We start from the raw sequence: 137,943 nt of genomic DNA on the forward strand, positions 1-137,943 counted from the left end.
TTTGCATTGAAAGAGAGCAAACAAGGTGTGTTATCTGATACTCATTCTGGTGTTTGTGGGTTAGAGATTGAGACACCTCCTTGAGACACAGAGGAAGAGCACTGCATGTCAGTAGAGTGCTGGGATAAGCACACTCATAGTAGGGATAGTTAACATCCCAGAAGCGTCTCTGAAAAGCAGTCCCATGAGACAACACACACTGTTGGGTATTTGACACAATATTGTGAAATACCAGTGGCAATCGTGCTGGTAAACTGGGAGTGGTGACAGGAATGGCAGAGGAAGGTAATCACCTAAAATGTGGTGATGTGTATTATTAAGAATATCCCCATATACACTTAAAATGCTTAGCTAGAGTTTCAGCTGACTAGTTCTGTTCTATGCCTGTAGAGGTTATGCTGTACTGTGATGGGAAAATGATTCTCCATCATGCCCAGCTCAGTGTGGAGCACGTAAGGCACAGACACAGGTGTGAACTCACTGCAAGAGGTAAAAACAAAGCCGCATTATGTAATAAGATTTAATGATTATTTGAATCTGTTTTTCCATTCCTGTGGATCATTGATTTAACCTTTCTTGTTTTGTTCTTGGGATATTGCTAAAACAAGTAACCATGTTCTCAAATTAATCAGGATCATTTTTTGTATAACCCTGTTAAGAGCATTTTGACTTTACTTTCTCTCTTCAATAAAGGAACACTAACAGAAGCAGTACCTTTTGTAGGAACTGGAAAAATGCTGGCAAAATGTTCAGATTGGATGGCCACAGAGAACAAACGCGTAAGCTGTTATGTGCATAGCCTGGGATTCAACCTTTTTTTCTCTAAGAGGAAAACAAAAGCAGACCTTTTAAAGCCACCACTAAGGAGATTTCTATTTAGAGAATATGCAATAACTCATATTGAGACAAGATTTTAATCTCAGCAAAGCTTTGGATAATCTCCTGGCACCTGTGTTTGCTGCTCTTCCACCCCATTGCACGCTTAGACTGAGGCCAAAGGCCAGATCCTGCAAGTGTATTTGTGGTAACGGTCCTGCTTATGTGAGGGAGAGTCTTAGCACAAGAGAGGCAAAGGTTTTGTCAGGATCAGCCCTTGAAAGTGCCACCTATGAGGAAATGACACCACTGTCATCATCTTTTATATTCCTTTGGAGCCTCTTATTCTCTTTTACAAGTACTGTGTGAGTTGACATTATTTGTTGTGGCACAAATCATAGCCATGCATTATGCTGCCTTGCTTGAGGAAATGGTGTGAAGTATAGACAGCTCTGTCCCTGGGAAACCAGGAGAAAGGTAATATCTAGAATGATTTTGGAGAGACTTGGGAAAGGTTTTTCAGATGTAGATCTCAGCTACTGGAGGCTCTACATCAGCCTGTGTCTGCTCTGGAGAGATTTTTGTAGTGGTTTCACAATACAAGCAAGCGGGGACGTTTTTGGTACAATGTAGATACCACTGCGGATGCTGTGGAGTCTTATTGATACTGAGGCCTCTGTATCTGACTGAGACATGAACTGCAGCTAACAAGTGTCATGTTTGTAGGAATTCAGCCTCCGCAGCTCAAGGGAAAAAGAAAGAAATGTACGAAAAAAATGGGTTTGTGTGTGATAATTTGAGCATGCAGTGAACACTGCTGTAAAAGGAGATAATGTGGCTGGGCATGGGAAAGAAAAGAAAGAAATCTACATTGTTGTATCTTACATCAATATATGTATCTTTCATCTCCTTAAAAATGAGCATTATTCATTTTAAAGGGTTAAAAATAACATCAGATTTCTTTCCTTCTTTGATTCTGTGATTCATGTGTCCCATTTTAAAGTCTACACCCTGTGAAGAGGAGTGCATTATCAAGGAAAGAGGCTTGCCAGGGACAGAAGGTAATTTCCCGTAGCAGGTGCGTACAGCAGGTGGTACACAGTGTACCTGCAACGAAAAGGTAGATTTAGGCTAAGATTTTATTTAATATGGAAAACTTATTGCATCCTGAGCCACTACTGGGGATGTGCCAAAAATCGTGTCTGCAGCATGATTTATTACGTGAAAATACCACCGAACTAATCAGTGGAGTTACTAATTAATACAAATCTGCATTTTTGCATAAGCAATTAGTGAAAAGAGAGTGCAATGAAAGAGGAAGTTTGACTCATTTAATCTCAGTGTCTATTCAAGCGGAAAGACCCACTAGGGCAAGGCACTAGGATCTACATTTGGAATTTTTTTTCTTTTGATTAGTTAAAGGAACTAAAAGGTCAAATTATCAATATTTAATTCAAATGGAAATGCATTTGTTCAAGAGGAAAGAAAACACTTTATTTAAACAAGGTGGGACTCTGGGGGTAAATGCCTGGATCAAAAATAATTAGATTTTGCAGTTATAACAGCATCTAAATCCCTTCTGATAAGAATCCTTTTTCCTAATAACAGAGGTGGTTTGACACTGATAGCAAAGACTGCTGATGCTATTTATACTGTAGCTCAGGCGGTAGCCAGCCTACCAATACAATTTAGACGTTTGCTTTAATGGTACGTACTTCTCTGATTTGTTTGTGTGGGTTTTTTTTAATCAATTTGAATTATATTTTAAATCTATTGTGATTTCATAATTGTGCGCACTTGACTAAAAGAGTAATTTTAAAGGCTGATAATTAAACCTTGGTGGTGATGTATTTTCCATTAACTAAATAGAAGTTTACATTTATAGAATTAAAACAACAACAGCATTTACCTAACGGGGAAAGCTCAATAAAATTAATACAATGAGTTTTAAGGGGGAAAAGAGCAGAAAAGGCACCTTAATCAGTCATACCACTTTCGAGGCCAGCTGTACATTCTGTCCTAGAGAGACGCTACGAAGTGCGATGCAGACGCTTCCGGCACCGAACCGGTATCGGAGCGGCACTTTAAAGCTTTATTTTCCCGGTGATTCCTGACCAATGGCTTTTGCAGCAGGCTGGTCACAACTCGGACTGATCCGGGCAACGGGGCTGCCCTCTCCTCCCGTCCTGTCCTCTCACCGCAGCGTTTGGAAATGATCGAGCTGGGGAAAACCGCGGCCAAACCCAAGCCGGTCCTTCCCGAGCCCGAAACCCGCGCTGGCGACGGCTCCGGCCCCACAGTGCGATGCGGTGGGGTGGGACGGAGGGACAGGGATGGCAGGCAGGGACGTTTTCCCTTCTCTTTTTTCATTCAGGATAACCTTCGGGGTTTGTGTGGGTGCCCCTCTGGAGAAGGAGGGAGCGAGAAACATGATAGCGAGAGAGCCCGAAGAGCCCAGACTACACGGGCAGTAAATCACTAGCTCAATTATAAGCGTGGCTTCTTCTCTCCAATAGCTCTAAGCTATTTGGGGAGGCATCCTTTCCCCGCACTCTCGCAGGTGCAATATGAATCAATTATCTTAATTAAGATAATGCCGCAAACCCAAGAGATTTCATCGGGAGTGAATTTCCCGGCCTGGACAACTGTAAGGTGTTTCCACCTTGCGCTTCTCCTACCCCACCGCAACAAAACCTCCCTCCCGCCCGGCCGGGATAGGGCTCAGTCCCGGCGGCGTCCCGCGGAGGGGCCGCGCTCGCTGCCACCTCCCGCTACACCGGGCCCCAGCCGGCCCCGGGATCTCCTCCTGCCGGGGCCGGGAGGCAGCAGCTGAGGAGGGAGCGGGGGCGGCCGGGCCGGCCATAGCTTTGTTGGGACGCGTGCGGTTCGCGTGCCGCGCCGCGGGAGGAGGGGGAAGGGGGGGAAGGAGAGGGGAGGGAGGCAGGGAGGCAGGAAAGAAAGGAGAAAGAGAAGAGAAAAAGAAAAGGAAAGGAAAAGGAAATAATAAAGAAAATGGAAAAGACAAAAATAAAAGACAAGTAAAAAGAAAAATTAAAATTTGAAAAAAAAAAAGAACAGGGGAAAAGAAAATCAAAGGATTTGGGAGGAAAAATAAGCAGAAGCCGAATTAGAGGACAGATGGAGAAGGAGGAGTCTGTAGGTCAGGGAGAAAAAAAAAGACACGCTTGGAGCGATAAAATCAAGAGGCTGGGGGAAGAGGAGAGACAGGGAAGGTGGGAAATCGGAGCCATTGAGCCAGGCAAGGGACGGCCTGTGCAGGGAAGGCAGAGCCAACTGCCTGGGAGATCGGTAAGAGAAGCAGTGCCGAAGCGGCGGAGCGACAGAGAGCCCCGACGCACCCGGAGCGCAGCGTCCGTCCTGTGCCCCGACGGGCGGCACGGAGCAGTGCCTCGTACCTTTCGGCCTTGCTCCTCCACGGCCACGTGTGTCACCGTGGTGGAACGAGCCTCCCGCGCCGGGCTCGGCGGATTTAAGCCCCTCTGTCCGACTGGCTGCCTCTTTATTTGTCTCTCTACTCATCTGTCTCTCGACAACATGTTGATTTTATTTTGCTCCCAGGGAAGATGACTGTGTTGGCCACACTCAGAAGCACACCAGCATACCAAAGCTCTCACCGCTCCCCGATATCCAGCTTTCTCCCAGTGCCCTCCTCCCGGTGTTTTTGCCTAGTGTTTCCCCAGCGCCCCACAATCCCGGGTGTATTCCCAGCCAGTACCATTTAAAGACGGGTGACATTTTCCAGCAGCCGAGACAGGGATGGACCAGACCCATCCCTCTACCGCACCCTCCAAACCTGTTTGTGCCTCACCGCTTCCAAAACGCATCCCCACACCAGCCGGTCCCCGTTAATGGGGTCGCGTTCTCCAGGGAGTGGCCGACCGGGGGAGGTCCGGGCCAGCTGCCCCGGGCACAGGCATCCTCCTGGATCCTGACCCCGGGGCCCCTCTATGGTCAGAGTAGGCTCGCCACGGGCAGGGGGCAGCCCTTCCGTGGGACGGCGCTTCCCTCCCTGGCGTGTCCCAGGGAAGGGCCGCAGCTGCCGGTGATCCGAGGGTACCCCGCTCCAGCCCCGCTCTCCCGACCTGGCAATACACGCCGCGCTGCTGGCCCTCGCTTCCCACGGAGAACCGGCCACCTTGGAAATAACAAAACGCTGCCGGCTGCCCTCTGTATTTGATTACCGAGAAGGCGAACATCCCCCGGAGTCCCCTCCTGCCGCCCCGGCGGCCCCGGGCTATGTAGGTCACCAACAGGAGAGAAACATTTTAAAAATGTTTCCGACCTGGAAAAATATCTTCCGAAACAGTCTCCTCAGGTCGGAATTATTTGTTTCTCATTTAAAGCCTCAGGAGGCGAAAATTATTTTAGTTTATTTTTATTGATTAAATATCCAGATAACCCTGTAGCACAGCTATGGTGCGAAGGGGCTATCTCTCCCCTTAAAGTGCATCTCTAAGATTTGTTCAGCGTTTGCAAACTCCGCTGAGGCGTTCAAAGACTTTAAAGCCGCCCCTCTTGGCGTCTTTCGTCCAAACTTCCCGTTAACCGGCGCATTCCCATCGAAAAGCTGGGAAAAGCAAACCGGAGCTTGGTCCACGGGTGGGCACAGCAGTCACGGGACGTCCGTTTTCTCCATCACCGGAGAAATGCGGGGACGGGGGTTAACTGCGGGTCTGCGGTGGCGAGGGAGCGGCAGAGACTGGGACACCTCAGAGGTGCCCGTTAGGAGATGCTGAGGGCGGTCGGCGGGGACCCAGAACAATAGGAACAATGCGGCTCCGCGGGCCGGCGGCCCCAGGGTGGCGGGTGCGGCGCGGTGCGGAGCGGTGCGGTGCCGGCGCGGTGCCGCCGGCGGGTCCCGCGCGGTGACAGATGGCGCGGCCCGGCGGGTCACCGGGGGCGTGGCGGCTCCGCGGGCGGGCGCGGGCCCGCATACAAATCAGGGGCGTCACGTGGGGGGGGCGCCGCCGCCGCGCCTGACGTGGGCGGCCATATGGCGCGTGCCACCGGGCGGGGCGGGGCGCGGGGCAGGGCAGGGCGGCAGCCGCGGTACCCGGGTCCCGGTGCCGGCCCCCCGCCGCGCATCCTCGGCCCCGCTATATAACGGGGGGAGCCCGGCGCTGCGCAACCTCGGGGAAAAAAAAAAAAAAGCCGACCCACCACACACACACACACACACACACACACACGCGCGGCGCCCTCGCACGGAGAGCTGTGCCGGGGTTATGAGACCGTCACCGCGAAGGAGAGGCTGAGCAACGGAGGTAACGGGAAACTGGGTTTTCGCCTCACGGGGGGAAAGGGGTTCTCGGCGACTGCCGGGGTGGGAGAGGGCCCTGCGATGTCGGGGTGGACGGGATCTGCCTCTGCCGGAGCGGCTTCGGTTTTTTATTGTCGCTTGCGCTCGTTGCTGCCGGTGTGTGCGGGCACACCTGTATCCATCCATAAACGCACACACACATAAGTGTATACATATATATGTGTAAATGTGTATGTGCGTCCGTACACATATATAAATATGTATGTGTGCGTGCATTTATACAGAGGCATATTAGATGTGTTAATGTGGTTCCACCTATGCTGCCCTCCGAACTTCCAGCTCCCTTTTCCTCTTCGGAGCGCGGTCGCCACGGTCCCACGGCAGGCTGCGCCTCGGCGGGCGGGCGGCATTGTTTCTTTACGGTGTTCCCGATGCTAGGGGGAACGGTCGCAATCCCACACGAAACGTCCCCGTGGAAAGGGAGGGGGACGATGCCCGTCTGCAACGGAGGGGACGACGGACAACGGGAAACTAGGGCCAGTCCCGCACCTGTTACCACGGGCGGGGGCCGCGGGAACCCAGCGACAGTTCTGTGGCCGAAGGCAGGACCAGGGAGCAGGTGCTCGGCGCCCGCTGGGGCGGCACAAGCCCCGTGAAAGGAGGCGGCAAGGGGGAGCCGCGGAGAGCGGCGGGGACAGGCGTCAGGGGTGGCCATCCGTCCCTGCGGGTGTGTGCGTGTGTCCGCCTTTCCCCCTGCCCTATTCCTTAAGAGTGTTTGACGGTTTCTTCCAAAACAAAACAAACCAACCCAATCTACGCTTGGTCCACTTGCGTCGTGCTGCCCGGGCTGCCTCCCTCACGCATAATCTGCTTATATTCTCCGCTAATATCTGCGAGTTACATAATGGCATTTGAACATATGTAAACTTAATTATAAGACAGGACCGCGGAGACAATTAAAAGTTTGCCCTGGCACGGTGGGAAATCTAAACTTCCCTCGGGAGAGGACTGGGGAAGCGGGGAGGGGGGATGGGGGTATTGCGTGAGGCTTCTCCCTGCGGGCGACCGCTCGGGGCCACGGGCGCTGCTCTGGGTGCTGACACGTCTCTTTACTGTCTTCTCCACGATGCAGAGGCTCACCATGACCAAGTCGTACAGCGAGAGCGGGTTGATGGGCGAGCCCCAGCCGCAGGGCCCCCCGAGCTGGACGGACGAGTGCCTCAGCTCCCAGGACGAGGAGCACGAGGTGGACAAGAAGGAGGAGGACCTGGAGGGTCTACACGCCGAGGCTGAGGAGGACTCGCTGCGGAACGGCGAGGAGGAGGACGAGGAGGACGACTTGGATGAAGAGGAGGAGGAGGAAGAGGAGGAGGAAGACGACGACCAGAAGCCCAAGAGGCGGGGCCCCAAGAAGAAGAAGATGACCAAGGCGCGCATGGAGCGGTTCAAGCTGCGGCGCATGAAGGCCAACGCCCGGGAGCGCAACCGCATGCACGGGCTGAACGCGGCCCTGGACAACCTGCGCAAGGTGGTGCCCTGCTACTCCAAGACGCAGAAGCTCTCCAAGATCGAGACCCTGCGCCTGGCCAAGAACTACATCTGGGCGCTCTCCGAGATCCTGCGCTCGGGCAAGAGCCCAGACCTGGTCTCCTTCGTGCAGACCCTCTGCAAGGGCCTGTCGCAGCCCACCACCAACCTGGTGGCCGGCTGCCTGCAGCTCAACCCGCGGACTTTCCTCCCCGAGCAGAGCCAGGAGGTGCCGCCGCACGTGGCGGCGGCGGCGGCGGGCGCGCCCTTCCCGGCGCATCCCTACCCGTACCAGTCTCCGGGCCTGCCCAGCCCGCCCTACGGCACCATGGACAGCTCCCACCTCTTCCACCTCAAGCCGCCGCACGCCTACGGCGCCGCGCTGGAGCCCTTCTTCGAGAGCGGGCTGGCGGAGGGCGCCAGCCCCGCCTTCGACGGGCCGCTCAGCCCGCCCCTCAGCGTGAACGGCAACTTCTCCTTCAAGCACGAGCCGACCGCCGACTTCGACAAGAGCTACGCCTTCTCCATGCACTACCCCGCCGCCGCCGCCGCGCTGGCCGCCGCGCCCGCCCACGCCGCCATCTTCCCGCCCGCCGCCTCCCGCTGCGAGATCCCGGTGGACGGGCTGGCGCCCTACGAGGGCCACCCGCACCACGAGCGCGTCCTCAGCGCCCAGCTCAACGCCATCTTCCACGACTGAGCCTCCCCGCGATGAGCGAGGGCAGGGGGAGCGCCGAGCCCCGCCGCCCGACACCGCCTTGTTTACAGGGGGCAGCCCGGCGGGTCCCGCCGCCGCCTCCGGGGCCGCCGCGCCCCCCCGCCCCTCCCCACCCGCTCACCCGCTGTCTTTGCTTCCGCTCCTCCGAGCGACGCTGTAAATTGGGGTAGGGGCATTGGGATCGCGTCAATTACCTGATCGGGATAACAAAATCACAAGCAATAATTAGGATCTATGCAATTTTTAAACTAGCGATGGGCCAATTACAAAATATATATGAAATCTATATTTTTCAACCAACGTTTTACTACTTGTTACCTTTCCCATGCTGAATTATTTTGTTGTGATTTTGTACAGAATTTTTAATGACTTTTTATAACGTGAATTTCCTATTTTAAACCATGCAGCTTCATCAATTTTTATACATATTGGAAAGGTAGAATTATATCTAATTTATACAAAATGATTTAACTAATTTAAACCAGCAGAAAAGTGCTTAGAGAAGTTATGTTGCCTTAGCACTTCTTTCCTTTTCAAATAGATGAAGAAGAAAAAAAAATGCACAATCCGGGCAATTTCTTTCCCATGCAAGTCTCTTCTTTTTTCTTTCTTTATTTCTTTTTCCTTTACCCCTTACAATAAGAACCAGATCCCCTAGGTCTTGAGAAGATTTAAGAACGATAGACTTATTTTCTATCAGAACATATCAATTCAACACATTACTTGCACAAACTTGTATATAAAGATTATAAGCAAATGCCAACACCCTTTTTAAAATCGAAAGCTGCTTGACTATCACATACAATTTGCACTGTTTCTTTTTAGTCTTTGAACCCCTTGACATTCCGTGGGTTTGGTGGGTTTTTCGGTTTTTTTCTTTTTTTTTTTTTTCTTTTTTAAGATAACTTGAAGATGTTAATGTTTCCAGGCGATATAAATGCATGATTTTATACATGTTCACACAATCCGTGGTTGTCATATGCTCATTTTATAAATCGGAACCGAAATCTAATCAGGTTGTTAAAGTCGGGCTATATACCTATTGTAGTCGATTAGTACGGTAGCTTGAAACAAATTCAAACCATTTAATCCGTAATTAGAACAATAGCTATTGCATGTACAATGCAGTCCAGAATAAGTGCTGTTTGAAATGTAACGCTGGTTCAACTGGAATCAATCTGTACTGTAATTTTGTTTGTAATCCTGTATATTATGGTGTAATGCACACTGGGATTTTAGAAAAACATCCATCCTTTGGCAACAACATAGTATTGAACATTTGGTCGAATGTTGCATTTCTCCTTAAATGTGATTTATTTTTTCTTAGTGTAAGTAATTCCTATGGGATTATTGTTTTATTCGGATAGCTCATGAAAGGTGCAACACTTATTATTTGTAGAATAAAATTGGACTAAAAAAAAGGACATGGATTCTTTACTTACCTTGAGGAGTACCAGGGGAAGGGGGCGGGGGTTGTTGGTTTGTTTACAGCGAACCCTGCTATTTGCAATGCTGATTTGTTGAATTAGGGAAACGGGGGCAGAGACGCGGTTCGCCAGAGCTGCGGCTGCCGGCGCGGGATGCGCCAAGCGCCCCGCACCCGCCCAGGCGGCCCCCGGCCAGCTCAGCCCGGCACCTGCAGCCCTCGGGGCTCTCCTCTCGGGCTCCCAACCCGCCCCGAACCGCGGGAGCTCCCGCGCCCGTCCGGGACCGGCACACCGGGAACGCGGCTGTGGCCCCGGCGCGGCTCGGTGGCAGCAGGTGCGCCTTCCTCTGCAAGGCAGACCTGGACCCAGCGCCATCGATTCACCGTCCCTCCTCTTCCCAGAATGGAAACGTGTTTCTTTAATCTTCACTGGTTATTCCGAGGCTTAAGAAACCCGGAGACACAACCTGCGGGAGAGCAATTCCCCTAATGACCAAGAACAATTATCAACAGGTCTTTGCCTCTGACCATCAGATTTAAGACGTTACCTGAAATACTTTACATGAAGCCTGCCACAAAGCGAAGGTATTTCACAAATATTTCATTTAAATTCAGCAGAAAGTGAACATCCTTGTCCCCTATGGACGAAGGATTTTTTTTCCAGGAGAAATCGAGCTATTAACTTCTATTTTGAAGGTGTTTATAGCTACGGAAATCCAATGCGTAAGCATGGCAAACCTGTCCTAGTGGTGCAGCACACCCCTCTGCCAGGCTTCCCAGCTATAAGCAGGCTAAAAACTAATTGTGACTCCGAGTACTGCATTTTGCAGCGTCTGCCCGCGTTTCACCCGAGCCTGCAGCTCGAAAACTGTTGCTGAATCTGAAAAGAAAGCAAAAGGCAACTTTTCAAGTACCCGATTAACCTTTCTCAGTTAGTGGCAACAGAGCTAAATGTACTCTAGATAACCCGAGGGGGAGTGAATGAATGTCAATTTTTCAGATAAAATTGAAAAAGCTGACCCAGGCCTGCTTGCCTTTTGGTTATGCACCTTCTTCTTAAAAATAAGGATTCTTCTAGTCAGTCAAGGGGCAACTCGCATGCCACCATCTTTTATTCAAAGGCAGGCACAGATGTTCCTTCTGCAGGGGAGGTTTTAATTTATGAAAATGATATTGTTTATGCATGAATGCACTCTGCATAACACACAGTACTTCCATCTGATGAGAGAAATACCACAGAACCAGTGCCAATGTCAGGAACATATTCTGCAAATTTAGTCGCTTAAATGTTTAATGAATATTTGGAAGGCATTTCCAAACCACAAGAAACCTTTTCAATTACCTTTTCTTTTTCCACTGTTAATAAGAAAATTCAACTCCTCTAGCCAATGCAACTTACTTAGAAGATCTACCTAGGCTATCTGAATGTTTGCCACTGTGATGCTTTAGAAAAAGTAATATTTTAATGTTATGAGCAATGTAATAAGGAAAATAATTTGGGCATTTTGGTAACTAGAGGCTCCATTTTACAAATAACTTGTGAGACTTGTTATTTCAATTAGTTTTGGGTGCTTTTTTTTTCCCCACCACCCTTTTAAAATATTGGAGATCCTTCCCCCTCCCCCGCTTTGCTGATGCTTCTGATGTCTCCATGATATTTCTTTCACACTATTAACATCAAGCCAAATCTTGAAATTTCTGCGCATGACTCCCCCAGGAAGGTCTATCAAGGTCTCTTTTAATGGAAAGAATTACTCACACTGTTCCTCTCCTATAAACATATCACTAATTAACTAAGGATATAGTGGGATTATCTGACTTCCGCATGCAGAGAAAACTCTGGGGTTGAGTTGTACCCACACACACATACTGGGTCATCTGGCACAGACCTGAAACTGTATTTTTATGGCTTATCGTGACCAGTGGCCCTTCCCTTCTTTACGACATACCTCCTACAGCAGAAATTGCTCTGCCACCAGTGCATGCTTGAGGAGACCTCAGTGAAATCTCTGCAGGTTCAGTACATACGTTAAGTCACAACTTGCAGCTTTTCCCTTGGTGTTCTGAAGCAACAGAAGAGGGTCTGGAGTTTGTGGACCCCTCGTTGCCCGTGGTACAGCTGAGGCCCCAGCTATGGCAGAGGAATCTCAAATGGTGGAATCCCACCCAGGTTACATCCACGAGACCTCAGAGACTGAAGCCTCAAGTTTCACATAGCCCAAACGAGAAACATGCCTAAACAACATCAGACTTTGTCCCACTGCCTTCAGAAGGGAAGGGAAGTAGATTCAAGGAGAACCCAAATTCACTAGAAGAAAACAGAGAGCTGCTTTTTCCAAAGATACTGTTCTACAATTTTAATAAACTGATAGTAAAAAGCAACATGCAATTCCAGAGCTAACATGGATTAATGGAAATAATTCTAAACTAAGTTTTGAGGGCAGGTAAAGCAAATCTTTTCTATCTTCTGTAACAGTAAGAATTCTTGCAATTATTTCAATATTGTAACTAATCAATCCACCATGATCTTAACAATTGCTTTTCACATATCAAAAATGAGTCTCTTTTAAAATAGAATACTTCTGTTCAAAGAACCATTTTATCAAATAGTTTTAGAAATTACAGAGATAAATGCCATTCTCTTTTTTTATATTTAAAGTACGCAAAGAGAAAAACAATCAAACAAAACCCATTCATTCCTATTGAGGAAGAACTCACAGAAATGAAACTTGGAGTTCTGCCTGGCACTGTAGCAGGGAAAATACGTAGACATTTGTCTTTGATTTTATTAACCAGGATGGGATGTGTGGTAATTTCAGAAATTATAAGTGGTCTACACTCTTTCCTTACCTGAAAATCCCACAATCCAAAAATCCTGAAAAATATAGCACATTAATAAATGTTGAAACATCGAGCTGAAGATCTATAAATAGACTGTTATTTAAATATGTACATAAGTGTTTTTTTAAATAATTCATATACGTATTTAACAAACTGTCAGAAGCTATGCAATACAAAATTAAAACTGACAATGCTCTCAAAGCATTCTCTTAAGTATTTAGGTTGCCTACAGGGTATGTAAAACATAGAATATCAGCCCTAGTTTTCAGTTTCCTAGCTTGTAGTAGTTTGCAGCATAGAGTTAAGTGCACTTTGTATGAAATAGAAGCAACTAAGATTTATACATTTACACTCATTTTGGTGACAGAGCAATAAGAAAAAGATTCGGAGAAAAAAAATTATTGCCTTAAAAGGACAACATATCGACCTCAATGCAAACAAAAGACAATGTCTTCTGATCAAGACATTCATATTTTATATTCTTCCCATTACCACATTTTTCTCCTATTAAGACCAATATCAGTTCAAGGGGGTCTCAGGAATGACCTTCATTTCAGACTGCATTCCTGCAGCTTCTTATGCCTGCATAATAATTTCACTTGTTATTCTTGCAAATATTTGTCCATTTCCTTACCTGCTTTTATTTCTCTTGTTTTTAATGCTTTCCCTCTTTTGAGAATCGAGAAAGATGTATAGTAATAGTAATGCTCTCTTCTACAGACCTTTGATGCCATTTTCCTTCAGAATAATTTATGACTTTGCTTACTGTCCAAAAAGTTTGGTGTTCTGCTTAATGTCTCTTTTTCAGTCACAGTAAACCAAGAGAGCTGAATTGATAGTTACAGAAGATTCTTTTCTAAAGTAGAAATGCAAGAAGGAAGAGCTAATATCTGGGAATGAACAGCTGAAGGAGAACTGACTATACACTAAACCTTCATTGTATAAACACATACTGTAGCCAGAAAAACATACAAGCCAATGGTATGCTGCCAACTTCAAAATTCAGCTTTCTCCAGAAGCAAATCTCCATTAGCTACTGAAAACAAGCCAGCTACCAGAAATGTTCAGCTGATACCTCCAGCATGGGTATAAGGTATTTTCCCCACAGCATCCCTTCATCTCTTCTTGTCTAAATTCCTGTTTCTTAACTTCAATATCACATTGTCCATGAATCAAAAACTGGCCTTCCCATTTCTTGACTATTTATCTCATAGCATTTTCATACCCATTTTTCTTGAAGTGGGAGGAGCTCTTTTCCAATAGCATTCCTTACCTTGCTCTCCTTCAGTAAACTAGCTGTACTTCCCTCACTCGCTATTTCTGCCACAGGTTGTCCTAACTCTTTCTTCATTTCACAGGGTTCTTCTGGAAAACAGTTCTGAGACTCTTACTACTTAGAATTTAGACAGCAAGAGATGATTTCCAGAGAGAAACTAAGGAAAGGTTAGCTTTGCTCCTTGTTGCCTACTGTCTCTTGTCTGGTAACAGAGGATACTTCCCTCTTCTAGGTCATCTGTGTATGCTCAAGGCCATGATATAGAACAAAATGTCCTCTGGGTCTAGACTGCTGGACAACACGCTCCAAGAAATCATAAGGGAGATCTCCCCTCCCTCATGCAAGAACTGTGTTTTATAAGAGGTTCTTATGCCTGGTATCTGCCTTCATGATATTGCAGTCATGCCTGTGCCAGGCCATACCCAGGTCCTGACCCACAAACTTGATATCCTTGCTTGACCTGGGACCTGCCTTGACAAGATAATGTTCCCTGGTGGCTGTTGGGCTAGCACTGACACTGGTTACTATTACCAGACCTGACCTAATAACTCTGCTTTTCAGCTTGATGTTGGGCCTACCTTGTTACAAGGGGTTTGTCTACCTAGGCAAACCAAGAGTAGACTCTTGATTGAATCTACATAAGTAAACAGTTCTGTTTACCTTGTTCAGGTATATGGGGGTCCTACCTGATTTGTAATCATTCTCAACTCCACTTTCTTTATAAAGCAGTCTGCTCCTACTGTTCCTTAGAACTCCTCCTCTTGACCTTCTAGCTGCTAAGGCTCTAAGACCACTACTGAGCCTTAAAAACCCTGAGGAACTCTACCTGCATCCCCCTCACTTTCCTCACCTCAGGACCTGGAGCTCTATTTAAGCTCACCCTGGGGATACAACATTTACAGATGCTGTAGGATGCTGGTTTTCCACTTGTCTACAACCCTGATCTGGCTATAAATCCTGCTAACCCAAACCTGCCTCATCATTGTGGACTTGGCTGATGATCTGTATTCCTGATGGATTCTAGCACACTCCCTAGACTTCCTTGCTCAGGTACTACTAGGTTGGTCCTGGCCAAGAAAGGTCTCTGCCTTGCAAACCCTGGCATTTTCCTTGGCTCCCTGGTTCTTAGAGAGCAGCTGGCCCTTGCTGTTCTTGACAGTGGCTTTGCTTCCTTTTCTGGTATGCCTCCTTCACCACCACCCTCACCCCCCCGCCCCATTTTTGTTGTTGTTGTGACTTTGCTTATTTGTCTAAAACAAAGTAACCAAACAAAAATGCTACAACAATATCTAGGGCAGCTTGAAACCTCTCCAGTAACTACCTGAAGAGCTGCAAAATTTAATCTGAAGGGTTATTATAAAAAAAATCATTCACCTTACTCTTTATTAAGAGTAGGGCTTCTTTGTTTTCTTGGTATTTCATTGATATTGAATCATAGAATGGCCTCGGTTGGAAGTGACCTGGAAGACCATTTAGTTCCAACCCACCTGCTATGGACAAGGACATATTTCACTAGACCAAGTTGCTCAGAGCTCCATCCAATTTGGCCCTTAACAGGAAGAGCCTTGAATATTCTGACATGTAGTTTGAACTGTAACTTGTATCCATCAAGCAAAAGGCAGTATTTTCAAGGTATTGCTTTGTTTCTCAGAGACACATTTACATTTGTCTTGTTACAAACACTAAGGATAAAATTACTGAAGCTATCATTTCAAAATACCCTTTTTATGCACTAATAAGCCACCACAACATTATAAAACTTTATATATATACAAGTTTAGCCCTTACAGGCTCAGGATTGCCTTATAAATTGTGAGTTGATGCTGCAGCTCTAATGTGATTATCATCAGTGAATCTTACAGAACCTGTGAGTAAAGCTGTCATACCTCCAATCAGTAAAGTCTATCACTCATAGAGCAGGAGTAACGTGGTCTCTCTCCTCTGCATTTAAGCTTGCAGGGTAAGGGATGACTATGCAACCCTTTTGGGTACACTTTCTGCATTGGTCCACTTGCTACAGGAGCTGTTGTACGAGTTGGTATCAGACTCCGAGTTACTGTGTTTAGGAATGAAGGGCATAATTGTGATACCTCCACTCAGGTTTACAGCAATACTCTGTTTTGCAGCATGAATGCCAACATGGTATTTACATTAAGCCTATGTCATAGTCATAATCTGTGAAAGATTCAGCCTTTCAGCCTTTTTAGTATGAAAGGGTTATTAGAACTTCACGTCGTAGTTTTCTGAAGTGAAATAACAGTAATATTGTTAATGATAACAGAACAGTGGAAGACGTGGGTCCCTGACAAGGGAAAGTAATTTCTGTAGCTGGAGTGTTCCTGCGTTGCTCTCCTGGTGGAAGAAGCTGAGGAGAACAGAGCGCTGGGATGCCAGAGTGCCTTCAGCCCGCTCCCGCATCGCACCTGGCGCGGGGTCCGGGCCGTGTGCGGGATGGAAGCGGCGGTGCCGCCCTGCATCGGTCGGGCTCAGCGCGGCCCCGGCGATCGGACCGCTCTGTCCCGCCGCTGCCATGCACAGCTTCACCGGGCCCGCGGTGCCCGGCCCGGGACGGGCGCCCTCCCGCCGGCCCCCGAGCGGCCGCGACCCCGCCCGCGGGGCGGGGCGGGCGCTGCCTTGGCAGCCGCGGGACGCGGCGGGGCCGGTTCGACCGTGCCGCCGCCATGCCGGGAGCCGCGGCCCCGCTCCCCCGGCCCCAGCGCCCGGAGCAGCGCGCCCGGGCGGCGCCCCAGGAGCGGCGGCGGAGGGTGGCCCCGCTGGCCGCCGCCCCGCCGGCCCCGGCGGGGGATGAGCCGCTCCTCAGGGGCATCTTCGAGATCGACAAGAGGAGCTGCGACGTGGTGCTGAGCCCCCGGCGGCTCCGCTGGAGCCCCATCCTGCCCGAGAGCCCCACAGGTGGGACGGGGCGGGGCAGGGCAGGGGGTGTCCGCCCGCGGGGCCGGGACCAGCTCAGGCCGTGCCGCGGGGAGCGGGAGCAGCGACGGCCCGGGGCGAGCGGGGGCTCTACGGGCAGGACGGGGCAGAGTCACCTTAGGACGGGGTTACAGTAGAGTGGTTAAAGGCGGCGCTGTCAGGCGCGTCTCTTCTCCTCAAGGTTACTCTGGTGATTAAAAGGAAAAAGAAATTGCGCATAGTGCAATGAGCGGCTTGTATCTGAACCACCTCTTTCTGGCAAGAACTTTTCCTTCTTGGTGGGTCATACTTGGTGGATCAGAATGTAGAATGATGTTTTTATGTCCTCTTAGCCCCACGCAGAGCAGTAATAGGATTTGATTTTGTTTCTGCTGCATCAACTTTTCCCTGCTTACTCTCTCAAGCATGTACATAAATTAGAGCACATGGGGGAGGGTATGGTTTTGTGTGATGCACCTGCGTTTTGTGATGACGCTTCTGTGGCAGGTTGTCGTTGCTCTACACAGTAACACACTGAGAAAGTGCGGTTCAAGAATTTGATCAAGTAAAACAAATTATACACAAAAGTTTTAGGAGGAAAGGAATACTTCTTGAACTTATCCATATAGTCATGTTTCTCCTGGAAACTGTGAAAACATGAATTTACTTTTAAAACTGCATACACACTCTTAAAGGTGCTTATTTACTTCAGTGACCTCTCAGTGCTTATGTGAAGGAGAAATTAAAGTTGTATTCAGGAATGCAGTTTCCAGACAGCTTATTTGCCTTCTGGTATGCCGTGGTTAGCTTGTGCATGCTTAAAAGACCAGGTTTAACTTAATAGTATTTTGGACAGAATATAAAACTTCATATAGGTAAGATCCAACAGCTGTAAAGTCAGCATAGAGAGAAACAAATTTTCTTTCGTATACCAGTTTTTCTATGTTAGGATAATCTTTTTCCTTTTAAGGTAGTCTGTATGCTGCAGAGGCTTGGGAGGGATGTGGAAGCATTTTCACTACTACTGCTGCAAAGAAATACTGAGATGCTCACGGCTGAAGTGATTATGCTTTATTTCACGTAACTGCTGGGATCCAGAGCTACCAAAACCAAACAAATATGGTACCATGCACTACTATTGAATCCTCTCCTCCGAATAGTGTAACCATGTTAATGTTGTGCTGTGCTCAGACTTAAATATCTGCTTTTCAGCAGGACCACTGGGGTCTGGTGTGCCCATACAGTCCTTCCTCTTGTGGAGCCAGTCTGGGTGCCTTAGGAATGCTGTAGGCTCTCTTCCTTCCCTTTTGGGATTAGCTACAGGTCTCTGTGTATATGATCATATGTAGTATGATTTATTAATTATTTGATTCTGTGTGTATAGCTCTAATATGATTGCCATTTTGTTCTAGTTCCTTGAATGTAGGTTGAATTGCCATATATCAGGAACCAGGGTCCATGATTGTCTTTTAATTATCACCAGTGAAGGATTTTAAGGTACAGACAAGAAAAATAAATTTTTGTATATATTGCTTCGCGTTTCCAGAAATGGGGAGTATATTCTGCAATTTGGGATTTTTTTGATGTGTGTTTGTTTTGGTTTGGTTTTGTTTTGTTGGCTTGGTTTGTGTTTGGTTTTTTTCCTAGGAAAAATTCACCCCCCTAAACTGATACTTTGTGTAACAGCTTTTCATCCTTAGATTACTCATACAGACATTGGAAACTTTTCTTGGTTCCTGCAAGGTAATGAAGTATACAGTGCTTAAAGTCAGATATAGCAGATAGCAGAACTTCAGGAGTCTTACAGAGAGCAGCATCGGCAAGTTGCTGTCAATGGTATCAGGATTTGGGCTTTTACTGCACATGTATTAAATGTGCTGTTACTTCTCTCTCTGACAATTGAGTTTTGTACTACATAGCATTGAGCTGCTGAATATTTTGATTTTTGAGAGGATCTTGATGTCCTACTTCTTTACTAGCTTCAGTGGGAAAGACAGAGGTGTCTTCAAATGCCAGGTTTTTCCTGAAGATTGTGGTAGATGAATTTTTACTGTAGGATTGTCAAATCTTAAATGTCGAATACTGATATTGAAGATAAAGAGTTTTTCAGTTTCTCTGTTGCCATAGGTGCCACAGTTGTATCATCTGCTGCTGTTCCAGGATCTCTTGGAGACTGAAATAATTTTAAAAGGAAAACTATTAGGCTGTTTCTAAGACCCTTCTATCCTTCTGTCCACTTTGTGATGGGAACACAACGGTCTACCCAAGCAGCATTCTGAAGGATACTTGTCACTCCTTCCTTTGGGCCAGCATGGCTCTGTGTGTGCCTGCCAGTGATTGAAGATGAGCTGAGTAGGAACTGGAAATTTCACTGTATGGGTCTTGTTGCTCTCAGAGCGATGAATTCAACAGAAGTCTTGTCTGTTTTTCCTTCCGTCTTGGATATGCTTGGCCAGGGTGCTTTTTCCTCTGCAGTTGCAGGAGTCAAATATGGATTTTGGAGCCTGAATGTTTTTTTTCTGCCTCATTCTTGGATCCCAGTAGCAATTACCCTGGAGTATTGTAAGTGTGGGATCTGTGCTGGTGCTGGGAGGAGCCATCTGTGTTATGGTCTCATTCATAAGTACAGCAGTGCAGCGTTGGGGGAATGTTAATGGCTGTCTGGGCAAGTATTTCCACTGGGATTTGGCTTATGCATACTTTCTCCTAACCAAAAGCTTCATAATGTAGTTTTCTTAGGCTCGAAGAGGTCAAGTCAGGTTTTTGTGCTTTGCCAGTGATGCTAAATGTCTGCTGCTTGGACTTGTATGTAGTAATTCTCCCTATTTTAGGAAAGGACCTTTCTTCTGTGACAATCGCTCCGGTCTGTCAAAATTGGAGTAGTTTCTTTCTTCCCTTTTTCCTAACCTCATATCCCCAATAGTTCCCCAAGTGTATTTCTGTCTTGCTGCAGTTGTCGTTTCTCATCCACAGTTCTGCAGTTCCAGTTCCGTTTATGCACCCTTGGATCCTTCGTTTTCTAAATAGAACTGAAAGCTCCAGCTCAAAGTTCCCAAGCATGCAACACCTGCTGTGCCTGGACCCCGTCATGTCCCACTGATGCATGCATAGTTCTGCCCCATTGCACTGTTCCCATGGGGTTTTGGGCAGTGTGATTGTCAGGAGGACTTCATTCTTTACTCCATTTTGATTTCTGCAGCTTCTGTCTCCTAGAGGTTTTTGGCTACCCCTGCTTGCTGATGATTTTTAATGGCTTCCTTTGTTGTTCACTCTACAGCAAAGTCTTCTCCCCTCTCAAGCATGACCCATTATGAATTTTGTGTGTTCTTTATTATAACGAAGCTTTGGGCAGAAGTAAGGCCTGAGCAGGCAACTTGGATGTGGAGCCTGGGGGGGAGTGAATGTGTCAAGTGGGAATTTGGACAGCGTGAGGCATGGCTCAGCTGCTCCCTCTGAAATGCTGCAGCTACAGCTTGGGTGTGCAGCTCAGCTGAGCCTTTTTTTCTCACCAGAGCCAGATACCCTCTGGCCCAGAGCTGGCTGCTTGCTTTTAACAGTGCAGGAGGTGCTGCAATGAGAAATAGAGCTCATAATCAGTAGTTACTAGTTTTTTCTCTAGCTTCTTTCTGTGTGGCATTTCTATGCTATAAATGTATTAATGGATATTAAGAAAAAGACAAGACTTCTCTCCTATTAATAATCCAGCCCTGAACTGTAGAGCTTCTTGTTTTGAACGCTGCTTCAAAGAGAAAGCTATCCTAAGTACAGATTTGAGTATTATATGTGATTTTCAGGAGTTCCCAGAAATTCCGAAGAATGAGTGAATGATGGGAAAAAATATTTATATATTTGAGAACAAATACTCAGGATTTTGAGTGTGTGTGGCTAAAGTTTAAAAACTAATGAAATGTAGGGGATTAGCAGCAGTGGATGTGGGAATCATTTGTATTTTATAACAGTTTCAGTACAAATAGTGTCAAATCCTCTTTATGCATATGGCCTGTTTTTGCTGTTGATTGAGAAGTTTAATCCTGATATTTTTTTAAAGCCTTCAGTGTGTTTTTAAAGATTGTCACAGAGTTTTCTCATTAACAGTAATTGCCATTTTCCAGCAGGTTTCTGTCAGATAGGAAGTGTAACGAGACTGGCACTTGCTCAGTGATTTACCAATATGTGAAGTCTGGAGGCTTTTGATCATTATGAAAAACTTTATAAGTGTAATTTATTGTGTGTGTATGTAATAGACTGAAGGGTATATGAAGTTATTCTCTCAGACTGACAACTTGCAACCTGGTCTGACTATTTGGATAATAATAGTAATAATTTAGATAAAACTTGCTTTTTAAATAAAAGTAATGGAGCAGACTTTCTAAGTTAATTGACCAATAAGAAAAATAAGATCTCTGGAGCAATTCAGAGGTTAATGTAATATTGAATATACATTTCATAATGAATTAAAAAAGAACATGAATATATATTTTCATAATGAAGTAAAATCAATGTATTGTTTAAGTATAATATTCCTATCTATAGTAAACTATAGCTCTTGTTGATATTAATCTAAAGTATAGATTTATAAATATTCTATGTAAGAGCAGCAATAAGAAAAAAATCACTGATGTATTTCAACAGTGAAAGAGTCAGCAATAAAGGACTTAAAATTAATTCCGAGTGCATAGTGGCCTGTTGCCAAGGCTATTTAGGAACAGATGTGGCTGAAATAGATACCAATAGTCTGTTTGGGATCTCTAAAGTAAGACATCTGTCAGTCTATCGGTCAGTCAGGAATAATGGAAATGGAAACGGGCTGTTACAAAATGTGAATTACTGAAGTTCCACGTCGACCAAATTCAAAGCTTTTGATTCTACATACAGAGAACATAATTTCTCTAAGTGGCTTATCTATTGTCCAAACAGGAAAACTCTTTTTAAGGAAGAGAGATAAAAATAAATAATAGAAGTGTAATTGAGAGAGAGATGTACAGGTGTCACATTATATGGCTTTAAGATGTAAACTGAAGGAAGATAACGTGTAGTTTTAAACAATTCCGTGGTGTCTGAACTTATTGGGTCCTCAAATCTTCTTCCAGGAAGTCCATAAAATTAATGTCTTTTAGATAAATGCTGCATGAAAGTGCAAAATAATTTTTTATTTTACAACTTATTGTGGAAATTAAAAAATGTTTATGGAAATGGGATTTTCTAATCAAAGGACTGTTAAAGTTTGTTCTTTATTTCAGGAGACTTTTAAACATAATGTCTTTACTCTCCATGTGTCTTATCCTTTATCAGAAGAGCAGTTCGTGACTATGTGTTTGAGGAACACCATATATTGTTTCATGCTTTCTGTTTTTTCTTGTATTTCACAGGTTTAGGCATCACTCTGCTTATGTTGAAAGGGATTAACATACCCTGGATATCTAACAGGGGCTTTTCTATGCACTTTAATTCTGTACCTCCAAAGAGAGACATGAGATATTTAAATCTTTACTCCAGAAGAAAGTTTCAGTGCTAGGTCTTGCAAATTTGTGAGTGTTTGGGTTTACATACACATTAGGTGCTGCACATGTTAGTGAGTTGGATTCTGATGCTACATGAATTTGAAATAACAGGGTTTATTTTTCACAGAAAGTAACCCTTCTTGATGGCCTTTTCTTTTTAATGTAAAACTTTCTGTGGATGATATCATAGTTTGTGTTACCTTAAAGCTGCTGTAAGCCATAAACCAGCAAGTTTTAGACTTGCCAGCAGATGATGGGGTTTGGTTTTGTGGTTGTGTGTTTTTTTGGGGTTTTTTTTGGTGTTTTTTTGTGTGTGTTTTTTTTTTTTTTTTTTTTTTTTTTCTTCTGTTACCCTATGTCATAATTCAGTCTTGCCATGTGCTCTTATTATAGGTAAGGCAGTGTTCTGCTTTGCTCCTCTGCCTGCCTGGGGAGCAAGGATGGTGATGGCTGGGTGCTTGGCATAGTATGCATCATCAGGCAGTTGGCACACCAGTAACAAGCCAGACGTGATTGGTGCTGTTTTTTGGCTGCTGATCAGGCTGCTGGAAGAGAGATAGGTTGGAATCAAGGGGCAGTCAAGAGTGCTGTGGTGGGGGTGAGCTGATGTACTGGGGAAGCTGTAAGGGTTTTGGTGCAGTGCCATATGGATGTGGGAGGGATTTGTGGATACTGTGGAGAGGGATTTGAGTGATCAGAGGGGCAGACAAGGAGACATGCAGGGTGATGCTGTAGTGTGAGGTGTGTGTGATACAGGGTAGAGAAATCACTGGCTAGTCAGAAGAGACAAAGTAAGATGACAAAGTAAAGAGACAGAGAATGCAAATTCATTTAAAAACAAATTATCAAAGTTCCATAATTTTTTTATTCATAGAATAATTGACAACTCTTACTATTTTTTCTGTGCAAAGGCGTGCAAGAGTCAGTTGATGGCCTTACTTTTATAGCATAATGGAGAGAATCCAAAAGTATATGTTAAAAAAAAAAAAAGTTGATATGCTCTCCATACTGGTGATATTTTCATGCCCACAATAGTGCTGTAGGACTAAAAGTCCCTTTCTCAGTAGAAATTTATGTTCTTTTTAAATCATTAAAAAGATTATGTAGTCAAATCCCTTATCTAAGCATAAATCTCATCTCAGTTTCTTAGTTGAGCTGCTCTTTGGCCCTTGAGAAACACTAATTTTTTGAACCCGTCCTTCAAATGCTATTGTATTCTTTGCCTGGTTGTCATTTTACCATATCATCCCTGGATTTGTATCCCTCTATTATGTACATTTACGTCTTTTCTCTTGCATCAAATATTGTCAACCTCTTTTGAGTTTTAAGTGCAGTTTCATGGGCGTAATTCCTGAAATACTTTCCTTTTTTGGTAATGTCTACAGGAAAATAATACAAAATCTGATTATTTGCTTGGCCTCTCGAATTCTGAGAGTGGTACCTGCTTTCTTTGATTATGGCTGTTTGTCTCTTTGGACTGTGTGTAGGATGTGATGCTGTAGCACCTTGTGTGGGTTAGTTGTGGGGATCATGTGGAAAATCCATATGAACTTGCTTCCATAGTTGTAACTGTTCATGCTCATAAATGTCTTGCAAAAGAATATCATATTCCAATTTCTTGTTTTCTTATTTTGTTGTCGTGACAAAAGACATGCTAAATTAGGGTATTTCTGTCTTTATTTTACAGTTGCAAAGTAGAAAAAAATTTAAAACAGGAAGGTCTGTCATCTGCTCTTGTTGTAGTCAATATAAACAAAACTTAGATAAACAATTTTCCTTTCCTTGTAAATATCTTGTTAACTATGTGTGTTACAAAAGCAGCAGGTAAATAATAGATGCTGTTGCATTATGCAAAACACAAACAAATAGATATTGGATAGAAGAAATCCCTTTTTGTTTGCTGTTTCATTTAGGTATATCCAACTGTATTATGCACTGCCTTTAGAAGGAAGTGTTTACTTCAACACATGCAGTACTCTAAAAATATCTATATCCTACTAGAAAATGATTAAATGGCTGAAAATCTGAGAATATAACCTGAAGAACTGAGTAATCTTTGCACCTTAACACTAGTGGGTTGTGGAACTAATGTTTTCAAGGAAATCAGTGGTCCTGGGTTTTATGACTTATGTTGTAACAGTATGTGCAGACAAAAAAAACATAATGTGTTGAGTATCTGATACATGTATTACCATATTGCCATAAGGAACTGCTATTATGTTAGACACCAACTGATTTTGTGATAGTGTTGGATTTCCCTCACATATGCTTATGTTTTTGTACAGATGATCCTTTAGGAACATCTGCTAGTTTTGTGGTGGTATCTGCTGTTTCCTTTCAAAATCTGACCTTTTTGGCATTTAGTAACTGTGGCTGCTAGAGAACTGTGTTTCACTAGGATCCTTTTCTAAAATGGTTCCTGTGTCCTAGACACTGTCAGTGTTTTGAGTTAATAGTGTTTCACCGTTTTCTGATTGTACTACAGAGTTAAGTGCAACTCTGAAGTTGTTAAATTAACCTTTTAAAATACCATTTAAGGATAATTTTTTTTTTAACTGCTGACTTGAAATAGGTGACTAGAACATCCTCCTGCCAACTGTTTAGGTGGTTTCAAAAATACTTGTGTTTGCAGACTAAGGGGGTGGATGGTATTTTTCAAACTGTTTCACTAGGGTTTTGTAACTCTTATCTTGCCATTTAGGAACCCTTTCCCGTTAGTTGAAGAGCAGGTAATCCTTTGAACAGTGAAACCAAGTGTTACCAAAAAAACCCTGAAATTTTAGGCCTGAATTTTTGTGTGAGCCTTGATGTCTGGTAGCGTACCTCTAGGGGATTTGGTGAAAGACAGTTCTACTTATGTTTAAGATCTGGTGTGACTTTCTCCTTCCCTGACTTAGGTGTTGCTGTAGGAATATATTGTATCACTGACAAAAAATTGTTTAATAACTTGGTTTGACTCGGTTCTCTAGTCCAGCGTGTGGCTGTTTCTTGCCTGTGTGCTGCAAGTTTAAGCAAATGGTTGGTTCATTAACAGAGTTCAGTGCTGAACTCTGAATTTCCCGGCTTTTGCCTATTTAAGCGATGTCAGATGGTAGGTAGTTAGACGCTTTTCAGTACAGAATAGGTGCTGTAGTTGTCAGCTTATTTGAACTGTGACAATATATCTCTTCTGTCAGTCCATACACTCAAGTGAATATAGGAAAGTATGCTTTGTGAGGCTCCGAAAATGCAAAGCAACAGATGTTATGTACTGCACAATTATACGTATCCTGGAAACAGATCTTTACACAGTGCAGACAGTCTTGGAAAAACAAAATTTGACATATGAATGATCAAGGGCAACAACAATAAATACTTACGGCTAAATATAATGCTGTTTTGCAGATACTGTTCTAAGTAATTAAATGATCATTGTTATATTACCTCTCCCCGTTTGAAAGAAGTTTAAAAATGACCTTATATTTATATTTTTCTGTGTTGTTTTAGTACAGTGGAGTAGAAACAGAGTAAGTATTCTCACTTAAAAATAACATTGTATGAAAATGGCTTTGGGAAACAAAAGTCCATGTAATTCTTACAGGTGAAAAATTTTTATAAATAAATGACTAACAGTGAATAGAAAATAATCAAGATAACATGCTGGCTTTCCATGTGAAAAATAGCACATCTTTGTCTGGCTGATCTGTTGACTGTTCTGAAGATGATTCAAAATGAGACTGCTCCTGTCCAAGTCCTCTCCCTGCTATACTGTTTGTTACATGGCCTTTTGGAGACTTGTCAAACAACTCTGTCAAGAAAGGTACTGAAAGATTTCACGCTTGGATGGTTTTGGGTTTCCCAAAGGCTGCTCTGTCACATCTACATAATTTAACTTGGAGTGAGGTGATTAGCTGGGATCAAAATTATCATAGTGCCAGTGAATAATAGAGTAAGTAACAGTTAGGTGGCTGTAAATGGTGGTAACTCATGTCGATGTCAAACTTTGAACAGGTTTGTGATTTCCTTCAGTAAATTCTGCAGCTGACACCTTCCAGGATAAACTGAAGGGTATTGTTATTTTACCACGTTTGGGAGAAGATAGATGTATATGCATGTCTATTTTTAATTTTGTATTATTTTGTTAAAGGACAAAGAATGCTTCTGAGTATTTCATGTGAAGTGTAGTGTTTCTTGGTCACTTGACTGCAACATACTCACTGAACAAGGCTAGTAGTGACTAGAGTTGGTTTGGCAAACAATGCTTAGCTGAAAAAAAGAGTACCTGAAAAATGGTTTTTCTTTTTTTAAGTGTAGTACAAACAAAAAATAAATAAGAAAGCTTTTTTTTATTTTGCAATTACATTTGTTGAGGAGTTAATTATTTAAAATATGATGGAAACAAGCAGGTGGTGTTTTTGAAATGCTGTCCCTAGGTCTCACTTGTTTTATGGAAATCATTTGGGGAACGTATACACAAATTCAGTACTGAACTTACAATGTTATTTATTTATATGTATATGTATGTTTACCTTGCTAATGAAAAAAACAGTATCTCCTTTGAGCAAGTTTAACAGTTTTATTTTTAACAGCAATATTAGTTCTATGCAGGAGCAGAGCAATAAAATAAGGTTACAGTAGAAAGAAAACTGTTCTTAGTATGTTTCTCTGTTTTATGTCTCTAATGTTTGGGGTTTTTTTGTCTAATTCATGGAGTGAAGGTTGCCTGAAGAGTTCACAGTTCCTTTGGTATATTAACCATGTGATCTAGAAGGAGTAAGGAAGAGAAAAAATGGCATTGAATAAACATAGTAAAGGGGAAATGCCAGATTTGTTTGGGGACTGTTAAAATAGGAGTGGAAAATAATTTTTAATTTGTCAGTTCTGTCCTACAGCACAACTGCAGAGACATATGTTAGTTTTACAGATTTGACTAGGCAATGGGACAGTCAGTTAAAGAACTGGAATAATTAAGCGTAGTGTAATGTATTGATCTCTTGTTTGAATGCCATCAGCTTGGAATAGAGACCAGGAGCTGTAGCTTTACCATTCCTAATGTGTATGATCATAGGTTTATCATGTGGAAAATGTCATCTGTCACTGAAATAGTTGTTAGGACTATTATGTTAAGGCAATTAGAAAATAAATAGAGACTAAAACAGATGTTTGTATGCTCTATAAACCAGCAGTTATTTAACCACATCTTGAATACTCTGCAGTTCTGGTGTTCTCGGCAGAGATGATGTGGGACTGGAGAAGGTTCAGGGGGTGACAATGATTAAAGGTACCAAATGGCTCCTGGCTGAGAGGGACGGGCTAGGCTGGCACTTTTTGGTCTGAAATGACAATAGTTGAGATGGGGCCTGGACAAAGTAGAGGCTTTCTATTGACCAACAGAAGAGATATGGTGTTTTTAATAGAATCAGGCTCAAAACAGAAGGATAGGTAAGAGAACTGCAAAACTTACTTAGAAGATTTTGTGGGTTCAGCTGGAGACAGAAGGCCTCATCTGAGTGCTGTTAAATTTGTAGAAACCACAGTTAGTTCAGGGTGTCCCAAATGAAAACAGGTGGGGAATGGAAAAGTACTCGTGGAAAACAGAATAAATGCTTCCTTTATTCCTTGTCTTCTCTTAGCATCTGCTTATGGCTATGGTTTGATATAAGATACTGGGACAGATGGACGTTTGCCCTGTCCTGGTTTTGCTGGTCTTATGTACTAAAAAGCGGTTAAATTATATTTAAATGATATTTTGAGTAAAAATACACACATCAGCAGTCTGTAATTCCACCTGTGTTTGCAATACTAAGTGAGATTTCTTGATAGATTCTGAACTTCAGTTTGCCTAGCCTACCATTTGCAAGGTACTTATTTTTATCAGCGGAACAATACAGTTTAAAGAATGCATGTCCTTTGCCTGACAAAATATCAAGAGGTTAATTTTATTAAATGTTGTTAAGAATTACAATACAGTAGCAGACTGTACAGAAAACCCGAGCTTCTTAGCCATAATTCCTTTGAAAATACTGTTCATCTGAATGTTTATAATTTCTATAGTCGTGGGTTGTTTTTTTATTTTTGTTGTGGAGAAGGGAAGTTAAATTCCAAGGACGTAGTTAAACTTGTATAGGATAGGATAAGAGTCTGAAACCATTGCAAACCATTTAGTTTGATCAACCTCAAAATGAGGGAAAAGTATAGCTTCAGTATGCTTAGCTGGTATTTTTCCATAAATAACTTTGAGAGGATTTCTGATGCTCATGGAAGACAATCCTCAGTATAAAACATCCATTTCCATTTGTTATGTCAACAACTTAAGGATGTGTGCCAAGGTATCGATACTAATTATATCTTGAACACAGGCGGTGATAATTTTCTTGCCCTGATTCACTTAAGGCTAAGTCAAAGATTATTGTATGATTTGTAATGTGCAGCTGAATATGTGTAGAAACTAATATCTGTTAAATTTACTTTTAATGCAAAAGCAAAGTACGTTTAATATTGTGACAGACTAAAATTTACGTAGAACAATAACACACACACTGTGCAAATGCATATTGGAGAGTTTAAGATGCATCTCTGTTCATTGCTGTATGAGTGCTTTGAATATGAATTGCTCTCTGAACCTGCAACCATATGCAGGATCTCTGTGCTGTGAGTAAAATTCCTACAATCTGCAGGTAAGATATTTACTTCAACCTCATAGTGGTTGCCCCTGTACATATGTGTCCATTTGATATAAATGCTAGTATTTAAAAGTTTGGGGGAGTAAACATTTAAATGAGTCATGAGAGGTCATGTCATGCATCTTTGTCATCTAACATGGGTTTATCCAACAGTGAATTTCATCAGAAACTGGTTGTTGGTTGGTTTTTTTTTGTTTGTTTGCTTGTTTGTTTTTTTTTTTTTTATTATGTGTTTTCAGTCTCTCTGTTTGATTTTAGTACTAGGATTAGGAATAGATATGTAAATGTGGTGCGTAGGTGCAGTTACCACACTGGAGCAAAGAGAAGTTGACAGGGGATGTCAAAGAATTTGCTTAAAATAGATAGGAGACTGCGCGTTTGAAAGTACTGGTGCATGCTAGGATGCAAAGCACACATTGTGGAACATTTTGGGGTGGATTTTTTTGTGGTTTTTTTTTTTTTTTAAGACTGTCTCTGTTTTAAAACAGTGGATATGCCTGTCAGAAAATAAGTAGGTTTCTGTATATTAGTATAATAATGTAGTTTGATGTAAAAGAGAAAACTATTTCTATGCTGATGGTTAATTTTAAATTTCATGGTACTCAGTGTTGACATTTTATTCATAAAGCATTTTATGAATTCTACATATTCTCTAAAATGCATTAACTTATTCTACTTTATGCACTGGTTATTTCACAAATCAAAATGGAGCTCTTAATTTTTGCGTATCTCATGAAAATTTCAAATGTTTTAAATTACTCATTACCAATTATTCATATAATTCCTGAACAGTACAACAACATTAAATATTTTAAAAACTCAAATTAATGGCTTCACCTGATAATTTTGAGTGTATTTTGATTTTTAAAAATACATTATGTGTAATTTTCTTATAGACCGATCAGATATTCTCTAGGATTTTTTTTTTTCCTGCAAAACATTCTGTAGACCTGTTGATGCCCTTTATTAGTGTCTGTTGTACGTGGATTGAAATTTCAATTAGCTTGAAGGTATTTATTACTTACAGTTTCAGGTTGACGTAAGTGTGTCGCAGTGTGTGTTCAACAGTTCTGCTGCTAAATGAAGTAAGTGTATCCTTCGCTTGCTGCACAGATACACGGGCACAGGTGGACATCTTGGTAGGGAGCACCATGCAGTGAAACACATGGCACTACACAACATGGGGCAAAGAGCACGCCGTTTGAATTAGAAATCATTTTATGGATACCTTGTAAATTTGTGCTTGTTCGTATAGGGGTTGTAATTTCTAAAAAGGGTGCACATGTTTTATGTTGAACGTTTGTGATACAGACAGCACTCTAATGTGGTTGTCTGTACTTTGTGGAAAGAGGCAGTATTGCATGAGCTTGTTTATGTCAATATTTTAATAATTTATCTTTATAACTGCTTTTGTCTATATTTATAGTAACGTTGGCACCCTGTGTACAGAAGATACAATCAGTGCTGAAAGGAAACTTGCATCCATCTGGAAGCAATAAACTTTTCTAAAAGACTGCACAGTGTTACTTAATCCTGTGATTTCTTACTGTGAGTGAAATTAAGGTTTGGTTCAGTTGTGTCACATCATATTGGTATCAAATCTTTTGTGAGTCGTTTGTCATAGTGTTAAGCTGCAAACAAAATTTTAAAATTGATGAAAGTCTGAGAATGTAATTTCCTCAGTCACAGGTTTATGCATCATTGCAAATGGAGCCAATTCTGTATAGAAAAATAATTCTAATACCAGAAAGCTTCTGGAGTGTTGTATTTTATAAACTTCCTCTTTGTATGAAAGGCTAATTTGTGTACTGCACAATTGACTAAGAGTACCTTGAATTTGGCATTGTGCTCTGAGTAATTTTTGTATTGAACATATATCATGTAATATAAATTATATTTTTAATATGACAAAATATTTTACAAAGTTGGAGAAATAGAACAGTTTCCCTAAGAAGGAAAAAAAAATATTATAAAGACAATCTAACAAAATGTTGGGAATTTTTTGTTGCTTTCCCTTTAAGTTTGTTGCAGTTGTGGGGTACACAAACAAAATAGCTCTAATTCATCCCTGCAGGCAAAGTGGTGTAGTGTACATTCTTCCTGTTCCTATGTGGCAACTGAGCCAAAGAGTGTTGGTTTGAGGAAAGGGTTTTATGCTTGTCAGAGGATTCAGGTGGTGCTATTGCCATCTCTTGCCTTGGGCTAGTGTAGAAGGTGCAGATATAACCACACAAAGGATGGCTGAGTTTTCTTAATGAAACTGAAAAAATAAATATAGATCAGAGATCAATGAGGATAAAGCCAAATGTGTAGAAGTTCGTGGGTGAGCTTATCTAGCAGCTGACAGCTATGCTTCAATACCTAAAAGCATGACTTGCCTGTTCATGAATTACCAGGGTTATGGAAGGAAATTGTCCTGTGTTTAGAATGGGCTGTTTGTTCTTTTTTTCCTGAAGAAAATGTTTCTTGAAAATCTTTTTCAGAGAAGACCTAAATTCAGATATCTGAGGCATGTTGAGTTGCCTGAAAGTGAGACTGATATTTAGCAGTGTGGATGGCTTGTGAATCTGTATTTGAGGCTGAAGCAGAAGTACAAGTCCAAGTAAAAGTAATTATTAACTTGTATTTAATCAAACTCAGTAATGTCTTGTGGCCATAAGAGGTTATTTGTTTTTCCAAAATGACATAAGTAATTGCCATGATTATGACATAAATGAGTAGGTACAAAAGAGTGTGTATGTGTGAGATGTTTTGGAGGGAATGTAGAATTAAGCTCATATTTCCTCTTTGGGGTTTCTTTAGTATCTCTCAGCTCTGCTAGCCCATTGTATTAAATCTTGTAAGCCATTAGATCCCTGTCTTCTCTTTATTTCAGAAATATCTCTGAATATTCTGCTTTAGGAGGGTTGTGTTGGTGGTCTCTGTAAGATGAGTCATTTAATCTGATGCTTATGTTTGTAGAGGCTTTACAAAATGATGAAAATCAGCGATGCTTTTCACCCTGTTGTACTCCAAAGTTTCTTATGTAGCTTCTTTCATTTCTTAAATGAAAAGCCATGAAGTTTCAGTCACTAAATAAAAGGTTTGCTGCTACTTTTCAAACTATATTGTGAAATTAGGCAGTATGTGGGCCATATTCTTAACATAAAATGTAGAGCTTTCTATAAAAAAGTTATTTTCAGTGACCCCTTTCTTGCTGTGGTGTTAATGAGGAAAGATAACTATTAAAAAGCAAAGTCTTTGCTCCGTTCATCCTCTTGAGTGCTTCAGGTTCAGAATCACTTGTCTGTCTTGCTTCCTTTCAGCTAACCTTGTTCTAGAATTATTGCCAGTAGATCTTCTTGTTAAGGGGCTTATTTTTAAATTCATCATTTTGCTCCAGAAAAAACAACCTTTGAACTGTACTAAACTCTGCCCTTTCCTATGGGATTAATGTAACTCTTCCCATGTTTGCTCTGCCAGTAGCCAACGTCATCTTTCGTTTTGGGTCAGCCACAGCTCGGCAGTTTGGTGGTGGTTGTTCTTTTTCAGAAGTTTGCCTATTGCCATTTTTTAAAGCTGTAGTGAAGCTTAACCAAAGTTTTAAGTCATTGAATATGGTCCAACTCAAGGCTTCAAGGGCTTCAAATGTTCCCTGAAGCTGCTCTTCCTGCAGTTGCTGTGATATGATGCTGGGCACAGGGCACAGATCTGCCATGGCCCACCTGGTTTGATGAGGATGTTCAGAAGTTTGAGGATTAGTTTTTAAAGGACACGGTGAAGAACAGGGATTGGAATCAGCTGATCAAGGGGTGTTGCGGTCATAGAACCCTTTGAAAAGTGGGGAGAGGATGAAAGGTAGGAGATTGAAGTTTTAGATGGGTTTACCCATGCTGTGAATATAATAAAATTGTCAAGAAATACCCCGAGCGAAGAATGAAAAAACTTTTTACTTTTTTATAGAATATAATGAAATTCACACAGCACTACGAAAGCCAGTTTTATATTACTGCAGTTACCACACTGTGTCTTTTTAAAAACTATTTGAAAGAATTACTAAACAGAGAAATAAAATAATGTAATTTCTGTTATATAATGTAAGACTTTATCTCAGGACTGAGATTTGCATTGGAAAATTGCTAGGTTTCTTAGGTTTCTTTTGGTTAGTATGGTGTTGAAAAATTGAAACCTGAAGTACAAATTTTTTGCAGAATTTTATTGTTTTTAGGATACTAATTATTATTCATAATAATACTATTTTTAGAGCTACCTACCTCTGATAGTAATTTCAAATAAGATGACTTCTTTAAGCTGGAAGAGTGAATAATGCCTTTTAGTGGTGTATTAAAATAGCATGTAACTTCTTGTCCAGTGAAACAATCTGAATGTGTCATTATAGTTTTGTAAAGCGGAGTTTTATCCTGAGACTCTTTTTTGTTTGTTTGTTTGTTTTTGATTTGTAGGATGTTACTAGAGCTCTAAAGAACTACGTGAAGCCATTGTGCATCTTTCCCAGTTCTTGCTGACTCTTGTTAATTTATATGATCTTTAGGTAGTTAACAACTGGAAGTGAAAATGCACAGCAGATTGACTCAAACCATGTTGACTTGAAATGATAAAAGGAGATGGTCCCAGTCCTTCCTTCTTCCCTGCTGTGAATTTTCTTATCACTTTGTAGCATCTCCAGTTTTGTAGGACTTGTGATTATAGTAAACAACTTGTCAGAAGACTAAGCCAGGGGAAAAAGAAAAGTGAATGATCTGTGTCACTTTAGGGAGTTGATTTGACTCAGCTTGGTTGTGCCCAGTGCCAGACGTAAGGAAAAGGGTCGGACTGCACAGTTATGGCAGGTGAGCTGAGGGTGGGTGTCTGTACTGGGAGAGGGATTAGCAGCAAGGTATTGCATTGGCTTGGCAAAATACATCACTTCACCCTCAGATTCTCTAGAGAAGGAGAATGAAAATTGGTTGTATTCCTGTCAGATGTTTTCAAGCTCAGTTTTCTGCCCTGAAGCAATACAGCTGTTGCTGCAAGTGAATAGCTGCCATTAAAAGATGAAGTTAGTAGTTACACCCTGCTTTTACTCTCCAGCTCTGGAGAAGCTGAGATGCATCTCTTCAGTCCTTTGTACTACTTTCTGAACTCCTTCCTGTTCCAAAGGACATCATTACACACGGTCTGAGAAATGTGTTTTTAGGCCAGGGCCTTGTTTGTGTTACGCTTCTCTTACAACACCATTTAAAAGGACTAGAGTAATGTAAAGGTAATCTTCAAACAAAAAACAGCCCAGCCCCAACTTGGCCCCTGTGGTACCACCTCACCTTACTGTTTGATACTTCTGGCAAGCAGAAATTGCAGTTTTGCTCTCTTTGATTCAAAAGAGAGTAAGAAGCATAACATCAGGTTTTGTCAAAGGTGTTGTGTGACCTGTCTTTTCGAAATAAAAAAACTCTTGAAAATTCAGGTGTTTTGAAAATAGCTTTTCTGCCTCATATTTGGAGTCTTTAAATTAGTGCTGAATAGCCTGGGAAGCTTAACAGTGATTCTTGGCTCCTCTGGCAAAAATGATCTTACCTACTTCTTTATATTTCTCATTGCCAGACCTTCTTAATCAATAAGGAACTGAGAACTGTGGAGGTTTTATGAATCAGTTGCATACTGCTTACTGTGCTTTGCCAATTTACAGCAAAGGAAAATTAAGCTTAATTATTGATGGGTTAATAGTTGCTGGTTTATATGCATTAGACATTATCATATTAATTTAAAATATTCCTAAATCTAAATTTATAGACATATTGTCAAAACGAATTTAATTTTTGATTTTATTTATTTTATTTTTGGGGTTTTATTAATAAACTTGTACTTTATTGTATGTCCCGAATGGTTATTTTGAAAAGAGTGTTCATACAGTGTAGTAAGGTCTGTAATCAATATTGTAATAAGTACTGTAATAAGATGCTTCTGTAATAAGTACTGATCATTGTATTTTCTTGGGTATAGTCTTGATGATTTTCTAAAATCTCTAATTAGTTCTGTTATGTCACACTGCACTCAGCTGTAGCAATCAGCTGTTACAGAAGTAAACTTTGAGAGTGTAATGGAACAGAGAACCTAAACTATGTACAAAATTTATCTATTTAATGTAGTTAAGGGGGACTGGGTGTCTTGCCAGAGGTCATAGGAAGCATTTATGACCAAGGGGGTATAACCCATTTTGCTTTGTGTCCAGTTCTTTGGCTTAAATTATACAGTCACATTTCATGTGTATTTTCTGCAGTTTTCCATGTGCTCCAGATATTTGTTATGGAAATTAAGTCCTTAAGTACCTCTTCTAGATGTTGGACCTCTGTGGGAGAAAAACAGCCCAAAAAGTGTTTTCCTGTAGAAGTCTTGGTGTTTATATTTTAATAACACATTGTCTTTAAAACTGTTCAATTTTTTCAGTAGTCCTCCTGTAAACATGAGGTAATCTATTTGTTTAAAGTCTAGTTTAACACTCTATTAACTATTTAAAATTTGGCTCACTATTTACAGTTGAACTGTGTTTGAATGTATTAGTTCCTCATCTTTTGATTTAGCTTGGTATGGTTGACTTAGACATAATTTTTTTTTTTAATAAGACTTTGGACTACCATAATTAGGAAAAATGTAGGATAGTCTCTTTGCTTGAAATTAGTGAGAGGATAAATAGGGGCATAAAACTTCCTAGAAATTCATTTATCCAGGCTTTTCTTTTTTCGTGCTGTATTTGGAGAAAAAAAAAAAAAGTGGACATGTGCAGAAACTGTGAGTACAATTAGCGTCAAGCAGATAAATCCAACTCTAATCCTGTTTACGCTCTACATCAGACAGATGTGCAGAGATTGATTTAGACAAGCCCTTGGCTTATAGTAATTTTTTTTTTAAGTGCCATATATTCTGGTTTTGTTAGATCTTTTAAATGTTAAGTGCTGTGAGTTTTTCTCTTCCCTAACGCCTGTAACCTACTTTATACAGGTTCCCTCTCTGCTTTCATGATGACAGGGCAGCCTGGTAGAAGAGATTATCTTTATTCCTTGTAATTAAATTGACTTTTTTTTTTTTTTTCAGAAGATACAACAATGGGAAGTGGGTACTGAATTAAATAAATAGCATGATATCTAATAGATGTATACTTAAATCTCTTGCAAGAACAGATGGTACCCAATATCTTTCTAAGTAATGTGAGAGGACATTTAATGTCCTGAAACTGCTAGCAATAACCAATATGATACTAACGAACCGATAGGGTTTTCAAAGTTTAAAAAGAAGTGTGTAATCCAGTACACACTTTATTTTAAAAGTAAACTTGGTTGTTATCACACAGTAGAAGTACTTTATAAATATAACTCTATAAGGTATAAATTCTCTATCTGAATTTTTAAATAAAATGTTAATGTATTTGCAATGATCTTATTTTCAGGAAGCATAGAATATGAAAATTATAGAATATGCCTAGAATTTTATGCAGATTTCTTAACAACTTTAATAACAATTGGCTGTCCTAATCCTACCAGCTAGTTCAACATTTCCTCTACAAATTAAAACTTAGGGGTGATGGGTTTGTATGATTCAGTATTCCTACAATTAGTACGTTAACTCTGACCTGCATCTGGAAATGTGTTCCAGTAAAACAACCAGTCAGATACTGGTTTTGAAAGTGTAGTGCTGCCTAGTTAAGAATGTATAATTTTAAATTTCAAAAGTTTTAACCTACATGTGAACAACACAAAAATTTGATAAATACACAGTAAGAGGAAGATGTGAAAACAAGTTACTGGCTGAAATAGTAGCATGAAAAGAAAAGGTAGACCTTGTCTGGCTTATGACTAAATGTCATTCTATGAAAGCTAGTGGGGAATAAAAATATATTTTAACAGGCCTTCATTTTACTTGACTTGTGCAGGACAAATAGGCTAATGTTTGTAATTTATCTGTGATGCACATCGATAACATTGGCATAATAGATTTTGTGATATTCTCAGCAAAACTAATAGCTTAATCCAAAATATTATTTATTTAAAAATATTATTTATTTAAAAGTATTTAAAAAGCAAAGTAATTGAGAATATTTGTATTGGTCTGGGGAAATAAATCTGCAGCTCGGTTACTGCTGCACAATGGTTGTGGTTATATTTCATGTGTCTTTATTTACTCATTTTCCTAAAACATTGAGTTTGTGTGCTGGAATTTTCAGTATGCTGTATGTCTGACAGTAAGACTTTCTGGAAAAAAAAATAAGCAGACCCCTCAAAAATGTTGTTGTTTTAAAAATTAAAAAGTCTTTAATAAAGATAATAAACTATGCATTTCTAGGCAAGTGATTTGGGGTGTCACCAGTCAATCTTTCCTTTAAGACCTACCAAGACTATTTACCCCAAAATGTTTTAGAAGAGCAATACAGAGTTGAAAAAAATGAAAATCTTAGTTTTGGTAATGCTAGTACCAAGTTTATTTGTACAATGTCTACTTTGAGACTATGGAAGATCATAGTTCAAATGAAATTGAACAATATTCCCTCCTCAGTTCTCTGATTTCATTCAATGTATCCTATAGAAAATAATTCGACAGCAGTCATTACAGTACTTTAAGATCTGTGTTGGTTTTGGGTTTTTTTTAATTGTTAGGTGAGTTTCCTCCTGTTTATTTGCTGTGAACTTCTGAAAATTTGCACTACAATTTCCTGTGTATTCTCAGTGCACACGAACATTTACTTGTCACAGTATTCCTGCTAGGAATGAAATGATTTCAGTGCAATTTTACACCTTAGTAGCTGATGTACGGAGAAATGATGATGTTAAAATATAACAAGGTGGGAAAAATATGTGGGAAGTATAATAAGGGCATGCTTCCATCTGTAGCAGGTTATTTGGTATGGAACAGGAAAAATTGAATTGGTTGAGAATTGTGAGGAGAGGTAATACCGATTTGAGCTTTGGCTGTGTTGGCATGGCTGAGGTGCAGTCCTCCAGGATTTCTGGATAGAAGGATGATCACTGCATAGTCTCATTCAAGGAATGATAAATGTTGATAAATGCCAGCATAAAACTGTTACAAGAATTGACAATGTCTTTTTTCCTGCCCAGAAGAAGTATGACTTGCTGAAACCCTCAGCTTCATGTGGTACGATGAAGTAGGTGGTGCTGTCCATCTTTCCCAGGATGGCAGTTAAAATAGACTTTTCCTGGCACTTCAGTACAGCATGTAGCAATTGCGCATCAAACAATCTGTTAGGGCTTTTGCTGTTGAGAAACCAGTTGACAGAGCTCTTGCTAGATTTGGGAAAGGTTTCTGGTTTCTAGTATTTCTTGCCTTGAGCTGCAAAGGGACCTTTTTTGAATAGTGTGTCAGATCTGCTGTTATTACAGAGAAAGTGAGGAAACTTTTCTTTCTGTGTCCAGAGTATCTGATACCTACAGGAGCAGTAACACTTTCCCTTCAGTTTGTGTGTTTGACTTTATTTTTTTGAGGAATCAGGTGTTTTGCAACTCAAGAGAGCAGAAAAAGGAGAAGCCCTTACCACAGTGGTTCAGTTGATACCTCTACAAAAGGCATTTGGAAGTGAAGTGATAATGTCTCCAACCACATTGTCCATGAATATAACAACCCCAAGATAATAAAACCTTCACTTAGCCTAACACAAATCTCCCCGAGGGGTGAGGATCTTGAACTGTCACAGGAACTTTTTTGAAACTGTTTTTCTTGTCTTCTAAGGTAAATTCATAACTCAAAAATGAAATTTTGATTTATTTCTCCATTTTTACTTAACTTATACTTTTCTAGTGTAAACCCAAAAGGCAATGGTTGTATCAAATGAAAAAATAGGATGAGCATGTAGTCAGCTTGAGTCATAGCACAATTTCTGATCCATGATTTAGGAGTATACAACAACCATGCTTGCTATAATTTAGGAGAATACAATAAAGAATTTGCTTCTTGAATGCAAATACAAAAAAAAGTCATTTGCTGTTCTTAGAGTCTGCAGTGTTATTAATTTTATTAAACATCAGAAAACTGCTTAAATAATCTCTTTGATATTGTGTTATTTGTATAGCTGGATACAAAAACCAGAAAGTTGGTAAAATATAAGACCCATGTCTGAGACAAATGCTATGCAGTAAGTTTCAATACAAACATGAACAGATGCAACAAGTGAAGCTAGAGATGAAGCAATAATAATATCGTTTTTATATGTTACTCCTAATCACATTGCTAATGCTTTTCTTTTGTCCCCCTTACAGATGATTCCAGTATGGTTTTACAGGCTCAAGAGGAGATTATTGAAATGAAGGATGTATTTTCAGTAAAACTGAAACGACGTCGTTTTGCAGGGCAGACAAAGGGTGGCACTTTGTTGGGTATCACAGTTTTTAAATGCTTCAAGAAAGAAGAGAATAAACTAACAGACTGTGCTATCCATTTAAATAACTTAAGTGAAGATCATTGTCAATCATGGTTTAGACATCTGAAGGACATTTTGAACGGTAAGCATTTGATTGGGGTTGATGTTATTTCTATTGGCAATACATGAGGTTGAGCAAAGCCTTAGAAACATTTTGCCAGTGGAAATTAAGACATGAGTGTTATTTCTGGCAAATGTTTACTACTGAAATTTTGCATGGTGAAGTGTAAAATTTAGGGAAGGGACAATAATTAACTATCGGTAAAAATGAAACAAATTGATGCTATTTTTTGGAAGTGTTTTGAAAGATACTGAAAATAAGTAGTTTATTCTGATTGAAGAGTCTTCTGGGAAATCTGTTTCTGAAACAAATAAACTATTTTGTTGATATTTTCACTTGAAATTGCATCACACCTGATGGTACTACAGTAGTTGCAGTTCTGGGAACTCTTCAAGGATTTTTTGGTGACTGTTTAGGAGCTCCCACTTGAGACCTGCAGATTCTTTAAGTGACTAATGGGAGAGACTTTCCTCAGCTTCATAAATTCACAGGTGGCAGTGCTCCTAAGGTTCTGTAGGACTCTTGTATAATTTGATACAAAGTGTATTGACACTAGCTAGTGATGAGAGGCAATTCTTTACTTTAAAAATACCTTTCTGTGTTTGCCTAGGATAATGCCCATTTCAGAATGCTTTGTTTAACCCATTATAGTTTTATTTTTTTCTAGAAGTGTATCAAATTTAAGAAAAATTATTCACCATTTAGGGAAAAGGGCCCCACAAGAAATCCAAGCCTTTTACTATAAGTTCATATTAGAAAAACACATAATATAGGACACTTTTGATTTAAAAACCTGAAAAAACACTTCCTTCACCATACCAAACTCTGATTTAGCTCCAAAACATGCCTCTGTTTACAGATTATAGCAAAGGAGTTTGTTTAGAACAGAAGAAAAACAGTCCATCTGGTAATAGACTATTAAAACTCCAGGTGAATTGTTAAGACTGAACCAGATTACAGAATTCAAATCTTGTACATCTGTAGTGTTTGTAACAGCACTTTCAGTAACAACTCAGTGTACTACTAAAGTGACTTGGAAGTGTCAAAGCAGATATGAGAGATACAACATGAGTTATTAACAGTGCATTCTTACATTGTTTCTTTACACTATCCTTTGGATTTTTAAAATGAAGATGTTATTAAAAAGTCTTCCTTTTTGAAAGACTTTATCATGAAATATCTAAATCTGCAGAAGTGCCAAGATTCCTGCAGATCTCCAGCTACCCATAAAGGCAAGGACATTTGCATAAGGAGCAAATGTCTGTTTTGTTCCCAGATTACCCTCCATCTATCAGGAGCAGTGATACCATATGTTCACAGAAAAAAACCTGCAGTATCTCTGCTCAGGTTGCCTTGACCTCAAGGTGAAGTCTCTGTTTTATGGCTTTGTAATTGGAAGCCACCTGAACCTGAAAAAAGTATTCTGTGCAATGTTGCTGGTTCAGGTTCTTCCTTCAGCTTCGTTCTTTCTCCAGAAGCTCAAACCTTGTGCTGATTTTTTTTTTTTTTTTAAATATCCGATCAGTACATTTTTTTTTTCTACTTACCAGGAATAATGAGACTCGGAGGGGAAAAAACCAATCAGATACTCCCCCCCCCAATATAATTCTCTAATGTGTATATTATTCTAAGTTCTATAATTACAATAAAGTATTTATTTTCATACTCTTACATTCTGGCTAGATAGTCAGACTGCCTTCCTATTACTAAAATCACCAAAAAACCCAACAATATTTATGCATTCAGTGTGGCAGAGGCCCATTATCAGTAATTCAAACAGTGATGGTATAGTTATGATATAATTCAGAAAAAAAGTCTTCTGAATTAAAATGTACCAAACGTTGGTAGGAAGTTCCCAATAGGATTTAGGTCTGGACTAAAAGTATACAATGCAGTTGAGTTCTGCTGATTCCTCGGTAACTGAAATCTCAATAGGCACATTGATATCTCTGTGTGAAACAGCGATGAATTTTCATAGTTTTTGCTGCAGCTTTTTTTTCCCTTTTGTAATAGTGTTGGAGACATCTTTGTTAATGAACTCAAAGTGTCTCCTTTTGGTTTTATCCTTTTAAAATAGTCAAAATTTTAGTGTACTGCCCTGCTCCCTTCCCCCAATCTATCTGATCGCAAAGTAAATTTTCATTAACCGCTGCATTATTTACTTGAAGGGTTTTTGTATTGTTTCTGGGCTGGAACAAATGAAAAGGAGGTGATTTACCAAAGCAGAACATACATATATTTGGGTATGTCTGTCAGCAATACTTTGACATTCTGACAAATGAGTGTACATGTGACTGACCGGTGTTTCCTCTGAAGATAAATGCAATTTCTGTTTGTTTACCTTACTCCTTGGCAAGATTTTTTTAATATTTTTATGCATATACATCAATTAAGGAACAACAATATAAAGTTTATCAGTGATGATATGAGCTAGAGTTTTATCTGGAGGTTTCTAATGAAGATTTCCGATCTTTTAATGAAGATTTCATTTTTTTCCTGAAATTTCATGTACACAATTTCTCTTTTACTGTGTGATTTGTCTGGCATGAATGTTTCATACATGTTTTTTCCCTGTTCTTTCTTACTCTCTTCATAGCAAGTGTCCTCTGTTGATTTGACTTTGTGTTCAAAGTAATTCAATTTAAAGTTTAACTAGGCTATAATTTTTTATGAAGCCTGTCATCATAGAAGTGAGCAAACAAAGAGATATAATTGTTTAGAATTTTGTTACAGTGACTGCTATTATGGGGTTTTTTTGTATGTGTTTGACAGGGTAACAAAATATATGTACCACCATCTTCCCACTTTTAAATAAGTTTTATTTTCTGCCTAATGTTGCCGCTGTTCAAGTGTGTGCCAGCTGGGTATGAAGGGCTTGCTCAGTGGTGTGGTGTTCCTGAAAACTGATCTTCTGTACACCATGTATTTGTTAAACTGATGTCAGGTAACCATCTTAATATGTAAGGTGCCACCTTAATGCCCCTGTGGAACATTGGTTCTGGACTGGCTCCTGGAAGGCCCCAAAGAGCAGCCTAAACAGATTCTAATGTGCTGTTGATCTCCTGTCAGTCCTGTTACACACCTGGCTCTCAATGATTTCCATTTACACGTCACATCTTTTTGTACAGGACTTAGAGGCAGGTACACTGGGGGGACATACTGTGTCAGTAGAATGTTTAATCTAAAATTCTCTGTGCCCAGTGTTTTTTAAAGGGTTAAGGGTTTTTAAAGGGTTTTAAAGGGTTAAGGCAGGTTCAGAAGGGAGAGAAAATTCTCAGTTGTCAATGCTCATCCGTTTTTTTTGGAAATACTTTTTTTAACAGAATAACACATATTTTCATTAAGAGTTGTTTTGAAAGTGTTGTGCTTAAAAAATCTGTAAACTAACAGAAGACAGTAAATGTGGTTAAGAATAAATGATAAAGTAGCAAAAAAGGCATAAAATACTTTTTTATTTTTATCTACTATTCTGTAGTATCATACTGGGATTTGATATGAATGCCTGAAACTTCATGCATGAAGTTTTAATTAAACCATTAATGTTAAACATTAACTTTGGTTAGTTAATATTAACAGTGGTATCTCCATAGTTACATTAACAAATTCGTCTCATGTTATTAGTTTTTCTCATGTATAATATTCCTAATGTGGTATAAAGTATTTATAAATGTAGGCAGTAATGACATGATTCCAGGCTCTTAACTTTTGTAACATAAACCCATTTTCATAAAGCTGAGGACTGAAAGCAGCACAGATGTATGTCTGAGCACAGCGTCGCTGCTGCCCTATGAGCCTTTGTTTTCAGAACACCCTGATTGACCCACCACCCTTCATGGTTCACTGATTCACTTGATAGATCAAGTTTAAACTAGTGCATATTAGCACATTTGTTAGTACTAGAGGAACAGTTGGCCTTCCTGCTTTAGGCTGCTGGTTCATTTCAAACGGAGCAGCCCCAGAAAACAATAACAGAATACCAGTTAGGAGAGCACCAAAAGGCTGGCAGACTGGAATCAGTTGCACGCTGTAGTCAATGACATTGATTCATTCATAGAGACGTTGTTTAAAGACAATTAAAAGATTATCATTTAAAAATACTTTTAAGGAAGTTTCACAGTAATGTTGTCTGAAAGTTTAATCTTTGATACTGGACATTTTTTCATTAAACTCGGTTGTTTGGTGTCTTATAACATGCCCAGTGCACGCTGGGAATGATAAAGTAGTTATTTTTGTCACGATCATCCTTTCACGTCAGTTGGCAATTATTTGGCACAGACAAATCCACATCAGAAGTGTACCAGCTCTGCTCAAAAGCCTTCTTTATGATACCTGTTTCTGTAAATGAAATATTTTACCTCTCCAAAAAAGTAAATTGATATTAAAGTAGTCATAAAGAGAATATTCCAGTACTTTCACCCTGTGAATTCATTTGGTTCTTAAAAATCTCACTAGGATTTATGTGTCAAATCTGATCTAGTTTTCAGAAATAGCCTAATATACATAATCATAAATACAATTTCTGATTTAGAATCATTTAATAAATAAATTTTTGTTTTAAAAAAATGAAGTTCAACTGTTTCCTTAAAAATCTAGAATTTTTTTTCAACAGTTGAAAAACCTTTATTTTTTCCCCATAATTAGGATTTCTTTTAAACATGTGTATTGCTACCCAGGGCTTAAATTTGTACACCTAAAACTCAAAAACATGGAAGTGAGTAGCGATGTTTGCTTTTTTCCCTTCAGTTTTCTCCTAATGGCTGTTTAGCAGTGTTGTGACTTTTGCTGTCTGGGCAACAATTTATGACACTTCATCACCTTTCTCTAATGCTATAAACTATCCTATTCCCTCTGCTTTGTGTCTTATATTAATTTATATGGGTTTGGTGGGGTTTTTTAAGTTTAAAGGTATACTTAGAAATCAGTGACTCTGAAGTCAGTTCTTACAATTTTGTGACTCTGGGTTTGGTGGGGGTTGAGCATTTAGGACCAGCTGTCACAGGTAGGAGTTCCTGTAAAGAAGATAAAAAGCATGACAGCACATTTATGATTGTGGCTAAATCTTTTCTCTTTTAAATCAGGAGTCTCTTTAAATCAGTAGTTTTCAATTTGATTTCTACTGATACTTTAGGCAAATTATCAAGTCACAGAAATGATTTTTGGTCTTAATATTTTTATAGCTTCTAAAAGACTGCAATAATACTGGATAGCGTATTTCAATTAAGACATTATTATAATATCTTTATGATGATGATTTTTATATATTAATAGTTCTTGGGAACTTTTCTGTGGTCTTCCTTGTTTTTGTTGTAACTCCTGTGATTAGAAATTGCACTGAAGTACATACCTGCAGTGCTTGTTTCTGTTTCCAGAGAATCAGGAGTAATTTAGGTTGGAGTGGACCTCTGGAGATAATCTGTTCTAGTTCTCAGGGCAGGTGAGCTTCTACTGGAGATCAGGTTGCTAAGAAGCCATGTCTAGGTAAGTTTTGAAGATCTCTAAGGATGGACAATGGCATCCATGGCATAGCTGCCCTCATTGTGAAGAGTGTTGTTCTTTATTTCACACTGGAATATTCCGTGTGCAACTTGTGTCCATTGCCTTTTTGTCCCTTCAAGGGGTCTGGCTTGATGGTCTTTGTTACTCCTGCAGTAGATACTTAAGGCAAGCATTTAGGTAGATTCTGCTCTTAAGGCTGTACAAGTCAGCTACTGTGGACTCTTGTCTGTGACCTTTTTCAGCCCCTGTTGTAGTCACAATTCTCCGTTGAACTCGACTTCTTCAGTCTTGTGCTGGGGGCCCTGAAAGTGGATGCAGTTTTTGCACTTCAGGCTCAGAAGATGTTGAAAACAAGGGCATAGTGATATCCTTTGGACTGCTGGGTGTTCTCTTTTTACTGCAACCCAGTAAGCACTCAGACTTCATGGCATCAAGGGCACGCTGCTTACTTGTGTTCAGCTCGTTGTGCGTCAGGAGCTGCCGATTGTCTCTCAAGAGGCGCTGCGTGGTCGGTCCCTCCCCAACCCCGCACTCACAGGGTTTTGCCAGACCAGGTGCTGAACTGTGTGTTTGTCTTTACTGAACATCTTCAGGCTTTGTCAGACCTTTCTTCTACTTAATCAAGGCCCTTGTGAACAGCAGCCCTGCCCTCCAACACATCTGAAGTCCTCATCAAATTCCTTTTCTTTCCATTTTCTTTCCCCTCCTTTTTGAAGGAGATACTTTTAGATATAGGTACTAAGACATGCAGGACATTAAGGATTCCTCAGGATTAGTTTGCTGTGCAGTGACTCATCACTATGTGTAACATTTTGACATAATTGTAGTTATAACATTTTTTTAAGTATGCATTTGGATTTATAGCAGCAAACTCATCCAGTAATTTCCTTCAGTATCTTTAAGAAATCGTCTAGATTTGCTAACACAAACTGGATAAAGTACTAGTTTTCATTTCGGATTATTTGATGTGTTTAAATAAATGAAAAAATAATCTATGGGATTTTTTATAATTGTTATGTTTTGATCTTAAGGAAGAGCTTTCACCTTTAATGATGAAATAGTATTTAGCTCTAATTTTTTTGAAGAATCATTCCTGTTCAATTGTGGAGGGAAAGTAAGTGGAAGGAGCTTCCAAAAGTCCCAGCTGACACTCTGAAGGTACACATGGCTTCAAAAATTGAAATAAAACTCTTCATGGGGCAGGAAAATGTGCTTTCATGCTTGGCTCCTTTTGGAGTTATGGCCTACTACTAATTTTGTTCTTGAATATTGAAAGATGTACACTTGCCAGATATTCTAGCTTTTATTTGGCTAAGAAAGTGATAATCTCACCTGATCCTAAAATAAGAACTAGAATTGTTCAAATCATATATTTTAAACAACTACCAAAAGAACAGCAGTATTGCATGCTACTGCTTGCTTTTTGAAAAAAAGCAGCCTCACTGAACCATGGAAACTTTAGGAATTCTAGAGAGGAGAACTTGGCATTTGTAATGCTATTTGTTTAGTACGAGTTATTTACTATTCAACAAAATGCCAAATTTCAAAGAATAAAACTACTTCATGAGATGAATGTGCAAGATAAGGTACAGCTTGTCTAGCAGTATTTCTCAGTGCTGTTTATTTGGAGTTCATTACTTCAAAGGTTGAAATGCTTAAAAAACAAAATGAACAATAATTCTCAGATTTCTGAATAAAATTGCCAACTTTTATATTTCTTTCTATTTCTTTGGACCTCCTTCAAGGTGAGGGAATTTTATTTACACTGTTTGATTTTCACTCTCAGAAAACAAAAGTGTTGTATTGTAGTATCAGTTTTACTGGGTGTTTTTTTTCATGTGCCTACTGGGAGGGTGTCATATTAAATTCCAACAAGGATATGTTTTGGTGTTTGGGTTTCTTTTCTTTTTGTTGCCCAAACTTAGAACTTCTTCATATTCCTTCTGTTCCTGTATCAGGATTTAACAAGGTTATGATATAAATTTTTTTTCTGGTTCCTTCAGCTGTTTATTAGCTGTACACACAAAAGTAATTAGCACTGTAATTAAGAGATAACTAGTTCACATCCAAGAAGAAACTGAAAATTTTTTTGCTATAATTTACTTGTCCTGTTCAAGTATTATAATGGTTCTAATACTAAAATTCATTTAAGCTGTAGAAATAGTTGGGCTGTGTGTAATCTTCAATGTTTTGTGTTTTCCTTTCAAGGCTTTCGAAACAGACCAAAAACCTTAAAAGTGTTTGTTAATCCAAGCAGCCACAAAAGAGAAGCCACTCATGTTTATTATGAACAAGTTGCACCTCTTTTTAAGCTTGCTGACATAAAAACTGATGTCACTGGTAAGTTGCTTCAAAAGCATACTTAATCCTTTGTGAAACTAGTTCTTAAACATACAAGACAATTAAAATTTACTGCTAATCCTTATTGGCTTTGCCTGCAAGTAGTGCATTCAAAACTCGAGTCAAAAAGCAGTTTTGTAGTTCTGTTTATTGAGTATTTTTCATGAATAGCAATCAATACTAGTAATTCATAATTATTTTAAAGTAAGCATTCTCTATAAACAAACAAGCATTTAATATCTGACAGTCTTATATAGCTTGCTAAGAGTTGTTCCTGCATTCTGACAAACACATGACCTTAACTATTCTCTTTGGAGAACTTCTGTTGGCCTGACATATAAGAGGGGCTAATCTGAAGGACACAGTATTTCTGGGTTCTGACTCAGTTTCAGGGAAGCCTGAGTGATTAAGTTCTGTGATGACAAGGGCAGTTCTCACGAGGCACATGGGCATGACTTGTCTGGGTAATGCAAAGGTACAACTGTAATATTGTAGTGATGCTGCCTTCTGCTCAACAATGGGTTCCCGATAGCAGGTTTGGATTTAAGGCCCCAATTTGTGCCAGAGTTCTGCTTTATGTCCTGAAATTGCCCTTTGGCTGTTTTGTTTGACTGACTTTTTATAAGAAACTGAACAGGGAAATAATGAGTTTTCTTAAGCCAGTAAAATATTAGTGATCTGATCATTATTCTGCTCCCTTCTATGAACAGACCAAAACTTGCACTGCATCAAATTTGGTCCCCCAAACCACCTAAATTTACAGAGAATTTCCTGTTCACAATTTCTAATCCCTAGTATTACATTTACCTTTAATACATTACTATTTTTTGATTATGCATTTCACATTCATGTGAAATATAAATTCTGGTGCAAGACATTTTAAAACCAAAAAGTTTTTTTCCTATGTCTGTTGTAATTGACTTGAAAAAATTAGTCCCCACTTAAATAAATTATAAGACAGAGGGCTCATTCTGCAGTTGTTTTTTAAACTTCTCATTAAATGATGACTAGTTCTGGTTGCAGGCCAGAAATTATTCTGAGGAAATCTGAAAATTTAGAAAATTTAGGCATGAAGATAGAATAATGCAATAAGTGTTTGTACATGGGATTTATCTTGCTAATTTTATTACCTGTATCTTTGGTTTTTAATTATTTAGGCCACAATTTAAAGTAAAATCACTTGATTAAAGGCATATTAAAATAAATGTGAAAAAGATTGTCTGTGTTAGAATTCTGTAGGGATAATCCTTCTGTAGGGATAGCATCCCTTAACTGAGAAGGGACTGCCAGCAACTTTGTATAAGTTTTGATTCTCACAGACATATTTTTCACCTGCAAGGCATGGATGGTGGTGTGAACAGATTAATAATAATGCTGTTGTCTTAGAAATTGAACTTAGCCTTGTTTAGTCACGATATTTAAAAAAAAAAAAAGTTTAATGTAAGCTATGAACGTAATTTGTAGTGTGTTTAAAAACGTTTTTCCTAATTGAATAGAAACAGTGTAAAGCTTATTTTTTTAATTATTACTATTTTAAATTTTGAAAGTAAACTTCTGGGTTTAGCCAGAAAAATGCTTAATGGCTTATCCTTTAAATAAGGGTTTTTTGGCAGTGTTGAAATACTATTGTGCTTATTAGCTGCCTAACACTCCTCCTACAGGCAAAATGAGAAAACTGCATTACAGTTTTCAATGCTAGTAGAGAACTAAATACTTAGGAACTGTGCATTTAATAAAAAGGTGGTGGTGGTGGGTGCTGAGTGAAAACCCTGTCCTTTGGTACCATCTTATAATAAAACTGAGTGCTTTATTTCAAGTAAATTGAGCGGGGTTTTTCCTCCCATAATTATTTTGGATGTTGTGAAGCTGGAATGTGTATCTTGCTGTCCCTGCTTTTTTGGAATATGGCCAATATTTAGATAACTGGTGGTTTACAAAGGTGTATTAGATACTGAAATTGTGAAGGCTTTTGTACATTTTTTACACTGAAGATAGTTTACATTTATACTTTTCCACGTGCACACATTTAAAGCTTAAAATTCATTGTACACAAAAACCTTACAGCAAATTTGAACCTGTGAAGTGGCTTCCAGTGCATACACAATGCAAGACTTGCAGGTTGACAAAGGTTGCCAGTGGAGTGCTGAAAGACAGAGCTCTCCTCTTGCAGTCTTGTGCAGTGGTAGCTGACTGTTGCTTCCTCAGTGATCAGGCTTGCCAGATCTTATTCTTCATTGTAACTTCTCTTGGAATAAACTTCTTATGTATTTAGAAGTCTGGAGTGGAAGTATTGTCTCCTACTCAAGGACATAAAGCAATCAAAAGGCATGTATGTAAATAAGTGAGTTCTGAAGTAACATTTACTTTTTCAAATTATCTTCAAATTTGGTAGGTTTTTTTGTTTGTTTGTATTTACCAAATTACTTTATGCACTAGAGCTGTATTAATTTCAGTAAAAGTAACCAAAGGCCTTATAGAGTGGATTATGTTGATTTTGTTGATTTTTGGGTTATTTTGGTTACATGCAGTAAACAAATCTCTGAAGTGCTTACTGCACTAGAAAGTGGGAATTAGCAAATTAAAACTGAAACAGGACTTTTAACTGTACCTAAGGCTAAACAATAGTTAAAATCTGACCTTTATGCATTCTTTTAAGAATTTGGCAATCTTTTGTGCTGCAGTAGGGATATGTCTGCCATGGACCCTTCCAAAAATTCAGTTCAACAAGAACTCACTCCACTGTTGAGATACCTGCAAATATTGACAAATAGAGATAATTGGAACCAATATTTTAAAAATAAAGTAGTATCTTGCAAAATTTTACACATAATAAATAAATAAATAAGTGAAAGAAACCCTGACAGAATCATAGCTTGTCTCAGTTGTCTTCCTAGTTTTCAGTCTTTTGCTTCTGTTTATGCACAATTACAAACTACCATTTAGGCAAAAGTAAGGCTGCCTGTTTTTAGGGCAGAATCACAAAGGGAAGAAGAGTGTTTGAGAATTGGATAAATAACATTGGTTTAAACTTACTGTGCAGTAAATAATAACAGATTAACTGATGTTGACCCTGGATGAAAAAAAAGTTATCATTAGCAGTTCTAATCCTGTTGAATTTAGTCTGTGACATGAGTGCTAACATTTTGAGGTGTCATAGGAAAGCATTCTGTGTTTTGAAGTGTTGTACTAATTGTATGTTGCTTTTTCTATGTGTAGAGGCAGAACCCTTAGTTCTTGCTCACTATGTGAGAAAGGGTGTTAAAATGTTTTGGGGTATGTGTGACTGTTCAAATCTGGTTCAACATTGGTGTCCTTCCTTCAGAATTCTGTTACTTCAAACTTAAGAACATGATGTCCTTGAAAAAGAAAAGCTTTCTCAATTTTGCGATTAGAAGTGCTTGAAAAATAATTAAATAATATTTGTATAAGTTTTACCAAATATGAAATCTTGTTCCTTCTCAAATGATGAAAGAAGCTTTTTCCTCTTGTCAAAAATATACTGTGTAGGGGGTTTTTGTTTGTTTGGGTTTTTTCCCCCAAATTGGAACGGGGCCAAATATTCAAACATTTAGCTTCTTTTCCAGCTATCAGAATGATTTGTACATGCCCTTCTGGAGATTGTCAAGCCTGCAGAAAACTTTTTAGACATAGTCTTTTTATATCTGTGTTGGATTTTTTAAAGGTTTTTGTCTACTTGAATGGTTTTCTATATGTTCTCACAAAGTTTTTCCTGGAAACCTCATTTTTTCATTGCCTTTTTGTTGCAGTATTTCAAAATAGGTGCTGTGTACTTCTGTCATTTGCTCATCAAATTTTAAATTTCTTGAAATTTCCCAGTCTTAAGCCTTGCAGCAGTCTTTGTACGTAATTTTCAAACTTAAGCAATTAGATGCAAAGAGGATGGAGTTACTATCAACCTGGCTAACATTAGTCATTTTTACTGCCTTTATTGATTTCTCTGTAGACATGAGCCCTCTTTATTTTCATGTCCTTGTTCTTTGAGTGAATTAATTTTGTAATAGTAGGCATAACTTACTTACATTAGGAAAGCACTGAACATGTTTTCTGTTGCAAAATAAATCTTATTTACTGTTCCATTTTAATTAGACTGTACTCATAACTTTCTAAATGTCATCATGTTCATTTAAAAAGGCATGTAACCTGGTAACCAACTGTATGTTCTCATAGGAAGAATTTCTTTCACAGCTAAGCAATGGTAAGATACTTGAACCTTTCTGCCTTTTTGCATGATGTGCAGTTTTATTGGTCACTTCTTGCACAGTCTACAGGAATTGATAAAAGCATAGTTCCTATTGGTAATGCAAAACTGAATATGGTAGCTTAAATATTGTGCTTTGATCTTCCAAAGAGGCCCTACATGAAAGTAATTGCTGTCAATAATTCCCAAAAGTTGTTGTAGTGGTAGGCATTTCTGCAGCAAAATGATAATTCTCTGCCTTTGATATAATCAAAATAACTCTAGGTTTTAATTACAAATGTTCAAACCACTAAGCACTAGAACTTTGCTAATACTGGTTGGGGGATTTTGAGGTTATATGCAATATGTGTGTGTGTGTCTGTATACACAATTTAGTGTGGAGTGTAAACATTTTATCACTTTTGGTTTGATTTTGTTTTCCTTTTTATTTTTTTGGAATAAAGATCTGTACACTCACTATATATAGAAGCATGCTTGTGTGTATGTATACATAGGGAGAGAGAGGGGTATTTTCAGTTCTTGTAAGCAGCATGTGAATAGTCTGTAGAAATACTGTTAGAATAGGTACAGATACGGAATGATTGTTTTAGACACCAAGACTAATAATTTTAATGGTGTTTAGAAACACTGGAGAAAAGCCTTGAACTATGCAAGCACTAGGGACAGACAAGCATGAAAGATTAATGTAATTTTGCATATAATGATGCACATTCTTACACAAAAAATCCATCTGCAAGTGTCATGTCAGTCAGCAAAAATCTTTGATGGGTGGCTGCAGCTGGGCTGTCTCTTCTGGCAAAGCTGCCCTAGAAAATGCTAAATGTAGTTATGATGCTTTGTGCCATCTGTAGTATGCCAGTTTATCCTGTCTTCACTGGCATTTACAGTGCTATATAGGGTATCAGCAAACACAGAGACATCAATGTAGAGTGACAGATTCATTTCCTCCAGAGGCTATGAACTCTGGTGTATACTTGTGCCACCTTCCTCTGTGTGTTATATTCTCTTGTCACTGGTATTTGGCTTGATTTCATATTTCTGTGTTTAACTCCTCATATTTTTGATTTAGCAATTTGCATATCCTAACACAAAGGCAATTAAATTTGATTGATCCTGAAATAATTCAGTCTTTACTGAGGATATGCTTATTTTCCTGAAGTTTACCAACTGTGTCAATGCTAAAACTTGCATTTTGATGCAACAAACATCTTAAATTATCAGAATTTAAATGCACTAAATAACCACGTGTCTGATGGCAGCTGAGTTTTAATGTCTTCTCCTTTTGATGTAAAATAAAACCTCATGTACTTTTTAAAACATTAATGATTTTAAAAAATAAAATGAATTGAATTACTGTGTGTTCCTTATGTTATGAAGGCAAAATAATTTAAAACTCTTTAAAATTATCTGATCTGCTGATAATTAATATTTTCTGCAGTAACTGAATATGAAGGACATGCTCTCTCGGTACTTAAAGAATGTGAACTCCAGGCATTTGATGGGTAAGTGACTGTGAATGTTAGTAAACCTTGTCACGTTACTGTTTTATTTGTATTCCAATCAAAACTGTGCTAGTAGGCATTTCATGAGTCATTCTGTTTCTCATATCTATGAAAGCTGATAAAATCAGTTCTCATTAAATGCTTTGGTGTTTAAAAATTACTGACAACAGATATGTATTTTAGATTCATAAATAATGGTAAATAGGCATAAACCTTTCTGAAATGAGCTTCATGAAAATTGCCATCTCTGTATTTGCAAGAATATGAAGACAAAGAAGAAAAAATTATATGTTTTTTCACAAACATCTTCTGTACTGAGGTGTATTTGAATTGTTTCATCTTTGGGTAGAGTCACTGGAGTAGCTCCCCTGTAAGACACATCTGAGGGCAAACAGGAGCAGAAGAAGCTGGAAGAATATAACCCTTAGGTCAATACGATGCTAGGATTTCTGAGGCACGGTGTGTTGTGGTAAGAGGTAAGGTAGTTTTTGTGCTGTTTCTGCACATACACCTTACATGCTCTGCCCAAGCTTGGAAGCAACTGGAGGCGAGTTAGGTGTGGACTGAAGGCTGTGCTTGTGTGCATTAATCTGCTACTCTTAACTCAGCTTGTGTTTGCCAAGTGTTGCTTACTTCAGATGGATAGAAAGCTAATTCGAGTGGAAATATAGAAAGGGTAAGACAAGTATTTTTTTTTTTTTATTGTTCATTATAGTAGGTAAGCAGTATAGAGACATGCAATTTCAAAATCAAACACTTGAATTTTTTTCTCTAAGAGTTATGGTTCCTTACGTGTTAAAACAGAATATGAAGTAAATTGAAGCTTACTATTTGCAGTAGTAAATTGACAGTTCATATTTCAGTGCTTTCTGTAACAGCACACTCCTATGTGTAATTTTTTTGTCAAAGTTGTTTGTATGTATAATTTCTTTTCTCTGATTACTCCAGTTACCACCCTATTTTGCAGAGACCGTTGGCATGTCATATGCCTTATATATTTCACCTTTTTTGCTACCCACTTTTTTTTTTTAGGGACACTGAAAATTTTGGCACTTTGTCAACGTGGCAGTGTGTTTGTTACCCCTGTCTTGTGGCTGAGCCTTGGTAACAAATAGAGTGTATTTGTGGTGCTGCCATTGCAGCTGCCTTTTCCTGTTTGTACAGTGAGAGAAAGAGGCAATGTACGTGCATGTATTTCTTCCCCAACCTGGAACCTAAGGCATTAAGGATATTAAGAGTAGCCTGGGTTAAGTCAGAATTTACTAAATAGTTGATTTGGAAAGTTGTGTCTGATGGTTAGATAGACGTTTCTTCCTCTCTAAGAAGCCTTCTTTGTGGTCTAAGTGAAGTCTGTTTGCTTGAAACTTTCTACTCATGCATAGCAGGTTCTCGCTGATTAGCTTTGGAATCCCAGGTCCCTGATGGTATCTTTATTTCCAACCAAAAGGGTAACTCTTGATACTAAAATAATAAAATAAAAATTAGCAGTATTTTTGTTACTCCTTGGACACTTTATTTACAACAAACACAGTTTTCCAAAATCAGAACAAAATATGTCTGATTTTCTAAGTTTTAATAGCCAGAGGACAATCAGATAAGTCCTTCCATGTGTATATTTTGTCAGACTTCAAAAATTAAATGTTTTTGCTGCTTTGGAAGAACCTTTAAAGCCTAGGAATAAACAAAAAAGGAGTCAAAAGACAGGTAATGACTCCAGATTAAGGAGGAAGAAAATGTGCTTCACAGAAATTAAAAACCACCTTGGAAATAATAATAGGAACTGAAGAAAGAATGTAAGGGAGGTGAGGTAATTGAATTAAAACATGTAATAACATAATGAGTATTTTCTTTTCAAGACCTTACTAGTTTTATCTGGTTGAATTATTGGATATAATTGCACAGCTGCATTCATATAGATACACAACAAAAAAATATATTTTGAGTTCCTCCTAAAGTGATTCTGACATTTATATTATAAATGCTTGAAATGTATTATTACTATTTTTATCATTAAGATGTGTTTAATAATTTGGAGAATCACTGTAATAGCTATTTAAATAAACAAAACAAGGGGGGGAAAAAAAAAGGTTTGCTGTAACAGAGCTTTTACAGACAAATGCATTCCTCTCTATAGCCACAGCAGGTGGGAGTTTAATTATGTGCTCCAGAAGCAGTGATTAAGTACCTTCGTGCAAAGGATTGCTGGCACTAGGATTTTATACCTTCCTAAATCCCTCAACTGCCTACATAGTGTGTGAAAATAGCTGTTTTCAAGTATTTTTTTATTTTATTGTAATATTTGGTGAGTTGGTATTATAAGGGCAATTAAAAGGCATTGGAATGATTGTGTGGGTCAGCATTGAAAAATGAAGAGCTTTCTCATTGAGGCACTTAAGCTTGTGTTTGGTTCTTCCATCTGATCAGTCTACGACCATAATGTGTGATAAGGTAAGAAGAATTTTGTAAGTTGTTAAATATATTTACTCCTATTCAGACTGAAAGCAGAAATAAGAGTGCTTATATCTCATGAGGTAACATTCACTGATCTGACAACGAAGCCTGAGCTTGTTCTGAAAGAATAATTTTAGCTATTTGAAATATCATTATGTATATGGTGTGTGGTCGCTGCCTTCCACTTGTTTGCTCGGCTATGAAAGAGTTTATTTTGAACTGTGTATTTTTTGTTTTGTAATAGGGTAGTTTGTGTTGGTGGAGATGGATCTGTCAGTGAAGTTGCTCATGGTCTCCTGCTTAGAGCCCAGATAGATGCTGGAAAAGACACAGATTATGTATCAAACCCTGTTAGAGCACTGGTTCCTCTCGGAGTAATACCAGCAGGTGAGAATAAAAGGTACTGTTACATTTTGTTAGTCATCTGTTTTAAGTCCCCCTGGTGTGTTTTACAGTTTTGGCTACTGAAGGCAGTTCTTGATGCTAAAGCTCCAGTTACTTAAGGGAATAAATGTCCTAAATTAGTGATTTAGATTGATTACAAATGACTGGATTTTAAATTGTAATGATAATTTATAGCAATGGCACAGATGAGCTCTTTGCCTGAAGGAAGAAGCTGAGGAAGAATAAAACTAAAATAATTTCCAGCTGATTCATGTAAAGATCAAGTTTTGCCCTTATTTCCTGAGAGAAATGATACCCTACGAAACTTTGTTTTCTAGATCTTCCTTTCTTGCATCTCTCCTGTTTTCTTGGCAGAGTTCTCTCTTGGATTCATGCTTAGGGTCTATTTTAACATGGTGTCCCAGAAAAACATTTTATGGATTATGTTAAAAAAAACATATGCTAACAAAACTACTTTTTCTTTTCTTTACTCTTACAGACCTGAAAATATCTCTCTCTCTCTTTAAAAATCCTTTTGCTTCTTTGCTACCTTTTACTTGAATCTTGTGGTGTGGTTTTGGTTGGTTGGTTTGGGGGGGATTGTGTGTCCCTTCTCCTCACACTTTTTGTATTTGCCCTTATTGGAGTATAACTTGGCCCAGGCAGGAAGGCTTTAGCTGGAACTGTGTTGAGGTTTAACCACAGCCAGCAGCCAAACCCCACACAGCCACTCACTCACTTGCCCACCAGCAGGATCAGGGAGAGAATTGGAAAACTCATGGATTGAGGTATAGACTGTTTAGTAGGTAAAGCAAAAGCTGTGCATATAAGCAGAGCAAAACAATGAATTAATTCACTGCTTCCCATGGGCAGGCAGTGGTTCAGCCACCTCCAGGAGAGCAGGGCTCCATCACTCATAACAGTGACTTGGGAAGACAAATGCCATCATTCCAAACATCCCACACTTCCTGCTTCTTTCCTCCACTTTATATACTGAGCATAATGTCATATGGTTGAGTCACTTGTCCTGGCTGTGTCTTCTCCCAGCCTCTCATGCACCCCCAACATCCTTGCCATCATGGCAGTATGGAAAACAGAAAAGGCCTTGGCTCTTGCAGCAGTAAAAAATCCCATCACTATTTTATCAACCCTGTGTTCAGCACAAATCCAAAACACAGTCTCATAGTAGCCACTGGAAAGAAAGTGAACTCTACCCCAGCCAAAATCAGCACAGATCAGTACAGTAAGGGTTGATTCTGGCTGGGTATATGAATCGCTTCCCTTGAAAAGAGAAGGGGCATTCTTGCATGGACACTACTCTCTGCTGTGGATGTTTGATGTGAACTACTTGATGTAGTTTCTCAGATGCTTCTAACTAGTAAGGAAAAAATTCCTGCAGCCAGTTGAACAGGAAATCGCTGTTTTGTTTTCTACAAAAAAATTGGAGCAAGTCACTTTGAACTCAGCAAGCAAGATTTTAAGTGCTTTGACTTGGTTTGCACTTACAAAAAGCAAGATGAAGACAGGGACTAGTTGCTTGTAAAAGTGTGACATTACATTAGCTTTTTTCCAAGTTAAAAACCCCTTGGAAATGTATTTGTAAAAGAGGTGGCAATCTCAAATACATAAAGCTAATGAGTTTGAGTACAGCAGTTGGGCCATCACTTCAGTGATGTGAATCACGGTTCAGTTCCTGTGAATATCTTGATGGTGTTGAGAATCTCTCCAGCACTTGACTTCATGTTGTGCTTAGGTCACTGTGCTTCATCATTAGTGCTTACTCTCTTCAGTTTAAGACAAATATGTCATGATCAAAAAGGACCTGTAAACCCAAAAGGATGCTGTACAGCTTGTTACAAAAGGATGAGAAGAATTTCTTAAATTATATTGTGAGAAACTCCTTAATAAGTTCTTAAAAATAATCTATTGTTTATTTTATTTCCATATTGCTGATAATCCAAGAGGTAGTCAGTTAGGAAACAAATAAGTATGGTACTTCTTCTCATGAAGATGGAAATCAATGGTCAATTAATTTTTTTTTGCCACCAGAAATCCATTGTACAGAAATAATAGGATTCCCCAGCTGAGTAGAAACAGCAACTGCATTACAGGATAGCATTATGTGAGTGGCTTAAAAATCTAGTTTTAGCCTCTGTTATAAGTAGTTAAGACAGCATTTTGAACTTTCAGTCAACTTGATGGGAAGGAGATGCTCTTGAAGCAGTTTACCTCCTGAAGAGAAAGGTTCAGAGGGGAGTGTGTCCTTACTAAAATACTCTACTGAGCTGCCTTATTCTGGTCCAAATCAAATAGATGAGATGTGGGGAAGCCTGCAGTTGTACTGTTGGCCATTAGCAAGACTGTTTGTTGCTATGGGAACTACTGCTAAGAAATTGTACAGAGGGGGAAATGGAGAAAGGGAGGGGGGAACTGGAAGGACATTAAAAAAGCTATCCAGTTGTTACAGAACAAGAGACAATCTATATCTGATGGCTGTGAACGTTTTGGTCTGAAATGATTCATTTAAATAAATTCATGATTTCCAATTAATTCAGAAAATAAAATATTACTGAGGGAGTGTTAATTTCTGTGATATTTCAGGCAAAGAACCAAAATGTTGGTGCAGTTTTCAACGGAATTTTAGCTATGCTTGACTAGGAAGTCATTACATCACATTTATCTGTTTGGATGGGGGAGACATTAACAGCCTTATGAATATTCATGTCGTCTGGTTAATTAAGTTAATTGTACTGCAGAAGTGCTTGCACTTCCAAGGACAATTTTTTTCTCTACAATTTCTGTTTGGTACCTTCATCAGTCATGCTTTACATGACCCGCAGATACTTTGTCCTTACTGTGATGCTTATTGCACATCTCATAGGAAGGAGGTTGTAGGAAGTTGTTTGTAATGTCAGGAAAATGGGTTGATATTTTGAACAGAATTATATTTTTTGAGTAGTAAAACCTTCTTTGTTTCTGTTCAAAAAAATGCAGGTGACAAAAATGCTTGAATTGTATGGATGAAACCTTATCATAGTAAATTGAGTAGCTGGAGTGAGAACTGAAAATGTGTTAATAATGTGTGAGGGGTGCAAGCCAGACAAGGGCATCAAAGTTAGTCTCTGTAGTGATATGATAATGTTCAGGGGAACCATCTTATTATTGGTAAATAATAGCTTGATCTTACACAGGGAAGATTGCTTGGGAGGAGGAATAATGGCATTAATACCGTTATTATTGAATCACCACTTATATCAGAAAAGCTTGTAGTATTTTTATTTTCACATTGTTTCTAGACTGTGTGTTTTGGTTTTCCTTGTTTGTTTTGGGTTATGTTATCTGCCATCCTGCTTGTATAGGACCTGGTTAATGAGACACGTTATTCAGTCATTATTTGGATCAAAAATGCTGTTTGGGATGTATTAAGAGGGGTTTTTAGAGAATGTAACAAGACTGCTTGTTCTAGATTTTCAATTTGTAGAAGGGTGGATGTGGTATTTGTTTTTAGCACACGTAGAACTTGTTTTATCTTCCTAGGAGTCCTGAAGGGATGGTATTTTGCTTTGTTTGCTTTTGCAAATGTTGATGAGCTCCACAGATTTAAGAGAGGGATGCAATTACTTGTGCCTATCCTGTTAAGTAGAAATGAGATTTAACTCTCATTAAAATCACTATGAAGATTGGTACTGACTTCAGCTGTGGTCATTTGATATCTTGCTGCCATCTATATTGATAAATTACTCTTAAATGAGGAATTGAACTTTTAAGACATACCAAGCCTGGTCTTCAGAAGTATATTCTGCCTTGTGCTCTTTTATTAACTTGATGTTCAGGGACAAGTTAAATATTTTATTCAGAATAACAACTTCCCTGTTTCATGGTACAGGAAATAAACACGATTAACCTGACTTGTGATGATCTGCTGCTTGTGTGTGTGATTTCCCTTGTTTTGGAGAGATACCCATGACAGCTGATAGGAGTAAAAAATTTTGATTGAAGGAAATACTTGAGTATTTTTGAGTTGTGTCTTTAGCTAGCTTCTCTGGCAGAGCAGAACAGGTTGGATCTAGAAGTTAAACCTCTGAAGTCATTCAAACGGGAAATGGTGTTGTGCATACCTGTAGTATTTTGTGAAGAATTGCTTTTTAGGTCAAATATAGGGGGGGTTGTAGCTTTTGGACATCTGTTACCTCACTGAGGATGTACCTCACTTAGTAGGAACCCTGAGAGCCCTGCTCAGAGCTCCTCTCTCTGATGTTACAGCAACTTTCCATGAAGTTCTGAATTACCTTCAGAGACTAAGATGCTTCAGGGACTTAACAGGGGATCTGTGAGATACTGAGATTTTCAGCTATTTTACACTTTTTTATTGAGAAATTATTGAAAAAAAATCAAAGGATATATTCCTGAATAAGAATGAAATGATACCTTTAGAGTGTTGTAATTATGTACATCATAAATTTGCAAATTTAGAGTGGGGTTTTTTCTACCACTAACATGACATCAAAGATAGCAGAGTTTTGGGCTAAACAAAATTTTTCAATCTAGTACATGATGCTTTAAAAGTGTTTATTTAAATATTGAATGCCTCTTGTTTGAAATGTGATAGTATTTCCCTTTTCTCTCCTCTCTGTCCTACTTTTGAAAGTTTAAATGCTTCCATTAAATTTAAGGCAAATTTAGCAGCCAGAATTGTCTGTTGCTTCTGTAGCATATTAAAGAATTCAAGCAACCAGAAAATTTTTTGAAAACGTGTGTGACGTAATTTCTTTATGGGAACTTTAGTTCTGAATTTTTCTATTATAGTTTTTGTTCTTTTAATTAAACTGTCATTGAATTATTAATCCCTTAATGATATGAAGAGGTCAGTATTCTGCTTGGTGGCAGGCCCTGGTTCTTTACTTTTCTGCAGGCTCTTCTGCTTGGATAAGAAATGCCAGAGATGACAAAAATCAACTTTAAATTCTGTTAAAACTTATACCCATTTGGGAAAGACATAACTGTTCCTTCTTCAGGACTTAAAAATAAATTGATGTTTAAAAGTCAGCTGATACATGGTATTTTATGACCTAGACGTTAAAGGAGAAGGGCAAAATTTGCATATATATCTGTGTTTCTTACATAGGTAAAGTGCCTTGACAGGTACCAAACAGGCAATTTTTGTAAAGTTTGTTTCAACCACCTTTGTTTTTATGGCACATATGAATGAATTTGCAGAGAAGATTTTATAGACTTCTGGAAGTTTTAAAGGTTTTAATTTAATACTCTTAAGGATTTCTGCTGCTAACGAGACTAAGTAATTTATGGGGAGGCTTTTTTTTTTTTTTTAACTAGTAACTTTTTAACCTTTTTTTTAACCAGTAACTAAAAATGCTGGTTTTTTCTTGTTATTCTGTATCTATCATATTTTTTCAGCAAATTGTGTTTACTTTTACAGGTACTACTAATATTTTGGCCCATACGCTCTATGGTGTTAAGCACGCGGTGACTGCGACATTGCACATCATAATGGGTGAATATTTTTACATACATTGTCAGAGTTTAAATAATAAAGCAGCATCTAGAAGTTTTCCCTAACCAGTTGTTCAGTAAAGGCATAGCATTATGCTCTGTTGCTGTAAACTGCACTGTAAGGCTTTTAAACCCAAATGATTCTATCCTGGTTTATAGTGGACTGGAAAGGTTATCATCCCTTGAGTAGAGTTCAGTAGCAATGGCTGTGGACCTCATCTTTGGTGACTAAAATCTAACATGGAATAATGTCTGATTTTGGTGTTTGTGCCCTATTACTGATGTTCTTCTAATGCAAAAAGTAACCTTTTCCAGACATGATTGTGTAAATAGTGTTACTCTGTGTGTGTTCTTATGCAATGATTGGTTGGATTATTTTAATTTCATGTATCTGCTGCTGAAGACAATATGAAAACACAGAAAACACTTGAGGAAGTGATTAGGATTGGACTTTTCAGGAAAGTATTGTCATATTTCTCAGAAAGTCTCATTCATCTTTTTAGCTCTAGGCACAGTTCTTTTCAATACTAACAGCTTTAGAAGAAAACTTTATTAGTAGAAAAAACTGTCTCACTTGCCATTTGGTCTGCACAATAAATAGGATTTTGAATGTGAAAATGCTAAAAGGAAAAAATTAGTTGCTAGTGCAAACCTAATTTTTGGGTCTTAGGAAGTAGTGAATACTTAGGCAATGTTAATATTACTCGCGCAGCAATTTTTCTTTAGGACTTTCTTTTAATGGAAAATAGAATAATGGGGCAAGTCCATCTTGAGTATCTGTTTTCTAGACCTTGCAGTCAGCAGTGGAAGAGCTTTTGCTGTATTTCTTAAATAGTCGTACACAAGTCTTTACAGCCAAAATATAAAACTGTCATTTTTAAAAAATCGGAAACGCTCAATCTAATGCAAACTTCCCAGGTTCTGTTACAGAAAAAACATATATACCTTGTCTTTAAGAGAAGTAGATTATTATATTCTGTAACTGTAAATGAGAATACATTTGAAACCTATGTTTGAGTTCCCATATTTTCTCCAGTAGGATGTTCAATCATTACGGGTATTTGGTGAAATGGTTGCAAATACTTATGCAAATATTAGCAATATTACATTTTCTTTAATACTTATTGTTAAAAATATGAACAGAATAAAGAGTTGGACCCTTAGCAGCCTTGTGGATGGAGTAGCTGAGTTTTCACCATAACTAGCGTTGGTAAAACTTGATTTTCTAAAGAGAGGAGTCTGGAATGTTTTTTTTCTCCCAGCTAAATTACGTGGAAAAGAAACTTTATTTCATGTGCAACACAGAAGCTATTTTTAATTTCTGTTCTTTATGTTTGAAATTTTAGGACATATTCAGGCAGTAGATGTCTGTACCTTCAGTACTCCAAGCAAGCTGTTGAGATTTGGTTTCTCAGCTATGTTTGGTTTCGGTGCGAGGACTCTGGCTTTGGCTGAAAAACACCGTTGGATGCCCTCCAGTCAGCGGAAGGATTTTGCTTTTATCAAAACACTGGCAGATCTCAGGTATGTCATGAGATGTTATATTTTTCTAGTATTTCTCATTTTCTTGAGGGAAATGCAATACTTAATGTGATAAAAATACAGACAGCAGTAGTTTAGCTGTTTTAATTGCAGGCAGGTTTAAGTCAGATGGGATGTATATCCCTCTTACGAGTTAAAGAGGAGATCAATTCTGTACATACAGCATCGCCTTAAATTCATCTTAACTTTTATCAAAGTCTAACAGTCACAGTATTGATTTACATGATAGTAAATATTTAATATTTAATATATTACATTATAGTAAATATTTTCTAGGCCAGAGGAATGTGAATTATCATTTCTACCTCTACAAATTCCACAGGAAGACTCTCATGAGAATGACATGTAAGTAAAACTGAGTCAAACAATTCCAAAGCTACAAAAATATGTCTTTGAAGATAAAATTGTACAGTTTCTCAATTGTGTTCAAATTTAATCAACAGGTGAAAACAGTCTTAAAAAAAAAATATTTATTTTGACAACTGCAAACTTGTACACATTGTAAAGTGTTCTCTGTAGACTATGGAGGATTTGTTACAAGGCAATCTTCCACTCAGTAGTATTGATTTGTTCTGTTCCATTAATATGTTACTTTTTTCTAAAGTATATGTTGTTTAAATGTGCAAAAATTAATTGTTTTACCTACATATTTCCACCCATTTAGAAAGAAGAAAGAGAAAATAAAAAAAGGTGAGTTTTTACTTTTATGACTATTTAAAAACCAACTGTGGCTGATTAACTGGAGTAATATAGAATTACTCTGTTATATTTAGGTAGCAAGGATCAATGGCAGAAAATTCAGGGTCACTTCCTGAATGTGAGCATTATGGCAATCCCTTGTCTGTGTTCAATGGCACCAAGAGGCTTGGCACCTAATACGAGGTCAGTATGGGTTTAGAGAATTAGTCATGTCTATAAATTCTGACATCTTACCTTAAGACCTTGGCTTTTCCGAGAATATGAGCCTATGTTTAGGTAGTCTAGTCCCTCTGGAATGGGGGAGGGAGCATAGACTGCAGCAGACTCGATAATCCCAGGAATTGTAATCAGTTTTTGGATCAGGCAAATAAGGTCAAGCAGTCTAACTAGAATAATGAGTGGATAATTGCTGTGATTGAATTAGTTGGCAAGTCTGACTTAAGAACTAGTCATCGAGCAATCATCTGTCATAGGATTTGGCTATATGTGGAAACTTCATTCTTGGATTTTATTTTTTCAAATAGAAAGATACCTCTCGTCTTCTGCTTTACAATCAGTAGAAATGAAATAGGAGTCATTCCTGTGCTATTAAGAACTAAAATTCACTTGTGGTGTTTTTGTTGTTGTTGTTAGGTTTTTGTTTGTTTTGTGGTCGGTTGGGTTTTTGTTTGTTTGTGGTTTTTTTGTTTTCCCCTCTGAACTTGAGAAATACGGCTTCTACATGCAGAGTGTTTTTGGAAATGAATGATTATGCAACCTGGTTGTTGACAATGACTCGTTTTGCCTTTTGTTTCATTTAGTTGTCATTAGGTGAAAATAGAGAAGAGTTGATGAGGTGTTTTTCTTCAAAACTACTGGCTCAACCAGTAGATTTTGACTTCTTGGAAACAATATAGAAACCAGTACTTATGATGAAACCCTTACTGCTACAGGGATCCTGCTAAACCTCATGCTTCTCTAGATACTGCTGTGATCCTGTCCACTCTTAGGAACTTTATTCTCCATTTAGTGCATTTATATACCAGTCAGCATAAAAATTCTGACAAGAATTGAAGAAATTATTTTCTTCTAGCTTTGTTTTCTCTTTCCATGTGTTCTGGCCTGTTTCTCCATGACAGAATTTTGTGACAACTCCATGCAATTATTGCAGGTTTAAATGAGCTTATTTCTCTCCCAGTTTAGCTTCTTGGTGGATCTCCCTGTCTTTTCATATAAAGGACATCCTTTGTCCTTTAATTTGTTTTTAAAAATTATCTAGTAGGGTAGGAAGGGTACACTTCCAAACAGGTGTTTCACTTGTCATAGTGAATAGCATATTGACTGTATGTCTTTTCAGTTCAGAAAACTTCAGTGTTGCACTAATTTGTTAGAGACTCCAGACCCACTATAGAAGGAACTCAACTAGGTTTCTTCTCTCTCTCCTGTGTTCCCAAGAAGTTTCTACCATGTGAAGACCTTTAAAGTGGAATGAAAGCTTTGGCTGCTGTCTGTAACTCTAGTTATGCTGGTCTAAATTTGCAGAAACATGTCAAGATACATTTAACTGTGTGTGCTGGGTGGGCTGTGTGGGATGCGTGTTTCTCACAGCATTGGTGTTGTGCTTCACTGCAGATTGGGCTTTCAAGAGAATCAATGGGAATTCTTAGTCATTTTTGAAGATGAAAGGCCACAGAGCTGAATTACCCTCCTAGACAGTGCTGTATCACAGTCTGAGAACATTCCTGATGCAGTTGTTCAGTAGCCAAAGAACTATCAGTGAGGAGAGATCTGTGGTGATTGGCTGGAAGTTTTTGGTTTTTAAATACTCTTAAGATATTTTCCAACCATGGATAAATGCTGGATAAATACATAAATATATGTATTCATATATATTCATAAGATATGCAATACATCATCTCTGTACAGAACACAGTCTCATCAGTGATTGTCACGTTCATCAGATACTCTTGTTGAACACTCATTTGTCTCTATAACTCAAATGGGACATAGGCATGATTGAACTGAGATTTGAGTTGTTAGGTTTTGTGTCAAAGTGCACATTAAGGAATCTGTGAATTGATACTGGCTCATTGTCTGACCCAAATTCTCAAAGATGCTAAAATACCCATGGTGACTGGATGCCTAGAACCACTAAGAATCTGCACTGGGGGGTCTTGTTTAATCTCTAGTATGTGACTGTTTTATCTAGCACAAAATTCTCTTCGTCTTTAACTTTTATGTGCTTTGTGAAATATGTGAATAGAACTGTACTAAGAACTGCTAAGAGAATTTACACAGTGGCATAGTTGAAGATCAACATCTTTGTTAGGGCAGTGTGTTTAGTGGAGGGGGTGAATGAACCCATCTGCATTGGGGTATATGGTGGGTGTGTCCCTGCAGGCACACTGGGATTGTTTTCTTGGTAAAGCTTTGCCTCGCAGCACTCTTGGTAATTGTTATGTTTCAATGGAGAGAAAAGTAAAAACATAAATTTGTGACCCCCAGTGTTTAAAAACCATCTGTTCAGTAGAAAAGAAAGGTTTTCTTAGGTTATATGTATTGTGGTCAATAAATTATTGATAAGGGAGTACAATTTAATTATTACACTGTATGAGATAAATATATCTGATAAATTACCCCAATGCATAGTTTAGATTGATCTATGGCTGGGGCTTGACAAAAAGATGTAAATAAAAAAAAAAAAGACATTATTCTATTAATTTACTCCTGTTGGCTTTCTTTTATTTTCTTTTTAATCTAGACTATTGAAGAGCCTGTTAAACTTCCAAATTAATGAATATTCTTTTGGGAACTAAATTGGTCTTCTTTTCAGGTTGAATAATGGAAGCATGGCTCTTATTGTTGTACAAAATACTTCTCGAACAGAGTTTATAAAGCATCTGAAAAGATACACCAGCATAAAAAATCAGGTACTGGTAATTTCTTTCTGGTGATTATAAAAAGAACAGTTAATCACGAAAGTAGACAAGCTGCAAGAGTTAATGTTAGCATCCTCATAAGGAGACTTAGCTTCCTGTCAGAATACATTAGCCCCCTTTTTATCTGATGTTTTTTTTCTTTTTTTTTTAAATCACTAGACTAATACAGATTAGCCTATTTCAGTCCATCTGTTGTGGTTTAAATTGTATTTGTGTTGTACCACAGTTTTATGGGTGTAAAGCCCTTCCACCACAATAAGGAAATCCATGCTGTGTCAGAATTTTGTGTAGTACAGAGATCAAGAACACAGACTAGGGGGCCATCATGCAACTCTGTCAGAAATTGGTCAAGTTCATAATTTCAAAGTTCATAATTTCAGCAGATCACTGAATGCTGTGCTGGTAGCAGTGAATTATGGGCATTCATTTTTCAGCAGGTATGCATTCCATCTAGTTATGAACGTTTGCAGAACTGCATTTCAGGATTGTGGTCATTATTTTGTCTTTGAAGAGAAGAATGAAGCATCCAAACACAGATCTTATTGCTGTCCTAAAGACCCACTGCATAGCCCAAGCACACTGGTACCCATTCAGATATTCCACGGTTATGTGAAATCACTTTAACAGGAAGGTTGGGGTTTGAATTCATCAACAGTCATAGAGTTTTGGGGAGAGGAGGATAACAATTCCATGTGACAGCACTAACAGCTGAATGTAGGAAACAGTTTAAGCTTTTCAGTTACGCTTTTGGAGGAAGGCCTTGCTTTTCTCTCTGTCTTTGTTTAGAAATCAGCCAAGGAGATGTGGGCCCTACTTTAAATTTAAGATGACCGTTTACTAGAATTCTAACTAGACTGGTTTAGGACAAGATTACTGGTGAAGATGAACAGAGCACAGGAAAAAATCTGTGTGGACTTAAACATTTTCTGAAAGTATTTGGTATGTGTAAAATGTAGCACCTCACCTATAGATTGATTGAGCCCAATATGGGAATGCAAATGGAACAGTACTGTTTTTTCTGAGGCAATACTTAGGATAAAAAAACCCCCATGTTAATATATAAATGCTAGCTGGAATATATAATGGCTCATGTGGTCAAAGCTCAAGTTAAATGTTCCCATTTACTTAAGCTAAAAAAAAAAAAAGGCTAGCTTTCCAGCTTTTTTTATTTCAAGTAATCCAGTTTGTTGCTAAGCTACTTCCTCTGTCTTTCATCCTCATTTAATACATATCTGTGTTTGGTTTAGTTCAATTTTCCCTTTGTTGAGACCTACACAGTTGAAGAAGTAAAAGTACAACCAAGGCTTAAAAGTGGACTTCATGCCAAAGAAAATACAGATTTGAATGCTGCTTCTGCAGAAGGAAATTACCCCTGGAATATAGATGGAGACTTAATGAAAGAAGCATCAGAAGTTCATGTTCGGTAACGTTAAATATTGCATTTAGCGACCTCTAACAGATTAGTGCTGCAATCTTAAATGTGTTGCTTCTGTATATGAAACAAATGACACCAAAATTAGGTGCTCTTAGAATAGTACTGTTGTGGTTAGAAAGCAGCGTGTGTAAGGTTGAGAAAAACATGTAATTCTTCAATAGTGGGAAACTTAATGCTGCTTGAGAATAGTTTCCATATCTAGGATCTAAGAAAGAGATTACAAATACATGGGGAAAGAGGAGGATTATCAGTGAAATTAAATGGGCAGTAGCTCATTTTTCTGCAATGCACACAGGATTAGTTGAAGGCACACAGCTTAGAGTAACAGTCTGGTACATATGTAAAATAAAAGGTAGATCTTGTTATAGGATATATGCTTCTAAAGATGACCTTACAGGAATTGTCGAAAAGTAATTCACCCTGATTTATTTCCATATAGCAGCTCATACATATTTTTTTTCTTCCCCTCAACCTCAAAAAGGAGCACACCCATTGCAAGAGTTGATGAAGTTGTTTGATTAAATTTGACTTCCTTGCTTCTCAGGGTCCATCCTCAACTTATTGATCTCTATGGAGTGAACACTGATGACCTGGAGAGTTCCCAAGCAACGTGTAACTGCATCTAGAAGGGACCCACTGGAAGTTCTGTAATAAAGAATCCTTTTCTCACCTCTATGCAAAGTTTTCCAAGGTGCTGGACTTGCACTCCATGATGTCAGTTGCAGCAGAAGCTTAACTGGGATGTTTGTAGTATTTCTAGTTTTAAATTCTTATCAAGTTATATATTTTTACCAGGTTGTATTTAACTGTATAGAAGCTGGTAGGCTTAACAAGAAAAAATGAAAACTGATTATATTGGTCTCTTACAAATTTGGGGTTCGAGAAGTGTGCATCAGAGGAGGAGAAAATATCTTTCTAGATTTTTTTATTATGAGATACTTTTAAATCTGCTGCTGGTATCCATGTTGTCAGATGACTCAGTTCAACTAGAGCTGGCAAGTGCAGGTATGGTACCCCCTCATGCTGAAGAATGGTGGCAAAATATAGATTTATGTATTTATTTTTTTAATCCAGAACTTCTGTTTCTAGTTATGATTTTTAATGTTGCCTTAATATATTTGCTTTCACAATGTTTCTAGGCAAATAATATAAAAGACTATGCTGGTGTCCTTTACAACTTTTCTTTGTTCACATGTATTTTAAAAACTACTCTTTGTACAAAGTAAGTATTTTCTCTACTCTAGAACTGAAATGTTATTCAGCATAGTTTTTAATGTTGCTGAGAATAAAATTATGATAAATAACTTCTGAGTTGACTTAAATTCTTTTAATTTCCTTATAGTGCATAAACATAACTTTTGAGTGGTTTTTTTTTTTTTTGTAACTTATTTAATACTTAATACAATAATTTGAGATGACAGCAAATTACGACTATACTCTTTCTGGGAACTGGCTTTCTCTGATGAAATTATATGATTTTAAAAACTACTTGGGAAAAATTCTTACCTGTGCTAAATACACAAGACAAAGAAGTACTGCACCTGAAGTACTGCAGGTGATGACTTAGCTCCTAAGAACAAGCTGTTCCCTGTTGTCTAAGTCACAGTGAATAGTCTCCAGCTAAAATGGATGCTGTATCCCATCAAATATTTTTAACATGCTAATAACTCAAGCTAATCTTCCTAAAGTTGTCTAAAAAGGCAATTCCAGCAACAGTTAGTAGATTTAACTGTAATTAAATAAATGAAAATTAATGAAATAATTGAACTTGCAGAAGAAACAGCATTCATGCATTTAACTTTTTTGGGTTCTTTTTAATGAAATGAAATCAAGTGATACTTTATAATCTTGCCACCATCAGGACATTGTACATTCATTTTTTGTTAACTTGGTTTATAAAAGCTTCATAATTTTGCTTCATATCCTAAGAATAGGCAACCAATGTTTACATGTTAACAATTAAATCCAAATAGGAAGTGTACAGTTTCCAAGGCAACGTTATCTCATGTACTGACTTAAGTAAACTGTTTCAAAGAGAAATAAAAAGCTTTGGTTTAACTTCTTTGCATTGTTTGTACGCAAAAGAACATTAATGCTTCTTCCAATATTTGAGGTATATTTTTCACAGTAATGTCAAACTAATTTCTGTTCAAAGGTTTTCTGGTTAAAGTGCAAAAATTCACTATAGCCATATGGAAGATAAGCATTTTGTGTACATTTTCAGAATACATTGCAAGAATATATTTCATTCTTGACATACTTTATTTTGACTTTAAAAAAAAAATATATATGCACATTCATTTGTCCTTGCACTGTAGAAGGTTTTAGAGGAAAACATACTTTGGAGTGATCCACATCTTTGGCATCAAATGCAGTGAAAGAAAATTAGAAAATGGTCCCCACTACCTTTAGAATCTGTGGACAACGTGGCTTTTATGGCACCAAGCACTCTATTAGCAGAAGCACTTGCTGAAGGCACTCTGTGTAGCTTTTGATTGTCAGGCTAATTCCTATATGATGGTGCAGCTTCAAAGTGTGTGTACAGATGACTGACAGTTCTCCTTGGAGTTCAGAAAGACATCAAAGGCTGGGCCAGAAAGGCCATGCTGCACATTGCTGTTGGAATAACTGATCGAAGCAGTTGTACATTCTCCAGCTGTACTGGGGAGCAAAGTAACGTTTTCTTCCCTGGATTGTACTATTTCACCAAAGCTAGGTGGCACTGCGAACTTAGCAAGCTGAAGAAACTTCCTGCAGTAGCAGAGCAGTGGTTTGATCCATGTTTCTGTTCAGACATTTGCCTTCCCACCCTTGCATTGCTGCTGAGGGTGCCTGTTTGGAGGGTACTTATCTGACAGCTTCACAAGAACCCAAGCTAGCTCTCCAAATGGCTTCCTTATTAAGTACTTTCAGGTATAGGTTGGCACATCTAAAGACAAAATTTGGCCCGTTAAGGTTGGCAGCTGGAGGCTCTTGGGTATGCATGTCTCTGTTTTGTCAGGTGAAGTCTTTTTTTTTTATGGGTTCTGGAAGAATGCCAGCACTAAATACTACTAGGATAAGTACTATAGAAAAATCTTTAAATAAATAAAAATAAATACTTGCTTTCAAAAAAACCCACATAGAAATAATTCATTGGAGAAGTCCAGAACATCATGGCAGCACTATCTGAGGAAAGGATGAAGCAAGTAGTTCTGTCATGTTTGCAAGTACCATGTTAAAGATGGCAACAAATTATGATCTACAATACTTTACTCTCTACAGCTGCATATCCAGGCTACCCCACGTAATTCCCTGCTCTGAATCCACCTTTGACCTTCCTGGTTCTGGCTTGCCTGGGTATCTAAGTCTCTTCAATGATGTGGTTGTGCCTGTGAAGCCAAAGCTTTTGAGGTTACCTTCAGAAGCCCGAGAGAGCTTCTGACAGCCCTTTTCTGCATCCGTGTGCTCTAATTACAGTCCTTCTGTTGGTTTAAGCTAATTTACCCTTGTTAAACTGCCAAAGCAAGATGAGAGAGGATTTCTTCTTGAATGTCTAATCCAAATATTATTAAAACTTCAAAATTACTAGAATAACTCCTGCTAATGTGTTCGAAATCTTGACTTTTCAGGATTGGCCAAAAATTATTACTTTCTAGAAATGCTTCTTTCTGGTAAGTAATTCTTCTTCTCTTTAGTGTTCTTCTGTCTGTATGAAACCATGTATGTATATATCTGGCATTTCAAATACTACTGTGAGACTTTAGAACCAACTGTTTTACCACTTTCATATTAGAACAACAGTACTGTAAGCTGTAGTCCTCCGTACAGTTCAAGGAAATAAAGTGTGTTTTGTAAGAGCGAGCGCGCTCGAGGCCTAGTTTTCTTGTTGCTGATGTTTCTTCTGTGAATTAATCTGAATCTTAATTTCTTCATTTTAAAATCAAATGTTTATTTGCCATCTTAGTCATCTTTGTTCCCAGTTGTAAAACTCCAGCTGTCTCTTCTGTTCGTGTCTTGAGGGACTGGTTTGTATTGCCTTTTGAAAAAGCCAATCTGAAATACATAATTTTGGAATCTGTTGTCAGCAACTCTTGGTTATCAAATCCAAACCATAAAAGATGAATGAAAATAAAAGTACATATATATGGCATTTATGAATTATGGTACTTGCCATTCCTCTGTCATATAAAGTAATCAAGTGTTACTCATCAATCAAAAAAGTAGGTTTGCTTTTCATTTTTTTTACTTTTTGAGATGCTCTTCTGCAAGAAGTAAGGACATATGAGCTTGTGAATTGTTAACAGTCCACAGAATCCAATATCTTTAAAAATGTGAAATAATAATAAAACTTTCCTGTTAAATTTGTTTCATTTCTACTCTTCCATGAAAAAATGATGGATGGAGAAAATCTCCATCTAGCTCAAGAAGCGAACAATCTCTTAATCGCTTGTCAGAGAAACAGCATCTCTCATGGTTTTCTCTTTCACTTATGCACAGATTTTTTTTGTATTTATATTGCAGTTTGAAATCTTCAATATTTTATTCTGGTATGAAATGACGTTGTAGACTTTTAGTCATCACATGAAGTGACAGCAAGTGTGGAGCACCATCCCACAAAAATGATCCATTTGATATCATTAAATTATTTAAATCATTTGCAAACATGATGTCACATAAAACACTGTAAAAGGAATTGTGGTGTTGAATAAGAGAAAATGTAGAATATGCAGAAGATAAAATGGAGAAGTACTTTTGAAAAAACATAAGTTACAGGAGGAATTATCTTTCTTTAGAAAGGACAGATCATAATAAAATGTTATTTATCCTTTAACCTGCATTAACAGATCCAAAAATCCTCCAACAGTGTGAATTCCTGACTTGAGAACAACTAAGAAATACTGAAAACCTACCTTCCATAATATAAATGAAAGAAGCAAAAACAAGGTAACACCAATTATTAAGCCTATGGCAATAATTAGCACAGTAACATGGTATTTTGGCTTTAGGTGGTGCATTCCTTCCAAATAGACCTGAAAAAGAGAAAATGAGTTTAGTCCTAGCTAGGAAAAATAGTTACATTCTCAAGTAATTAATAGTATATTCATTGCCTGTGTATAGATGTGCAAAGATTTCCACAATTTTAATTGCTATTGGTTTTTCTACTTTAACAAGTTTATCACAAATTCATTAAGAGAATCCTTACATATGCAACTTGCTTGTCCTTATGTAGTTCAATAACTTTTGCATTTTTTTCTGGCCAGGCTGTTGCTCTTACTTCAAACTTCAATGCTGATGCATCATCCTGATTAAAAAAAAAATAATTCTTTTAAAAAATAAAACTTCAACATGTTTATTCCTGCCCATCAGAAACAGTAACACAGCTGCTCACAGAAACAGAATCTCATAGAAATGCACAATGGTGCCTTTTTCTGATCACAAAAGAAATTAGATCAGAAGCTGGAATGAAGCCAGGCTGGATTTTACTTAAGTCCACATCCACACTGCTTTTCTTAGAAAAGTACAATTATGAGTTGAAATTAAATCCCAATCCTACATAACCCAGCCAGAATAGGCAAAGCAACACATACCATAAATACAGTGATAAACTGAAATACATATTTTTCAGTGGTTTTCATTTTTCATACATCACCTTGAGCCTTAGCATTGAAAACATAAAATAGGTTAAAACCCCAAAGCTTTAGATTTAATCATACTGTTTGCAAAAACAGATTAATAACTAGAATTTGTATGATGAGAATACTGCAAATACGCCCTGAAATATTCCCCTCAACTATGAAAAATTAATGTGTTACCATTTCTAAAAGTGAAGGAGTGGCCTCCAGATGCAACTGAACAGTCGCTTCTTTTCCGCTTTCCATGTTGCCAAGCTTGCAATGTATTTGTAAGCAAAGGCTGTCATTTTTCATGCAGTACTGTAGAAGGGAGGGGAAAGGTTAAAACTAAAGTTATCAACTTTATAATCTTAGTATTAAAGACTCTCAGGAACCGAGTCAAATAAAAAGATCTATATTTGTTCTTGAAAACGGAGGGTGTAACTCCAGGTTGTCATCCGTCACTGTCAGTCCACAGGTGCTAAAGGTACAGTAACAAGGGACCGACCCAATTGTTATAAAAAACACATAATTTTTCTAAAAAAATTCAAGTTTTTGTAGACTGAAAAAGAATGGTTTTCATAATTTGTTTATATGTTTGGTTGGGGGTTTTTTTGCACTGTTATTTCAAATCAGCTTTTTTCAATAATGGTAAATGACAATAAATCTATGCTATCTGGTACAAACAGTAAAATTTTTACTAAGAACTTCCCAGCCAAAAATTATTTCCATATATTTTGTAATTCTTTTGGACTTTCAGTCCCATTAACTTGAAGTGAATTTCTTGGAATTCACTTATTTTTAGTACACATAACACCCTTCAGGAAGAACTTCTACCATGAGTACTACTTTTGGGGTTTTCTTACCTAGCTCCTACTAGTTACATTTCACAGCATTTTTTGATGTATTTGATCTGCATATTTCATGTAATTAAGATAAAGCCTGGCTTTGCCTCATGCATGATTTTCTATTTGTTATTGAATGTCCTCTGCTACTCTGTTTGCCCAGTTATACACCCCTTTGGCAGTTCTTTTTAGGTGACTGTCATCCACTGACTTCAGCAACATGTCATTAATTAACCTTAGCATTTCAGTTCTCACCTCTTTCACTAAAGTCACTTATGACTACACTGAACTTACCACAGGTCCCACCACAAATCCTTGGAAGACTGCTCTGGTGACCTCATTACACAAGATGTACTGTTGTCTTAAGGCTTATTCATACAGTCATTTATTTTCTACTGATGCCAAAAGACAGACCTTACCATTTGTCTCTTAGTAGGCTTTGAAAAGAAAGTGACGACATCCTTTAATATATTTTCATTTTTTTCTGCTGCAGTACAGTTTCTGGGATATGTATTATAGGAGCACTGTCCAACTGTTGTCTGGAAATAAATATAACATCATTAATTTTAGAATTTTAAATATCAGATAATAATCAGAGTACAGATTTCTGAAAAGCTCAAAAGAAATATAAATTTTATCTTCAGGATTCTGAAACATGGGGCTGAAGATAATCCTATTGTTCACTCTGCCTCACCATAGCAAGCAAATCAAACTTATACTGAGTACCTAGTTGGCTATGCTCTGCTTCTCTTTTGAATCTAATTCATATAGCTAATAATATATGATGTAACCCGTGCTTACCTTGATATTCAGTGTGTTGAATAATTTGAAGTCCCTGGGTGCAAAAGCATTTGGTATCATTATCTCTAAGTTAGTGTTTGGAGACATGCTCGGTCCTGCACTGATAACCTTGTGGGGAAAAGTGTTATACAGTTAAAGCTTCAGTGGTAGCTATTCAAGTAACAAATATATATATATATAAATACAAAAAGAACTTCACAGAATAGGGTAGCACCTGTGCTGTTATGCTGTCATGAAAGTGGATTCTGCTGGGAGTTCTAACATTTAGTTTCATTCATTCTGAAGGTTTACTGAACCCTTTACTCCTCCAAAGCCAATGAGTAAGTAGTGCTAATCTGTGATGACTACCCTGAGGTCATACAGCCTGTTCCAGGAGAATATGGGAAAGGAACTAGGAGGGATTAATGTCTAAACTCCTGCTTTTAATCCACTGGATGCAAATCTGATACCTACGGATCCTCTTATAAGGAGCTCCTAGTTCCTTTTTCTTACTGTAAGATACACTTTTTAAGTGTTTCTTAATAGAAAAAGTGGCAAGTCAGAACTGCTTTACCACTTTCAATCCTTCTTGTGCTAAGCATTTTTGTTCTGATCATTCAGTGGAAGATTTTCCAGGCCAAAAATGTGTTCTAAGTGGGATTAACAGCAACTTCCCACCGCCAATGCATGAGCTACTCACTGTGCCCTTGTGAGTAAAAGAGAACTTAAAAAGTTCCCTTACAAGTTCCCTAACTGACTGCACAGACTGTCACTACATACACTAAGCATTAACCTTCAAAACAAGGATGACAGCATTTACAAAGGAAAACTCTTACATGGAAAGTGAAGTTGATATTCTCCTTCATGCATGTAACTGGTGAATCTTTCTCTTCTGTTCCATAAACAAACAAAGCTGGTGACACAAACCTGCAATGGTTTAGAAGTTGTTAATTAATGGAATTGCTGTATATCCTTAGCATAACTTCCTGTTCCGTGCTATCTCCATCCAGTAGGATTAGTTCTAAGAAAATACCCAAGTTTGCATTTGAGTATAGCTAGGAACACAGAGTTGAAATCCTCTACCTTTGGAGTAGGAATTATTCACATTTTTACTCTTCCCTCTTAAAAAGGCAGATGAATCAGAAAAAATCATAAATCCAAAAATCCCAAAACCATGCTCCATGAATGCCCCACAACAAACCAGAATATGGTCCATGTTAAGCAAGGAATCTGAGCATCTGCTATACTCTTATTAAATACCTCTTTATATATATAAAAAAAAAAAATCCCTGTTTTAAAAAAATATTAGTCTGTTAAGAGACAGGTTTGAAGCACCATAAATACCAATGGGGTCTCATCTCACAATTGTGAAAACAAAATCTTAGAAGTGTACGGGTCAGACCCCAGGATGGCCGTGCCATGTCATTCCCAGCATTTTTCAGCCACATCACCTTCTACTTAAAACCTTTGTGAATTTAGAATAGTAACATAACAGTTCTATGGATATGCAGGTATACCAACAGCTGACTTACCCATGAGTATTTAACTCAATCTCATATTTTAGAGGTATAGCTAAAGTTAGTGAGTTATCCAGCAACATGTTTCCATCTTCATTTTTACTATAAAAATACAATGAGAGAAAAATCTGTGTTGAAGACATCATCACATGCTATGCATTATTTCTGTAAACAAATACTAAACAGACCTTTCAGCTTATAAAACCCAAAATATTTTATTGGTAACAACACTTCAGACACTAAAACCCCCCACATTCTATACAGGCAGAAACCTGCTGGTTATTTAAATATCTATTATCTGGTTTTTTGGATCATTTCTCTTTCTCTACAGATAGGCAATCGTACTTTCTTGCAATTGTGACTTGCTAAGTCTTTCCAGTGTTCCCTAGTCTGTTTTCCAAAGCTAGTAGTATTTTTCATTGAGCAATTTTTGTTAGACTTTACCAGGTAGCATTAACAATGATGTTAAGGTCCTCCTCTGCTTTGGTAAACGAGCTTGCATCCAAGAGGAAACTGTAATCCAGCTGTAGAAAAAACAAAATTTTGCTTATATATCATAATACAGTTTAAATAAAATTATTTTATTAAACTAATTTATAATTTCCTGCTCTAAAAAAATTGAGAACTAAGAAAACACTTGATTTTTGTGTCTTCTACTCCTTTCTATTGGCTTTACATATTTGTTTGTAGCCTTAAGTCAGCTCACTGGTCTGGAACCCAAGCACAATCGGTTGATACATAACACTTTGTTGTGCCTTAATGAATTATTCCAGAGACTGTTTAAGCAATTAATTTTAAAATTAGCAGGAGAGATACAGATACCAACATATGTCAGTTGAGAATGAAGAAGAGATTCTGAAAAACAAGGTGATTTTTTTTCCCAGTCATAAATCCTCATATTTAGGGTGTTTCTAAGGCTAGGAACTTCAGCCATAGCTTACCTTTGATTTTTGATCTACATATAAATAACCAACACTGCACTCAAGTTTTACTGCATGAATTTCTTTATCTAACACATCACAGTGTATCTGTTTTTCTTCCTAAAATAAAGAACAAATTATTAGTCATTAAAACAAAACAGGGTTTTTTTCCCAGACATTTAAAATTACATGCACACACTGAAATTGGGTGCTTTATGTTTTCCTGAACTACGCATTTGTTATATATTTCAGTGATGCAAATATACAAGACATTGATATCATTCACAACCACTTTAACATAACATTTTGTATGGATTACTGTATCTGGTTACTTTGTCTGCTGCTTGCTTATAGTGAAGCTAAAGCAAATGCATCAGACTCATGTTAAAAGCCAACCTCAGAAAGGTGGATCAGGGAGATTCTACACAGACAACCGTTATTTTTAAAAGGCAGGAAGAGCACAGTTAGGTTTGTGACTTCTTATAAGCCTGTGTATTTGTGAAAAGGACAGATTCAGGGAGATCTTTGTGATCAGTGAGAACATGATCATCAGACAAATAGAAACCATAACATCCTGAAGTACACTTATAAACATTTTTTTTATTCTTCTTGTTACTGAAATTATTTAAGTCACTGCATTGATTAAATTGCACTTGATTTAGGTAGCTACAAGTCTGAGAACTTGAAAACTGGTGTTTTGTCAGCTTCTTTTGGCAGGAAGGGGATGTGTGTGTAAGTTGTCAGTATCTAAAAAAACCTCAACAATCCATAATTTGAAAAATGCCTAGCTGAGAAAGAAAAATATCAAAGGATTACTGTTTGAGACTTTTTTTTTTCCTTACCAATTCTAAAACTCGAATGAAATAAAGACCTTTAGGGATCTGAATGTGGAGGACAGTTTCGTATGCATCATCTCCAGCATTAAGCAGAGAAATGTTCAACAATAAAGTCTTCATACTTCCAACAACAAGATATGTTTTCTTATCATGAGGCCTGAAAAATAAGTGATCATAATATAAATGAAAAGTAATTCTATTTACAGGTTGTTTGCAAAAATTTTCCTTTGCTGCCCTTTTAATTACTTTCAGCTGGTTCTGACAAAGCTCTGTTGGAGATGTAAGGTTTTACTCAGTCCTGTAACTGAAGGTACAACACCAGTTATAAGATGGTCAACCCCAGTACTGTACCTTTTAAAGCTTGAAGTGGTTAATGCGAGAGCAAGAAAATTGTTACCATTCCAGTTGTGCTTCTGGCCTTTACAAGATCAGCCCTTCCCTTTACAGCCCAGAATAGCAATGCACCACTGCTACAGTATTTCCAGACATTACTTCAAAATTCACTCTTTGCACCCAAGATACAGGATTGAGTTAATATGAAACTCGTCACAAAGAGGGCAAGTGAACATGCCTAGCTTATGATCTATGTGATGTTCTATAATCATGTTACAAGTACAGACATCCTATGGGGGGCTAAAAGTAAACTTCAGCTTGACATTAAAGTTTAATTAAGACTTGTAGAAAGGCTGCCTAGAAATAGACATTTATCAGATATTCTGGCTTGAAACCAAAGCATTAGTCACTGAACACCTTTGGGAAAGAAGCTGGCACTGAGAAAAGCAACAGAAGGCAAAAGCACTGCATAAGCAGATAGGTTCCAAGACAAAAGCAAATTAAAGAAAAACACAGTGTTAACATTTCGGTAGCTTGTCAAGTTTAGGTTAAATTTTAGCATTGTTTTACGAGTTATATGTCTACCATGCCATCCTTTTCTATGTGTGAAAGCCAAGCTCTCATTAACAATATGCTGTCACAGAGATGCCTCCCAGCTTAACACACAAGTACACAAAAGCACCAGGTGCACATCTGGGACTACAACAAAGCTGAACTAGAGCTTTTCCCTGGTAATCATATTTCATTCTTCATTAAAAAAATGCATGATGCCGACTAGAAATTTACCAGGCCAAAATCTAAGCAATTTAAACAAAACATGATAGTGTGTACATGAAGACTTGTAACTCAGTAAGGAAAGCATTACATTGCCACCCCTATTTGATTTCATTCTTTTAAAACCAAGTGTTTGCTCTGCTCTTAAACGATAATGAATGCATTCTGTCTAGACAAAATAAATTAACGCTTCACAGTTAACTAGTTTTTAATCGAGATTCTAGGGGCACAAGGTAATTTAAGGTGATACTTCACACTTTATCAAGATATTTAGACTATTTATTTACACTGCAAATCTGCTACTGGTACCTAATGTCAAGCAGGTTTGTTGTAATCTGTTTTCCTTTCTTTGAGTTTTGAAGTACTTACAAAACTGCATTGCTAATTTCATGAATGAAAATGCTGCATAATCTTTCTTTCTGAAAAGTTTATGAGCATTCATATAAAATAAACATCCAGCCTAAGAAAATTAAAGGGCTTATGACTCATGCTACAGGCCATGTGTTAAAGTAGGCAGAAAATCTTATCTTACTCTGAAGTCTATGAATATGAAAAAGCTTGTGCTCAGGATCACACGAGTGTGATTAATCAGCATTATATGATTGTCATCTTTCAGTGTCATTTTAGGTTGTTTAACCTAGTATTTTGATTCAAGTAGAATCAACTTAAAAAGTGATAAATTACACAAGAAAATCCAGGTCACATACAAAATACCTAACTAGCTGAGATTTACAACAGGTACAATTTCTCTTTTTGCACACCGAACCCCATATACACTTCTTACTTTGAAATATAATAGTCAATAAAGACAAAGGTTGTAATGATAAAATATAAGTTAAAATAATTAAGTGGCTCTTTTTCCTCATTTATTTGAGAATACTACATCTTCAGTTTTATACTGAGACTTTGTACAGTGAAAATACAATATCTTCAGAAGATCAGCAGAAATAACCAATAGCTTGTCAATTTAACAGTAGTTATGATGGCTGCATATTGAGTATGCTCTGTGCAGTGTATCTTAGCCCAGTTATATATGAAGTGCAGAATACAAATCTATGTTTTTGGGAAGAAGATATATGTTGAGCTGTAAAATCTTCTAAATATGCAGTAACAGTTCTTCAATTATATAGACTTCTGTCACATTTCCTGGAAGATTTATGATTTAAAAATATTCTTCAACTAAACACAGCTCTAATCCTTGTATTTTCACAGGGAGTCCCCAGTCTACTTTTGCAAATTAATGTTATTTATATGTAAAAGATTAATTAATAATTTAGATAAAACCTTACTGAATCATTCTCCAAACAAAGAAAGCTACATCATACTTACTTTGGAAAAACAACTTTTCCAGAAACTCTTAAGTCAGCAGAACAATTTTCTTGGGAGCAATGTCGTGCAAAAATAAACTGTAAAAGCCAAATTTAAAAAAAAAAAAAAGGCACTTCAGTGTATTATGCTTATTATAATCAGTAACAGTATTTAACAGAAAGAAACCTATCATCCAGTAACTAAGTATCTGGAAGTGTCTGATAGCTCTTACTCCTAAAAGGCAATTCCATGAGTCTATGATTTACCATTCTGTGCACCCAGAATAACAGTGGAGAGGCTTTCCAGACTCAGCCTCTCACAGTCAAACCAGTGGGTGTATGGTCAGACAAATTTTTAAAAGTAGTACATAAAGAGAGCAGAGTGTTTGAAAAGATCCAGAACTGATGTCTCTGCAGTCTCTCCTTTGACACAAGGTTTCCTTTACACAACCTGTACTTATCGTATTGTCAGTAGGGTTTGATGGGAGTAGAGACATCATGAGTTGCATGTGTCTGTGCCTCGGTTATCAGCGTGCTGCTACAGAGCATGTTTATGTCACTATATTCAACAACACCCTCTTTATTTCTCTATAATTCTGAGGTTACTAAAATAAAATTTTGAATGAAGATGAAAAAGCAAAGCATGCCATATAAAAGAAGCTTTCACATATCTCTAGAGTTCTGATGGTCAACTCCATCTTAATTACATTTCCTATTTGTGAAAAGTTATAATATGTTTATGACCATTGGGTAGTTAAAAATTCAGTGCATTCTGGATTTTGCTAAAGTCAAAGTCTATTAACTCTCAGTAAGTTCTTTTTTTTGGGGGGGAAAGTTAATTTCATATTTATGAAAGGATACAGAATGTACTCTTTTGTTCCCCTCTCAGACTGTGTTTGAAAACTTGCAATACCTTCAAAGAACTAATATTTCAGCAACATTGTCAAAATTCAAGATAAATACCAACATGATATTGTGTATTTAACACAGAATTAATTTGAAAGAACTATTTTATACTGGAAAGTGACTCATAGAGTATAGTTATGAAATAAAGCATATTTCAAAGAGTGAATTTCATACATGTGTGATTTGGGGTATATAATGTTATATATTCAGGCAAGTTCTCTGCACATACCATTTATTTATTTTTAAATCATAATACAGATTGTATACAAGTTCTGTAAACATTTTTTTCAGCAAAAAATTAGGCATTTTTTTAACATATTAGTTTATTAATTAAGATCAAGGCACTAGGTGTGGGTCTGGAAAATGCATTCCTGGAAAATGCACGCTATGGATCTGCGAAGCATTTTTAACTGAAGACTAAAACACGAATATTTACTTACTGCATAGAAAAAAAGAGAACTTATACACTAACCTTGCTTTTTATAATATCTTTTTCCTTCCTCCGTTGAAGAACAGGTTGAAGTGGTGAAAATTCTTGAGCATTTCTTTTCTGTAGAATATGATGCCCCAGACGATAACTCGCTTCAACATGTACAGGAGTCAAGATATCCCTTACATCTTTCTATGAAAATTGGAAACCTAATGAGTTAATCATATAAGACAAGACATGTATGCTTATGTTTTAAAGTTATAAGGTTGCCTAGAACTAACTAAAACAGCAACACTTATTTTTCACATGTAAATTAATTCCACATGGCTCATATACTTTTGCAGACATCTCTGCTGCTGAAGGAGTTAATCAGAAACACAGAAAAGTGTAATACTGTTCAATGACAGCATCAGGCTTTTCAGAACGGAAGATTCTTCTGTTATGAGAAATCTTATCTAAAAGTGAACTTACTATCAATAATACTGCCTTACACACCTATGGAATGCTGTACTGCCCAAGCAGAAAAATAGGTGAGAGTTGGCTAAAATGAAGAAAGGCCAAGCAGTGGGATAATGCCAGACAAAACCTGTGGGTATTTCTGTATGAGATCAAAAGGAGTTCTCCAGTGGTACCACTAAATCAGGGCTTGACTGCATTTTATTTTTATGCCTCTTTATTTCTCATTCTGTAATAAAAAGATTGAACTCCTTAATAAATGACTGTTTTGTACATGAAGCCTTGACTGCATAGGAATGTTGCAGATCGGAATCCAAACTACCTACTTGTGAAAACTGAACAGCTTGAAGCACCAAGTACTAGCAATAGCAAACCTGATTAAATTATTCCCTAAGTGTAGGGGATAGATAGACACTGATTGTCCCTCCACATGGCCACTACTTTAATTCTTATCTGCAAGCTTGTGTTAGCCAAATCACATATTATCTAATTCATAATAATTTTCCACAAGGTCTTTCTCTGCATCTGCTTTATATTACTTCCATTATACTAATTAGCTATTAATTAGCCTTTACTCAAAATACATAAAATTTATATTGTCTCTTGCAAGGACTGTACTTGACAGACATTCACACTTACTTAACTTTAGGAGCTTCAGTGGGTGGAAGGAGATGCTTATAATGCTATTAATTAAGAACTAAGAAGAAAATTGAATTCTATGGAGGAAAAAAATACTAATGATAGACTATAGGAAGTGATGAGCCAAATCAATTCCTTCCTCCTACACAAATGCCTCTGATGCTGGTACAGCAATCTGTACAAGGTTGGCTGTCAATCAGATCCCTCTTAGTTTACAAAACTCTTATAAGTAAGTGGCAATTTTCCACTGCTCCTGTAAGAAACATTCACTTAGGTGCCACTACCAGTTGAGATGCATCTGGGCAATTTTCCAGTAGACAACACAAGCTTTCCTTTTTACCCAGAAGCTTTATCATAAAGAATTGGCTTCTATTGGTGTCATAAACAAAAAGTAAGTGAAAGGAAAGAAGAAGAAAAATACATGGAAGAATTTTTCCCTGCAGGTTTTTTTTGTAGCTGTAGAAAATTAAGTCTCTTTTCCAGCCTCTGTGCAGGATCAACTGCATCAGTCACCCTGATAGATGCTTGTTTCAAAAGGTCACAGAATTGCTACCTTGAGGATTTTAAAGAAAAGGTTAGGTAAACTGGTCTATTATTTTATTACCCTTGTTTCCCCTTACATCTAAATAATCCCTGTCCTTAGTATTTCTTTAAAGAATTGTTTTCCCCCTTAGATAAGGTCTTAGAGCAAATAAGTCTATTTTTTTCTAAGCTTAATGAAATGTGATCCCTTTGTGCCCACTGGTTTTTATTGTTTGTCATGGTTTAGGACTTCCAAGTTCTTCCCATTTATTCTCCCAATTTTTTGTTGGAATAGACAAGCATCTAAGATGTTTGACAGAATTAATCACTTTTACTCTTCCTTCTCCATTGAACGGCCTTAAAAATATTATATCCTTATCCTGATTTCAGGGGTTTTTTCCACTTTCAAGACAAGTTCCTCATTCATCTTTCAGAGGGATACATCAAGCATGAATACGACATTCAATCCCTCCAGGGTAACAGTGACTTCGAGACTACTTTGCAGTTAAGATCTTCCTGACTAGATTCTTAATAACCTATATCTAAGTCAGTACCATACTCAGTTTGAAAGGATGGTTGCTGTTGAATCAAACTCTACTTCTGAAACCAACAGCCAGCTTCCTGCTGCTCAGCAGCTGTGCCATCTCTGTTACTGGTTGGGTACAGGCCTCCCTGGCCAGCTGACACCCTGCAGGTCTCCAACAGCCTCCTGCTCAACACCCAGTGCTGTGGCAGCACTTCTACCTCAGTGGCTTCTCTTCTGAAGCATTTCTACCAGCAGATTTCTTCTACAACAAAGTTGCCTCTACATCTTGAGACGGAGAACAGTAACTGTATTCACTACAAAACTCATCCAGGAGAGAGACGTATCTGTGCAGGCTTCCACATTTGTAAGCAGATGAATAGAGAGATAATTTTTTCAGCACAGTGCACATTCTCCATATTGTTCAGATCTAAATTCATTAACGAAACTGTCATGAGTGCTCTTCCTGCTCCATTTCCATCTTTAGCTTATGTGAATGTTCCCCTCAGCGAGTGCTGCATCCCTTGGAGAAAAAGATCAAACGACCTCAAGCAAGTGCTCTTCTTCACACCCTGCTAGCCTTTGGCTCCTTACAACAAATTCACAAAACAGACCACACTATAAACCTTGAACCTCTTTTCTAGCAATTGCCTTCATTTCAGTTCCTATGGATTAGGGATGGGCTCTTTTCTTATTAGCTGAGTCTACCTTAATTTCTCACAGTAAAAACGGGAGCAAGACCATACATGTGTTCTTTGAAACAGTTACAAATCAAAATAAAAACCACAAGTTTTAAGATTTTGCACTTAGGAGCTCATTGGAAAGTTCCATCAGAAATGTTCAGAATGTACATGTTACACTGCATCTTCTTGGTTGCTCCAAACCAGCCTCACTCTATGATCTGTCATTCATAACAAATGGTGAAAAATGTCAAGACTGCTCATGTCCTACTTCATCACTGTGATTATTATTATTCTGCATGGTCTCACAAGCATAAGAGATGGCAGACCTGCTGACTTCTCTACAGAAAGCTGAGAAAGCATCAGAATTAGTATATAATAACTGTGGAAGTTATGAACACAAATATTTCACATTCAAAATGATGTGATGCGATTGCAAACAAAATAGGTTTCTTTGCAGCAGGTGTGCTTTTCAAAGGAGACCAAAGGATTTACAGGACAATATACACTGAAAATTACATTACCCTCATAAATGCTGGATGATCTTTGCAGGCAGTATTCTTGCTGTAAATCTTTACTTTTCCTGAGATTGTATCAGATGTTCCATTGGAGGAAAAATAGAACCTTGCTTGTGTATCCTCTTTTCTGGTCACGTCAACACTCAGATTATAAAGCAATACTGCAAAATAAAACCCAGGGAAAATAAAGGTTGTAAAATCTTTAGGTGTTTTGATTTTCATGAATTTATGACAGAAATTATGTCTTCTGACTCATTTCCTCAAGGATATTCTGTAACATCCATTTTAAAATGCTCTGCTTAAAAATGATCTGACATAAATCCATACCTAATGAAGGCTTCTAGTACTTTGAAAATTGATTGCTTTGTGACTGTTCTCTGATACATGCTTTTACATCAGGGATAGTTTTATCATTTTTTATTTTATATAATTTATCATATATATTTATAGCTTTCTACCAGAATCTATTTAAAGAAAACCCACTTCAGTTACTTGACAAATTACAACAAACTGATAGGTAAACAAACACTGACAAATGTTGTGGAACTTCACAGGTTTTTCTATCTAAGTTAGCACAGATTGCTATGATAGCAAATTGCAAATGAATTTCAGAGCATTACTGATCTTTTACTTAATCTTTGCCAAAAGATGAGTTAGATTATCTACAATTTCTCCTAGTTTTTTTAACTGAAGTTGAAGAGTCTCATGTCCAAGTCCACCAAGGGTGATCCAGTCTGACTGTTCATCTTGCAAAATGAGTATGAATTTCAAAAAATCTGGACTTGCAACTTTACAGTTCATCATTGCAATATGTTCTCTGTAATGTGTTCCTAAAGGATATTCTCACACAGAAGAGTTAAACAATTTAATTTTATATACCATGTATTTGCAGGGCTGTTTGCAGTTTACAAATAGCACATGACAAGTAGGTTAAAAGCACCCAGGCAATAGTCAAATTTAGACCGTAAATTATCTTAAATAAATTCACCATGAATATTCCTTCTGATAGATATTGCTTCAAGCAATACTGGTTTCTGTCAAAAGCAAAACAGGCATTATATAAAATACAATACAAGACATATTTTTCAGTAATTTTGGTGGGACTCCCTCTCTTTTGTATAATGTTCCACAATGGTATGATCAGGTGCTTGAGCTGCTTTAGGAAGAAATTGTCTTCTCCTATTGCTAAGTGGAAGACTGCATCCCACAGCAGTCCCATGTGGTTTGGTCCATGCCTGAGAGGAGTGCTTTTAGAGGACATCTAAATATCACCATTTTAACATGAATGTCTCTCCTTAGCCATGGAACTAAGAAAGTCCTGGTAGGGATGTGCTGTTACTCTAAATTGGACAGAAGTGTAATGGCTTGATGGTATGGGGGAATCATGAGATAAAAAAGGTATCCATGTTATCAACTTTTCATTTCATTCTGAACTCAGATGAATAGTCTACTAAATACCAGGAGCATTGTTATGGAAACAGGTGCATTTATATTGAATACATATACTGGATTTTTTTTTTCCCAGTAGCTTACCAATATAACCAGGTACCTCTCGTCCTCTATAGCTAAAGCATATCTTCAAATTCATGCAGGTGGCAGGCTGGTCATTTTCCATGCAGTTTAAATTAGTTCGATTTATTGAATTAGGATGTTTTAAAGAAGCTTCAACAATTATCACTGGTTTTGTTCTAAGAACAGAAAAGAGTAAATGCTCACAAATAATATTCAGAAATAGCTTACACAATCTGTGCAAAACTAACCATTTCTGACAAGCTATTTTTATATTTTAGAATCATCATTTTTAAGCTATCGGCATTTCTTAGATAGTTTCAAATAGTTGTATACGTATTATTTGTTGCTTCAAGAGGTTTCAGAACAATATTTTCATTTTCTTCAAGGTGTTTACTTAAATGTTTTTGTAGAGCACTCTAGAGCCTAATGACTGAAGTTCAAGACATCAAGAAGAATATAATGAGGTTAAATTATACTACTGAGTTTTATTGAACTGCACTAAAAAATAGAGTTAAATTGTATGGTCTTCAAAAGCACTGAAACACAGCAATCTCACCTCAGCACCACAGCAGAATCGGAGAAAAATGCACCAACTGCTACATCTGTACAAAACAATGTATCAATAAGAATAATTTGTCAAGAAGAATTACTTCTAAGGTACTAGCATTTTATAGCATTTTCACCTTTTGGTCAGCATTAAAACACCTTTTGCCCTTTATTTATTGGAAGGGATATGCTGGTATTCAAAGGTCTACAAAACAATTCCTGAAACACTTTTCCACTGTCCATTAACACTGCATGCTCATTTGCTGGACTTGCAGATATTGATAATGTTATGACTGGATTTCTATTCCATATTTAAGTGGCTGATACTGAAGGACAATTCAGCTAAAAAGGAGGCACTCGCCTTTTTCTAATCCAGATATTCAATATTGCTGTACAAACACACATATATAGTTATACATATATATAACAAAATGAATTGCTTATGTGTATTGTATGAATGAAATCATACATCGAGAGAAAGAGAAAAAAATTATTTAATTTATTCCAAACTAACTCAAACCTATTAATGTACTAAGGAAAGAAATACACACAGTATATATATATATACACACACCTATCAAATGAGGTAGCAAAAGTGAATTGTCAGATGACTCTAAATGATACAAGGATCTGAGGATATGACTTGCAAATCAGTAAACAACAGGTGACCTGAGAGCAAACTACTTGTAAACTATCTTTTAGCCCAGCATTACAAATTAACCTGGGTAACATTTCTATGGGCAGTGCCAGAGCATACATCATGCAGTTCACGTAACTTTGTGCTTTTACATCCACAGGGGCAGGACAGACATACTCGACCTGATGTGACACCAATCTGCAAAATGTTAAAATATTTTGATGGTATGTATAAAGCAATTAATGTATACTTGGAAACAGCTAACTTGTTTTACACCAAATTAACACTACCACGTTGTGCCCACAACAACTCCACATGGGTCTTATTCAGTGCCGTGAGCCCTAAGAGGGGTTCGTGTGTTGTTCACACAGAGTCAAGGAGCTCATCACTCCTGGCAAAATCCAGACCATGTGAAGGCCAGTAATATATTTAGGTTGGCACACTAATCTGCACAAGAAACATGCCGTCTAGTGCCCAAACCAGCTCATTGTGACATTAGCAGATGACATAGTTGCTTTAAAAGTAAAAATTATGTTTTTCTTCTGCTTGTGCACTGTGATCTTACTATTGCATTGTTCTCAGTCCTTAAATAATAGTTAGATGACCGTGAAAACTGACTGCTTGGCCTCAGTTTTACCTCTTCTTTTCCTTCCAAAATACAAGATGTGACATGTTGTCTTAATAACAGATGTTGCTTCCGTTAAAAGTATCAAGTAGCACAGTAGGGTTGTTCCCCATGAATTTCTACTCTTTTAAAAATGAAAAATAAATAAAAAAAATTGTTTAATTTACCTTGATATCCATTGTTATCTGTGTCAATGCCACTTGCTATGGATTGTCCAAACATGCTTAAAGAATTACTGACTTGATGTCCTTGTATTCTCTGAGAAGGAAAAGGTAAAAGAGAAAATTATTCTTGGAAAGCTAATCTCTGAGCTACAATGTTATCCCAACCAACTGATGAAGGCAATTACGTGCTCCCTCAATTCCTGCAAATGTTAAATCCACTAAACCCTGTCTAAAGCCCCAAACCCAATTTATTTCTGTCTTAGAGTACAAGTTATATTATGACTGGAAATTACAGATTATGTAAAAATTTTCTGAAGTCTTTAACAGTACTTCAGGTGGTCACGGTGTTAAAGGGAAAACCCTCTCAGATTTAAACTTACTTTTTTTTCTGGAATGATTATTTTTCATTGAAAAAGCATACCTGTGAAAATGATGGTGTTATTCCATCTTCCCTGCCATTGTAAATATAAATAGCCCCTTTTAGATTATCTTCTTGTGGAGCCCCAATTGCCACATCTGTGGAAAAACAATTTAGCAATGATCAGCTAACTAGGAAATATGAACAAGGAATGGTTAAAGGAATGCAAATCATGATGCATGCAATGCCAGACCAAATTTACCTGACTGAATTCAAAAGCAGTGCTGAACACTGACATAAAGCAAACAGAAACAGTACAGAGCAGCTCAGTCGTCTGACTCTACTTGAATTGCTGTGTTTCTGGAAACAAGGGTCAAATACAGCTATTTTGTTGAAGTCAAAGTCTGTTTCTAGCAATACTTATTTTGACCCTTAAGAAGTTAAAAGGTTACCATGAAAATAGCCAAAATTATGACGGTCTTTAAAAAAAAGAAAAAAAAAAAGCCTTGTATTCATGGAACTGTGATGATTTTCCTGGTCTTCCCATATGCATTAAATCACTGAAACACAAGAAGTACTCTTGTTACGCTGTCTGAAATGAATCATTTATTTTTTCATGAAATGTCCACAATAGTTGATAACAGGCTTGGAAAGGCATTTAGGCAGGAAGTGAAGGTAGCTGGTTTGTAAAAAGGGATATATTTTATGCCTAGATGATTTAATCCCAGAGTGGTGTGGCAATTCATAACAAACTGAATGAACCTAGCCACCCACCAATCCACCTCAACAGCCCTTACCAAAAACTCCCATGGTTCAAAGAGCCAGAGGTTGTTGACCAAAGAGTGGAGGGAGTGGGAGATGAATTACACCATCTTGAAAGTCACTATTAATAACTGTGAGTTTGCATTTAAAAATAAGGAAAACTGAACTATCTGCAAATCAAAAATACTGCAGACTGTACCAAACCAAAATCGCAAGAAAATCAAAGCTCTGACTATTTGGTTTTACTGAACACTTCTCTGACTGAATCTACATTGACTGAATCCATACTGTGGCAACTAAAACACACAAAATATGTTATGTCTCTCTACTGGTGTGATGAAACTAGTACAGTCAACTTGTGCCTATTAAAATAACATACATGTTCTTGATGAGGTCAGATTCTACAGCAGCACACACCCATTATCTTCACAGGACTGATACTGATGGTTTAGATCATTGAAGAAGCTTGTTCTGCTCTTCTTTTTTATTACTGACTACAGAATAATGGTTTCTAGCACCCAATTTCTCTTCATATTTTGCTTCCAGCTTTTTTTTCACAAAATTTCTTTTTCTACTGCCACTCTCAACATTACTTCTACTTTTTATTTTCAATGTTTTTGCTCCCTTCAAAACCTTATCGACTTGTTTGCCCCTCCTCCCCTGCAGTTTTAGGATGCCCATTTTACATTATATTCTGTGTCATACATCTGCTTTGCTATGCTGCTATTGATTTGATTTTACTTTTCTGTTCCCCAGTCCTACATTGGGATTCAGTTTTCTTTCGTAGTAAGCAAATGTTTTAGGGCAAAATGTGAAACTTGTATATAAAACTATGAATTCAGTACTGGGGCATGGTCATTTATGTCCTTCCCTTTGTTTTCCATTCACTGGGGGCACATACTAGGCAATTCATGAGTCACCTGAGATCCTAACTGGGAAGTAGTTCCACAATAGTCTCCCAGCTTGAAGGTTGTTTTCAATATCCCCATATATTTAGTATCTATGGGTGGCACAGAAGTAGACCTAGACTCAATATATAATTTTTATTTATGATGTTACAAAATTGCCAAATTGTTCCCTAACCTTTGTCTCAGCTAAAACAGGATTAGTTTTGAGGTCCAGCACCAAAAGTAACAGACTGTTATCACCTTATGTTCATGCTCTTCATTAAAGAGACAGAACCTAATCCTTGGTATTACAGCTCATTGACTGTGAAGCAGCCATATTTTAAATCAGAAAGAAAAGGTCAAGCCCCAACCCAAAATTATTCTTAGACTTCCAAAATCCTCCTGTCTATCATGACAGTCCACTGATCTAGGAGAATGAAAACCAAGGGGTTTTCTTTGTATTCTTACCTTCAAAACCATCATTATCTATGTCTCCTAGATTGGCTATGGCCTCTCCAAATCTCGCTGCATATGAGTCACTCCCACTGAGCTCTACGTTCAGTTCAACCATCTTTGCTTCCTGAAGGAAATCAGAGTCAATGGCACATTAACAGAGCATCTTCCAGGTGACACGGAATATTACTCAAAGTGTTAAAACTGCCTTGGATACCAATATATCATCCTACAAACTCCTTGGTGTAGAAGCAAGCACCATCAAAGATATTTCACAAGTATTTGGTGTAAATGAATAAGTTGCTCTTTAAGAAAGAGACCATCAATGTGTTCCCACAGCAAGCACCTGTTAACAGCAGCAAGCTTATATCAGAATACAGGGCCTTACTGCTCTGAGAAAACTGTGTGTGCTAAAAAAGTGGTAGACAGCAGCTGCTTCAGAGCCATTGTATGTGCCTTTGTGAGTTTTTGGTATTCTGCAGTGACTTAGTTCTCTGTAAGAAAAAGTTAAGAAAATGCTAATAGCAAGCATAAGAGAGTAAATACATACTAGCATGAAAAGGAAGGGAAATAAGACACGAAGATATAATTTGTAAACCTAGACAAATTCAAAAGCACACAAAAATAGTGATTACACTGTCATTTCTAAACTCTTAGAAAGACTAAGAAGCAGTTAATTCTAATGCATGATCTGTCCAGTTACTTTAGGTGCAAAACTGAGGACTACCAGAGCATGCATCACACAGTCTCTTTCCTGCCTAGTACCAGAAACTGCATGCAAATTTTTCATTCTTTGTCTGTTTCTAAAGCACTTAAAAAGTTGCTCTTCACATGCCAGTTCAGTGGAAGCACAGTAATGTAGGAGAGCTTGCAAAGGGGCTACAGGGGCAGGCTGTCACCCCCTGAAGCTACTGGAAACAAACCCAGCCTGTCTTCAGTTCTAACACTATTGTAAGTGACACCGCTGGCCTACAGGGTACGCTACACACTCCTGCTGGGGTTGTCATCACAGTTCTACAGTTGTTCTTCTTGTATCTTGAAATATTGTATGATAATAGAGAGGAAATCTCTTCTTAGCCTCTTATATTAAAATGGCTGTGTTGCCATGTGTTTCTAGGAGAAAATACTTACAGAACCTGAATTAATATAGACATAAACTCTTCCTTCTTCTCTGATGGTACTTTGCATTGGAGCACCAACTAGCAAGTCTGAGAAGCCATCTGAATTCAGGTCCACAGCACAAACTGCAGCTCCAAAGTAAGAACCAAGCTGTGTACAAGCAAGAAATCATTACTATTTTTGAATTTTGATGAAGACGTGCTCAAAGTTATAAGGTGCAGAAAAGTAGTATGAAATATTTACCTTTTTACCTCTTAATTCAAATAGAATGTTTAGTTGCCTCTCAATGCTAAAAATGTAGGCCTAAAATGAAAAGAAAATACAAGTGAAGTTCAGCAAACTGTAATCTGAAATATTTTCCTCTGCTTTCTCTACAGCATGTGCTAGAGAATCACCAAAGCAAAACACAGTATCACAAGATACAGCTATTTACTATTTCCTATCTGTATCTTTCTTTAACACCATAGTTCACAACAATGTTATCTAGACTGTTTACCCTAATTCCTTCTTTTAACTTTTCTCCCAGGGTGAAGTCATACCTATTGGATACTTATCTCTAATATATTAATCTAAGTTGAAAAATCACGTGTGGTTTTGTGGGGCTATATTCTTCAAACCAATAGTATAGACAATCCCTTACTTTACCAGTCTGCTCCTGTTGGGGAGCCCCTCCAATTACTTCTGTACTGGCTGGTGTCAGAAAATGTCCAGCTCCAACAGCATATCCTGTAAATTAGAAATGCACTGTTCAGTACTGGAAATGCTACATAGAGAAAAAAAAGTGGGAGCATGCCACATAAAAGCTGTCAACACCACAGATCATTGTGAGTCTGACATTCGGACCTCATCTAAGTTAGCAACGAAAACAGAAAAGAAAGTTTTTGAAATGGAAGCAAAAGGTTAATACAAACATTATGTTTCAGCAAGCAGAAACAAGTGCCAGAAAGACTTTTTTTTTTCCCCCAGGAACTCAATTATCTGCCATACTTTAAAATCCAGTAAATTGCAAACACCTTCTTTTATTGCATATTCTGCAATTGTTCATTGAGTCCATATTGTAATACAAATAAAAACGACCAAAAGTCCATTCACTGCATGGTGGAAACACTTGATTCAATTGTTACTCTGGCTATCGTAACTGGACTGCAGCAAAATTATATGTAGTGCTACTTCTATGCATGTGCACATACACACACACACAGCACTGTGGACATACACAGGGAAATGTCAGGAACAAAGTGGAGCAACAGCCTGATTATGTATTAAGAAAACATTACATCAGCTTTTGTAAATGAATCTAGGTAACAAAGCATCGCTGTATGTGTAGACAGATTCTAAACAGGACCATATTTTGGTGCAGACATCCAGACATGGAATTGCAAAATGAAGGCTTAATGCCTTAACCTGTAGCTGCACAAGTTATCCTTACTCTTTCCAGAATACATTACAGATAAGTTGAAACTGGGAAGACAGTTAACATATTCTGCTACTCTTGCATTTACTGAATGACTGCTGATTTTCACAGCATGCAGAGAAACTGGAAAATCATCTTGGATCAGATGAGAACAAGCCTTGAATCTTCATCTGTGAAGATAACTGTACAGAATTCAAGTTCTCATTAAGCCATCATTTTCTTTTCATTTTTTTAAGTTAAAAAAGGTGAACAAAGCAATTTATCATTTAAAGGTCAACACCTAGTTTTTATTTATTTAACAAAAAATTAAGCTGAAACGGATGAACCTTAATTTACCTCCTCTGACACTTATTTTCTAGTTATTTTGGATTTGTTGAAGTGTAAACATTGGTAATTCTTAAGAATTTGAAAAAAAAAGCACCAAACAGACAAAAAAACCCCAGTAATCACATAGTCCTCACTTTTATTTAATGGTATTAAAATGTTTGGTGGGGGAGGGAAAAATCACATAATTGACCCTTTAAGGGCATAGATAAATGAAATTTTACTTTCAGCTCCAGAATTCTCTCATCTTTTCTGACAAACTTAGTAATGGTAATGTTATTTGCCATTCTCAGATTCCTAAAAGAAACTGTCTTTTACTCTGTGTTTTCTTTAAGGCAGTTTGTTAAGACTGACTTACATAGTTCCTTTTAAAGACATCAGTTATTAATCTCCAAGATACTCCGAAGTAGTCAAGGAAATACTACCAAGAGTTATGTATTACCAGCTTCTCTTTCTAACTTTCTTCTTTCTTTCAGTTGTCTGGTACATAAACAGCTTTATTTCCTCCAACTTATGGAAAATGTTATGATGCTTTTTCACTTCCTACAGTCTCTAGTTTCTTAATTATTACTTTTTGAGAGTTCAATGAAAAACATGTAAATAAAGACGTCGACTTCTCAGTCCTTGTCAGAAGAAGGACAGAGTAAGTAGATAAGTAGATAAGTAGATAAGATATGTCTAGTCATGTGCTTGAATTACACTTTTGTCACAATATTATTCCACCACTTGGCAGGGATATTTTTATTCATTACTTAAGGGAGAAGCAAACTCAGACTTTAAAAAAGATAATTTTGGTAAGAGAATTAGCCCTGAAAAGATTTTTGCCTTCAATAATTACAAAGATGGAACAGAGCAGAAGCTGAGGGAGGGGAAGGTAGGTACCTTTATGTTCTTTAAATCACATTATGTATTATTATAAGGGAACAAAGCAGAGGTTTAAGGAGCATGAAACAATGCAGAATTTAAGGTTTATCACAGCTGCTACTGTAGAGACACACAGATGAGCTAATGGCTCATTTCTTCACTTCCCTGTAGAAAGGCCAAGTTTAGAAGACACAGGGCTCTGCCGAGCCAATGTGTACCAGGTCACTAGAGATTTGTGAAACAAACTCCAGCTGATTTCAGGTCCTGGATAGCAAAGGAAACTAGAAGAGACCATAAATGTGCATAAAGGCCTTCCCTACACTCTCCCCAGCACAGTCCTTATACAAGCCTTTACCCATTTGCCTGTATCCGGCTTCTGGCTATCAATGATTTGACTCATTCATTACAGAAATTCTCATACTTGTAGGAGCAGAAATCCAGAATGAGTTTTTCCCCCCTGACAGGTGCAGTACTTTTTCTGCTGTTACTGGAAAGCTGAAGGAAGCATTCTCTGAAGTTTTTTTATTTGTCCTCTGAAAGGTTAGAAATGTTACTGGTTGACCCTACCGATCTGCATGTCTGATTACCTTTTACCACCCAGCATCTCTTTTGTTTGTCTTTCCTGCAGGGTCCATCGGCAGCCTTTGCAAGGCTCAGTACTGAATTCTGAAGTGTTAGTTAGCCATTCTGTATTTCATAATAGCTATTTCATAACATATGTCTACTTCCTATTGTCAAAGGAGTGGAATTAGAAACAGGAAATGTTTATCCACGGGAACCGGATCTATGAATGGGAAAATGCAATGGTCACAAGCAAAAATACCCTTGCTCAGGAGTTTGGGAACAACAGATGAGCTTTTCTGAGTGTGTAGTGAGAAGACTGAAGCTGCTGATGGTTTTTGGCATAAACCTTTCCAAATGGTAGCACTAAATTCAGCTAATTACTTGGATATAGGTACATGAGTAGGAATCTCATGGCCTTCTTTGCAGACATTGATAGACAAAATTTGCCCTTCCACGTATCCAGACCGAGATAGGGTTGAAATAAAAAATAAAAAATCACAATTGCAGGCAAGTTTGTCTCTAAAGATCATAGCATACTTCCCCTTATTGACAATGCAATTAAGACTTGCTTGCAGCTTTCACTGTAACAAACTTTCCATATTTCTGTTATATGTGAAATCATTGTCTTTTTCTATGAAAGCCCTTTTTCTATGAAAGCAGCATTTCAGAGTTAAGAGTGAAGTGCAAACCATTACTAAGCATAAGCACATCTCTACCTTCTAAATCAAGAGATGATTAAAATTCAGTGGAGAGATGATAATAACAGAAATCCAGTGTTTGAGAAGTTTCCTTGTAGAAAGAGCAGAGAGGAAGTCTTAAAATAATATTTAACAAAATCAGAATACATTTTTACAACTGTCACTTCTGGGATTAATAATGAAAGCACTGAAAATCACTGTGCACTCACTTCAAGACCAGTTATTTAGCTTATGTTTTTGTAAAGTATAAAATATTTTAAATACCTAGATAACTGCCAAATTTCACTTGGTTATTTGAATCTGTGTACGCATGGATTGTATTCGCAGTTGTATTGTATACAAAAACAGAACCTGTCCAATAAAATGATCCAGGGGCTCCCATTATAATTAAGTCCTAAAAGAAAAGTAAAACAGAGCCATGTTATTGACATATAAATATTCATGAAAATAAGCAAAACAAATCAAATGCTTTTCTTTAGATCTCCTTTGAATTCTACGAAATGTTACTGGAGATGTATCTGGCTCAGTGCTGGGGTTCACCACTAGATTACAGAAAATATTTTCCAGACTTTCTAAAAATACAGTTATTAAAAGCTTTGAGCTGTAACAAAAAAACAGAGTAATAAACTAGGATATTCTCTTCTCAAAAGAGTTTTTTTTAAATTATAATCTTAGGGTGGAATGGAGATTGAATAATATAGAATATGACTCTGTAAAGCAAGAATGTAAGCACTGAATATTAATATTACATCAAACAGACTAAAGAGAATAATAAAACTTCATGCTCTGCTGTATTCATGCTCTTTTTCCAATGAAAAGTAATTTTGGATTTAGTACAATATAAAAGTATTCTTGCGAATAAAAAGTAAAAGTCTTATTTGGGAATTATCATGTAAATCTTAACAACATTCAATTTAAAAGAAATTAGAAAAGTGATTTTTCCCTCCCACAGTAAAAGACAGTGTTGATATTTGCATTTACAGATACACTTTTATATATGTATACATATAAATAAGTAAATAAATAGAGAGAAGTTTGGTATCTTTAACACACACCTCAATATAAAAACTAGAAATTCCAGCCTGGCATGACCCATAGTTTTCTCCAAACTTTCGTGCAAAATCTGTAAATGGGCAAGAATATTAAAAAGCATGAGAAACATGTAGTTTCACACTTTTTTACCAGGTCTTCTACAGCAGTTGAAACAACGTAGAAAACAAAAACCTCCCCAGCACCTCCCCCCGCCACCCCCTCCAAAAAAAAGAAGTTGGTTTTCAGTTGTGTAAGAAAACTAAAACCACTGGTTTCCACTATATAGCCTTTAGCTGCAATATAGTATTGTAACAAACTCAAAGCACTATGTATCACTTGATCACACTTGCCTTTGAAATACTGTGACTTTAAAGACTATACCTTTCTTTTAAAAGTGAATGAAACAGCACTAATAGTTTGAGCACCACATCTGGATAAACTTAACTCCTCCACTCTGAAATTTACATGAGCCCATAGTCTGACTGACAGGTTTATGTATCTTCATAGGAGTTGCCCTGATGCTCCCCTAGTGACATGAAGGGCTTGTGTTATGGCTGTCTTAGACATATTGGTATCTACCATCCTTAGCAGTTCTATTTACATCCAACACTCTCTCCCAGCTCTGTTTTCCTGTAATTCTTTGCTAACTGCCTTCCACCAGGGTTCCCTTCATCTCCTGCACGGATCTGTACACTTAAAGTCTCTGAAGATAAAAGTATGATTTCACCAACACATGCAACAGTCTCCAAAGCCAGCAGTGGGACATTTGATGGCAATACTCTGTCTGCACAGTAAGGCCAGATTGTCAGCTGATCCTTGCATTGGCAAGGAACAGGGTCATGAGATTGTTCTCCTGGATGGGAAGTAGAGAAAGGGAAGGCATGGAAGGCATGGATAGAGTCATCTGATATCTTCAAGTCATGACTCTTACTCTGCTCCTGAGGTCCTCAGAGGAAGAACCAGTGAAGGTCTCATGCCACAGCAGCATCCTCGCCAGAAGGCAAGTAAGGAAAAGGACATGCACTGTGAGGAGGCACCACAGCATCTTTGTATCAAAGGATAAGGAGCAGATGGCAACAATCACTTGCAGGTATTTCTGTTGCTCTGCTGTGTGACTCTCTTGAGCAGAAAAAGCAAATGACAAGAGTAAAGGAAGGGAGGATGTCCTCTACTGGCCTGTTTTTGAGAAGGGCATATCCTTCAGTGATCCAGTTCAGAGAGAAAGAATTCTGATGCCCTGCTTCAATTGATTTTTTGCCTGTTGAAAGCAGTTTTTCTTGAAGTGATAAAGATCTTGCTAATAAATTTGCATCATAAGCTGAGCTCATATCATCAGCACTCAATCTTCAAATCTTTGCTGCAGAATGCCTGCTCAGAGCCACACAGGCTCTTCACAAACTCTGCATCATCCAGTTATACATCTCTCCCTTCCCCACGAAAGGACCCAAGCATTCCTCTTACCAATATAGCAGGGGCATATTCTTCTGCTCAGTTCAGTTCGAAAGTCAGAAGACATGGCAAAACAAATACCATGTGGAAGCTTGTGTTCATTTTTCATGTAAAATATATTTTTCCATCTATGTCCACAAGCCTGTAGATATAAAACAAACATGACATTTGCCACGGAATCATAAGGAAGGTGAATGCAATCTGACAGACAGAAACGCAGATCCAGTGGTTGATACATACAACGATAGATCCATTTTCTTTTGGTTGCCTTGACAAGCTGACACCCAGCCACTGATTATCACGCTCTTCCAAACAAGTCTTCCCACAGGACTCTCCTCTGGGGTTGCCTAGGATACAAAGACCAATGCTCTGAGCAGAGGGACAAGGTGAAGAGCCATGTGGTGGGTAACAGGAGCATCCAAGAACTCCATGGGGACATTGCAGGAATTTGGATTTGGTGGATGTGATCTTTGTCTTCCATAGGTCATGTAGACTTTTTATTTTTTTTTTGAACAAAGGTACAATTGCATATAGCCAAAGGGATCATACTGGCTCTGAGCCAGATAGGTTGGCAGTGAGGATCATTATGAAGATAGAAAGTGACATTACATTCAATTTTGGTGAAGGGCTGGCTTTGTAAGTGTTCTTCAGCCTAAAAGTTCATAAGAAACACAAGTAATACCCATGAATGCTACCTAAAATCTAGCCTAAAGCAAGCATCTCTCCAACTGTGTTTCTACTGGAAGCAGACAATCTCTACTGCTAATGGCTGTCAAATAAAGGGTGTATAACTGCAGTGTCTACTGGGGATGTCAGATCATTACATATGTATGTCCTGTGTGCTCCTTGCACTGTTGCAATTATTTAGCAGCAGCTTTTTGTGTTTGTTCTTAAGGAGAGTAATTTCTAAAAATGTTAGAGAACATACTAAAATTTCTTCTATCTCCGCTTTCCTCTCCTTCCCCCCCCCAAAAGAGGGAGAAGGCTACAGTATTGCCAAGTTAGTAAATATTTGCTTTCTTCTGGAAAGAAGTAGTGTAAAGATCAAGAGAGGCTACATATTTATTCTGAGTTATACAAAACTTTTCATTTGTAAGATGTTTGCATGACTGAGCATTAATCAAATTATTGAATTGGTATTTTCTATGCATCACCATGACAGTTTATGAAAAAACCTTCCTATAAAATAAGGAAACATATTATGTCATTTGAACAAGTTCTTTTGTATAATTTTTAAGACCTTCCCAGATTCAATTCAGTTACTAGTAAACCCAAAACTTTTGAGGTTTAAGGGGTTTACCCAGAAGGGGGCGACCAATGCTGACGGGTACATTGTTTTCGTGAGGAAAACAACCTTTAATCACCCTCCCTCTCCACAAAACAAAACAAACAAACAAACCAAACAAAGAAACAAACAAAACAACTGCTCACAGCAGAGCTGAAATTTATTATTGTCCAATCCATTAGAGAGTTTACAGGAATACACTCCTAATTTAGTGGACTTGCTCACTTTACAGGACATAAAACTGCACAATATTAAGTATGGAAACAGAATAAAGGGATACACCTAATCTATTCAGTAACCAGGAGAAAGATGAGAGACTGTGGGCTTTGCTACATATATTCTCATAGCCAACACTGACTAAGATGATTTTATACTTAGGATGTCATGGACTTTTTGATAGAAAATATTAGGTTAATGGAATTGAGATAATTCTTCATCAAACATTTGTAGGAGTAAGACCTAACAACCATCCTTATTTCAGAGCTTGTTCCCTACTGTTTTATGACAGGCCTAGCCATTGACATTTGTCTGAAGAAAGTGCTGGAGCCTTGCTTTCTCCTACTCCCACACTACCCCTCCACTTTTTCCAAACATCACGCTTTCTCCCTGCTTGGATAGGGAGACCAATAGTGCAACCCAGAACACCTCACGACACTGCAGAAAGGATGACGTACCCTGCACACAACTGTACTCTACCTTCTTCCAAAAACAACACTCTTCACAGGGTCAAGAGGCACCTGACCCTCCTTCATCTCTTCTTTACTACTTCCTCCAGCACGTGCCTTGCCCTAAGACATCAAGGAAATAGTATGCAAAATCCAAGTAAACAGGAAATGACCTTAGTACTCACAATAACATCAAATTCAATTGTCTTTGGGCCAAGAGATTTTATATTACCATAATTTAATAATTCCTCTAGGTCACCTAGGGAATTAACATGTGGGCTCTTCTTCCAAGACAAGCACAAATTAAAATGCACTTCTAAAATCTACTAAAAAGAAGTTGATTTTTCTGCAAGTTCTCTATTACTGAGGATTAAGTGATGAACTTTCAAAGTATCCTTCTTGGCTAATGTCAGTGAACTTCCATGTACTGAATATATACCACTTTTCAGAAGCAAGTTTGGAATTTAGTTTTGGAATTTAACTGTGGAGTTATGTCATGTAAATCTTCCCACTTCCTAAGGGAGACATTTCCATAGTCTGCATGAATTATAGAGCATGTTAATCTGATTGAAACCTCCTCAGAAAACAAAACTCCATTACACTCCCATGTGTAATGTCCTATCCTCCTTTAAATCACAAAAGGTACTTCTGGTAAATCCCTTCTGGCACTGCATTCCATCCTCTTATGACAGTGACTTTCTTGGGACTTGCTTCGTATGTGCATTTGCAGGAGATGGAAGAATTAGGGAAGACCAGGGTAATACATTTAAATCTCAAGAGGCTTTCTGAGACTTTTTATCAGTAAATCAAATAGAACCAGACAAGGATGACATGAGAGATGAGGAAGTTTGGCTTGTCTCAGTACTTCATTCCTGTGCCTGTTTCAGAGGTTTGTAAGAAGAAAAATCACCACCATTCGTGCTCATTGGATTGTATTCCCCCTTTCCTTGGCTCCGGTATAAGTTGATTTAGGCTCACTTTGGCCCTCTGTTGACCTGCTGCCTTATGTCTCCTTTCTTTCTCTGACTGGCAAGTATTCAACCACCTTGAAAATTATAGGCCTTTGTGGGAGAGAGAAGTGTGAGCTCGACATCCCAGACTCCATGATGAGTCCCTGCTCAGGGTATGACATTATAAAAGCTCTACCAAATGAAAAAATTCAGTATTCTGCACAAGCAACAGAGCAGCGCTGCATAAGCTCAAGAGGACATGGCAGCTTGGTTGCCTCAGGGAAAAGGAACACGTGCTGTCATAAAGTCACTGAGAAATAAGTAATTGCCCAGCCTATGTACATCACACAGCTGGAAGATACACTTCTGCTATAATCCCCACTGAACACATCCACAGAAACACTACAATCACATATAAATAAGGTCACAACTTACAAAGCCACTTCTAGCTTTGGCCTCAAGGACTATAATACAGATGTTTGCAATGTCATCTGAGAAAACAGTTTTATACAACTTGCTCCAGTGTTTTCCATGCCCAACAGCTTCCCACGATCCTTTTTATCCTCCAATAACTCCTCTGGTCCTGTTGCTAACTGATGAAAACTGTGAAGTCTACTGCAAAGACAGTAAGCCTTCTGATATTCTGCTCCTACATGTCAGGGCCTCATCGGTCTTTCTTTCACTTGCCCAGAGAAATTCTCTCTCTTTTCATAGATCTGATAGGTCTTATTCCTCTTACATCTCTCAAATGACTTTTACCCAAAACATTTTTAAGTGACACCTGTTTCAATACTTCTGCAACAGTCCTAGGTCCAGAAGGTCCCATGTTCCTTGGAATAGTATGGCTATTTGAAAGGAGATCACTGGCAGGGTATGAGCAATGCAAGTGAGATAAAAAAGCCAAGCTATCAAAAGCCAAACTTACCGAAATCAATATTGAACAAACACAGGTCAGCCCTTTGGGGAAAACCATTAACTGTTCGCTTTTCCATTGTAATGATTCAGCTGGGGGAGCTAGAGGGCAATTTGTTCATAGGTTAATTACAGCAGAGCCTTAAAGGAAGGGTGCAAGACTGAAACTGCAGGCTGAGGTTCCTGGCCTTATGTTAAACTGCATGCACCGAATTTACTGTATACATTTGTAGTTAAAACTTTTTTTTTTTTTAGACTGGGTGGCAAATTGCATAAATTGTTTTCTATATATTTTAGCCAGTGAATCCCACTGTTTCAAATCTGAGAGCAATGTTGTTGGAAAATTTCTGTAATGTTTTGTAAGTCCAAAATGCAATAGGTCAAAACATCTAAAGAATTCTGTGTAAATTCCTCTGCAATAATCTGTGACTACCCTAAACTAATATGGGCAAGGACTTGAAATTCAAGACTAGAAGATAAGACACTCAGTGCTCCAAGTAATAAACTGAACATGAAGCACTGTATTTTGTACTTGTGCCTAGGGTTTGATTACAAGTCTCTGCACCTAACATAAGCCATTATTTAAAAATACTGCAAATGCAAATAAATCTGAAGAATAGAACATTTGACACCCTAGCCAGAAGTACTAGAACCGGGAAAAAACCTCTTAAAACTCCTCTATTCATTATTTGAAGAGAAATTTAAAAGTGCCAGTGAGGGGCTGGGAAGACAAAGACTTGCTAGTTATCTCATGGCTCCTTTGGCTCTTAAACCAGGTCAGGCCCCTGCAACACCTTGAACAACGTGAATGTTCTCCGAAGTATGTCTGAACGAGTTATCCCAGATACTGTGATGATTGCAGCAACTCTTTCGCAACTAAGAAAGCAGATAGAAACATGTGACACAAAAAAATACAACAGCAGTTTTGTGTGATCAGAGGCTTTGTAATTTTGCGTAAATCCTACATTAATTAGTTATGCCAGTTTCAAGGCCACTTTAGTGAAATATAGCAACAAAATGGTTTAACATATTTATGTCTCTAAGTAATTAACATCCATTCAATTACAAAGGCCCAACATTTGGAAAGCCACTACTATTGCCTGTTGTCACCTCTACATTTCTATGACTTATCCAAAACTTACTATCTCAAAAAACTTACTTTTCCTAGAAAGAAATGTGAATTCAAGTATTTAAGAGAGAAGTAGAGCCCGTCCAGCAATGATTCCATACATTTTCCAAAGAAAATTACTCTGTTTTATAAGATCAGAATCCAAACTTGGCATTAGCAAGAATCCAAGCAGAAAAACTGAGGTCACTGGCTTAAAGACTCAGCATTGATAAAACCATCATGTCCAAAAGTTGCTGACAGCCTGAATGAGTTAGACAAGAGATAATTAAGTTCAGTTTTGTAATTGCAAGTTCCCTTCTGCATTTCTGTGACTGCTCAGCAGGATGGCAGAGGTTTAACCACCCTCAGATACTATCCCACTTCATTTACATCCCATGCACCACAGCTGCCTTTGGCTTCTTTATTGACCTCACTGACCTGTTTTACAATACAGCACTTCTTTTCAGTATCTATTTATCTTCAGAAATACTATAGATGAAACGTGGCAACGTAAAGATGCCATCTAGCACTAATGGAATCCTTAAATTTGGAAATATCTGGTGTGGTATCACCAGTTTTTAAAGAAGTGCAGGGCAGAACAGTAAACTACATTGTGTAACCTGCAGCCTCTAGACCTGGGAATAGAGGCCATGTTAAATTAAGCCTTTGGAACCACAAACATTTTCATACATCTGTTGCATCATTTCATTTAGAATCCCCTAAGCTACTGAGGAAAAGCCCATCAAATTACTTCTTTAGAGCTTTTGTTTCTCCACTGGCTAAATAAGTAAGACGAGAAGTACAGCAGATGTATGTAGTTTTGAAAGAACCTGAAACTTTCAATCCTTCCTTTCCTTCCCCCACACTCTGAAGGACTACTTTTACCTCCAATCCAGGAGCAGGGGTTTATTGCCTCCTAGCATATGCTTCTTCACCTCTTTAGTTGACTTCCTCAACTTTTTGCAAGCCTCTTCTTACAAACAAGCAGTTGGAGAAAAAAAGCTCTTTGTTATATATCTTTTCTATTGATCTAATATTGGAACGATATTACTCAAAAAAAACCCCAAACAATTATTTGGGCTGTTCTTGCTAGTAACAACTGCTTGTCTTTTTCTTATGTGACTACAAGTAAAGCACCACTGAAGTATCTTAGGTTTTTGTAGCTCAGTTACAAAAAATAACTTCTATTAATAGTAATATAAAATAGGCACAACCCATCAGTTCTAAGCTTTATGCACAGATGTGTAGAGAAATAACTGTTTTAACATTTTTGTCATGGAATGCTGCGTTCTGCCCTGAAGGCCCATCAGTTCATGGCGCGCAATTTGAAAGCTCCTTCTCGCGCTTCTTATCCTTATTGGGCGGCACGGTCATAGATCTAACGGATCCAATGGTCTTGGTTGCAGCAGGGTAGGAAGTTCAGGAAACTTTCTATGCATAGCGTAAGGATAGAATGAATAGCAAGGCCTCCAAGGGTAACAGGAAGAGAGCCTAAAGCAATTCACACGTGTTCATATTAACCCATTGCAAAGCCTTCTCCTTTTTAAAAAGTATCAACCACTTGGAAGTTGGATAAGTGCATCCAGTTACATCTCCAAACTATGGAGGCTGCAGAGGTAGAGAGGAGTTAGGTTAAATGCAAAAGCTGGAAAAACTGATTCAGTTAAAAATTGCTTTATTCCCCTGAAAATCACTTTTTCAACAAAGTTGCAAGCAGGGAGACAACTGTGGTTCAGAGTTACTTTAGGGTGACTTCTATGAAGGGCAGGCTTTGCAGAAGAAAAGATGATTCGCGTACATACTTAAACTCCTCCATTCCTGAGCTAATTGTATCCGGTCCCTGCTCCGAAAGCTGCACTAGCTCTCTCGAGCAGTACGGGAGTCGGACAGAACCTCTCACGGGACTTTTGATCCGCACGCTCAAAGGTGCGAAACACGGCTGTGGGAACGGGCGCTGTCACACCCAACTTCTCCCAAGCGAATTTTGGTGCACGTTTTCTGTTTTGATGCCGCCGTTACTGCCCTTTGGCAATAGCGCTGATCTCGCCCTGGAGCGAGAAGCAAACCCCAGTTTAACCCGGGGAGGACCCGGCACAACCCGCCCGCAAGGCAGCGGCGGAGGAACCGCGGTGAGCGCAGGGCGGCGGGCACCGGCCCTCCCTGTCCCGTCCCGTCCCGTCGGCAGCGGGGCCAGCCCTGCCGCCCGCCCCGCGCCGGCCGGGGGCTCCCCGCCCACGACTCACCCAGCTGGAGCTGCTCGCACTGCCCGTGGGGGTTCCCGCCGATCCGGCACCGGAAAATGGCCCCAGGGTTGACCACCGAGGTGTTGGCGGGCCAGGTGGCCCGGGGCGCGCCCGCCACCAGCCTGCGGGGCAGAGACGGCAGCGTGAGGAGCCGCGGCCGCGAAAAAGAGCGACCGGCCTCCGCAGGGGCAGCCGGGCCGGGGACTCACCATCGCTCCTCGCCGTGGCCGTGCAGAAGAACCGAGAAGCCAAAGAGGGTCCCGTTGCCCCCGCGGAAGAGCAGCGCGTGCCGGGTGTCCAGGTTGTAGGGCCGCGCCGTCGGCAGGCACTGCCACAGCAGGAGTAGCGGGGCAGCCCAGCCCGCAGCCCCCCGCGTCCTCTCGCAGCTCCGCATTGCTCCGGCCGGCCAGCGGCACACGGGCGCCCAGCGCCGGCTCCCTCTTCTCTCCGCTCCCCGCTCGGCGAGAGCCCCGCCCTGCCTTGCCCCGGGACGCCCTGCCCTGCCTCTGCTGCCGCGGTGGCCGGGGCGATGTCCCCGCTGCCCGGGGTGGGGGTGTCCCCTCCGGATGGGGGAGTCGCACAGCCGCGCCGCCGCCTCCTCCCCCGCGGCCGCAGCCCCTCTCCCTCCCCAGGCGGTAAGGGTCGGGTTTCTCCCCGCCCCGTCCGCGCCCAAGGTGGGCGCAGCGGAAGGGGCACGGCTGCCGAGACCCCGCGGGCCCGGTCAGAGCACGGCACCGTGCGACGCGGCCATCCCGATCCCGGCGGGATAGAGAAGGGGGCGGCTCCGCTCGCCTCACCTCACCTCGGCACACCTGCCCGTGTGCCAGGCCGGTAGAGGGGAAGGGAGAGCCAGCAAGCTTGTCCTGAAATCTCCCTCCGCACACTGGCCAGGCAGCTCCACTCAAGCGCAGGACCGTTTTCTGGGAACGGAACTGTGGAGAGGATTGAGTTTTCCTATCAGATTTAGGAAAAAATCCTAATATCCTACTGTCCCTAAGCCTTAACCCCACTGTCGCCGTGCTGACGGGGTCTTCCTTGCCCTCCCCCGGTGGGGGGTATTTTACTCCTGAAACCAGTGCCACAGCAGTGGAGCAGAGTCAGCTTTGCCTACCCATGTTGCACAAGACTGCTCACTGCTGATGGCTCCTTCCTTCTGGATGGTATGAAATCAGAACAAACCCCCATTGCTTCTTTTATGTTTTAGAGTAACTTTTTCACTTTCCTGGTCAGCCCTTCAGTTGCTGACAAAGTTACCAGCCATGCCTTCAGACAGTATGGAAATAAAGGAAAAGGAGCATTGAGGAAGAGATCTGGTATTTAGCTGGCCTTGGAAGGGTTCCCTTGGTCTGTCTTAGTGAGGAGCTTTACTGTGCATGTTTTCAGCAGATCAATCACTGACTCTTGATTTAGCGCACACTGAAGTGTGTGCATCCTGAAATTGACTCTGTTACTCCTATGTACAAACCTTGCCTTGTTGAAGTCCTTTGAATACCAGGACTTCCCTGTTGCTCTAATCCCTGTATATGGATAACCTACATATAATGGTATTTTGAACCTGAGGAACAAGAATGGAAGTACTTCTTTGAAATGAAAAATTTACTTGCAAAGAGTACTTACTGTACCTGGAATAAAATCCAGTATGATTACAACTATTGAATATTACACACATTAGAAATTAACTGGGAGATGGTAGAAGTGTGGAAAGCTTAACACTTCTGCAAAATGCCAAGCAACTACCAGAGCAGGGCACTGAGGCAATGCAGGAGTGAGACATCTTTGTCTTCCTGAGTGCATGCAGATGTGTAGCTCCTGGAATGAGATCAGCACTCTGCAAGATCAGACAGTCAGTCAGTAGCATATCTTTTTTTAAGTCCTCATCTCTAGAGCCATGAGAAGGCTTCCCTGGATGACACTGATGTGGAGCAATGACTGTTGCATGTAAAGGAATCAAACAGCTTCTCAGCTGCTATTCATCTTCCTTCCAACTACTGACATCAAAGGAGTTAAAACAATCAACAGCAGCTGTGAATCTGCATTTCTACCACTCAAGTTTTCACCCTCATTTTCAAAGCAGCAAAACAAGCATGATTCAAAACTGAAATGCTAAATTGTGGTTTAGTTGGTGAGAAATTGTAACGTGGTTGCACCACCACCCCAACCATTTAGCCAGTTTTGAGTGTCTTACAGGCTTTTCTGCAAGAGATTGTTACAGTTCCTGGATTCATTTCTTAATTAAGAACAAAAATGGACCCAAAGCCCTATCCCTTGAGTGACAGACAAGGGGACAGTTTTCCAGACTCCTTTTCCCTTGCAAGTTTATGTCTTAAATAGCTCTACTCTTTCTACTCTTTCTCAAGACCGGTCTTAAATCTACCACTTTACAAAAAGCTGATGCAGGAACCATGCAACTGCATTCGTTTGAGGGATCTCTTTGCAGCTGTGTTTCTAAGCATTTGGGTGAACCCACCCTAAACCTCAATTGTGAGGTTGGTTCTCACACTCTGTGTTGTAGCTTATCAATGAGTATGGCAAGGGGTAAATGTGTGCAAGCTGCTTATGGCATTCAGAGAAAAATTACAGCCTGTTGAGATCCCTGTTACTGGGAGTTTAGGAAGAGAAAGGCACTGCTGAAAGTTGTAGCAACTTTGTAGAACCTCCAGTCTAATGGCTTCTGAGGGTGTTGAGATGGTGGCAGGGTTCCTAGCCGACAGGAAAAGGTAGATTGTGGGATTCAGTTACAGACACATAAATAGCTGATTATCAGCTATGATACAAACTTGAGAACTGCTTTCTACCTCATCTGTCAGAAGGAAATGTGCCCGTTGCCTCCTTTTGCTAGAGTGAATGTGATCATGATCCACCAGGCATCAATAAAATAACTGGAAGATAAATCTATTGGAGAGTGAGAAATCCATATTTTGAGAAATATCTGAGGTTTTTAGTATCTCAGATGCATGTGCAGGTGAAGGACCAGTCAGAGAGCAAAATCAGTGCAAACTGACAATATGGAGTAACAGAACTTGGGTTTTATTAGGGATTAGGAGAACTTGCAGAAAAGGGGGAACCAACACTGGCAGCCAAGTACCTATATTTACAAATAAAATATATATTTATATATACATATATATATATGTATAAAGTTACCCTGAAATAATACAAAGAAATTCCCAAAACATCTTCCCACTATATAATTAGAAATGCACATCTCCCACAGTTGTCTGCGAATTAATAACACTAGAAGCAAATTATCACAGTGACTTGCTCTGGCATTGGTTCACCATCTAAGGCAAGTTCAGAGGAGCCATTGGAATTGATCATATTGGTCCACAGTTCAGCAGCAGCTTTATAGCAGATGAGTGCACCTCATCTGACTGTCCTCATCTCTTGCTGCTCATTCTTGAATCATACTGCTGCCTCTGTTACCCTCATCCTGTTCAGTACCAGAGCAGTGAACCAGATCAGAGAAGTGATCTGGGTTAAAAATAATCCAGCAAAACCCCCAAACCTAGGTCAGATTTGTAGCTTGTATGTGTGGCTGGCCAGCTGTATTGGTTGTATTAGTAGGGTGGTTTAAACTGCAACTTTAGGAACTTTCTCAGGCAACAGCCTTAAATTTCTAGAAGTAGCAAGAGTCTGCAAAATTAAAACCTACACATCTACCTTAAATTGGAGCAGCAATCCATTTCCCCAGCCTTGGTCTCAAGGATCATTGGAGCTCAAGGATCTTTGTCCAAATATTTTTCTGCCTCAGTCCTGAGGGGTCCAACTTTAAAAAAAACTGTATTAGATAGAGTAAAATGGAATTACTGGTTCATAAATGCCAACATCATGTGAACAAGGTAACCATGCAGTTCTATAAAAGGTCATATACTATCCTTCAAGATTTAAAATTTCAAATGCAATTATGAGATAGTAACTATTGCTGAGATTTTGATTTGTTAGTTTTTGCATTTGGGAGGAGTATGAGAGAAAGTTGCTGGGAAAACAGAACAGACAAAAAATTTAGTTTCCCCATAGCTGTTCAGTTTGGGAAAAGCATTGTTTACCTGTAATACATCCCCTTGCTAGTGAGAAGAAGGGAAAGAAAATCACTGTAGGAAGAACATAATGATTCTGAAAGTCTGTCACTAGCTTTTTTCTGTGGATCCTATACTACTCCCTTTTTGATTCCCTAATTTGGAAGGCATTTGTATTAAATTAGGTTCTGTGTGTGGGCTGCTGTTGAGTAACTGATCACATGACTGCTTTTGCTCTGTTGCAAACACATGAAAGCACATGTTCCTAAAAGTCTTCATGGATATGCCTGCTTTCAGCTGTGCCTGTCCTTGGTCTCCTGTATGTCATGTAAGCCCACTGCTGCTTATAAAAGAGTACCTCCAAATCTACTCTCAATTAGAAATAAAAACAAACAGTAGATGTGTTCCCGTTCCTAATTAGAAAGAAAGTTTTATTTTTAAATTGTCTAAATACTTAAATATAGGTATTTAAAATTTAAAGTTTCTAAACCTTTATGATTTAACAAAACATGGGAAATCTAGGGTTTTGGTCAGACCATAACTATGTCTTGTTTTTCCTGTAACCTTCCCTCCGGACACCCTGCAACAATGGCAGTGGGCCATAAAGTCTATTATTCTTACGCTGTCATCTGAGAAATTATAGAAGGCAAATACACTTTTACACTTACCCCTAAGGTTCTCTTCAAGAAACTTCATTTTCTTTCTGCTGTATGATACATGCGAGCTTGCCTGAAGAGGAAATATTGTCCACTGACAAGTATAATTAAGCACAGATGTCTGAGGCACCAAAAAGCAGCAAATGTTAGTGAAGGTCCTAATTTTATAATTTTGCTTATGTTCTCTTTACAAATCTGAATTTAATTTAGAATCAGTTAAAGAGGAACAAGCTTCTAGTTTAATCAGCACATATCGTCACGCTCACGTGATGTCTACTTAGGAAATATTTTAAAGAAGTTTTTTCCTCCCATGAACACTTATGCTGCTGAAGTAAAGACAGACTTCCCAGAAGAGCTTTCCAATATTTAAACATTTAATAGTGTCATACAGACAATTACTATGGCAACCTGCCTAGGAAATGCAAACAATAGCTCATTATAGTTAACAGCCGCTTAACTAAGAACTGCATTTTGATTTACAGATTGGTAAGACCAGAAATTAATCATTATATATGTATGTATGATTAATGCATTGCACATCTTTTTTTCTTCCTTAGAATTTTGTCTAAAATTTTGGAGTTGCAAAAGCAGATGCAACTAAACTACTAGTTTAGATTGAAGTTGGGCAATAACTCCTCCTTTCCCATCTCTAGGGAATTGCTGATCTTTTAAAACTTTCCCATCTGAAATTCAAACAAAGAGTGTTTTCATGTACCATCTCTGTGTCTTCCATTGCAGAAGTCCGGTTCAGCACAGTTGTATTTTTTTGTTGTTGTTTTCACCTCTTAAAACAAATATTTTAGTTTGACATAGTTACTTTGATGTGAAAAGCAAATATGTATGTTAAGAGAATTTCAGTGTAAAAAAATTATTTAGTTTTTATTTAATTTAGTTATTATTTAATAATTTCTTTAAATCAACTCTTTCTCGTAATTCATTTCCATTTCAACATATTCATCACTCCACAGAAAAAAAATCCCTGATCATCTCTTGATATTGTGAGTTTCTAGTTCTTTTCATATTTTTATTCTTCCATAGGTTTCACATGCCTACTGATGAGATTGTGTGCAATGGGAATTGGAACAGATTGATTTCTTAGCTGCAAAGCAAGTTTAAGTTAAACACTGGTCTGTTGCATCTGCTAGACAAGGTGAACCGGAGGACAAAGTAAAAGCACAAGCTTTGGTTATTTAACCGAGGTAGACCGAAGCAGATATTAGTTTTGCTGACAAGAAGGATTAGTTCTGTACTCAGGTATGAATTTATAGAGAACCTACCATCACTAGACCAAAGTCACTTACAACATTTTACACACATATGATAGTTTCAGTTTGTATCAGTCTTTGATTATGTGCATATGTCAATACAATGGTACCCTTATGTTATAGACGATTGCCTTAATAGCTGTTATTTTCCAAAGATGTCCATACAAGGCTACTGAAATGACTGAATATTGTGAGAGGAATGTGTGTGACCTTTGCTGTCTGTCATTTATTTTTAATTTTTTAACATTTTTTTGCTTGGTAAATGATTGGTGCAAATTGGACAATTAATAGTTTAGAAACTTTGGATCAAATGATGCTGAGGCTGAAAGCCTTTGGCTCCATAGGAAAAGTAAACACTATGAAAACAGCCACCAAATTATGAAGATTTTGGTTGCATGTGGACCATGTCCTTTCAGCAGTGACAAGAGCTGTTTCAGATAGGAAAAAAACTCATAAGACCCCCTTATTTCTTGAAAAAAAACCCCACACCAAAACCCAAACCTAAACAATGTTGGAAGAGAACTGTTGAAAGGAAACATCTGGAGGAAATGCCAGTCCAATTTCAATCTTGTCTTCAGGATACCATAGCATACATTCTCCGGGATGTGATACTGTGCTTCATCAGACAACATCACAATGAGATCATACCTCTGAATATGGACTCCAGGCCACCTTTATGAAGCATGGTAATCATTATGTCTAATTCTGCTTCCTGAGAGAGTATATTAAAAATATTTCTCATCAACTGGTCATTTCTTTGATGCTAGCATGAAATCCTAGATATGCACAAAATGATTGCTTCACAAACTCCTAATTTAGGTGAGGATGGAAGGAGGCATCTCATACCAGGAGCCAATGCTGAGACATCAAGACAGTTGCAGAGAAGTCTAAGATGAGCCACAGCTAAACCCAGGACAAAAGAATGATAAGAAGTAATTATGGTAGAAGGCAGTGAAAATTGATTGATTTTGTATAGCTGTGTGCACAGTATTAGACTTCTGGAATTTTTTTAGAGTAGATGAAAATCAGACATTGTTCTACATTGTTGAGTATCTTATGTATGTGTATTAATATTGTTCTAGCATTCCTTCCATGAAAGGTCCTAGTATGATTCCAAAAACCATCTTTTCCCCATAACGTGTCTTCATGGATTTTTTAGCCTCTTTAAAAATTAAGGAAACAAAAAAATTTCTGGCAAGCTATCAGAGCTCTAGTTGCTAAAATGTTGACTTAAAATGTCCTTGGTACTTACATTACCTTCATAAGTAGTTATTTGCTAGCTGTTTATCTGTGATTTCCTAGTAATCAGGTCAAATAAAAGTTTAGACCCTCACATCTTAAACATTAAGAATTTTTGTTGGCTTGCAGAAACAAGATCAAATCTGTATCACTGTCATGTAATTTGAAAGAGAGGTTTTTTCCAGTTACAATCTAATATTCAAGGAAAATGTAGTAGTGCTGAGACTAGGCAGGAAAAAAAGTATATAGAGAATATACTGCTAAGAGTTCATCCACTTACAGGTAAACTTTGTTGTTCTGGTTCCTTTTTTGTTTTGTTTATTTTTGTGTGTTTTTGTTTTTGTTTTGTTTGTTTGTGTTTGTGTTTGTTTTGTGGTTTTGTTTTGTTTTGTTGTTTTGTTTCCAAAAGAGGCTGTTTTTATTTACCTGTTTTGGGTTTTTTCCCCTCTGTATAGAGTGTATATAGTACATCTATGTAGTGGGCACCATAAACAGTGTTACAAGTTGTTGCTATAAAGCTTGTAGTGAAATAAGCCAACGAACTGCTGTTCAACTTAACAAAGTTCCTCACAATTTTCTTTACTCTGCTTTAGAGTACTGCATGTAGTAGCTCAATATTTTATTTTTTAGGTTTTGATTTTGTCACGTCCTAGCTCAGTTTCTTTTGGAGGTGTAATCATGGCTAGATGTATTTGAAATGTATGTGGCCTTTTGTGCACTTGTAAAATCTACAGACTTCACACCCAATATACATGTATGAACTATGTACATGTGTATTTTAATTTCATATTCCAATGCTGTGTCATCTGTTGCAAAATGGACCTGGAGCACTTATTGCATACTCACACTTTTCATTAAGTTATTCTGAAAATTTAAACACCTTATATACATTGGGGTCAGATCTGAAAAATGTTGTTCTCCTTATTTGGTGAGTGCTTATCATACCTGAGCAGGTGCCCCATGGTACAGTCTATATGAGAAGAGAATACCCTGACTGCATTGTTCTTTCAGTTATCAAAGAATATTGATATTCAGCTTTTGTTGCTTATATATATCACTCTCGAGCCAATTCTGTGTTACAGGAACACAATAAACAAACTGCCTTAACCAACTGTGGCAAATGAACCTTCTTATAGAAACAATATGTTATAATTCTAAGACATCAGTGATTTCCTAAGGAAAGAGTAAGATCTAAAAATGTTATTTCCTTTTAGTGAGATGGTACTTCTAAAAGTCAAGGAAAGGCCATATGTATGTCTTCCGCATAGCTGTGGTTTGCCTCCAACTAAGCATGCTGATCTGTCTTTGTGGGGAGATCCGTACAGACACATAGACCAGTTACTGTGCATGAATATTTACAAATGAGCATAATGCACAGTGAGACTGGCTGTTCAATAACCCCAATAAAACAGATGATTCAGAAAGCCACTCATGTCCTTGGCCGAATCCGTCACCCCTTGCAAGGAGGCTGTTGTGCCTTGAGTGAGGGGTCAGGTCAGTGCTGACAGGTCACTTTGGGCCGCCTCAGGCCTTGCGGGAGAGGCCAGTGCCCCACAGCACAGAGCCGGTTGGGATCAGCCAGTTGTAGCCGGTTCCAGCCGGTTCCAGCCAGCTTCCTCAGGAGCTCCCTGAGGGCTGGGCCAGGCAGCCAGTGCTGGGTGCACCTCCGACAATCCCCGACAAAGGCCAAAACACTGCACGGGGGGTGAGGTGTGAGGGGAAAAGAGTGAGGGATAAACCTGTAAGCACCAAGGGTGTGGAAGGTGCCCCGGCGGTCAGAGCAGAGACTCCCCGGCGGCCTGGGGAGAGGAGACGCCATTAAAGATATCCAGGCTGCGGCTCGTGGAGGATGCCATCCTGGAGCCAGTAGATGTGTCCTGAAGGAACCACAGACTGTTGAGAGCCCACACTGTAGCTTTCAGGCTTTCCTGAAAGAAACAGGCCTTGGAGAGCTCACGCTGGAGCAGAGTTTTCCTGACTGGAACTGTGGCGATGGACAGCCCACACTGGAGGTGGTTCCCCTAAGAGGAACCATGGCCCTGTAGAGCCCACACTGTAGCAAGTGGGCTACAAGTGCACTCACACTGGAGGCAGGTCCTCCTGTTGAAGAACTGTGGCCCTGAGGAGGCCACACGGGAGCAATTTCTCATGACAAGAACTGGAGCCCATGGAGGGAAACCTGCAGCCCATGGAAAGGAACACTGGAGCTGAGGAAAAATGTGAGAAAGTGGGAGAGGCAGGAAGGGAATGTCATGTACTGACCCTGCATTCCCTAACCACTCTGAACCTCTTGGGCATGGCTGGGGGTATATAGGGAACCTGGGAATCAAGGAGTGAAGTTGGGTGGGAAAAAAAACTGTTGGTGGGGAAGGTGGTGTTTTAGTCTGTCTTTGATTCTCACTCTCCAAATCTATTTTAACTGGCATGAAATTATTTTTCCACAACTCAATCAGTCTTTTTCTGATGCTAGTGAATTGTAAGTGACCCAAAAGCTTTTTCATCATATTTTGTCTCCATGTGCTGTTTGAGGAGGGGTTGTAAGAGAGACTCTGGGTGGCTGTCTGGCAGCCAGACAAGGTCAACCTACCACAAAGTTCCAGACCTTTTCCAATTCCACAATATTGCTCTCAGTGTAAAGGGACTGGGACCTCAGTAAAATCTGAGGTATAATCAATATTCAGGGCAACATTCAAGGTATAAGTGAATGAATGTATATAATATCATGAATATGTTCTCTATTGAACTCTCTTACCTAAAACATGGTTTGATGCTTTTTTTTAACTTTTTGTTTGTGTGTATGTGCAGCTTACCATGAGAGTAATGATAAAAGAAGGCTTAATCAAGGTCAAGAAACTGCAGAAGAGTCAACCTAGTTCTTCATAACCAAATAGTAAGAAACCACAGTTTTTATTTTTACAGACTTTAAAGTGATGTACAATTTCTTATATGATGTATAAGCAAAGGCTCCAGCTCTTGGTTATATTAGTTATGCAAATATCTCTCTGGGGTTTACAGTTATTACAAGCTCAGTATTACACCTTGTGGTCTCACCTCTGATAACTCTTCCCTACCATGTCTTCCCTGAGAGAATCCTTCCCGGGGCTGTACAGAGGGTTGCAGAATTTAAAAATGGTTTAGGCTCTTGTCCTGTATATGTGAATTTGTATCAGTTTTAGATAAGGTGAGTGAAGAATCTAAAGCACAGTATTCAATACATAATTATTAGAGATATAAAAATACATCATAATTTTAAGAACAAAAGTTTTTCTTGTTTTAGGCAAAGTACAGTTGTCTTTTTATGGTCATGGTTTTAGAGCAAGGGAAAAGATTACTAATAAAACCCCACACCTATATTTCAATATCATTATAAATCATGTGATAGCACTTAAAATTTGATATGAAAACTGATATGGGTATCAACCTACCACATAAGAAAAGAACAAAAGTAACTTATCCATTTTCTTTCTTGTGACATATCTGAACCACAGTTTTCTCTTTATTCTCACAGTCAAGACTATTTCATGTACACAAACTGACCATAAATGAGCATATAGTTTGCACCACAGACATGCCTGAGGGGTAATAAAACATAATATCTGTTTTGAGAAATGAGTGTTGCTTTTAAAAAAAAAAAAAAAAATCTGCTTACTGAGATCACAGAAGGCAGTTCAGAGAAAAGTAAACCAGAATTTAAGTGTCATCACAGATGGGTAAAAATAAAATGTTGAATATGTATTTTGTATAGCTAAGACAAAATTGTATGTTTCACAGAGAAACAAATTCAGATCCAGAGCTAACATATGCTGAACATCTTCAGCAATGGGCCATGTCCCTCTAACCCTCAGTAGCTGTAAAAGCTGTTTTGCATTTTACTTAATAAAGTGGAGATTTGCCCATACTATTCACTATTAGACTCAGCTTAAAATTCTAGCTCTTTTAATAGCTAATAGAGTTTTTCCATTGTTTTCAACTAGGCTACAATCTGTATATTTGTCTGGGACTGTGTGCAAACTGAATCATAATCATTAAGATGGAATCAGATAAATGTGCTTTGCAGTGTTTGGTTTTTTTGTTTTGGTTTGGTTTGGGTTTTTTGTTTTGTTTTGGTTTTTTGTTTGTTTTTTTCAGGTTTTCTGGCTAATGAAAATTCAGTTAAAACCTTCACAAAATTATAACATGAAAATTAAATGAAAACTCTCACAAAAATTCTGGTATATTTATTTAAAATATGAACACATAAATTCTTGGCAAAATGTATAAAAAATCCATTCTCTAGTTAAATGAGTTTTCCCAAGATCTTTCTATTTTGAAATGATATAGTGTGTTATAATGTCTTTACTTCACAGTATCAGTGTCATCAGCCTTTTTTTTGTGAAAAGATGTTACGTTTTTTCTTCTGAAGTAGAAGGAAGTGAAATATTGTATATCTTTTTCTGAACAAACTTTGTTTCTCCTATAAATGTATTGCTGTTACTATGAGGAACAAGTCACAAAACATCACCCCTCATGTCCCAGTGTTTCATGTATTGACAGTAAATATTTTAAAGTCAAGATTAAAGGTCTTCATAAACATAAACTTTATGAACATATAGAATTAAGAAGGTAGTCATCAATTTTTATATATTGAAAAACTTGAGATGGGTATCACGAATACAGTAATAGCCTTCTGAACCCAACTGGGTCATGTGCAAAGATACCTGCATTGCTTATCTATCTTGCTTCTTGTCTAGATTCATTCTTTCATTTACCTCTAGTTTGCAAAACCAGAAATGTCTGCTTTTTTGAAATTAAAAATCCAAAACCTAGATTTGTGTCATCCCTGTTTTCAGAAGGTTTTTGAATATTCATGTTGGATTGGCTGTTTCTTCATCTTTCATGTTTTTGCTCTTGTTATTTGATCTAGTTTGTGAAGAGTGTAAAATCAAATAACTCTAGTTTTATGTGTTTCCAGGGGGCCTAGTGTTTTGAAATTAAGGAAACCACATGTGCCAGTCCAGTAGTACAATTCTGCTTCAAAACAGATACTTGGATCCAGTGTTCATGGTCACTTAGTTTGATATGCCCATAAAAAGTTAAATATTTTTTAAAGAACTGCTCTTTTCCATAGAAAGGGAAATCCAGTGCTTCTGAAATCATTAGGAGACTGCAGTGACTGTTGGACTTCAGGCTTATTCTTCAGAGGAGAGTAGAACAATCCCAAAAGTTAATGGTAGTAGGGTCCTGGTTTCCACCAGGGGAAAGAATTGTAGCTTTTCAAATGTCTTCATGTTTAAAGGAACAAGCTGACTGATGGAAATTTCAGTGCAAATATTAGTGTTCCCTGAAGTTTGTTTTATTGTATTTTTTTAATTAGTCATTGTTCATGTCTGCTAAGTGTTTAGGATAAGCAATAGGTAATTATTCACACGGGATCTTGCTTTTCCTTCATTTGCATATTAATTTATACAAAAGATAAAGCAAAAGAAGTATTGGCATTAAACTTTCGGAGAAAAAAAAAAAGTCATCTGGAAACAAAAAAATTTCACTTATAATATGAATTGTCTGGGGTTTGTTGCTGTAATGAGTCATAGAATCACAGAATCATAGAGTACCAGGTTGGAAGCGACCTCAAGGATCATCTGGTCCAACCTTTCTTGGCAAAAGCACAGTCTAGACAAGATGGCTCAGCACCCTGTGCAGCTGAATCTGAAAAGTGTCCAGTGTTGGGGAATCCATTGCTTCCCTGGCGAGATTATTCCAATGGCTGATTGTTCGCATTCTGAAACATTTTTCTCTTGTGTCCAACTGGAATCTGCCCAGGAATAAATTGGAGCCATTATCCCTTGTCTTTTCCGTATGAGTCCTTTTGAAAGGTGAGTCTCCATCTTCTTTGTAACCATACTTTAAATACTGGAACATGGTGATAAGGTCTCACCTAAGCCTTCTTTTTCCAAGGCTGAACAAACACAGCCCTTTCTGCCTTTTCTCATATGGTGGGCTTGCCAGTCATTGGATCATCTCTGCAGCCCTTCTCTGGACCTTCTTGGGCACCAAAACTGACCACAGTATTCCAAGAGTGGCCTGGAATCAGCACCTTCCAGGTGAAAGATAATGCTGGGATAATTTGGGATAATGACCTCTGCTGCTGCTGCCCTTGTTGATACAGCCCAGCTAGCTTTCCCTGCAGCAGTAGCAGCGCTGTTCACTCATTCTGAGCTGCTGGTCCACCAGGACCCCCAGGTCCCTTTCACAGAGCTCCTCTCCAGACAGGTAGATCCCAGACTGTGCTATGCTCCTGGATTATGTTTTCCCAGGTGCAAGACCTTACATTTGTTCTCACTGAACTTCGTAAGGTTCTTGTTAGCCCACTCTTCTCACCTATTCAGGTCTTCCTGCAGGGTGGCTATGCCTTTCAGAATGTCTACTTCCCTACTCAGTTTGGTACCATCAGCAAATTTCATCAAGGTACACTTGAGCCCGTTATCAAGATAATTTATGAAGATATTAAAGAGCAATGTGCTAAATATCAGTCCCTGGGGCCCCAACTTTAAATAAAGGATGATGTAGAATGTAGATACAGATGTCGCTATAGATACAGATATATACACACACATGAAAGGGGAAATAACTATCCCTTAAAAGGGTTTAAACTGGTACCTATGCATCTTTTAAAATTACATTTTAAACATGGCAAACTGTATTTCAACAAGAGTTGTTGTCGCTGTGAAGGAAGAATGCAGCAAGCACTGTGATACTTAGTGGGGAAAGGCCTGTTTAAGTCTGGGGTGATATCTGAAGCACAGAATCATGAAGCACAGAGGAAGTGTCATGCATAGTTCTGGTATTAGGATAAAAATTGCAGCTCTGGATCTAATCAATTGAACACAAGGTCTGACTTAATAGATGCGTGTGTATGAGTAACTGTTTGCCATCTTAGGCTGTAACAGCCAGCAGAGCTTATAGTGAACCACGACTTGTAGGAATACACTATAGTAAATCATGCAGATCATATATTAGAAACTTTAAGATGCAGCAATACAGTTTGTTAGGCATACTACAGACTTTCATTCCATGTCTCAAAGCTAAATAGTATATGCCTGAGGGATGATTGGGGATGAGAGGTCAGTGGAGTTAGACTGATTTACACCTGCTGAGAATCTGATATGGTGAATTATTTCCAATCGCTCCTTGAGCGGTAGATATGTATTTTTATCTTCTAAAATATTTTCCTCCAATTGCCTCTGTTGAGCTGAGGTTGCTGGCATTAAATATTTGAAAGCAATTTTGTCACAGGTAGGACCAGTTTCAGTGACAACTGAAGTTTTCCCATAACCTTGTGTGGATTATGCAATTTATGTGGACAGAATTCAATCTTAGGTCCCTGTCATGTTGATCATAATCACAGTTACTTTTTAGAGAGTATTTTTGTAGTCTTTGCACATATGATCTCTGCAACTCACAGTGTTTGCATACCACGCAGCATCTGGCTCAGTTTTTACAGGATCTTAACAGATGCAGTCAGGAACAACAGACAACTCCCTGAAGTCTAAAAATAATTGTGTTTCAGTAATCTTTTATACTATAATCACTATCCCATACAAATGTAACAATCATATAGCATTGGAAATTACTCTGAAAAATCAGAAGAAATGCCCACAACATATAGCCACCGAATCTTTTCTTTAAAAAAGAAGAATTAGAGATAGAGAATACTAAAGAAAATACTTACTTAAGGTACTTACTTAAAGAAATATATGCAAATCTTTGTGTCAAGGTAGTGTTAACTTAAATCGTATTATAAAGACTTTGAATATCAAATCAACCCTCCATATAAAAGACGTAAATGACATATTCACTTAAAACATTACTATTTTTTGCTCTGCACTATTTTATGTTAAGGAACTTACAAAATTGCTTCTATTTTCTTCATATCAAAAAGAAAGAAAACTGTGTTCCATTTATGTCTGAAATATAGTTACACCATTGTATCAGAGTAGAAGGAAGTGTTGGGCTCATACTTCTAGCTCTTTCACAGAAGTATCATTGACTGAAGTGAATGTTTTGCCTGAATAGAAAGTCAGAGAAAGAAGGATGAAATGCCTGATGAAACAGACTGCTCACAGCAATTTAAAAATAATTATAATGTCCCACAACTGTAAGGAGCTCCAAGTACAAATCATGTGTACCCTTTCAGTTCCATGCAGTAGATCTGAAGTTAAAACCCATCTCAAGGTGATTGCTGAAAAGAAGAAATAATTAGGTGCTGAAAAGAAAAAATAAATAGGTATTGAAAAGTCTTCAGTAAAATCATGTTTTGGGATCTTATTTTGTTGTAGAGAGAATCATAAAGCTAACATTTGTCTAGGTTTTCTCTTTCTTCTGTCCAAGTTTTCATTGGCAGGAGGAGAGGAGTATGGGTGTTTTTTGGGATTCCCAGTATTCCAGCAGGACTCTTGGCTACAGCCTTTGGAACTAGTAACCACTAGTATAGTAACCACTACCGGGCTACACCCATTGGACTAGTAACCACTTAGTATAGTTTTTTTATTCAGGACGTGTGTACTGAGATGGAAAATGAGCAAATTAAGAACAGCATTAGGTGTGACTCTTCAAGTTTATGCAAAGGCTGATAGTTTCAAGCCAAGCACGAAAAGGGTGTCTGAAGTGGTGTGCCATTGGGGAAGTGTATAGTAATTCCAGCATGCACATATAGGTAATTAAAGTGAGAACAGGCTCTGGGGACAGTGTATATGACAGCATTAAGCACGTCTTTCCTATTGCTTGAGAACTGTATGTCAAGGAAAAAGGAAGTGAAAATTTTGTTAGGCAGCTTACTCAAACCAGAATGAGCTTTGAAATCTGAGGTCTCCATATATTACCAGGAAAGATGTCTCTAGTTAGTCAGATTTCCCTTGCAACACACAACAAAAAGTTTTAAAAATATAATAATCAAAAACTCACCCCCAAACCCAGGAATTAGATCTCTGTCTAATGACTTAGAGATTCTAAAGGTAAATGATTTTCAGGTATGCTCACTTTTATGAAACAGAGATCAACTAATTAACAGCTAAATAACATGTGACTTGAGTGATCTATCACGTATAATTATGTGCAAATAACAGCCTTACATTTCAGATAATCCATAGGTAGTAATTTATTTGGACAAGTGTCAGTGAACAGTCATGAATAACAAGCAAATTGTTTAAGATCATTACTGGTTTGTGGTTCAGCTCTAACAGGGAAAATGGCATTTAGTAAACAGAGTGTTAATTTTGAATTCTGCTAGAAGACTTCTTGGAAAAGATGACAAGGTTTCAATTCTCATTTTCAGACTTGATTTCTGTATTGCAAATAAAGCATAGATAGCAAGTTAAGAATGTGCTCCTTCTAACATGAGCAACTCTAGTTGTGTGTACAATAAAACCTGCTTTGGTGACCACATGAATCCAAAAATGCCAGATGTACATTTTCATGTTTGCTTTTCTTCTCTGTTTCAAGTGGTTCTAGTTTTCATGTCCTAAAGGTTTTTGTTTTCATGAGTGAGGTACTCTGGAGAACACTCCAAATTATCTGACATCCGTCTTTCTGAAATTTCAGAAATTTAGAACTAAAATTATAGAATCTAAGAGGTCTATGGTAGCATAAATTATTTGTTAATATTGTTTAATTATTATGGGTACTGAATACAACATTTAGCCAATAAATAGTAATGGTTTTTTGTCTTTTTTTTTTTTCATATTACACAAGCCTGCCCTTTCATCTTTTGAATTGCAGTTCAGTTCTTCTTCAGCCATCCTTGGCTTATAGGTTGGTTGCATTACAAATCTTTGCTTAATCATTTTTATCATCTTGTGTTAGAGAAATAGCAGATGGTAGGGATATTTATCTGCTCCTTTTGTGGACCCAGTTCTAGTATGACCTGCCAAGGTTGAGGGTGCTCGATGCAGAATCAGGTTTTCTTCATATAGGCACAGCTTTCAACACTAGAAGTGTCAACTGCAACTCCATAGAAATGGTATTTTTCTTATCTTCTTATGAAGGAAAGGTGCTACACACTGTTGCATCTCAGTTATCAGGATAGAATATGGAGGGGATTTACTGATTTTTATACCCTAGTGTGAATTTTGTGCAGATAAATTTTTAAGCTGAATGAATTTGGGAAAATTCCTCTGAAAGAAAAAGGCTCACTTCTGCTCATTAGTGGTATTTTTGTCAAGCCATTTATCTGCACTAAAACAGTCCTTGGTTTCGTGATCTACTTTCAATGCAGATTAGGAAGTTCTTGATGTGAAAGTACAACATAAAATAAAAAAAAACAAAGTAGGTTTCTGCTTTATTATTTTCTATGATGTATATTTTTCACTTCACTGCAAATTTATGTTTTTCCTACTCACTGAAATACATTGTAATTCTCTCATTCTCTTAGCATATAGCACAAAACAGCAACACCAGGTAGGCAAGGTATTTTGGATTTTTTTATCAACAACAAAAATAAATAATATGCATACAGGAAATATGAAAGGACTTAGTAACTTAATTTTGTATCTCAGCTTAGTCTCTTAGCTTTTGTGCTATCACACTACAGAATCAGGGAAGAAGGGAAAATGAACTTGTATCTTCTGTTTGTACAGTACAATACTTTTCTCATCTGTTGTCATGTAAGGTATATTTGAAGCAGCAGAAACAAAGCTAGGCACTTACTGAATTAAGTTTGATTTCTAAACTTCAGCAAAACCAGATCCATCTGGAGGATATAATGCCCAAATACTCTTGCTTCTTTTAGTCTTCCTGAAAGTGATTAAAGCAACAGCAATTTTGCTGTGGGGCATGTGGAAAAATAAAGCTTACTCACTGCTAGGATTTTAGATTCTGGAGCTAATTTCATCTTCACTGGAGTTTCTGTGAAATGAATTTGGCAATACTTTAACCATCTCAGAGGGTAATGAGGGAGCAAATGCATTCTCAGCAGCTAAAATGAACTATTCCTGCTTGGATAGATCTTTCTGGCCTGCTCAAAACAGTGGTTTGACTTCATCTAGCTTAGCTCCTCATGCTCAAATAAGCATAGATACCAGCTGGCTTGTTTCCTTGATGTGGTAGAACAAAGGCTTCTGTCTTGCAACACTTCTTTCATGGTGAGAGAACACTGAATGATACGTAAGGCACTAAGAAAGGTACAGGCAAACCAGCAGTTAAGTCTGTACAAAGCAGGGGAAATTGTGAAGCACCCAAACTCAAAACTCATATTTGAGTAAAGCAATATTTATGCAACGGAATTTGCTGTTTCCAGAGAATACAACATATTTTCCCCTCTTCCTTAGGAAGTTTTAATTGAAAAAAAATTAGGAGAATTCTATTTCCAGCTTTGGTGACATCTTCTAAGGGAAAAGAGTAGAAGGGGTGGAACGTCCTTTTCTCAGATTAGTTTTACTGATGCTTCTCATTTCCTATTAGCATTTTTTTATTTCTACTGTCTTCTGACTTACCTTAAACTATGCCCTGAGAGAATCTAAATTGTTCTGCCCTACAGTGTGCATAGCTGAGTGCTTCTTGAAAAGATCAGGGAAAAAGTCATTCCACTTTTTCACAAGGCCTGGGGAATTGGAAGGCTGAGCATTTTTATTCTTATACACCTTGGGAGTGGGATAAAATTTTCTGAAGGAGCCTGGATGTAACTGAGAGACTTCAGTTACATGAAAGAACAATACATCTGGATGGTTTGTTACAGAATAAATAATTTCTCTAGATTTTAGTTTTCATTTGATACTCTCAGGAACATAAACTCCAAAGAGCCTAGGAGCTGAAAAATGTACAAAATCCAGCTGCATATCTTATTTTAGTTGACTTACTAATATCACAAGAATAATTTAATTATAAAATCTATTTCGTGTGAGTAGATAAATTCAAGATATTTCTTTCCTCTTTACTTTTTCCCACATACACTTGTTTAGAATGTTAGTTTAATGCAGTTGCAGAGCTCTTTCACAATCCAACAGCCACTCTTTGCACAAGACCTTTCCATAGAGATTCTGGTAACCAGAAACTTGACGTAAACAAAGCCCAAACAGGAAAGAGCTTTGCAAAGGGCTCCATTTACATACATGGTTGCATCTTGACAGATAAAGGAAGACTTCTGGAAAGGGTTAGGGCATTTCAGAAAAAACATTATGTTTATTACTAATATTATTTCATTTAATTTGAATTGAAAAATTCTGCTATGCTATATTCCCACTTATAACAACAATTAGGTTCCAGTTAAATATATACAGTGAGATTTTTTAACTTTTTGTCAACACATCTGTAGCTACTGTGAACCTTTTGGAGATGCAGCCTAATATCCCTTGAGTATTTTTGGAAATCTTGTGTGGTTAATTTAATATATGCTTGTCTATGTCTCTACTTGCTAGCAAAACTTCTTTACAGCACACAAACATAACATTTTGAAAAGTTTTACCAAGTATATCTGAAGGATTATTCTCTTATCACAAAGAAATAAAAGAAAATGTAACCAATACCCTATTTACTGGTCTTGGACAAGGCCAATAACATGACATAAAAATGCTTGACATAAAAATACTGAGAATTTTTCTTAGTCAGTACCAAATTCATTTCTTGCTGACTATGGGAAAAGGAAGGCTTAAAATCCTTTAGATGCTACTGAGCAGAGGAAGTGCTTATAAATGAAAGTTACATATGAAGTCAGTGAAGAACAGAGAGACTATTGTATATGAGAGGTAAAGTAGGCTGAAAGGACTCAATGAAATGTGTGGGAGAATGGGGCAGAGGAAGAAGTTCAGGATCTCTGGTATATAATATTTTTTCTGGTGTGTTCAGGGGTTGTGTCAGAATTGTTGTTAGATACGACTATGGTTGCTATCAATAGAAATCAAGACAAAGTTACATGGTCTGAGAAAACAGGAACAATTTTCTAACGCAAATGTCTGGGCATGTCACATACACCCGAGTTGGAAATGGAACTAGGTGGAAGTGGTTCAAGATAAAGACTTCAGTACCAGTACCTCTAAAATGTACAGAGACATCAGATTTCATGAATATATGGAATGAATCTAAAACTGTGCAAGTCATTTTGGTTTTGAACTAGAATAAAAGAATGCAGCTCCTTTATCCAAGAGGCATTCCCAGTTACCTACACTGGTCCATTTCCTCTCTGAAGACAAGATATTACATAAACAATAGTTTGAGGTATGTGCATTATTACACTGGTTGGGGTAATCTACATGATAACTTTCTACCCTACATGAAAAATATCTAGATGACATCTGCTGTAAGTATGATCCAGTGCTGAATAGGAAACACATACAGACAAAAGAAACCCAGAAAATGTTGAGGCTGACACAGTATTTCCTCCATTATCACTACCAATTTTTTCTTACCATAAGCACAATACAGTAGCATAAGGTGGAAAAAGGAATGAAGGACACACAGGAAGGTATTTCATCTGCAGATGAATTTTTATCTAGGCGGTAATGCTTGGCTTACTCACAGAAGAAAACCTTTAATAAAATGTTTAGTTTCTTGCTTGCTATAACAATTGTTTTATTATGTTAATGAACAGTTTTGCAACAATGAAACACTAATGAGAATGACCAGCATGAACATTTTTGTGAAGTTACTTGTTAAGTATTTATAAAAACATACAAACTGCATAGCTACTGTATTAAATTAAATTACCACAATTTGTGATAAATAGAACTTATATTATGTAGTAATGTGATTTTAAGTTGTTTAAACAACTCACATAAATGGTGGAGGAAAGACAGTAGAGTTTTTCCCATTGAATTCGAAAGAGACATGATTGCTGTTGAAAAAACTTAATTTAGTAAATCAGTGTCTGTGACATACATGTTGAAAAGAATGTGTTACATGGAAAAGCTATAGAAAATCTATTTCAGTCACAAGCAGAAATTACTATATCAGGGCAGAAATTTTCTGTCAGAATCCTTTTCTGTTGAGAAATGCAGTTTTAGCTCACTCAGACTCATTGAAATTTTTAAAGTCATTATTATTTCTACTGGGGAAATAAAAAAGAAAGATGAGGTTCCTTGGATTTGTGAATCCTTGCCTGGGCACACAGCAAAGCCACTGTGGAGCCAGGACCGCCTCAAAGACCTTGGCCCTGGGAGAAGTCCATCCCCCTGTGCCCTGGGGACTTCAGCCACCGCAGAGTTGCTGCCTTTCAGAGTGGGAGGGCTGGACCCCACAGGGCTGAGTGATCTGCTGAGACAAAGGCCCACTCGACGAGGTCACCTCATCCTTAGACCCTTGCTCCACGGATTCCTGCCTGTCCCCTTTAATCACTATGCCGGGGAATCAAATGGTTTAATAAGGCCGTTGGTGGCTTTTCCTGATCATCCAACTTAGAAATCAATAAATTATGGAAAAATAGTTCACCAGGGACACACCTCCTCAGGTCCAACCCCATGAAGAATTCTGATCCAGAGGCTGGAGTGTGGAAGTTTGGGTGGATGGGGATGTGCTGCATGTTGGAACAAGTGTTGTGCTCTCTTGAACTGTGGGGTAAGGCCTCGGCTGTTGTGTGTCTACACAGACTGTGTGGGTGTCATGGAACAGAAGTTTTACAACAGAAATCACCATGTACCTTCTATAGACATTTTGTTTAGTAGACAAATTGGAGATTTTGTGCCACTGAGTGATGTGGTTCTGTTCCTGCTGCTGCTGCTGCTTTCTTAATGCCCCATGACAGACTGAAATAAGCTGACACTCAAAATTGAACTGAATGAACCTTCAAATGTCTTATTTTCCTGTTCAAAGTTTCAAAGAGTTCAACTGCAAAATATATTTATTCAGTATTAACAAGAGTATTTGTTAAAAAGAGAATTAAATAATAGATTAATATTAAAATATTAAGAAAATATAAAACTCAGGCAACCCAGGAAAGAAGAGACTGCTAACATTATAATTGCTTATATTCTGATCCAGAATTTTACAACTCTGCTACCAATTTCTAATCTTTGGGGTTTTTTTCCTATAATATATGAGCAGAAACAGATGTTTTCCACTACCAACATCTGATCTGTGTGTAAAGAATTAAGGGCATTATATAACGTCAAAACAATGAGTGATATTTAACCATGCAGACTCCTGTTAACCCCAAACAGAATTACAGTGGTAAGCATCTGCATATTGTTCTCAAACCCTACAGTAACCTATTATGACAGTAAAGTCTCCTTAAATTATATAAAAGCACTTAAAGAAACAATGAAGCTAATTTAGATAATTCCAGAAAAAGACAAGTTTTAGTTTCCAGCAGTGTTAGAGCCATGAAATAGTTTTCATTTGCATGATTCAGTAACAATTTCAGGTATCAATGCCACGTTTTAAACTTAACCTTGAGTCCTGTTCTTAACTTTTCCATCACCTTCAGGTCCTTTTGCTCATGCAGGCCTGCCCCAGGGTGGGCTTAAATGGCTGCTTCTGTTTAAGAGGATCACTGTCTGATACACTATTCTTGTTGTTCCTACTATTTCCCTTCTTGACCTGGATCAAAGAAATTGGAAAGTCATGAAGTCAGCATTTCACTTCAAGTTTCCTCAACTTCCCTGACTAGAATGCCCAAGGGAAAAAGGCATTTAGCAGTGATAACTGTGTTACTGCTGTCTCAGTACTGATCTTCTTGGCCATCAAGTTAGAATAAATTGTGGCATGGATAGAGCCTATGTAAATCAGCCTCAGGGTTATGACAGAGCAGAGCCATGCTACTGTCCCTGCACAAAGAGGTTTTAAGTAAAGTTCCCCTGGATCTAGCATATTAAATAAATATCAGATCTTACAAACACAAAGTGACAATGGCTTGTTTTATATGGCCTTTGTGAAAGCTCATTTTTGCACATCCAAGCATTTGCTCCAAGTCCCCTGTATTTTATGTAGTCAATATCAGTACCAACAAGAGGAAATTCCCCAGAGCAGCCAAGCTGCTTGAATTGAAAAGAATGCTGGAAATTACTTTTCTAACCCAGCATTTTCCAAAGTCATCACCATAAATCTGTCAAATACATTCCAGACTAGTATTTTATGACAGAGTATTCCCCTTGCTACACCCAATGGGAAAGACTGTAATCCGTGTCTTTTTTGCGTTAACCAAAGGAGGATACTGAAGAATGTTAATTTAGAAAAGATAAACACAGTACAACATTTCATATTAACCTTCAGTTTGAAGAGTACTCATGTAACAAAAGAATCATAAAGAGCTGGATACATCAATGAGGCCGCTCTCGTTAGCAGATGCAACACTGTAAATAAGTGATTTGTTATCAAAAGTTGCATGTCAGTCAATGAACTAAGTTAATTTGTAGGATGCACTAATTAAGAAAAAAAAGTTATGCTGTAAATGTTATAGCCTGATGCTTTTGAAGAATCTTAACTATTTTATTTGTTGGAAGAACAGAAATCATAAAATCTGGAACCCCTGTAACTTTCAGGAAAACGTGTGGCAAAGAAAGATAGTGTGAAAGTGTCTCCAAAGTTGCCTGGATTGTGCTCTCAGGTGACACCCTGAGCAGCTCCATCAGAGACCCAAGTGGCACACTGCTAGCCCAGCCGTGTAAATCGCAGTGTGCCTAAGCTGGAAATGTTGCATCCATGTTTGCAGGGACAGGCTCTGCTCATGTCTTCAATAGTCTTGTGATCTGCTGAAATGCTTTTAACTTAAAAAAGAATGGGCTGCATTCCACTATTTGGAGCAATATCAGAGGAGTGAGATGAGTAGAACAACTATAAATAAAGATAGGCAAGGATTAGAAAACACACTGTGACCCTTGCTTTCGAAAGCGAAATTAAATGATCCAGGCATACTGACAGTTGAAGTAGGGCTTTGCTACTTGCTTTTTCAGGGCTTGTGTAAAAGCCATCAATGAGGCACCACTCTGTGACGAGATGTGGACAAATTCCTGTCACTGGAGCATATTATTTAAGAAAAGCAATATGAAGAACAGAGTGAGGTGATTTTATTTTATAAAGCTCTTGTCTAATAATTGCCTAGATATTGCGACTGATGACAAGAAGCAGATTTAACCACTCTTAGCTGATCCATAAGGGCATGTGACTACCTCTTCTTTTCTCCCTAGGGCTGGCCCCCCATGCCCTCTGGGGCCAGTGCCCTGCTTCTTCAATATCTCACAGAAGGGACATTAGACTAATGGCTTTCATTGTTTTTCCTGGAAGAGAGGCAAGTTATGTTATGAGGGCAAGCTTTCCCTTGTCAAGGAAAAACAGTGTGAAATCTCCTTCAGGGTAAAGCTTTGATCATTATTCTTCCTCTTTTGGAGTTATTTTGATGCTTTTTTTTGTGTAGCAGAGGACAGGCAAGGCTATAACAGTCGCTTATAAATTCCTTTGCATTGAGTAAATGTATTTTTTCCTGTATGCTAAAAAAATTAATGACATCACATCTTAATCATAGTTAATTGCCCACCCTATTATAGTTCAGCTGTTCTTGGACATTAAAGAAAAATCTGTCAGACATACTCTACTATTTTTTTGGTGCCAACATTCTTTTCCACAGTTCATTTCTCTATGAAGTTTGCTTCAGTCATTTTGAATTCATTTAGAAGGAATGGCTTCTCTCAGTCATGTACCCACCCACAGATCCATGCAAAAACCAGAAAAGCTTAGTATATGATGTACTAGGAGATAGTGAACAGCAGGCTACATTCCTCCTTGTGATGCAAGGGATCAATAGTTGGGGGTCTGTACTAACTGGATTATTAGTAAATACCTTCCCAATTGAGATTCCAATTTGTGTGTGTAAATATGCTTTACAAACTCTCAGCAACTCTTTTTCACTCTTTTCTGAGTTAGCTTTAGTGATAACTTCACTTACGATTTTTAATTTTCTCATTTACAAATCTGCATAAGTGAGGTTGTTGTGGTCAACTCAGTTTCCGGGAGATAGTTTTAAATACAGTACAATATCACAGCAATGGCTGTCACTGCACCATCACTGTCCCCAACTCCACACTCTTTCAAATGTACTTTCAGACATGGGTGATGTAACCCTAATATGGGTACCTAAATGTACCATAAGCTTAACTCTAAACTCAAGAGAAACTGAGCCTAAACCCGTGAATTGGCCTGTAGCTAAGCAGAGCCACACATAAATCCCTAAGCAACGTGTTAAGTTAGAGATCTCTTGTTTATCCATTTCATGCTTTCTTTAACATTTAATGCTCCAATTAATTTTTCTCCATATTAATCCACATGTCCTTTTTGATTCCCTTGGATTATTTTTCTGGGTTTATTCTTTCTTGATTTTTTTTTTTATCTGTGAAGTATAAGATCTTTTTTCATCTATGAAGAGTAAGATCTCCACAGAATTATAACTGTCATAGATATTTCATCCCCACAAGCCTAGAGGAAAAAAAAATTTGGCACCTGTAATGGTTGTAGCATTATTTTTCTACCATTTATTTCTTTATTTAATAGATTATAGCAAATAGATATTATGTATTTCAGCTTGTATTAAAATTTGTTGAACACTTTAGCAGTACACAGAACATTACAACTAGCATATGCTTTCCTATAATGTATCTTTTTGTACTTTGCCCATAGAAAAATTTGCATACTGTAAACATTCATTTATTAAATGTTAGTGAATGTTAGATGTGTGATGACATATTTCTCTCTAGCTCAGGGCCAAAGGCTAGTGCCCTATTTGCAAGATATTATTTAGCTCACCTAGTGAGTTCCTAAGCCATGATCCATTTAAGTGAAATTGGTATTATTTTAAAATGTTTTTCCATATCTATTAAGTTTTTGTTGTAAAATAACAGACACAAAGGAAACTTTCAAATTTTGGAAGCATGCAAGTGTTAATGCAACAGAATTCATGTTCTTAGAATAATTTTTCCATAGGTCATATGTGTACATTTTAAGCAATTACAGGAAAAAATGTTTATCATGAATTCAGAAGTTCTTAAATTTTTCATTCTGTATTAGTGGTGCAAGGATATGTCTTTTTCTAAGTTTGGCATTGCATATACAATGCACAGCAGAGGCTTAAAGACATACAATTAATATGAAAGTGTTCTTAAATGTAGTAGCAACTTTCATAGCTTCATGTCCTTTATTTGGTATTTTTGTATTACCAGAAGCAACTTGAGCAAATTCTAGTGCACATTCAATCAGTCTTGCTTAGTTCTACCTATAACATGTACAAAAATATAGGTGTAATCATAAGATACTAGTAACCATGACATTTTTCAGCTTTAGCAAACTAATTTTTCAAAATATCTTTTTTTGTTTAAAATTGAGATGACAAATTCATGTCACAAGTTTCCAGTCAGCAATTTGATCTTACAAAGCATTTCATGATAAAACAAAGGATGCAAAAATCAGGTGACATGAACTTACATAGGCTGTAGTTACTGAGGGAAGGATTTGTGGGAGAATAAAAGGTACTGTATAGGAAACATCATTGCTGATCAGATAGAAAGGCTTAGAGTATTGCTCTAGTGCGTAATAAATGAAAACCCCACACATTTGACAAAACAAAGGTAAGCAGAAGGAAAATGTGTCCTAGGAGAGCGTGAGCGAGCCCAGACCCAGAGGCTATTCCAGATCTGTTAGCACAACTGCCTTTAGACCTCACCATGCAGCCAGATGTTGCTGATAGAGCCTTCCCAAGCTTGGCATCTGGGTCCTGGCATGCCCCGGGAACGCCCTGGGGTGCTACCCCCCACACAAGGGTAGGTGCACAAACATAAAGGCCGGGTGAACTGTTTCTTTTCTCAGCTGAAAGATCTAATCTACTTCAGACTGCAGATCCTGTAGACCACAAATGTGAAATACTTGAGTGAAAGTGCCACAGATTACATATTTCTCACTAAATATAACATTGTGTACACCTATTAAATATGATTTGCCTTTCTTCTATTGACAAGTTTTTTCTTTTTTTTTTCTTTTTTTTTTTTATTCCCCAGGACTTCAGGCTCTGTGTAGTAGTACTTTTTCTTCATTTCTAGTAATTCGTAGTGGCATTCGTGAGGTTTAAAAATTATGTAAGTTTTCAGGTTGAGTCTTATGAGGCTCTCGTAGCCTTTGCGTGTGAGATATTGATCACCGGATGCCATATCCAGTCCTGGACAGATAGGATTTCACCCACACAATAGGGCTACTGAGCAGTAACTGTAAGCCAGATCTTCAGCTGGCACAGGCTGCACTGTGCCTAATCAACTTCAGTGTGAAGCTATGCCAGTTTATACCAGCTGGGCATCTAGCCCTTTGTCTGCCCCCACATAAAAACTGTGTTTATCTGCTTTTATTGGAGCTTTACATTTTCCATGTGAGCATAAGTAACATTTTCATTTTAGAGCCAAAACTGACTTTTTATTTCATTTCCCATTTCTGTTCCATCTCCATCCATCTTGAGAATTAAGTGCACACAGGGGAGGGTAAGTAAACTGCTTAGGAACATCTGGGATGCATAGAGTCTCTGTTTCAATCTCCAGAGAGAGGAACCCATTTGCACAGCATGTCTGATGAACATAGAGCTATTACTGGAATCAGTAGCTACTTCACAGATTTAATAGGATATCCAAATCTTGCTGTGCTCCCTTCCCTTTAACTTCAGCCCACCTTCAGTAGCTACTATCTGAGCCCAAATGGGTCAGTGATGGACAGATGCTGTATGAGGAGAATGGGCTTGATCTCTGGGGCAAGATCCTGAAACAGCTGTGTGTTTCCAAGTTCCTGCATCTCCCTGCTTCAGTCTGGGTGAGTGCTACAAAGACAAGTCTGCTTGGGCAAACCTGAATACATGAGCAATCATGTATCCATCACTGCTATTGATTTCAACTTCACTGTCTAAGTGCTCACCACATGAGTAAGGCTTGAACATAATGGGCTTCTGATAGTGTTCCAAGTTTGGGGGGATATATGAAGGTTAATTGAAGCTACAGACTTGGCAACTTGCCTCAGATGGCTGTGTGCCATGGTGTTTGGGGATTTTAGCTGTTTTATGTATAAGTAATTGCTCTTTACCAAATGCTTTAGGGAAAAGAAAAAAATCACCAAATCTAACAATTTAACATATGAAATTCTCCATGCAAAAAGCTAGAGCAAACCCAAACCTTCAATATATGTAAGGTATGTCTTGGCACTGGGACTGCTATCTAGCACTAAATACCACGTTCCTGCTTCTGAAAGCTTTTATCAGCAAATCATTGACTGAGTAGATTAAATCTTGCTGTACAACAAAGGTATTTATGAGAAGAGCCAGCCTCATGTTGCATACCTGGAGACCTGGCATGCAAAAAGGCAGCAGGCAGGCTGAGTCTTTTTAAGCCATTACTTTTCCCATCTGTCTGTTCTTTTCCCAGCACTGAGGGTGACCGGCCCCACACCACTTTAGCAGAACAAAATGTGTGCTTATGCACCAGCCATTCTAGGGGAGGGTTTGATATCCAAAGACTCAGCAGATCAGATACGCTGGGTTAGGCACTAACGAGTCAAGCTAAAATGGTGAATTATGAATTGTGAACTGTGAACTGAAGGAGCTGGGAAATGCTCATATCTCCCACCCCTGCTATGCAGGCCATAACCTCCAGAAAAGGAATCAGGTGGACAGACGGAAAAACAGTGTTTAAGTGACTGATACTAAATCCAGCAGAGTACATTTATTAGGACCCTTAGTGAACACTGCCAAAGAGAGTAAGTTTACATTTACATGGTAGGCTTCAGACCTAAGTAGCTAAGACAGTAGATCTTCTCTAGACACTGCCTTGAAGCAAAGGGGCAGAATGGATTTTTTGACTAGGTTACTGTTGCTCATGGTTGAAATACTTTCATTCAAAACCTGATCATTTGATAACATATAACAAGAATACGTTGAATGAAAGTACTCTTGTTACTGCAATTGGAGATAAAAGGATCTGGTTTTGGAGATAAAAAAGGGAGTTTTTGAGTTGAAACTTCAGAGCAAATATTAATTCAACATATTTCCAGGATTTAGGAATATTCTTTGGACTCTGGCATCAGTAGAATGCTATAAAATCAACTTCTGTCTCTTTCTGAGGATGGCAGCATTAGCTCAGCTGTGCCAGTCTGACTGCAGCAGTCAGCAGAAGTTGTGTATGCAGCCATAGAACTGCAACAGAGTCTGATCATCATCCTGATGAAATTACAGTGATCTAATTTGCACGCTGTGAAGACATTTGGCACTGGCTGGATCTGAGCCGTGACATCTTCATTGGAACTAAAAGTACACTAAGAAGTGACATTACATTTCATACTCTTTTGTGCCAGACTGGGGCATTTCTTCCTCTTTAAAGGCATTATTTCAAGAACATTTAATTTGGCTTTGATATGTCTGCCATTTTGCTATGCAGGAATGTACTGAGCCAGAAAAGCTCAGCTGTAATAAAGTTTGGCACCATCAGCCCACCATATACCTGCACCATCCTGTGCAATTTAATTGGCATTCAGTGGGTTGATAAATGGATTGGCTTAATGAGACAATATACGTGACATATGCAGGACTCTCCTGAGGAATAAGATTCATTTTTGCACTTCACACATCAACATGCTACAGATACCAACACAGTCACCTCCAGCAGCTGTGCTATAACCAATGACATGCCTTCCACTGTGGTGACCAATATCTCTGCTCTCTCTCAAACTAGCTTTACATCATTTTCTGTTTAAGTGATTTTTTTCCTTTCTTAATTTTTTCATTATCTTTCTGATTGCAAAAATAAAGCAAGATACTGTAACTGCCTTTTAAAATTTCTATATAGTAGAATATCAACTTTTTTTTTCTGGTATAAATCAGCAGCCTATCTTCAAAGCTCTCTGAGCATTTGCCTCCACGTTTAGAAAAAAGTTTTAGTTGTAATTTGAGTATAGTATAAATAAAAATCCTCAGCAAATATCATTGTTATGTACCTTTAAATGACTATTAGTAAGCATGACCCATTCTCCTCAAAGGCAAATTTGCAAGGATGAATTTACATTAGAGCCATCTATGGATCGAGTGTGGAGATGAGGATCTCTGGAACTTGCAGAGTAGCTGACAAAGGAGAGCAGTGCTATTCAGTGCTATTACAGTACAAATAATTGCTGATTGCTGGAAAAGTTTATTCAGACATTTTTCAAAACAAACCCAATTTTGCCTTAGTTGGGAATGAAAAAAATAATATCGATAACATCAGGGATCTGGTTCAATGTCTAAGAAACAGTAGTTTTATGGTAGATCTTGGAATTCTGCTTCTCATATGTAACTATGAATGTAATCAATGTTCTTTGATGTTTTCGGCAGTCCTGCTTGTTGGGGTTATAGATCTTTTAAGCAATCCAGAGAGCTAATCTGTCTTGCATGGACAAGAGAGATATGCATCCGGCTTTGTGGTATTTTACAAAGACTTGGAAAACAGAGACAGAAAACATTAGCCCACTTACACAAGACATACAACAGACTTAGTTTCTTAGCTTTAAAGAATACATACGTTATTCTAGAAAAAAGTTCAATGTCATCAAATCCTCAGTTATCATTGCCATCAGGATAACAAAGATAAAATGCAAATAGTTTTATTGGTCTTTCTGCTCTGGTGCAATTCTGAAGGCCAGATTCAGATGTTTTAAGTGAACAAGTTGTTTATCAAAATATAGAAAGGAATCACTACCAAAGAGCTGGAAAAACTTTTCAAAATCATATAGGCAATTCTCTGTATTAATGAGGAAAACTGAGACCCAGAGCACTCTTTGCCTGTCTTGCCCCTGAAAAACTGTGTAAGGATTTTCAAAGGAACCTTAGGGAATGAGGACCCAAACTCCTGCTGAACGTGCATGCATATTAATATGTTCAATTCTGTGTTTCTCTTGGAAACAAAGGCTAGTCCACATACCCAAGAATGCACAGAATACTATGTGGGAACTCTGTGGAATACACATTATGAGAACGGCCCCTGCTTCAACCTGGAAAAGAAAATTTGGCAGAGGCAAAGAGGTGAGTGAGGCTGCAGCTGCTGCTGCTGAGCTGTGCTCTGGGCCATCACAGTACCTGCCGCTGGCTTCTTGTCCATGAGGTGGAAGAAACCCACGTGTCACTGCCTCAGATTTCAACTGGGTGCCAGTTTGATGCTTGCAATTCTGCTCTAAGGAAAGCCTCATACATGCAAATAAGCCCAAGGAAACTAAAAAATGAAACGGTGTGTGACAGTTTCTAATTACTGCGTAAAAACAACATATGGAAACTTCATTGTCCATTTCATCCCTCAACATGTACTATCAAGTTAGATTTCTTTTGCTCAATCATTCTCTCTAGAGCATTTGGAGCTATTTCACTTTTATTATATGAAGAAAAACAGCACTTGATATGAGCAGTGTGATGGTTTTACTTTCTCTGTCCAAGCTCATTAATCTCATGGAGGGTTTAAAAACCCCAACAACCTTGCTGGTTTGGCAGATATTGAGGTTTTCCAAAAAAGGAATAATTTCAAAATTCTTTTCCAGAAATATTCCATTCATTGTAATGAATCATATTTGAAAGAGTATAAACATTGAGAAACAGGAGAATAACTTAGTATTTAAACATAACCATGGTAAATGCTAACAAGTAGAGAAGTAGAGAACATCACTTACTGATTTGTGTTGATGGGGTGAATTATTGTAGATCTGTGGAGGAATCTTAAGTAAGACTGTTTGCTATGTACAATTGAATAGGAGGATGTGTTCTTCCAAGCTTTTAA

At 38.3% G+C, this 137,943-nt stretch overlaps 3 protein-coding genes across 4 annotated transcripts; 2 read left to right on the top strand and 1 right to left on the bottom strand.

Moving 5' to 3' along the window:
• Positions 1-5,893: 5,893 nt before the first annotated feature.
• Positions 5,894-8,456, top strand: NEUROD1 (neuronal differentiation 1). Its single transcript, XM_050339541.1, has 2 exons — positions 5,894-6,101; positions 7,230-8,456. Exon 2 carries the CDS (start codon positions 7,239-7,241, stop codon positions 8,322-8,324), a length of 1,086 nt encoding a protein of 361 aa, XP_050195498.1. The 5' UTR covers positions 5,894-6,101; positions 7,230-7,238; the 3' UTR covers positions 8,325-8,456.
• An 8,110-nt stretch (positions 8,457-16,566) lies between these two features.
• On the top strand, positions 16,567-69,219 carry CERKL (ceramide kinase like). Of its 2 annotated transcripts, XM_050339539.1 has the most exons (14): positions 30,029-30,043; positions 30,385-30,506; positions 39,197-39,439; positions 47,123-47,254; positions 52,912-52,975; positions 55,671-55,813; positions 61,248-61,322; positions 62,668-62,845; positions 63,140-63,208; positions 63,528-63,553; positions 63,637-63,745; positions 66,375-66,471; positions 67,728-67,903; positions 68,460-69,219. In XM_050339539.1, the coding sequence occupies exons 3-14, from the start codon at positions 39,208-39,210 to the stop codon at positions 68,539-68,541; spliced, it is 1,383 nt and encodes a 460-aa protein (XP_050195496.1). In that variant the 5' UTR covers positions 30,029-30,043; positions 30,385-30,506; positions 39,197-39,207; the 3' UTR covers positions 68,542-69,219. The 2 variants fall into 2 exon arrangements, with proteins under 2 accessions (XP_050195495.1, XP_050195496.1); XM_050339538.1 differs by lacking the exons at positions 30,029-30,043; positions 30,385-30,506 and adding an exon at positions 16,567-16,798.
• A 509-nt stretch (positions 69,220-69,728) lies between these two features.
• On the bottom strand, positions 69,729-106,460 carry ITGA4 (integrin subunit alpha 4). The gene is made up of 28 exons (XM_050339525.1): positions 106,276-106,460; positions 106,067-106,188; positions 99,144-99,250; positions 98,916-99,045; positions 97,478-97,545; positions 96,687-96,816; positions 93,199-93,284; positions 92,802-92,861; positions 92,571-92,708; positions 91,455-91,566; positions 89,401-89,495; positions 88,983-89,073; positions 87,564-87,609; positions 87,029-87,183; positions 85,502-85,656; positions 82,200-82,349; positions 80,844-80,920; positions 78,414-78,564; positions 77,593-77,691; positions 77,096-77,175; positions 76,667-76,753; positions 75,971-76,061; positions 75,156-75,263; positions 74,774-74,893; positions 73,711-73,830; positions 73,101-73,199; positions 72,808-72,927; positions 69,729-71,950 (listed from the first exon to the last, which is right to left on the bottom strand). Exons 1-28 carry the CDS (start codon positions 106,458-106,460, stop codon positions 71,858-71,860), a joined length of 3,075 nt encoding a protein of 1,024 aa, XP_050195482.1. The 3' UTR covers positions 69,729-71,857.
• Between the last annotated feature and the right edge of the window lie 31,483 nt (positions 106,461-137,943).

This window comes from Myiozetetes cayanensis, unplaced genomic scaffold (assembly GCF_022539395.1).
Source record: "Myiozetetes cayanensis isolate MyiCay16 unplaced genomic scaffold, myiCay2020 scf9, whole genome shotgun sequence".
NCBI classification, from domain to species: domain Eukaryota; kingdom Metazoa; phylum Chordata; class Aves; order Passeriformes; family Tyrannidae; genus Myiozetetes; species Myiozetetes cayanensis.

Excerpts from the sequence above, each read along its gene's own strand:
- NEUROD1 (XM_050339541.1), top strand. The coding sequence starts at position 7,239 with ATGACCAAGTCGTACAGCGAGAGCGGGTTGATGGGCGAGCCCCAGCCG.
- CERKL (XM_050339538.1), top strand. The coding sequence starts at position 16,567 with ATGCCGGGAGCCGCGGCCCCGCTCCCCCGGCCCCAGCGCCCGGAGCAG. Across the intron at positions 61,323-62,667 it reads GACATTGCACATCATAATGG|GACATATTCAGGCAGTAGAT; the intron begins GTGAATATTTTT and ends TTGAAATTTTAG. Across the intron at positions 62,846-63,139 it reads AAAACACTGGCAGATCTCAG|GCCAGAGGAATGTGAATTAT; the intron begins GTATGTCATGAG and ends AATATTTTCTAG.
- ITGA4 (XM_050339525.1), bottom strand. The coding sequence starts at position 106,460 with ATGCGGAGCTGCGAGAGGACGCGGGGGGCTGCGGGCTGGGCTGCCCCG. Across the intron at positions 91,567-92,570 it reads TCTATATTAATTCAGGTTCT|GAAGCAAAGATGGTTGAACT; the intron begins GTAAGTATTTTC and ends GATTTCCTTCAG. Across the intron at positions 71,951-72,807 it reads TTTCATTTATATTATGGAAG|ATTGGCTTTTTCAAAAGGCA; the intron begins GTAGGTTTTCAG and ends TATGTATTTCAG.